The 144,179-nt window shown below is 39.7% G+C and overlaps 3 protein-coding genes across 5 annotated transcripts; all 3 read left to right on the top strand.

Annotated features, from left to right (window-relative positions):
• The first annotated feature begins 21,024 nt into the window (after window positions 1-21,024).
• On the top strand, window positions 21,025-21,786 carry LOC135198383 (uncharacterized). Its single transcript, XM_064225930.1, has one exon. It carries the CDS (start codon window positions 21,025-21,027, stop codon window positions 21,784-21,786), a length of 762 nt encoding a protein of 253 aa, XP_064082000.1.
• Window positions 21,787-32,433: 10,647 nt separating this feature from the next.
• LOC135202258 (uncharacterized) lies at window positions 32,434-39,966 on the top strand. Of its 2 annotated transcripts, none has more exons than XM_064231554.1 (6): window positions 32,434-32,588; window positions 36,878-37,036; window positions 37,152-37,272; window positions 37,775-38,137; window positions 38,371-38,520; window positions 39,648-39,966. In XM_064231554.1, exons 2-6 carry the CDS (start codon window positions 36,890-36,892, stop codon window positions 39,818-39,820), a joined length of 954 nt encoding a protein of 317 aa, XP_064087624.1. In that variant the 5' UTR covers window positions 32,434-32,588; window positions 36,878-36,889; the 3' UTR covers window positions 39,821-39,966. The 2 variants fall into 2 exon arrangements, with proteins under 2 accessions (XP_064087624.1, XP_064087633.1); XM_064231563.1 differs by having other exon boundaries at window positions 32,438-32,588; window positions 36,843-37,036.
• Window positions 39,967-42,895: 2,929 nt separating this feature from the next.
• Window positions 42,896-104,975, top strand: LOC135202269 (uncharacterized). Of its 2 annotated transcripts, XM_064231583.1 has the most exons (5): window positions 42,924-43,019; window positions 87,745-88,103; window positions 89,927-90,142; window positions 93,116-93,246; window positions 104,568-104,975. In XM_064231583.1, exons 3-5 carry the CDS (start codon window positions 90,093-90,095, stop codon window positions 104,720-104,722), a joined length of 336 nt encoding a protein of 111 aa, XP_064087653.1. In that variant the 5' UTR covers window positions 42,924-43,019; window positions 87,745-88,103; window positions 89,927-90,092; the 3' UTR covers window positions 104,723-104,975. The 2 variants fall into 2 exon arrangements, with proteins under 2 accessions (XP_064087645.1, XP_064087653.1); XM_064231575.1 differs by lacking the exon at window positions 87,745-88,103 and having other exon boundaries at window positions 42,896-43,019.
• Window positions 104,976-144,179: the final 39,204 nt, after the last annotated feature.

Here is a 144,179-nt window from a genome sequence, read left to right on the forward strand (position 1 = left end):
CAGAAATATGTTAGGAGGATTAAAAAGGACACGAGCGACAAACCAAACTGATGGTATAAAATGTGATGGGAGAAATGACCGACTTTATAATAATTATCAGTGGAATAAAAATGGAGTTAAGGGCACATGACCAGCCAAGGTTTGATGATATATGCAGAGGAACTTAAGTGCCATGGCAAACAGACCAAATTCAACAAGAGACTAAATCGTTCTCAAGAAAATGACACCATTTTTGCCGAGTCTCGTCGTGCTGCACATTGAATTTACCGTATAGCTGAGTGAAACTAAAATAATTTCTTAAAGAGGAAATTTGAAGGACTACTCAACCTCATTTGTAGCCAGGGGCGTCATTTCATTTTCCTTAATGGGGGGCGGGGCAATGGTTTATTTGAGGCGCCCTCCCTCATGAAAAAGGGGGGAGTGGCGAGCGAAGGGAGCCTGACCAACTGGGGGTCCGGGGGCTGCTGTAAGGCCCCCGGGGAAATTTTTTTTAGATATATTAACAAAATAGGAGCAATTTGAAGGCACTTGTAAAGAAAATTTGAAGAATTCTTATTCTTTAAATATGCTGTACGTCCAGTTTTGAGATAATAAATGAAGATGAAAAGGTAGTGACAATTTCTAAATAAATCAAGTTATAAACTAAAGTATTTGTTGCGAAAAATTAGTGCACGAATTTTCCGAGACGTATTTCCCGGCTCCCCCATCCTTTTTCTGCTTTCAATGTAGTTATTGTTGTTGTTGTATTAAGCCAACACTTCTTGTTGGCACGGGCCTTTCCCTTGTTCGGCCCGTAGGTGATCTGAAAAGATTCATTAGGTACACGGTTAGTTTTTTGACATTGGAAATATCTTTAGTTGTAGAGATAGGGGAAGGATGATGGTGTCAGTAAGAGAGGGCCATCATGTCATATTATAGTAGAAGTTTGAAAGAATGTAAGGCTTTGCGGGAGGATTTCAGTTGTAGGTAAAGTTTTAAAAGAATGATAGTGGATGATGTGGATAGAGCCTTACAGTGAGGGGATGTGATGAGGGTGGGTGATGTCACTTATTAGTTTCTTTACCTTGGTGGAGGTAGGTTGTAGAGCACCTGGGCATGCTCTTCTAAGTTTTCAATGATTGTCTTTGTGACTGTGGTAGCTGCATGCTCTGCATCTTGTGCAGGTAATTCATTTTGTGCTGCATCTCTTAGCTGTGCTGTTTCTCTGCATTCCAGCAGGTAGTGAAGGAGTGGTTGCTGTGTTTCTTCTTGACAGTGTTCACATAGTCTGACACTGTTTTCCACAATTTCCCAGCAGGCTTTATATCCTAGCCCGAGTATGTGGATGATCACAGCAAGTTTTCTTGGTGTGTGCCTGTCAATGGGAGGAGGCACAAGATGTCGATGTCTTATACCATCTGGCAGACGGTGAGTTCTTTTCTACCCACTCACGATGGTCTTTTAGCAATTTTTCTTTGCAGAGTGGTTTCATTGCATTTTTTATTTGTTGCAGTGCAGGTTGTATATGTATTTGCACTCTGTCAGTGTGTTTTGTACTTTTGGCTAGCTCATCAGCCCTCTCGTTGCCTGGAATTCCTATGTGACTGGGTACCCAGTTTAAGGTGACAGGTCTTCCTCTTTCGCTGTGCTGGTGTAGCAGTGTTTTAATTCCAGCCAGCAGTGCCTTATTTTCTTTGTTTTTCTGTTGTTGCAGGGCTTGCATTGAGGACTTTGAGTCGGTGTGGATGATTACAGGCCCTTCTTCATTCTCCAGTGAGTACAGCAGTGCCTGTCTTATTGCTGTTAACTCTGTCTGCATAGTGGAGGCGTGGTTGGAGGTCCTCCAGCAGGCTGTGAAGTTTCTTGAGTATACTGCAGCTCCCGTAGTTTGATTCTCAGGATCTACAGTGCCATCGGTGTAGTATGTTTGTGCCCCTATGGTCTCAGTGTTTCTGATTGCTTCATAGGCTGCCGCTCTTAGCTCTTCTCTTGTGCAGTCCTCTTTTGCTCTTGGCAGGCTTGTGTATTTGTATATTGCAGTGTCCTTCTTCCAGGGTGGTAGTTGTTGTGTGCCCTGTGTTGTGTCTGGACCTAGTTGCAGCAGTGTTTCTGCCATGCCTAGAGTCTTGATGTTGTCACTTTGGTCCTTACCATAGGAACTATTCAATGTAAGACGAATTGCCAATATAAGGCAGTCTGGCAGCTGTAGTGAAATGGTTCCTTTTTGTATATACGCATTTATTAGTTATTGCCTCTCCTCCCTCATTGCTTAATGACAAAATTCTTGTTATCTTATAAACTATATGAAAAACGAAAGAAAGCTGGCTACTGGAAGAAAACAAATTCTGATAAAATTGACTACCTGATCCGCTCGGGTTTATATACAAGCACCTTGCATGTAGCTGTCGGCCAGCTTCCAGAAGCCGTAGAAATCTTTATCTATGCCGATAATGTATGCGTAGTAGCAAGAGGAGCTGCTAGAATGCAAAGGGCACTCAATGACATCAACAATAAATCAAATGAGCTAGGTCTTAAAATAAATATAAATAAAACTAAGGCCATGACAATAAAAGCCCACAGACGCTGCAACCACTGACAATAGGAGCTGAGCCCATAGAATGGGTAGACAGCTACATGTACTTGGGAGTAGTCATAGACCAGCAGCTGACTTTCAAGGAGGAAATTAAGTACTTGAGAGAAAGAGCAAATGCAAGACTGGCTGCCATGAGATACATGTCATCCCTGAAGGAGGAACACTGGTAGACTCTGCTGCCCCCACCCCCCCTCTAATGAGGCTGACAGAAGCTCAAAAAGAATCACTGGAGGACATTCAAAACAATGCAATGAGACACATGCTAGGAGCACCCACGTGGACAAGGCTGTGCAACCTCAGGCTTGAAACCAACTTGCCAAAAATAGAGGATAGGATTGCACAGCGAAATGCAAGCACAATGGCCAAGATGTTCCTCTCAGAAAGAGACTCCATCTCGAGGAAAAGAGCCAGAGAGGAGCTTGCTAAACACCCAGAGATTCAAAGTCCAAGCTCCTATAGTAAGGACCAAAGTGACAACATCAAGAGCCTAGGTGTGGCCGAGATACTGTTGCAGCTAAGTCCAGACACAACACAGGGCACACAATATCTACCACCCTGGAAGGACACTGCAACATATAAATACACAAACCTGCCAAGAACAAAAGAAGACTGCACAAGAGAAAAGCTAAGAGCTGCAGCCTATGAGGCAATCAGAAATACTGAAATCATAGGGGCACAAACATACTACACTGATGGCACTGTAGATCCTGAGAATCAAACTACGGGAGCTGCAGTATATTCAAGAAAATTCACAGCCTGCTGGAGGGCCTCCACTATGCAGACAGAATTAATAGCAATAAGAGAGGCACTGCTAGACTCGAGAATGAAGAGGGGCCTGTAATCATCCACACCGTCTCAAAATCCTCAATGCAAGCCTTGCAACAAAAGAAAAGCAAAGAGAACAAGGCACTGCTGGCTGGAATTAAAATACTGCTGCATCAGCACAGCGAAAGTGGAAGACCTGTCACCTTAAACTGGATACCCAGTCACAGGAATTCTAGGTAACGAGATGGCCGATGAACTAGCCAAAAGTACAAAGCACATCGTCAGAGTGCAATTACATATACAACCTGCACTGCAACAAATCAAGAATGCAATGAAACGACTCTGCAAAGAAAACTTGCTAAAAGACCATCATCAGTGGGTAGAAAAGAACTCACCGTCTGCCAGATGGTATAAAAGGTCGACTGACCTAGTGCCTCTTCCCATAGACAGGCACACACCAAGAAAACTTGCTGAGATCATCCACAAACTCAGGCTAGGATACAAAGCCTGCTGGGAAATCGTGGAAAACAGTGTCAGGCCATGTGAACACTGTGAAGAAGAAACACAGCAACCACTCCTTCACTACCTGCTGGAGTGCAGTGAAACAGCAAGGCTAAGAGGTGCAGCACAGGTAGATTTAAATTCACAAGATGCTGAACATGCAGCTGCCACAATCACAAAAATGATCATCGAGAACCTAGAAGAGTATGCCCAGATGCTCTACAACCTACCTCCACCAAGGGAAATAAGCTAAAGTAACATCATTCACCCTCATCACATCCCCTCACTGTAAGGCTCTATCCACATCATCCACTATCATTCTTCTAAACTTTACCTACCACTGAAATTCTTCCGCAGGGACCCAAGGGAGTAAAGGGTTGGACAACCCCACCTGCACAGTTTCTCTAACTTTCAAAGGCCTTACATTTTTAAAATTTCTACTGCAATATGACATGATGGCCCTCTTTTACTGGCACCATCATCCTTCCCCTATTCACTCCTATCTCTACAACTAAAATATTCCCAACTTCACAAACCTAACATCAAACCTAATGAATCTTTTCAGATCACCTACGGGCCGAAGAAGGGAAAGGCCCGTGCCAACAAGAAGTGTTGGCTAAATACAACAACAAGTTGTCGGCCTCTTCATCTAATTAACGTAGTAGAGTTAACAACTCTTGTGGGTCTTGAACGTGGTGTGCAGGTGTGAACTTGGGCATGGGGGGCGGCGATTGACCAGAATTTCACATAGTAAGTAATCGTTCCTTTTTGTAGCCTTCGTTGGGCTAATTGAACTTGATCACTGCTTAACTGGCTTAGTTTCTTCTAGGAAATGTGTTGTTATTTGTTTAATTAAAAGTGCAACTTGATTTTACGAAATTTTCAGTGTTTTTGAATGGTCGCGTGGATCACACAGAATTTGTTTAAGTTTAGGGAGCTGAGTCACCTGATATCACGCTTCATTCCTTTGCCTTGTTTTTAATGAAGAATTTAGTTTTGTAATAAAAATTGTGAAAATCAGACGTGTTTACCTATCGAATTGTCCTTGTGTACGGGCTGGAACCTGTCCATTAAGGAAGGGCTATCAGCCGCATAACATCTGGCAGAACTTTAGTGAAAGTCGCCAAAACATTCGGACAGTATTGGCCCTAAAATATCTGCTGTTTAACATATTGTATTAAAATATAGCTTACTACCTACACAAGGTCATTCAGGAAAACAAGGAAAGTTTATGAGAACAGGAAGATCTTAAGCTTGGGAAAATGTGTAGAGATATAATGGTACATAACTTTAACAAGGTTCATCTAAGGAAATTTCAAAATAAATATGCTTCGTGCATTTCAAATACTACCTACAGCAATAATGGATATCTCCTTGATCTTAATTTTGCAAAATTATTAACCAGTATGTCACAGTTAGGATTTTTAATGAGTTACTTTCCTAAGGCCGTGAGAAGCAAGTCATTCAAGCGCTCTTTTTTCATGGTAGATCGTGGATGCGTTTTCACTAAACTAAGCGCTGAAGAGAGTCGTTCATTGCTGGCAGTAGTTATTGGAAGGGTGATGAGAATTTTAAGAATTTCTAAGTAGGCACATTCAGTTGGTTTGAGTTCATCATAAAATTCAAACAAATTATTAGGCTTTTCATTCTTGGTTAGAAAGTGACTCTTTACTACAGAAATTTGGGTATTTAAAATGATTTCATCCACGTGCATATCCTTATAAAACTGTACTATGGTAGATTGTTTCTTATCATTTAAAAAGTCATTAGAATTACAGTCAAGTGCATTCATCGCTCCTATCATTGGCATATTATGAGTGAATCTATTGTCCATCTCAAAGAGAAATCTGTCTAATATGTCAAAACAGATTCTTTTGAATGATATCTCAGGAGGAAGACTTGTATTATCCTAACTCATTCCTACAGTTGAATCAGTTAAAGTCTTTTAACTTGGATGAGATCTTTTGGTTCCTCTTGGGTCTGCCTACTTGATTGGAGTCTTTCAAGTTTGTATCAGTCTCATATGCAGCAGAACAATCTTAGCCTCGTCAAAGATATTAGAGAAAATCTTCATCTGTTCTCAAGACCTGTCAAGTTATTAATTCATTTGTGAATAAAGTGATTAGATGTCTCAGCTCTTAAAGAAAACTGTCTTGTCTTAATATTTTTAATGGGCAACTATTATATATTACGTATTATTTATATTGTAACGAACAAGTTAAAAATAACTAATTTAAATTAATCCCTCTATACATTTCAACCTTATTTATATCTTTTTCGACGCTTTGCTTCGTGAACAGTGACCTTACAATAATAATATATATGAATATACATATAGATCGCTGCCCCACCCCCAAATGACGCCCCTGTTTGTAGTAGACCAAAATGACGTCGCATCATCTATCTTTGGGTCAGATTCGTTTTCCATTTCTAAAACAGATGATAGTAAATTGGTTACTGGCCCTCAGGAAAAGGCTGAACTGCTTCATCGAGCTTTTGAAACCAAGCAATCGGCTGAAGATGTCCCTCCCTCTCTCCGATACTACTTAATTGTCATCTTGAACCTGTTCTTATAGATTTTACATTTCGCCCCAGGGATGTTAAGAAAATTCTGGATAATCTTGATAGCTAAGCTGAAGATTCTGATGGTTTCTTCCCTTTAAAAAAAAAATCTAGTGTGTTGTCTCCATGGAACTATAAACATGGAATGAACAAGGGAAAAATCTGAGTGTGCAGCATGCCGCCATTGCAAAGGGTGGAGAGAGCTTTGTATCACAATGTCCACCTCGTCATATTGGAGTGTAGGCTAATCTCTTAATTTTCCTATACAATATCTTGTCATCTATGACAGTTGTTGCCTTATGTTAAAGTAAATTTAGTAGTACACATTATTCAATCTAGTCATTTCTGTTTAAATGATAATACATTTAAAATAGACTTAAAATTATTAGTATTATGTAATAAGACTGACACTAATAAGTGATCTGTGAAAATAAATTATTTATATCAACAAGTGTGTTTCTTTTTGTAATAATGAAGACTGACATTGATAAGCGATCTGTAAAAATAAATTATTTATATCAACAAGTGTTTCTTTTTGTAATAGTGAAGATTGACATTGATAAGTGATCTGTAAAAATAAGTTTCTTATATCAACAAGTGTGTTTCTTTTTGTAATAATGACTGATATAAGTAAGCAATAAGCATAAGTCAACATGATTACAATTGAAGTCCATTGTGTCATGGTAATAGGGTTAATCCCTAGTGTCATGTACTTTCTCTTTTATTTGGTTGTATCTATTTTCTTTAATTTGTTTTAGTTTATAGATCCTTTATCGTTTCTTGCTTTATTCATTGTTAATTGTTGTCTCTCAGGAGGGTTTAAGTGGGATGCGGTGCAGGTTTGTTTCTTCATTAACACAATAGTAACGATACAGTAACAAATATAAGTTTAACAATTGAGACTACGAATCGAACTAAAATTTCTCTTGACTGCTACTGCTCTGGGAATCTGACCTCCTTTTGGGACGGCAGTTTGCGCGGTTCTCCTCTCTCTCTCTCTCTCTTGCTTCAACCCCTTCCAGTTGCTTCCAGAGTCTTCGAGGTCCAACTTCAAGGCGGTACTTTGTTTCTGTTCCCACCTGGTACTTGTGGTTCGTTGATGTTAACTTATCTCTTCCCCCCTCCCTTGGGTGTGACTAATTGCTAATCCCACCTCTTGAGGGTAGAGCTTTCAATTCGCCGGAAGTTGAGCCTTTCCAGTGCGAGGCGAAAGATCAGGTCACAGGTGAGAATTTTAATTGGTTCATGATTGATAACAACCCTGCCTTTGTTGTGACTGCAGTTTCGCCTACGTCCTGTGACTCACTAAGTAAAAATCCACCGATGACAAGTTTCCCTCTCTCTCTCTCTCTTTCGTTTCTCTATTATTCGCGTTTTCTCTCTCTTTTATATTTACGCTATTCCTAACTAACATTCTCCTAGCTATCATTACAGTAGGTGACACAGACTGGATAGCAAGGTGATAAGACCTAGGTAGTGCATAAAAAGCAAAGTAGGGTATAAAGACATTGCTACTTAGAAGGATATTAAATATAGGGGATTCAACAGGCTTTAGTGGTAAAATTTATTACACAACCCCATGGCAAAGACATGAAATCACTCAGTCTCAGTACACGGCATGCATGATTATTTCTATTGTATGAGACATATATATGCTTCATGGGGTTAACTGGAAAGTGCTTTTCAAGAGCTTTTAACCGATGATAATTTTATTAAAATTTATATTAAAAAATTTGGAACAGTAGAGTAAGAAAGCAAACCCAGGTAAAATACATATCTGAATATCTTTACTTAAAACACTGCAGCGCCATATTTTCTACATACTTAATTATATGCATTTAAAAGGGATTTTCAAGAGCTTTCCAATGAGCCTACATTTATTGAAATCGGTGGAAAATTAAGGACGATCGAGTGAAAAAAGTGTCTGAAATACTATGCTTTAATAGCTTAATTCAGCCCCTTTCCAGTGGCATCACGCAGTGACAATCAGCGTCAAGACGTTTATACAGCATTTCCATTCCATGTTCATAGTTCTATGGTTGTCTCCCAAGATAAGTAGATCCTATAGATTATCAACAACGTAGTATCTTTGCAGATGAGCACAAGCTTAGTAATACAGTGCCTATTCTGAAGAGTGGCATATCTGTTGTGAGGTCGGAAAGAGACCGAACTAAGTACTAACAAATTTATTACCTGGGCAAGAGGTGTACATAGTAGTGTGCAGACGGAGACAGGGTGCCTGACCCCATGTTTCCGACCCCATCTCTTGCTACCCACACAGGGACAGAGGAGAATTTGTGTTTCTTGACAGTTAATCAAATAACAATAGCGAATGACATAATGGACATACATTGATGAACTATATATCGGCGAAAAGGCCAGGAAATTCTACATACAAATATACACATGTGGTTCTTGCTGTTTTGCATAATCATGATTAATGGGTAAAAGGTCTTTACAAGTACTGCCCCCTCAAAGACAATTGTTAATAATTAATAATTAATAATTGGAAGATTTGTATGATATTAATCGCGATATCTTGCTAGTATCAGAAGCCGTCACTGAGTTCTTGATGTCTGTGGTTGTGGGGGTGTGTTGACTGCTGAGTCTTCCGGTGGGTTTGCCGGTCGGAGGGCATCCTTGTCCGGCCCCTAGGACGACCTTGTTTTGGGATGTCGATTTCTTCATCAGAGGTCTTGCTTTGTGGAGGAATTCTTGGAAGTTTGCTGGTGTCCTCCTGGGTTTCATTATCCATCAGGAAGGCTGGCTTCAATCTGTCAACAGATACCCAATCTTCCTGCCCATGGATGTTGATGAGGTAGGCCTTGGACGTTCTTGTGATAATACGGTATGGTCCTCTTTATGATCTGGTCAGGGGCGGGCAGCGGGAGTCGTCCCTCAAGAAGACGTGTGCAGGTTCTCAGGCCTTCTGGGCTGTAGTTATGTGTCCTGTCAGCGAAAGTCTTCTGGCAGAGCGCAAATTCCTTCAATATTTCCCTTAGTCTTGGAAGGGGTGTATCTCGGTCGTCTGGTTTTGTTCACTTTTGGTGCTGTTCGGAGACCTAGCAGGACCCAGGGCAGCTGGGTTGGCCCTCTCCACCATTTCATTGGCCACAGGGTTATATGCCGTTGTACTGTGGAGTGCTGTCTCCATCAGGCGTGCCAGAGTGACCCAGAGTTCTGAAAGGAATGCCGAGCCCCTTTCTGTAGTTATGTCGTCCAGCACACCGAAACGGCTTATCCAACTTGATAGTAGGGCTCCCGCGCAGCCGCTTGTAGATGCCTTTGTCATTGGGGTAGCTTCTGGCCATCTTGTAGAACGGTCTATGACTGTTAAGAGGTATCTGGTGACCCTTGATTGTGGCAGAGGTCCTATGACGTCCACGTGGATGTGCCCGAACCGTCTTTGTGGATGAGGGGAGTTTCAGATGCCTGATTCTGGGTGATCTTGCTTGTCTGGCACGGTATGCAGCCCTTTGCCCACCTAAGCACAACCTTCTTTATTCCATGCCACATGAGGCTCTCGGTCATCAGGCACATTGTTGTACTTACCGATGGTTGGGAGAGGCTGTGGATGATGTCAAATACCCGCTTCCTTCGTGATGTGGGTATCATGGGGCAGGGGGGGGTCCTTAGCTGGTGTTGCAGAGGAGTGTCGATCCCTGCTCTCCTACTGGCACGTCCTTCCACTTCAGTACGAGTGCTCTGCGGTATTCTAGCATTTTGGGGTCTACGGCTTGTTCCTTCGCCAGGTCCTCATAGTAGATGCCAAGGTGGACCAAATTTATTTCAGTCATTCAGCTACCAGGTTCTTCTTCCCAGGGACATAGCTGATAATTCACCCAAATTCAGAGATGGCAGCCAAGTGCTGCTGCTGTCTTGCTGACCACGTGTCCCCAGTCTTCATGAAAGCATGTACCACAGGCTTGTGGTCCATCAGGATGGTGAAGCGGCTGCCATCTAGGAGGTACTTGAAGTGTCCACGGCCTGGTAGATTGCCAGCAGTTCCCTGTTGAATGCACTGTAGCGGGTCTCAGGTGGCTTCAACTTATGGCTGAAAAAGGCAAGCGGGCGGGGGCTCTGCAGGCGATGATGCTGGCATTGGTGGTACGTCTCAGGGGGGTGGTGGGATCCTGGTAGTATAGGGTGGTGGCTCTGGTGAGGGCTGCCTTTGTCTGCTCGAGTGCCCTCTGCTACGGCATTTCCCACGCCAACGTGTTCGGTTTCCCCTTCAGCACCTTGGTCAGGGGATACATGATGCAGGCAATGTCCGGTATGAATCGTCGGTAGTAGTTGACCATGCTGAGGAACTCCTGCAGGGACTTGAGCATCTTCGGCATAGGGAAGTTATGTACTGCCTCTACCTTGGAGGCCATGGGGCGAACGCTTGTCAAGGAGACCTTGTGTCCCAGGTAGTCCACATTCTCTACGCCGAAGGAACACTTGTCGAATCTGACGATCAACCCGTTCTCCTGAAGGCGTTTCAGCATGGCCCAGACGTGTCCCAGGTGATCTTCCAGGGACTTGAAGAAGATCAGGAAATCATCCACATAGCAGACGCAGAAAGGTAGGTCCTGAGGATGTTGTCCATCAGGCGTTGGAATGTGGCCCTACCGTGTAGGGCTCTTGTTAGGTCCTGCATGTTTGGCAGGGGGTAACGGTCAGGCATTGTCATCAGGTTCAGTCGACGATAGTCCCCTCAGGGCCTCCAGGAACCGTCTGGCTTCTTCACCATGTGGAGGGGGGATACCCTCAGGCTTGATGCCTTCTTGCAAATACCCATTCTCTCTATTTCTGTGAATGCTTGTTCAGCATCCTGGAGCTTCTTGAGCATCAGGTGGCAAAACTTGGCATGTATTGGTGGGCCTGTGGTGGTGATGTGGTGGTAGATGCTGTGGTTGGCGTGTGTTCCTGGCACCTGGCATAGCTGCGGCTTGAAGACTTCCGGGAATTTGTGCAGGGGGCCACTGTATTTGGATGACGTGGCAGCACATATAGTGGGCATTCCCGGGACAGTGGCGAGCAGGCAGGAGCGGCAGGTTCCGGTGTCTAGAAGGTGTTTACAGCCGACATCTGTTGTGCCAGGAAATTGGCGCCCAGTAGAGGGAACCTGACAAAGGGCCATTCGTACTTATGACCCAGAATGGTTATTCTGCAGGTCTGGGTTCCATAGCAGCAGATGGGGCTTCCATTTGCGGCTACTAGTGCGGCCGTGGCATTAGGTGGCCAGTTGCAGTCGTCTCTTGATGGCAGAAAGACTGACAGCATGGCACCCGTGTCTACCAGCTTTTGGCGCCCCAAGATCGTGTCATGGATGAAGAATCCCACTGGTTAGGATTCCCTGTTGTTTGTAGCCACTGCTGTTATGGGTGGCCGCCCTCTGCGTTTTTTGGGGACACACAGGGAGCTCTGCAGTTTCTTGCATTTTTCCCAAATCATCAGTGGAAATAACACCAGGCTGGATTTGTCCACGTCCTCTGCAGCACCTTTTTTCTGTATATTGCATGTGTATCCCCCTCCTCGACCTTATCTTCCATCAGGCTGCAGGCTGCGGGTGCTGTGGCGTGCTTGGAGGCCTTGGTGGCCTTGTGGAGTTTATGTGTGACGTTCACCAATTTCTCCATTGGAAGTGTGTCTGCCTCCATGATTTGCGCCCTCACCTCCTGAGGAAGGTGCTGCAAGTATATTTCTCGTGATAGGCTGATCTCCCTTCTTTTGCCGGATTCATCATGGTCCAGCAGCACCAGGAGGCCTTGTAGTTTGTCCAAGGTGTCCTTGGGTGATGTGTTTCCCAGGGGCTGGTTCATCAGGTCCAGGGTGCATTGGGCTCTTTCTGGGACGGGCATGAAGTAGATCTTGGTGAGCTTCCTGCAGAGGTCTTCATATTTGATCTTTTCTGGCTGAGCATCTAGCCAAGATGTAATTTTATTAAACACTTCCTCGGGCAGCATCTTCATAGTAATATCGGCTTTGATTTTTTCATCCATGACCTTGGCTATGCGAAAATGTACAGGCTCGCAGGAACCATGATGTGGTGTTTTGCAGCAAGAATGGATGTGGCTTTACCCCCTGAGTTATTGCAGTTTTCGAAGGCGAGAGGGGGATACAGAGGATGTTTGAGTCCTTGGTATTGAAGAGTGGTGTTTCGAGAGGAGGCTTGAAGGCGTAGGATTAGTTCATAAGTTTGTCTCATGCATTCAACAAGGGTGGATAGCTCATGCTATTGAGTGTGAAGAAATGTATATGTATACTGTTGTATTTTGCTGTATTTTTCTAATGTATCATTGTGTGACTCATAATCTACTCATGGGAATGAGGTTATCCCTCAAGTGTCTCTGTACGGAGCATCAAGCTATTGCTTGAGACAAACTTATGAACTAATCCTTCGCCTTCAAGCCTCCTCTCGAAACACCACTCTTCAAGAGTTCCCCTCTTCAGTAATCACTGACTTAAACAGTTATCATACACACCACACATGAAAATGATTAACTCATCATGTCAAAACATGAATATTACACATCTCCCAATCATTGAACATGCCATATCATTGTTTTTACTTACTCCGACCATTTCCATCTCTGGTTGCCAGCAGCCCTTCCTTTCATCTCTCATGCTCTCTAGTGCACTGTGCATCTCGAATGTTTTCTTACTCTGTTACACCTCACTCAAGATCATCAGTCTTGAAAAACACTGCTCTCATTTGACACAACTCACTCTGAGCCAAAATAGTAGTGATGTTATGCAATGCATATGTTTTCAGGAGCATTGACAGAAACTTGTACCATTCAGCAAAGAGAATCTCTTACTATTGAACTAGCAAATTAAAGTTTACCCGTTCTAACGAGACAGATTACATTCACAGTAAATCATTTGTGCTAATAGATGCTCGTTGTGATGAGCCATGATTCTTTTGTAATTCCTGAGGGAAATATTACATTGCTGGTAGTACCTATTCTTTTCCATTGTCATAGTGAATGTAATTTACGGAGCTAATTAATTTAACTTGGCAAAAAAATTATTTACATTTTCGTCAATATTCCTGAACCACTGCGGGGAATAATTTTGTTTAATATTTTCTTTTAAAAAACCCATATACACAACCTATATTTCCTTAATGATATAAAAAAAACTCAGTTTACACAAAGAAACATTATTTACCCAAGCCCCGATCACAGACCTGTTGTCTTTCCTAAAGAGGAAGTTACAAGGTATCTTTAGTAAAACTTAGGTGGTAGTGTGCCGGCAGCACCCTGCCTGCGCCCCCACCACCAAATCCTTCTAGTGAACATTTACACAGAACACTTTGAAACGGAAATTTGACAGTCGATCGCACCATTGAATGACATCTGGCTTAGATACCTACATGCGATTTCTAGATTTTGGGACAATACCTAGGGAGATTTCAATGCTTTAATAGAGTCAGTTCGATAGTTCCGACCATTAAATTCAAAACAGATTGAGAAAAGGATGGAAAACTGCCTTTCCTTGAGATAGCTATCAATCATAACAGAACCAATACGCCGTCACAGTATACAGGAAGCCTACTTTCGCAAAGGGCTTAAGGTAAGTTGGAATGGGTATCCAGAGAAAGAATTCAATCCATCTACTTCAAACGAAACCCACCATACATTTTCGATAAGGCTATTAACAAAGTGAACAAAATATAAGACAGAGGTCCAACAAATAAATAAATTTCAACGACAAAATGAAGCTGCAGTTTGCGGACCTAGAAGTCTTTCATGGGGGAGGCACTTATCATACACACACACACAAATATATATATATATATATATATATATATATATATATATATATATAGATATATATCATATAAATATATATATATATCAAAAAGAAGGGCTAGACGACGCTCAGCAAGACACATCAGTGCAAGGGTGGACCAGGGAACCAATCAACTCCAACATATTTCTTTATTTCCGACGTTTCGTAATAATTTCTTTATTAAATCATCAGAGATCTGTTGAATAATGAACAGATTACTAAAAACGTTACCGTAAAAACTTAAAAAAAATCGTAAGATAATTGAAATTCATTATTCAACAAATCCATGATGATGTGACAAAGAAATTATTACGAAACATCGGAAATAAAGAAATGTGTGTGTGTGTGTGTGTGTGTGTGTATATATATATATATATATATATATATATATATATATATATATATATATATATATATATATATATATATATATATATATATATATTTACATGCTATATATATATATATATATATATATATATATATATATATATATATATATATATATATATATATATATATATATATATATATATAGCATGTACACACAATAATAGTCGGAGTTATTGTTGTTGTTGAAATAATCATTAACTAAATAAACGTTTGCTACTAATAATGATTTATAGAGAGAAAACAATACTCAATTACTCATTTCCATGGGTGGGCAGCTGGGCATGTGACAAAGTGGGCCCCACCCCCCTAAATCCGCCACTGTGAAGCTCTTACGTCAAGAACATTAAAAAAAAAAGCAAGTGAATACCTCATATCAAAGGATCCATTTATTTTTCATCGGCCAAAATCCACTGAAAGTTCACTCATTAATGTATACTTAAATAAAGAAAAAAGAAACAGTCGCCGGCGTTTATAAGACACCACACACTTAACTGTAATGAAATATACGTTGGTAGACGTAGATTAGGCTTGCCAACCCTCCCGGATTCGCCGGGATTCTCCCGTTTTCCTGAATATTCTTCCCTCATCCAAAATGGCTTCAAAACCCTCCGGAATTTTAGAAAAAATATTATGTTACGAATAAGTAAAATGGAATTTCCATTTCTGAAAAGAAATTGTTAACTTTATTTAAAAAGTTTTTATTTACTCTCTTCCTGTTTTGCATGTTAGTAAAACGTTGCTTCACCATATGCATACATCCATACACACACACACATATATATTATATATATATATATATATATATATATAATATATATATATACCTATATATATATATCTATATATATATATATACTCCCACAATTTACCATTTAATCAGGCCAAAGCCGAGGAAGCACTTCGAATATGAACGGATTTGCCAAACATTCTCTTTTATCACCCACGGAATTTGAAACCCTCCTCTACCCCGCCGACTGTCCCTGTCTCTTCCTAACATCCCCCCCGCCAAGTGCGCGGCCATCTTGGATGGATCCAGAAGGGTGCCCCAAGGCAAAAGAAAGATTATAAAGCCAGGCGGAGGGGAAAGTTCGCCTTCAGTTCTCTCACTTGTCCCAGAGTGAGAGGAACTTCCTGCTTTGCTCTGCTGAGACCTGCCTACCGACTGCTGCTGGGATCCTGCCTGGCTGCCCTGCTGTGCGGTGCCGCTTCCCAGAGGGCCTGCCTGCCATGACTGCTGCTGCCTGGGGCTGCTCTGCTGCTGTGCCTGCTGCTGCTTACCTGCTACCCCCCCCCCCCTGCGCCGCTTTTTCCGAGGGCACCCCCCCCCCCCTGCTGCCCCCTAGCTGCTGCTGTGCTTTGTGCTACTCTGCGCCGCTTCCCCAGGGCCTGCCTGCCTGCTGCTGCTGCTGCCGCCGCCGCCACTGCTGTCTACTCGGGACTCCTGCCAGTAGGGGCCGGCCTGCTGCCACTCCTGCAGTGTAGGCTGCCAAAGGGCGCCTTCAGCGTCGCCTGCTGCCACTTATGAAGGCTCTGCCTTAAAAACTGCTGATATTCAGCCACCTTGATAAGCTTAATAATCTTTGACTATAGAATAGGTCTGTACCTCTACTAATTACCCTTCCCACACAAACAAACTCTCCCGTGGAAAATCTGGTAGCCGTTGTGGTCTTAAAACTCCAGTTGAAGCAGGACCCAAGAAGCACCTCAGCGGCGTGGTTGGTATGGTATTAACATCCCACCTCGATTCTCGGCCATTCCATTGAGGAGTGAGAGATGTGTATTTCTGGTGATAGAAGCTCACTCTCGACGTGGTTCAGAAGTCAAGTAAAGCCGTTGGTCCCGTTGCTGAATAACCACTGCTTCCATGCAATGTAAAAACACCATACAAACAAAAAGCAGGACCCAAGAGTCAAAATCTCCCACTCTCATCGTCTGTGGCAAGTGGCATAGGGCCGTTAGGCTTGGCGCCTATAAGCCAAGAACTCAGGACAGGGTAATAGGATTGAATTGGAATTGGCGTTATAAGCCAAGTGTAAGCTTTTGTGTGTGTGTGTGTGTGTGTGTGTGTGAGTGTGTGTGTGTGTATGTTTCAAGAAACTGTTCTAAGAGTTTTATTTCTACCCTAAGAATTCCCTGACTGTAGGACTTGACTGCTGGGTCGTCTTAGTGCTCTGAGAGCAGTAAGGGGATTCCCCAGCTGCAACTGCTGCAGTCAGTATACAGCTACCAATAGGCTAGATAGGGCCTCCCAATCCCAATAACAATAATAACATTTGAATTTCAGGTTCTATAATTCATTTTTCTACTTAAACTATAACTTTGTCTGGGGCTCTAGGGCTTAAAGGGTTGGTCAACCCAACCAGGCACACTGTCTGTCTTCACTCCCCCCCTTCGACTTGGAAGTACCCCTAAGGATGTCGGCAACGGAACTGGAACAACTGCAACGAGAACTGGAAGAGACAACCGACATGGAAGCCACTGAAGAACTTAGCAGGAAAAGAACAAAGGAAGACGAAGATGACGAAAAGGACTGGAAAATGGTGAGCTAAAAAAGAACTAAGAAACTGGCCAAAAGAACCAGCTTCAAAGAAGACGCTCCAGCTCACTCAGAGCAACAGACCAATTCCATGGAAAACCAGAACAGAGCAAGGATTGTACACTTCAGAGTTGTAGCCAGCACCTCCGCTGAAGGCTTCAGGGCTATAACAGCCTTTCAGAACAAGAACAAGAGCTTACAATACCAGGCAAAACCCAACCGTCAAAGACAATGGACGATCTCATCCAAAGATCCAAAAACAATCAGCACCTTGAGAACCACCTCAGCCATCAACATCAAAGAATTGAAAGAGGAGGAAAATATCAAGAAGGCAGTAGTGGTAGGCTACCCTCTTGAAATGCCGGAAAGCCACCTGACAAACCTAAAAAACATAACAGCTGCAGTAAGGATGAAGAACAAGGAAGGCATTCTAACCAAAGCTGTCCTAGTCACCTTTGTAGGAAACATTCCTGAGAAAAATGACTTGGGTGTATATGGGAAGTATAAAGTAAAAACGTAGTACCTAGAGCCTCTCAGGTGCTACAGGTGCCAGAGATTTGGACACCGTAAGAATCAGTTCCAAGCCAAACATGAAATTTGCACAATCTGCAGCAAGAGGCACCCAACTGAAGAGTGCATTGCAAAGCACAAAGCTGGAGAACCAACAACAGCAAAGTACCCCAACTGCAGCAAGGCACACATCGCCGTGGCCTGGGGATGCCCTGAAAGACTTGCAATAGTCAAGACTGCCCTACCCAAAGAGACAAGGAAAGAAAGGAGTGCATCAAGAGGAAGGACAGCCCCTGAACCTCAGCCGAGAAGAAGGTTCTACACTAGAGAAGAACTACAGGAATCCAGAAGAGAAGCAAGCCACAGCAGAAGAAGATCCAGCTCCAGGACTGCAACAAGAAGGTCCAACCCCCACGCAAACGAGTCCTCAAGCTCCCAAACCACTGCCAAGAACCATCTACATAAGGACAATGGACCTAAGGGAAAGAATAACTGACTTCTCTAACCGAATCATACAGGGAAGTATCAACACAGAAACCATAAAGGAATGTATTGAAGAACTGTTAAAGAGCTTCCTTAGAGGAGCTTCCAAGTCCCCCTCCCCCTCTACCTCTATGCAGGGGACAGCAACCCATGCTGCAACAAACCCCACTCCTCAAACCCCCTCACCTCTACCTTCCACATCCTCCCACAACCCTACACCTTCCACATCCTCAAACCCAGTGACCCCCACCCCTCTCACTTCATCCACTAACTCATCCTCATCATCATCATCAGTCACTGAGAATATGGCAGGAGAAACAGGAATCGCATTTGCACCAAGAGACCCAAGAAGCTTCTCCTCAACATACCAATCATGCTGAAGATCATCAGTTGGAATGTTGACGGAATAAGGACGAAAACAGCAAAACTAACTGCAGTCTGCAAAACGGAAAATGTGGACATCATTCTACTTCAAGAAACCATGCTAACAACTGGGACAAAATTCAGAATAACTGGATATAATGTCTATACAACCCCATGCGTAGGCACAGACAGAGGATTGGCAATTCTCATCAAGAATACGATCCCAACAGTGAAAATACACAACCCAATCCCCTGTGGCGACAATGTGGAAACCCTGGCAGTGAGAATCACATTGTTAAACCAGAAGATAGACATATACAATATCTATAGAAAAATAAATAGAGAAGAACCAGGAGAACTACAACTCAGCTCTTTGCACATGCAGCAGATACACCAACAGTTATATGTGGTGATTTTAACGGACATCACCCTCTGCTATCATCCCCATCAACCACAAACCAACCTGGAGAACACATAGCATTCTCTCTAGAAGAGTTTGAGGGAGTCTCACTGCTCAACTAAGGACAACCCACACACATAAGGGGAGGCAGATTAGATCTAACATTTGCCACAACGACAATCAGACACCTAACAAGATGGCAAGTACACTCGACACTAGTCAGTGATCACTTTGCCACAATAACAGAATTGGAGATGCAGCAACTACCTCCAATACCACCACCTCCTCCAACATGGAATCAAGATCTAGCAGACTGGGTTGTATTTTGTCAAGCCCTTGAAGAATGGGCAGCGCAATTTACACCTCCAGAAGACATAGATCAGCTAGAAAAAGATCTGGTTGAGGCTATACACAATACAGCAAACAGGGCAATGCCCATGAGAGCAGGAAGAAACTACAGCTACAAAGACTCCTGGTACTACTGCTCAGAAGTAAGAAGACTGAAAACCTTACTAAACAGGGTCACAAAACTCTACAGAAGAAGGACGACAACAGAGAACTGCTACAAGCAGTTAAAAATGATGTTCAACAGAAGCTACATGAGATAAGACTTGAAAAGTGGATGGAATGGTGTACAAAACTGTAAGACTTGAAAAGTGGATAGAATGGTGTACAAAACTGTCACAGTATACATCTCTCTCGGAGCTATGGAAGTGGCTGAACAGAGTAGCTGGCAAGAAGAGAACTCCCGTAGCAACTCACCTTCACCCACTAGAAGAAGCGGAAAGACTGGCAACATCCTTCGCCAACAGGACAAACTCAGACAACCTCTCCCCTGAAACCAGAAGAATTCAAGATCAACTTGCACTGATCAGATGGGAAGAGATCAATGCAGGCTGCCTTAGACCAGATGATACAGACACCCCTTACACTGTAGAGGAACTGAAAGCAGTATATAAAGCTGGCAGAGACACAGCACCAGGAGCAGAGAGGATAACATACATCATGATCAGCAACATGGGTCCTGCAGGAGAAACAGCTTTCCTAAGAATCATGAACAAGACACACGTTGAGCATACAAGACCACATACCTGGAGGCAGCAAGATACACAACCAATCCCCAAACCTAAAGATCCAGAAAACCCAAGACCTATTGCATTGGTGTCATGCATGGAAAAAACTGGAGAAAAATGATACTAAACAGAATGAAGTACAGGATTGGTCCACTGCACAAGTAGCTATACGCATATCAGGAAGGAGTTGGAACTACCGAGTGCATAACAGACGTCCTCAGCTACATAAATCAAAAGAAGGCCACAGTAGTCTTCATAGATTTCGAAAAGGCCTTTGAATTAGCCAGCCCAGCAGCAATACTCCGATCAGTAGTGAGGAAAGGAGTCAAAGGACACCTACGAGCCTAGACAAAAAACTATGTACTAGGAAGACAGGCTAGAGTAAAGTTCCAAGGAGTGATATCCACATTCCACGACCTGGAAAATGGCACCCCTCAGGGAGGAATTCTGAGTCCATCTTTATTCAACATACTAATAGAAGATATAGCCTCCCTTCAGCCTCCAGAAGGCGTAGAAATCTTTATCTATGCCGATGATGTGTGTGTAGTAGCAAGAGGAGCTGTTAGAATGGCTAGAATGCAAAGGGCGCTCAATGACATCAGCAATAAGTCAAATGAGCTGGGCCTTAAAATAAATGTAAATAAAACCAAGGCCATAGACCGCTACAGCCACTAACAATAGGAGCAGAGCCCCTAGAGTGGGTAGACAACTACATGTACTTGGGAGTTGTCATAGACCAGCACTTAACTTTCAAGGAAGAAATCATGTACTTGAAAGAAAGAGCAAATGCAAGACTGGCAGCCCTGAGATATATGTCATCCCTGAAGGAGGGAGCAAATGAACGCATACAAAGGAAGTACTTCCTAGCCTGCACCAGAACATTGGTAGACTATGCCGCCCCCCCCCCCCCCCCCCCCCTCTCAAGAAGCTGACAGAGGCTCAAAAAGAATCACTGGAGGTCATTCAAAACAATGCAATGAGACTCATGCTAGGAGCACCCATGTGGACAAGGAAGTGCAATCTCAGGCTTGAAACTAATTTGCCAAAACTAGAGGATAGGATTGCACAGAGAAACGCAAGCACAATGGCCAAGATGTTCCTCTCAGAAAGAGACTCCATCTCCAGGAATATATTCAGAGAGGAACTAGCTAAACATCAAGAGATTCAAAATCCGAGTTCCTATGGTAAGGACCAAAGTGACAACATCAAGAGCCTAGGCATGGCAGAGATACTGTTGCAACTAAGCCCAGACACAACACAGGGTACACAACATCTCCCACCCTGGAAGAAGGACACTGCAACATATAAATATACAAGCCTACCAAGAGCAAAAGAAGACTGTGCAAGAGAAGAGCCAAGAGCCACAGCCTATGAGTCAATCAGGAACACTGAGATCATGAGGGCACAAACATACTACACTGATAGCAACGCAGATCCCGAAAATCAAACTACGGGAGCTGCAGTATATTCAAGCAAATTCACAGCCTGCTGGAGGACCTCCAACCATGCCTCCACTATGCAGAAAGAACTAATAGCAATAAGACAGGCACTGCTATACTCGCTAGAGAATGAAGAAGGGCCTTTAATTATCCACACTGATTCAAAATCCTCTATGCAGGCCTTGCAACAATCAAAAAATAAAGAAAACAAGGCAATGCTGGCTGGAATTAAAATACTGCTGCATCAGCACAGCGAAAGAGGAAGACCTGTCACCTTAAACTGGATACCCAGTCACATAGGAATTCCAGGTAACGAGAGGGCCGATGAACTAGCCAAAAGCACAAAGCACATTGACAGAGTGCAAATACAAATACACCTGCACTGCAACAAATCAAGAATGCAATGAAACCACTAAGCAAAGAAAACCTGCTAAAAGACCTTCACAAGTGGATAGAAAAGAACTCCCCGTCCGCCAGATGGTACAAGTGGTCGACTGATCTAGTGCCTCCTCCCATAGACAGGCACACACCAAAAAAACTTGCTGTGTTCATCCACAGACTCAGGCTAAGATACAAAGCCTGCTGGGAAACTGTGGAAAACAGTGTCAGACCATGTGAACACTGTGAGGACAACCCCACCTGCACAGTTTCTCTAATATTCGAAAGCCTTACATTTTTCAAACTTTTACTTCATTAAGACATGATGGCCCTCTTTTACTGCTACCATCATCCTTCCCCTGTTTGCTCCTATCTCTACAACTAAAAATATTTCCAACCTCACAAACCTAATTAAAAAACTTACAGAATCTTTTCAGATCACCTACGGGCCAAACAAGGGAAAGGCCCGTGCCAACAAGAAGTGTTGGCTCAATACAACAACAACAACAAAGTTCGCCTTAGAATTTCACTGGCCAGAGACACATTCCGACCGTCAGCAAATGGCATTACCCATCCCACCCCTTGCTCCTCTGTTTCATTGCTGCTTGCTCAGCCACTAACTCACTCCATAGTGCACCATCCAGATTCATTGTACCATTGAAGAAGTGCATTCCACTCTCCTGGGAAAGATATAGTAAAGAGTTCAGTGCTGAGTCAAATCTTTTCCTTTTCTCTCTGTATTTCAATTCTATGCCACGTGCAAGCTTTGTTCATGTTTTCCTTTGTCATCTCCACCACAGCCTCATGTTCCCTTTGTTTCTCACGAACTTAATACTGCCTCAAGGTGCTGTGGTCCCCTTACATGTAATTTTACAATTTGCTTTTATGCCTGTATGACCACCTTTCATTAGCGTCCGCTAAGACCATTCATTAGGGGGATAACATAAGTGGTATCTGTATATCATCGATCCCTGCCTGATTACTGCAACTATCTTGGAAGAATTCCATCTTTTTTTTTTTGCCACTGAGGAAGTCTGTATTATAAGAATTATATTAGCAGATTGGCAAGTCTTGGCGGCTTCCTAGCTTCTAATCCCTTACTCACTTTGTGCGTTACACGTGTATTTATAGAACCATAACTCTTCCCAGATTCCTAACAGAATTTCCCTGTTGTGTGGACATCGAATTCTCCTTCCTAATGCTCTGGGAACTGCGCTCCAGTCCTTACATGTGTTGGGGACCCAACCCATGTTTCTACAGTTAACCTTATTCCAGAACTCGCTCTAGGACCTTGAGAGTCCTTAGCACCCCTAAAGTGCCTTTTGAAGCATTTAAGTATTTGGTGTAAAAATATATTCCCTGTAAATGGAATCTTAGAATTTCTGTAATTTTCTTTTACTCTGTAACAGCCTTCAGCCCGTAGGATTTTTTCTTTCTTTCTTTTGAAGCCTAGACCTCTTCCAGGCCTTTTAATGAGTTCTAGTAGTTTCTTAACCCTTTTCGTGCAAGTACTGAGGTCCAGAACTTCAACAGTGGCGACCATTGCTTGGAATTTGTGAAACTGTAAATGTAAATCGTGTAAAATTGTAGATGTCAATTGTGTAAATCGAGTGTATTAACAATTATCAACAATTAGCAAGCACTAAAGATGATCTCAAAATGAAAAAAAAACGGAGCCAGCCCAAATGACCGAAGGAGAATCCCACACAACAGGTAAGATAGTTGTTTTTAAGTGTTTAGGTATCTATTGTAGGGGTGAAACAAAAATTCTGACTGCTGCTTTTTTCAGCTAGAGGTAGGTCATACCACAAGGTTGTGTGCATGCCAAAATTTAGCTTACAAGAAAGTGAAGTAACTAACCACAACAGCTTTTTTTTATTGCTACCAGAGCCAGATTGCCCTTTGCCAGTGTATCGTGTGTAACAGAATTTTTACGATTGGCTAGGTGTGGGCCGGGAATTATTTTTTTCAAGCCCTGTATCTCTTTCTCTCGCTGCTACCACATGGTAGAACCCATAGGAAGAATAAGTAAAGAATTAGTCAAGCCGTATCCCTCGACGAAAAATGACCACCAAGAGGCAAAAGAAAGAACCCCATTACCCGTTTTGGAAGATTGTTGTGTTAAAGAAGTTCGGTAGTAAGGTAAGAATATTCCCTCTTTTATAATACTATGAAACAAAAGCAAATGGATTTGCAGTAAATCATAACACAAAGTGATAGCATTTACAACAGTGGGTTAGAGAGAGAATGGATAACGCAAACAGTGTGTTTTGAATTTGCAGTCATTGAACCCAGATTCATCATTCATTTAGGATAGATCCTTCTGGCCTGGAAAACAATCTGAACCAGCCGCAAATCTATTTTTAGCCCAGTCTTAAAGGAGTAAATTTGCTTTTTGGCATGAACAATGTTCCCTTCCCACATAGGAAGATTATTAATCCCCATAGTCCAGGTATCGTATATATACGATCACATATATCCCAGAGCAGTGGACAGGTATCGTATATATACGATCAAGATTTGACGCCATACAGTTTGAACAAATTTTGCGGGAAAAATGGTTCCAGTTCCATGAGTCATATACATAGATCAAGCTACAAATGTCCTTTAATATCTAATTCGCTCTACCTCAGAATTAATATATTTTCGCATTTGTTAACCGAAGGGGTATTTTTTTATTGATAAGAAATTTCTCGGCTCATGGGCACGAACCATCGAACCCAACAAAAATAGGATGCACAGTGAAGCCTTAAACCACACCACCACCGCAAGAGGGTATAAGTTTATGCCGCCTCTCAACTACAAATACCCGTCGCTCTCAGGTGTACGTTGTTTTGGAGTCAGCATCAACCCACCTCGACCTTGGTAACGTTGTAGTGCTTTTGTCCGTACGTAGCCATTATATGAGTCATATCACAATACCATGTTTCATATCTTTAGGTCGCCTTGTAAGAGTGTGAGTGAGCAGAGCTGGCTTCAGTCTTGTTCCAGGTAGGAAGGGGAAATGTAGTCAGAATTTCTCATCCGAGGACAGGATGCATCGTATATATTTTACAATAAATATGCTAGGAATTTGTTCCCAGTTTTATTTCTTATCTTTCATGATATTGTTTGAGCTATAATTTGAACTTGACAAAATAAAATTTCAAAAAAATATTATAAATAATGCATATAATTGTAAAATTAGTGTATTTTTTATGACTGTCATAGGGGTGGGAAATATTCACTCACAACTCCCCATGGAAAGCACATACATTTTTTTTGTTTTTTAGAATTTTTTTTATGCCATGTGAATAAACATACCATCCTCTTTCCATTGATGAGTTTTTTCTTTTAAATTGGTCTTCCTTAAGTTTAGCCCGGTCTTGGGTGCATGCATTAGCGTAAATTAGCCCGGACTGTGAGGGTTAAAATAAGACAAGGTAAAAAGGGACAATTCCTTACACACTGGTGAGTGTAGTCCTTTGCACCCCACATAATTGTCATGTGCATTCTTATTATTACTGTGGGATAAAAGTATTTTGGTAGGAAAATCAAACCTCATCCCATTTCTTTCATCATCATCTATCCACACAACACTAGCCCTATTCTGGCCGTTGGACACTAAGTAAACAGTTTTAAAATCTAGCATAGAGATAAAAGTCCAGTACAGAATCACAGAATTTAAATAATTATTTGCATCTTCATGACGACATTTTGTGTTGCATTTAGTGTATGCGCAGTTCCATTATTTAGGGAGCAAAGTGTACCGTTTATTTGATCATACATTTTTTTTTTTACATCGCAGGGACGAATATTCCCGTTCCTGTGGAATCTATATTTTGTAGTCTATGTGACCGTTATTTTATGTCCTCATGATGAATAAATTTGCATTTTGTACATGTGCATCTCGTTGCAGTCGCTTTGGCTACCTCTTTTTATTTACAGTTTGTTTGACTGTCCTTCTGTGGAGATTAATTTGTACAGACCTCATAGCAGTGTCTTACATCTTTAGTGGCACATTCCACCCACTGTGGAATCCAGAGCACAGTTCTCATAACAGTACATTCCTGCATCCTTTGTGACTATCGAGTCCCATTCCAGGAATCCAATCCCAATCGTTGTGCCTATCAGCATGCGTTTTGGCAACAATCCATTCCGCTTTCTTCGTCATGCATAAAACTTATAATCCTTGTGCTAAGGTATGTTAGTCCTAGAGACGGTCTATTCCACCTTTAGTGGAAGCTAAATTGTTCTCATTTCAGTCCTTTAGGGACGACATTCCCAGGCACACTGGCTTCTCATTCCAGAGCTTAGAGCTTGCACATTCCAAGGCTTTTGTGCCTGTCATTTTAGACCTCTTGGTCCCCATTCCTCTAGGGACTGCTTTTCAAGGGCCTAGTGCCTATGCATACCCATAGACGTTCCTGGTTAGTGCCACCCGCACTCCATTCGTACAAGATGGCCAGCAATGCAGCACTGGACGAGGCTAAGTGTTTCACTGCAGCTGGAAAGGAAATGGGGTTGAAGAACAGGAAACTAATCAACTTGGTGAGCGAAAGGATAAAGGAAGCTGCCCAAGAGAGAAAGGAAGCAGCAGAAAGAGCTGAGAGGGAGAAAGAGAGGGAATTTCAAGAGAGAGGAGAGTGTGAGAGGGAACTCCAGAGAAAAAGGGAAGCAGCAGAAAGGGACGAAAAGGCCGCAGAGAGAGCTCACCAACTGGCTATGGCCAGCTCTCTACAGCCTGGTCTTCACACACCATCCTTAGTAGCATAGGCACCCTCATCAGGCAATGGAACGAGGCTGAGCCGGAGGTCTGACTCAATCATGTTGAGAAGGTATAAACTAACTTCCAGCCTTGCTCTGCTGAAATAGCCCTCATCCTAGGCAAATATTTCGAAGGCAAGGATGCCACTACCTTCCAAGTACTCCCCACTGATGAGCAAGGAGACCTCACTTGCATGAGGGAGGCCATCATAAAGCCTTAGAAATCACCCCCGACAGGTGGAGGCAGAAGTGGAGGAGCATGCCAAAGGAATCAGGGCAGACTTGGTCGGAGGGGGGGCTAAGGAGACACCAACCCTCCAGAGGTGGCCAAGAGCCTCTAATGCTACATCTGCAGAAGAGATCCTGGGACTCTTACAGCTGTAGAACTTCCTGTCATATGGCCCCGCTGAACTTGCCACCCATTTGGTGGATAAAGATCCCAAAACGATTGTGTGCAGGGGTTGCAACAAACTAGGGCACTCTTTGGAACAGTGTCAATCTAAAGTAGATTCCCTGCAGCAGGTTCCTGCTACCCTGCAGAATGAGAATCCCCAACATTGGCATCGAAACAACCGGCCGAAGCACAATTTCAGCAAGAGTTTCTGTGATTCGTGCAAACCACATGCACACTCCTCTTTCTGGGGTCATTGCCCCAAGATAGCTGCTGCTCCCACTATGGCAATGGCAGTGACAAATCTGACAGAGAGGTCGAAGGGAGAAAAGTAGAGCACGCCAAGGAGTCTAGCAAACTTGGGGGAATTGACAGGCTCTTTCTGAGGAGTGTCAGATTCTGCTATTTCTTTCTTATCTCTTGCGACTATGTTTGTTTGTACTTTCTACATAGTTTCCTTCCTCTTCATCTTCACTGTTTGGCACCTCTTCCTATTGTATGCTCTGCTTAGGCAGAGCCCCATAGCCAGCAATTCTGGTCATAAAGGTAGTCCTTATTGAAGAACTACTACAGCTTATGAAAGTGAAGGATATGCCTCTTTAAAGTCCATAGGCTTATCAAAATGAGTGCCATACCTCAGGCACCATATCTATTTAAGGAGACTAGAAACATTCGTTGACAGCAAGAATGCTATATACTAGGTAGCTTGGACTACTAAGGCAATATTGTTAAAGCATGGAGACCTTATATATTTTTCATTTTGATTTACTTAAATATTTCCCCCCTTACACCCACCAGTCTCTCTATATTTTGTGTAATTTTGTTCATTTTCTAAGGGGAATTCTCCATTGTCTTAGTTCTATCCTCTCATATTTTCTATATTATAAATTTTTACATGTGTGGTGCCTTGGAGGGGTTCGTTTATGAATTAAATCTTAAGCCTTGCTGAAAGAGTCCAACACAACGCACACACATAAGGATAAGGAGGAAAGAATGGAGCGCTTCTGACTTACCTTAAGTTAGATAACTGTTAAATGCGTTATAGGTCGCCAACGGAAACTCAGCCAATAGATCTAAATTTAGTTTATTTACAAAAAAAGAACAAACATCGAACGGCATGAGAGAACTGAATGGCAGTAGACCACATGGAGAGGGCACAATGTACTGTTTTGAATTACTCTATCATTCACAATAATATGAAAAATGGCCGAATTCACCATTTATGCTAGGCTGGTTTCCAACTTGATTTTCTCAGGTAATTAAGCGCAGGCAAGGAGGCAGGGATGTACGGAGCCAGCAGTGGAAATCTGGAAATGGATTCCAAGTTATACACCACATAAAACAAAGACTTCTCGCACAATATTTATGACTAATGCACTATGGAAGGAATTTATCCTTCATCACATGCAGTGCTAGTCTTAGGGGAGAAATCTAGTGCTTAAATAGAATAGCTCAATTGAGATCTTTGTTAAACTTGGACAAGTCACAGGGTGGCACATGCTTACGAGGGTGACAAAAGGATGTTTGTTAGAGAAGTGAGAAAATTGAAATTTGAAAATGAGAATAGCAAGATTTGTCTTGGAGTGATAAGGGCTGGTTGAAATTTGCACTTTCGAGACGTACCTTAGTTGGCTTGCGCATGTAGCTTGAAGTCTGAGGGCTCCAACCAGCGATGAGGAACAAAGGGGGCTGAAACGAGTTTGCGGCAGACACGTCTCACGCTATAGGACCTAGGAGCAACCCTCGGTTAAGCAGGGTAGTGGCATTGTCTGGAAAGATGCAAAAACAGCCAGCACAAAGTTGTAGGAGAAGAGGTCTTGAGCTAAGGCTACATCTGTGTATACATGATATTTGCATGATATTTGTATGTAAAGAAAAAAAAATTGCCAATCTCTGTGCTTGGACCTTTGTCGACCTGACCCAGATACTACATGTCCGTCCGCACCTGTCTTCATATACCCCATGCTCGGGCAATAAAGCATCAGTACCTAGATACTTGTCTCTCTGTCTTGTCCTCACAACTAGTGACCTCCTGGATTGGACGGTAAACACGTCAGTTTTGGCTCTGCCATTAACGGACTCACTACGGCCGCTTACCTTCAGAGAACCTTTAACAGAACCACACAGTAATACAAAATCTAGGTCTCTGAAAGCTCCTTTCCTTGGTTGCCACCGACACCACAAACGGACTTATTACGGCGCACCTTTCCAGGTGTGTTCTGGTGTCGTCAAACAGTTTGGCTACAATTTTGAGATATAAGTACACCAGGACAAAGTAATATTTGTAATAATTATATCTAACATCTGTTGAACTTATTATTTCTCACTTGTAATTTAAGGGTCTTTCCCAAGAGGAGTTTAAGTATTTGTCTTTTAGTAAGACCATCTTACATTATTCCCAGCGGCAGAATTTGTATAACTATTAGCTGAGAGTCAATGATATATATTTCCATGTTGTCACATAACTGCAGCAAATTTCATTAGTCCTAAGTCTTATGTGACCAGATTCCCCTATGGGAGAGGAACAGAATTACTTCAATGTCAAATGGCTTTGTTTTTGCCATTCCAACCCATCTAGGGTTGGAATGACTCTTAAGTTGGGAAGGTATTATAAAAATCCCCCCATTTTACAATTTAATTAGACCAAAGCTGAGGAAGCACTTCAAATACAAACGCTTCACCAAACTTTCTCTTTCTCACACGTGGAATTTGAAACACTCCTCTGTCCTGCCAATTGCCCCTGTATCTTCTTAGCCCCCAGCTGCCCCACAGGTATGCAATCATTTTGGACAGATCCAGAAGGATGCCCCAGGGCAAAAGCAAGATTATAAAGTTAGGCGGAGGAAAAAGTTCTTTCTTAGAAATTGACCAGCCAGAGATGCATTCAGACCATCAGGAAATGGCATCCTCGGACCCCCCAACTCCCCGCCCGCCATTGAAGAAGTAGATTCCATGTCCCATGGAAAAGATACAGTGAAGAGCTCAGTGTGCAGTCAACCTTTTTTTTCTGTAAAATTCCCGTCTGTGCCAGACACAACCTTTGTTCATGTCCTCTCTTTGTCTCCACAGCCTCGTGTTCCCCTCCCCAGCCTTATTGTTGGATTTCACAAAGTTTACTGCCTTAAGGTGCTGTGGTCTCATTGCATGTAATTTTACAATTTGCTTTTATGCCTGTATGAACCCCTTTCATTAGTGTCCGCTAAGACCATTCATTAGGGGGAGGGTGGAAATGTAAGCGGTATCTGTATATCATCAATCTCAGCTTGATTACGGTAACTTTCTTGGAGGTAATACGGTAACTTTTTGGAGGTAATCAGTCACCTTTTTGCCCGTGAGGAGTCTGCAACATAAGAATTATATTAGCAGATTGGCAAGGCTTGATGGCTTCCCCCACTTCCAATCCCTCACTCACTTTGTGCGTTGCACGTATATTTATAGAACCATAACTCGTTTCAGATTCCTACCAGAATTTTCCTGTTGTGTGGACATCAAATACTACTTCCTAATGCTCGGGGGAGCTGCGATCTTATCCTTACATGTGTTAGGGAAACCAACCATTAACTACTGATTAATTAGTCCCACATATTTTTGATTATTTTAATTATTTTTTTTCTCTCTCTCTTATGCTTGTTCGTTTCTTACTCATAGTCTGAACACGGTTGTAAATTTCATGCTACTAATACAGTGTATTGTTTTTGGAATTAAATTGCCTTTGACCAGTGTGTTTGACCGCACTGCTCTTAAATCCTTAATCTAGTCTTTGGGAGTTGACTAAATTTGTACTGTCTGGTAGTATATGCCTCTTTGTTGTCAAAATGTATTGTTTTCTGACTAAATTACTTGTGACCACGTGTGGGTTGGCTGCTTTTAAATCTTTAATCTATCCCACAGAGCTCTGCTATCAGTTTTCTAATTGGGCCCGGCAATTCCTAGCGCCAGCACTGCAGTCCACAGGGTGGGAGCTAATAAAGATAGGAAAGTTAATTATATGCAATCCTGCCAAAGTAGTTATTCCACCATTGTGTACTGAGTAGGAATACTCAAGTCAACTACCTGATCCTGTGGTAGGGTTGTAAGGATACTACCACCGTAGGTCCTGCATGTTGTAAAAGGCGACTAAAAGGACAGCTGCTGCCTTGCAGTCTTACTTTTTAGTAAAAGGCTGGGCCCACTGCCAATAACTGTGGAAACTGCTGCCTTGTAGTCTTACTTTTTAGTAAATGGCTAGGTCCACTGCCAATAACTGTGGAAACTGCTGCCTTACAGTCTTACTTTTTAGTAAAAGGCTAGGTCCATTGCCAATAACTGTGGAAACTGCTGCCTTGCGGTGCAGTCTTACTTTTTAGTATATGGCTAGGCCAACTGCCTATAACTGTGGTTGATGATAGCTGGCATGCGATCATAAAAAACCCCTTTGCCGAGCAATAAACCATGGCTGATGATGCCCTCGACAGAAGGCAGTGGAGAAGGCGCATCAGGCAACCGACCCCTTAATGTAGGGATAACGGTGGGAAAGAAGAAGACTCAAGTCATCTATCTCCTTTCCACATTTGCCAACGGTCATGGTGTAATTAAGTCGAGTCATCCGGAGTAAAACTTAGATTTTATGGGCCTTTCAGTTTCATAAATGATTATGAAGCAGCATTGTACCAAATATGCAAACGGGCTTTTCATTGAACATTTGAAGCTCCACGTTATAGTGTATATTTTATACATGATCATAAATACACTCAATACATCTTGAGTTATAAGATAATTATCATAATTATCAGATTTGTTTTAGATACCATTAAAGGATACATACTCTTTGGGTAAAAGACGTCCAGAGAATCGCTTTCTAAGTTAATCTTTTTATTTTGTGCAAATGTACAGTCATAAAAATAAGCATCATTTATTTGCTCAGGAAGTCGGTTTACTGTACTCGAGTGATTTAATCCGCTGAATGACTGGAACGGACGTAGCGTATCAGTCCTTAACTGGAACAAATTTCAGAAAATAACTGACACCCACGTCCACCTCTAAAACCCCATATCATGTGCAGGTATCTATGTACAGTTATGACTACTGCATATAATTGTATAGTAAGAGCTACCGAATGCCCATCATACCTGAGTTATTGGCATCATTACGATGCTACCTCTCCTGATCTGTCCACTAAGTTTTCGATATTAAAGGATTTTTCCTGATAAAGTAAATCTAAAGATCTAAAATAAAAATCGTCCGTCGTCTTGTAGTTAAAATAGCCGTTGCTAGTGTAATTATTCCCACTAAATTAAGCAGCTCATTAAGCTCAGATCACAAGGATAAATTGTGGCAATAAAGCATAACTCGGAATGGATCAATCTCGTTAGTGTCCACATCAACTACCCTCACACAAAAGAGATGACACGCGAGCTCTTTCCTCGTGTAATGGCCAAACGTTGGCAGCCATGAGAGAGGAAGAAGAGCAGTAGAAGCATTAGATAAAACAAGAGGAAGCGCTACAATTCTGTGAACGAAAATAACACGGCTCGTGGAGGGCTTCTGGATCTACTTAAGGGACGAAACCTTGCAGAAATGGTTCAGTGTTTGAGTCGAGACTGAGAAGGAAAAGTATCTCTTCAGCTGAAGGCGAAGGTCACTTCTCTTCCCCCAAGCGACGGTATTAACATTATCAAGTGCATCTATCAGCTTGAGCTGTTGCTCTGCGTTGAGGTAAGTGATTAAGAGGGTTGTGCTGTAGGCCTAGCAGATTTTGCAAGTGATTACAAAGATTGTAGTTGTAACCCGAAAGGGATTTTTTTACGGTGCTCGTATGACTTGTTTATTCAAGCCTAATATTATATATATAGATATATATATATATATATATATATATAATATAATATATATATATATAAACGTGAAAGATAGTTAAAAGAGATTTTTAAATCTCGCATAGTTGTATAGTGCACATCAATCCCATAACGAACTACGTAATATTCTAACTGGAATTTTTGTAATGATCTTAATAGCCTATCCTGACTGGTATTGCGAGATTATCATTCAATTTAAATAATAACTAAACAGATTTTAACTAACAAATGTGAAAAAAACTCCACAATGCCAGTTGCTTCATTCAGACAGAAGGAAGTCTTACCAGCAATACGAAGGACCCTCAGTCACAGCCATTCAACTCCTGCATTTCCTGGATGGTAAGACACTTGCCAATACACACACACACACACACACACATAGATAGTGTGTGTGTGTGTGTGTGTGTGTGCATAAAACTATATCTTGTCTATGCTATAACCGCCAAGCGCAAGAGTCCTCCGGAGAGAGACCACTTTATTTTGCCAGCTCTGTAGATTTAAAAGTTAGACCAAATGAGCTCGAGTTACCTAACTGTTGCTCTGTTGCATCTCCTCTTCCACGTAACAACTTTAAGGCTTCACTTTTCAATCTCGTTACAGTACTTTTACCGTTTTAGTAAATTACGGAATAATTTCGTCCTTTTATGTATTTCAGAGTATAATATTTGTTTATTTTTATTGTGGAGCATTGTCGATTTTTCACATCTTTAATATTAATTGAAGACTTTTCATGGGCTCGAGTTCATACTAGTAAATATTTGGATTCTAAGACGATGAGGGTCGGCAGTGTCAGGTAATACAAGAAATAAATGTGTTTAAACCGGTATAAAGCAACATATATTTTGAGATAATGCTATAATGACAAATTGTAAGGATATGAAAAACAGTAGGAATTGGAACTGGAATGTAAAATTGAAAGATTGAGAGCAAAGACGGTTTTAAAGGTGTTACAGGAAGACAAGAAAGCAAGATGGAAGAAAGAGAACGTGGACGTAGCACAGTTGCAGTTGGGTGTCGAAGGGTCGCTGCAAAGAACTTTAGTAATGCCTACAATGTACCGCGTGAGGTGCACTGGTAGCAGTATCCCCTCTACAGGTACAAACAACTTGCAAAAATATGACAGAGTGACATTTTGTAAGAAAATGGCAAGAAGAAAATGACAGATATAGTGAGAACAAGAATATAAAAAAGGACTAAATGACAACTATTTCTCAAGAAATTATCAGTGTTTTTAAGAAAATGGCAAATACTTTAAAGAAAATGACAGATGTCGTGAAAACAAGAATATAAAAAAAGGACTAAATGACAACTATTTCTCAAGAAGTTATCAAAGTATTTTGTAACAAAATGACAAAAATTTGGTAAGAAAATTATAATAATTTAACAAATTTATCACACGATATATTTTTTTTAGATAAAATTCAAAAATGTTGTCAGGAAATTACATCTTTTTTTACGTAAGAAAAAAAAACAAGGAAACTGTTATGTAAATGACAAAATAAGCATTTTGCAAGAAAATGACAACTGCGTTAATGTCACGGTATACCATCCTCTAAGATGATTCAGACTTTAAAATACGATGCTGCAGTGTCTCCATAGCGATTTTGACGCCATCTTCCCTTCCACTGAATAGTCCGAGGAGATATGTTCGAGCGACAAACTTTTGATTCAATACGGTGTTTATTACCAACAACAGAGAGAGGGTCCTCGTCCATCACAGACCACTCGCAGGACATTTTAATAACGAACTATACCCAGATTCAGTATACCTGAAATCATTACTAGTAGCAAGTAGCATTTACAGTGCTCAATTATAGTTTTACTATTGATCTTAGATCGGCGTTCTGCCAAGACTCGGCCGCACAGAATAGCAGACAGTTAAGCATCCACGAACCACTAAAAGCATCAAAGACTCTCATCTTAACGACAAATCGAAGGTCATTATTCCTACTTAGAAATGAAACAAATTGGTTGACATGTAGCTACCGCCTGGATCCATGACCGAGGATGATATGGAACTATCACAGTACCTAAAAACAATTGTTTCCTGGTCCATCTTGTGGCTTTCAAAAAAACTTAGTTTTTGCTGCACTCAATATAATACTGTCATTATTACAATATTGTTTCATCAAAGATACTTTATTTACAATGATAATTCTGTATGTGGCAAGGAAAACCATATCATCCATTAAAACTAGCCAATACAGCCATGACGAAAAAGCCACCAGGATTACAATGATTACAATTTTCCTAAAGTAAGGTCATTCGCGTAAAAAACAAGAAGCAAGCAAGATGTGAAACTACCCGGATGAACTCCGCCTGCAATTGTCAGAATAGCTGTTCCAATAACGCTGTTCGTTACCCTATATACAGCAACAAGTGCCACCAATATCACACCCCACAACCCAAGTGCTTCAAGACCCTGGGTAACATTTTTCCAGGCAGTAGGTTATAGGATTGACTAAAATCACCAAATACTACCAAAAGCTTTTCTTTATAGCCGTTCCTGATAACAATCTTAATGCTACAAAAGTTCCGTGTGCACCTGCCTCTTCCCTATATGGCTTCAACCATCTCTCAAGTCGCGAGCAAAAAATCATATAGCGCCTCAACGGTGTGGTTGGTATGGTATTAGCGTCACACCTCGATGGTCGCGGGTTCGATTCTCGGTTATTCTATTGAGGAGTGAGAGATGCGTATTTCTGTTGATAGAAGTTCACTCTCGACGTGGTTCGGAAGTCACGTAAAGCCGTTGGTCCCGTTGCTGAATAACCACAGGTTCTATGCAACGTAAAAGCACCATACAAACAAACAAAACATCAAATCATATATGATTTAGCCAAACAATTGATCACTGTCATACCTATAAATTTTTGGGTTTTGCCTATTAGCTTTTTGAAGAACTGTAGACAAACTAAGATACGAAGCAAACATAACTACAGCATTCAACAATGCAGCATGAATGATCAGCCACTGCGCACGCCTACAGGGAGCTAATTCATGAAACCAGGTTGCACACTATTTGGACCGCAAACCTTGTCTGGCTTAGTATTCTTAATTTGGGACTGAACTTCGGGGATTATTCTTCACCCAGCATAGGGATATCCACACCTGAACAAATATCAACATCAGTTAAAATGATATAGTTCTGCCTCGGCTGGGTGAGATAACTTGAGAAATTGACCGTCTTCTGTTTGTATGTACGATCATCCCGGCGTCCCTACAGTTACCTACCTCTCTGGGTCACACGATGCAAGCTCGAAGCCTACCAAGCTTCGAAAGAGGCTTCCATAGCAACACCAGGGCGACCAACCGAAACTTCCGACTAGAAGTCTGCTGATTCGGCAACTTCGGATTAAATGGTGAAGATTACACACGTGACTCTATCCAATTAATGGGACGACGCCTCGCTTTCGATATTCACGTCAAAACCAACGATTTAATCTGCTGACTCGCCTGGATTAGGAAGTCAGTCGCTTCCGGATATCACATTTTGGTTTCATTAATTGTGACTGTGCAGGTAAATTCTGATGCACTCACCTGAACATATTTATGGGACTATGTTAACGTTTCATATAACACTTCAGGTCCTAGCTGTTACTACCACTGTAACTAGATAGTTACACACACAGACACAGATATATATATTATATATATATCTATATATATATATATATATATATATATATGTGTATGTATGTGTGTATGTATGTATGTATGTATGTATGTATGTATGTATGTATGTATGTATGTATGTATATATTTAACCAATTAGAAAATAATTTTTTTGTGAAGACAGACAAATGTTGACATATTAAAATGTGCCGAAATAATCTTTCTTACAAATAAGCTCAACGTCTCTCGAGCTCTTTGTACTTGGTATATATATTGGGGAGGGGGAGGGCCGGATTGATTCGGTAATATGCTTGTCTACTTCACTTGCTTTCTGACAAAAATCTTGACAGGTGATAAGCGTTGATCAGCACCTTGTGAAGCGAAGAAAATTAGTGCTTAATAATATCTTCACGGCAACTGTGTCTCAAACTTGCCATAAACCTCCTGTGAATTGAATTAAGTGTTCTTCCTTTACGAATTTCTCCACCTTGTGTTACAGAAACGCCACCAACGAATTTCTTTCTGCTTTGACAGAAATTCCTCACGATGGACGGAACAAGGAGACATCCGCTTTTGTGGATTCTGATGACAGGAGTCGTCGTCATGAAAGCTGCCTCCACCCAAGCATGGGGAAGCTACGCGTGTGACTTCAAGGAAGATGATTTTCGAAAAATCAAAGATATTTGGGCAGAGGTGAGTCTGAGGCTATTCCGTTCGATATAGCATCTGTTAATAACCATAGTTCTTCCTTTACTACCGAATCGACTAAGCACTTAACTAACTTACCTTTTCCTTTTCCTTATCTTAGGTAAGTTCAGAAGCGAGAGCTCCTTTTGGTGCGATTGAAGAGAAGCTGGACAGAGTTTTAGAATTTGTGGAAGAAATAAAGACAGCTGAGGATTCTTGGCTGCACCTTTCCAAGAAGGCAGGTCAGTGTCCAGCCTTAACTGTTTTCATTTTGAAATTGTATTTTTTTTTCATTTACATACATTTTTACAACTCATTAAATGAGAAATGAAAGAGAGAGAGAGAGAGAGAGAGAGAGAGTTAGGATTGACCTTAACCAGAGACATCACTAAAATCCGTCGTTTTATTTTAGCTAATGGGTAACTTTTTTTATCTTTTATTAGAGAAAATATACATTATGATACAATTTTAATAGTATTACATGCAGAAAATTTAACAAAAATTTTACCTTGTACATTTTATGTATTTCAATGTCTATATTTTTCTGTAGTTACGCATTTAAGATTTTATTAGTATATATCTTTTTTTTTACTATCCTTGATTTTATAAGCAGCCTTATACCATCGCTTTCATCTTTTACTTCTGCTTTGTGGGCTAATCAGATCCCAGCGACATAGCCACTACTGTAATTAAAATGACAGCATTGTTCCAGTGCTTTATTCTAATGTGGTGCCAAATTTCCAGGCACAGTCGAGAGGGATTTATCGGAGCACGAAGAGACGAAACCAGAAGACGCCAAGGAAATGGGAGATGAAGAGGAAAGAAGGGATCGGTCTTCTGATGTCGAAAGCGACCGCTCAGGTGACCGAACAGATGGTTACCGTTGGCAGGACAGGAGAGATCGCGCTAACCGCCATGACCGGAGGAACCGAAGAGAAAGAACGAGCGATGATCATATTTCTGAGATAGTAGCCGATAAAGATTCCGTCAGCGACGGTCAGGATAACTCTACGACAACGGCGCTTGTAGAAAAGACAGATGGTGACGATTCGAGCATGGATACCCGCAGGAGACCACAGAAGACGGATGAGAAAGGTCCTACAAAAGGTAAAACAGGAATTAGACCCATACATTTGGAATGTATACAGATGTTCCCATCAGGATCATTCGTCATAAGTAATAACTTCATTCAAGGTTTTATCATCTAATCAAATTTGCCTGATATAGTGACGCTGCGGACCACTAAAAGGATCCTTTGTTGATTTTCCATTAAATACATCACAAATACAAAGGAACATATGGGGAAAGGAACGACTTAACTCAACGGGTCATCTTTACAGGAGAGTGCACTGCTATCGTCGTGGACGACCACGAAACCATCGGCATGTTTTATATGATGTCATATCAGCACGGCCATTGCACAAACAGAAATCCTATCAGCGAGCCTATCAGATTCTGCTTGGGGTACTGCGCGACCAAGACTTTCATCGGTAAGGCACACTTTTAAAAAGCACTCGTAAAATATATATGATCAAACACCACAGGATAGAGATTAAGCAGTTTTACATCCTGACCAGTGTCAGCTTTATCGCTAAACTGTCTAAAGACGACTGGTGCAAAGTGGCAGTAAATCACAATATATCAGTCTGTATCGATCCTTCTGAGACGGTTTAGGAATAAAGCCGACACAGATCAGGATCTACAATAGTGTTTCATCTCTTCCGTGTTATCTATGATATATAAGATTGTGTGTAAGAGTGATTGTAAGTGATACACACACGCACACACAAACATATGTAACTGGTAAAAGAAGTGAGCTGTAGGTTCTATACTATATGTATATATATATATATATATATATATATATATATATATATATATATATATATATATATATTATATATATATAGGTCACTTCTTTTACCTATTACATGTTTGTGTGATGTATCACTTACAAACATGTAACAGTAAAAAAGAAGTGAGCGAGTTTCATATATTATATTATATATATATATCTTATATATATATTATGATATATATATATATTATATATATATATATTATTTTTTATATATATATACTAGTATAGAACCACAGTTCAACCAATCTTTTACCAGTAACATATGTTTGTAATAGCCACAATGCCTTCTCCGCTTCTCGATTTCTTTGCACTTTGGATATGCAAGTTCTGAACCTCTTCTTGACATAATTATCGTAGGAGGCCTGCCACTGGCGCCAGTACCTTCATTTGGGTATTTGACCTTTTCGTGACGGATGCCTAGAGAAAGAGTGAAGCAGCAAACAAAAATACACATTAAAAGTCATTGTTTATAGATTTATTGTTTGAACTTTAGCCTCAGTTCACTTATCATGAAGCTAATGATAGAAGTGAGTTCCTTATATATTTCCTCACTTTCTGTTGGCCAAAGGCTGCTTTGTAATAGCTGTCTTGTCATTGTTCCTTTTTTTTACTGACCCTCCACCTGAAATAAGTCTAGTTTTCTTATTGATTTTAGTAACCACTACTTCTGACATGTAATAACATTGGTTTCTCAATATATCAAAGCCTCAACGCAACGAGGAATTTATATGATGACCGAGATTCCTATTACTTCAGAACGAGAGTCTGGGTTGTGGAGTCAAGGGAATGACTGCAAGAGTTGCCAGCCGTTGAACTACGAGACAATCCGGATTCCCCTGACTTGTGACGACGGCTTCATCTTCGAGAAAAAATTCAGCAATGTTGTCGACTGCAAATGTCGAGGTTGCACACCTGTTAAGGAGAACTAGACACAGGAGAACGTCCGATAGTGTCAAGTGAAGGTATAAGGAAATATTCGGCTCTTCGGTGTGACTTCAGGACATTGTACAAGTGTCGAAAAGTTAAATGAGGATTTGTGGAGGCTAAAGAACTAAATACATGTTATGTTCCTTAACGGAATATATGATTTCAATCATAATTTTCCTTTTCTTTCGAGATAAGAGTTTACAGTATTACGACTTGAAAATGTTATTTCTCACACCATCGTTTAACGAAATATATGTTAAAGCTTATTCAATACGATATGTGTAAATGTTCAATTCATGTCTTCTCCGTCATCTTTTGACGATGCAAAAGAATTAAATTTCCCCAGCAACGATGAGGCTCAACTCATGAAAAATAAGATATAAAAAATGATACAAATTGCAGTCAAGGGCAGGAATATTCATACTTCCTTTTTTGCTTTCTACGGTTCGTGATTCATAATCACATCATCAGGAAATTCTATGGAAAACTGAATAAATCAATAAAAGCATACTGAACGGCTAAAACTGAATTACGTTAAGATATTAATCATTAGAAACCTGCTAAGACAGTTCAAAATTATACACACTAGAGCACGCTTAGATATGCACATACAAGGCATGAAATTACGACACATAATATTGTTACACAAGCGCAAATTAGATTGAGCAAAATCACAAAACACTCGTAACAAATTACATTAAAAATATATTTTTTGATTAAGACCATTTTTCACAGAATGGAGAAACAAACTAGGACAGTAATATACTTCTAAAAAAAGCAGAAGACACTAACCTTACTTAGCAAATAACAGAACCACATTCACAGTAAAAGAGAAATAAAAAAAGTCTTAGGTACAAATAGTAATGAGCTATAACAGAAACAATGGAATAGAGGCAGTTTGAATGTTTAATGAGGAAACCAGTAGTTTAATATTTAAAGACTCAAGTATCTGAAGTGTTTGTTGGTTCTTTGCTTGGCCAACAACTTTAAAATCATCGTAATCTATTATGTGCTTTGCGTTTGGTCGCACACGCCTCAGTGGCGTAGTTGGTATGGTGTTTGCTTCCCACCTCGGTGGTCGCGGGTTCGATTCTCGGCCATTCCATTGAGGAGTGAGAGATGTGAATTTCTGGTGATAGAACTTCACTCTCGGCGTGGTTCGGAAGTCACGTAAAGCCGTTGGTCCCGTTGTTGAATAACCACTGGTTCCATGCAACGTAAAAACACCATACAAACAAAACAAACAAACATTTGGTCGCATGATTTCTTATACAGGATAGCTTTGGATTTGACAGTCACTTAAAACCACTGGTGGGAAATAGAAATAAAGTCGAAACCGGTCGGGACCTACACCCGGTGAGTTGAAAGTTAAGATAAAGAATTTTTGTGATTATGTAGATCTGGTACAAAAATGAGGCAGAATGGGAAGGTATTGGGCTTTGCATGGGAAGCTCTGGAAAGAAGAAGAATACTTGTAGTCACTAATGACAAGACGTATTGTTTTAATAATCTTCTTTCCCACCATTACCCCTGCATTAAGGGGTCGGTTGCCTCATGCGCCTTCTCCTCCACTGCCTTCTATCAAAGGCGTCATCCTCCACCAAACTTCTTCTCTCCATATCTTCCTTCACTTTATCTCACCATCTAACTCTCTGTCTCCCTCCTGATCTTCTTCCTCTAACAGATTCTTCCCAAGCCCTCTTCACTCCCTCCTCATCATCCATCCTGAACCATACCATCTCATTCGTGACTCTCTTATCCCCTCTGTCATCTTTACCAAGCCTGCCCTTCTTATTTCATCATTTCCCAATCTCTCAAGCAGCGATATTCCCATAATCCACCTCCGCATCCTCATTTCTGTTTTCTCAAGCTTTACTTCCTCTTTTCATCTTAGAGCCCATGTTTCTACTCCGTACATTAACACTGGTCTTATCACAGTGCTATATATCTTGACTTTTAGTTTGATTGGCATTTTCTTATCACAAACCACTCCAGCTACCTCTTTCCACTGCCCCCATGCCACTTTTATCCTACTGTCAACTTCAGCCTCACATCCTCCCTCTTGGCTTAAAGTAGATCCTAAGTATTTAAACTTTTCTGCCTGTTTCATGATCGAGGCTCTTATTTCTTGTATTGCTATTCTGTCTCTATCTTCCCTACCGCTCAGCAAAACCTCTCTAAAGATCGCTGCCACTCTCCAACCCTTCTCTGTTGGTCCTCCTCATCTTCAGCAGTAATCACCAGATCATCGGCGTACAACAAATTCCCACAGCTCTTCATTCCTGATCGCTTCGTTCAACACATCCATGACCAGCACAAACAAAAATGGACTTAATTAATGCCGACCCCTGGTGTAATCCAACACGTATCGTTCTAATGCTGTTGTTAAAATGTTTGGATACATCAACTCCTGAATACATGTAGACGCACTTCAATATATATATATAATATATATATATATATATATATATATATAGATATATATATATATATATATATATATCAATGTGTGTGTGTGTGTGTGTGTGTGTGTGTGTGTGTGTCATATTTTTATTACTTACTTTCTACCCTCTTGCAATTGGGAGGTTTTCCTCCAGTTACACCTTTAAAACCTTGTTGTTCTGTTTGTCTTTTAGCTCTAAATGACCTCATACGTCCCAGAACTTGTTCTAAATTTTCTATTCCATAGAAAGTAAGATTAAAAATTTTTTATAATATATATATATATATGTGTGTGTATGTGTGTGCGTGTGCGTGTATGTGTGTGTGATTGTATTTGATTTTAAATCAGTAAAAGGTCAAGACGTGATGATTATACGAACAAATTTACAGCCACGAAGGTGAAAAGATGAGATGCAACGTACTTTCGTCTTTTTACCAAAACTTTATCACAGCAACTGTGACAAGAAGATGATGTATCCAAAATCTTTAATGAGAGTGAAGTACAAGTATTCCTCTTTCTACAGCGTCCCATGCAAAACTCACATATCTTTCCATTCTGCGCCATTACTTATCTGATCCACATAATCACAAAGATTCTTTATCTTAACTTTTACGTGTTATCTTATCATCGCTTATCACTGTTCCCTGTTCGAACACCTTATGACACTTGTAAGCCCAGTTTCGAGTGCGGATCCTTTCCACTACGTGTGGCTTCACCGACTCTGTATTCCCTCGTTGAGTGGCAGACTGACCGCTTTGGTGAGTGGCTGACGTCGTTTTTGGGATTTGAAGGTTTCTGAAACAATTTGCAGTCGAAAATTAATTTATGCTTCCTCCCGCTATCACGTATATAGCTAAATGGCAGTCACCATCTTCCGGACAAATTTCCATCCATCTATCTAACAAATATAATCCAATTTACTTTATCAGGGCAAGGAAAATGAGCTTTGAAGTGTTAAGAATGATGTAACTTCATTTATGGAAAATTGCAAAACATTGGGCATTTCTTAGCTAAACGTTTAATAACCTCCTTTATGTGTGCCGAGAAAGTCGATAATAATGGTTCGACAAAAAAAATTATAGCAATAATGCCTAATGCCCTATTTGTAATATATATATCTTGAAGTAATCAAAGTCCACAATTATGTAAAATGTGTATTTTAATACACATTTTACATAATTGTGGACTTTGATTACTTCAAGATGTTCAGTCACGTTATGGTGATTTATATATATATATATATATATATATATAATATAATAATATATATATATACTATAGTATATATCTATATATATATATATATATATCTATACTACTCGTATATATAATAAATATACTTAATATATACTATACTATATATATATATATATATATATATATAGGATATATAGGTGGAAGAGAGGCAAAACAGCTCAATACATGTCGTCGCTTTATTGCTGCCATCGTTTCAAGACTATCTCATTTTCAAGGCTAAAAAAGGAGAAAAACCAAAAATATATAAGTTACAAACTTGTCCAGCAAGATTAACATTATCACATACAAATAAGAACGAAAAAATAAATAAATAAATAAAATTAGTAACTGGCAATGTATTAAAGACAAAGTAAAAAAGATTTTATAATTTTTTAAACCAAACTTTACAACAGGAGGTCCCGTTGCTGAAAGGTTTACCAGAGCGAGAAGGAATCGAGATAACCAAGGAAAGATAAGAGTGGCCAGTCTAAGACATGTATAATGGAACTGCTCTAGTGTTGTTATTTAATGTTGGAACAAGGTGCTTAACAGTCTAGGATTCGAGTATAGGTTTTCATTAGGGCTGGATAAAATCATCTTAAATCATCGTTGTTGATTTTGCATTTGCATATTTGTGTATGGTCTCTAATATTTGAAAGCTCGGGGCTAGACAGCTTCATCCCTGTGCGATAACTAATGCATATGTATGTGAGTCACTTCGAGCCAAATTTGAGAAGTCGGCGAGTGCTTCGCATGTAAGTCTGTTCGTTGCACGAACAGTAAATATACAAGTAAATTAGCCCATGCCACATTAAGTAGGCAATATTTCTTTGTGTCGAAAGAATCAACCTATGGTTTTTGGATTCCTTAAGATGAATTTGACATCGATCAACTGCTGGGAAATGTTTACTTATTATATAACTGTTCTCTAGTTATGTCAGAAAGGCCCTACAGAAAATCTTCGAGCTACCAGCTCTAGTACATCTAGCTTCAAAACTGAAATATTATATTAGTTTCCATACATTTATGATACCTCATTACCACAATTAAGGAAAATAATGAGCAGCATTTCCCAGCAGTTGATGTCAAATTCATCTAAAGGAATCCAAAAACCATAGGTGAATTCTTTCGTCACAAAGAAAAATTGCTTACTTATTGCGTCTGGCCTAGTTTACTTGTATACTTACTGTTCGTGCAACGGACAGACTCACATGAGAAACACTCGCCGACTGCTTAAAGTACGATGTGACTCACATATAGGCATTAGTTAGCGCCCAGGGATAAAGCTTTCTAGCCATGAGCTTTCAGATATTAGAGACCATACACAAATATGCAATTGCAAAATCAACTACAATGATTTTAAGATCATTTTATCAAGCCCTAATGAGAACCACCTCCCTATACTCGAATCCTTGGCCATTAAGCGCGTTGTTCCAACATTAAATAACAACACTACAGTAGTTCCATTATACATGTCTTAGACCGGCCACTCTTATCTTTCCTTGGTTATCTCGATTCCTTCCCGCTCTGGCAAACCTTTCAGCAACCGAACCTCGGGTTGTGAGGTTTGGTTTGAAAATTTACAAAATCTTTTTTTACTTTGTCTTTAATACATTATATGTTGTTATTTATTTTACTTCTTTTGTGTGTTTGTGGGCTTATTTGTACGTACGTGATAATTTATGTTAATCTTGCTAGAGAAGTTGGTAACATATTTCTGGTTTTCCTCCTTGTACTATATATATACTATATTATATATATATATATATATATATATATATATATATATATATATATATATATATAGATATTACTATATATATATATATATATAATATATTAGTAAATAATAAATTATATATATTATATATATATATAATATATTATATATATTATATATATATATATATATGTTACGTCCATTTTTTAAAATTTGAAAAAACTGCGCTCTGAAGGTTGGCAAGACTGCACAGTCTAAGAAATGTTGGTAACACTGCTCACACTTAATGGCTGAAATGGTTGGGGAAGCGCTAGGCCCGGGAGGCCATAAAAGTGCCAGAAGGGTGGGCACCAAGGTAGGGGAGCACCAATAAAGGTGTTTCACCAGGGACAGGGTTGTTTTGGAAGGTGGGTGGCCTAGGAGAGAGTTTCCCTCACTGGGAGAAGGGTGGGGATGCAATGTCAAATAGGTGGAGGAGAGTAGGCAGGAGTTTGCTCTCCTTAGAGTTCTTTTGTTTTTTTTAGGATTTTTTTCCACTTGTATATGGAATAAAGAAAATGAGAGGGAGAGAACTGATACCGGTTATAACACACACACTTCTTCCCCTACTTTTATATTTTCTGCTATTCTCATTTTTATTTATACTGTACTTTCTTTTTTTTCTTTTTTTTTTGGGTGTGTGCTTTGTGCAATTTAAAACATAAAAGACGAAGAAACAAAACAATATACAACCAACCGTATTTGGTATTCCAAAACATATATAAGGCATGTAGTGCTACAGTGGTCTAACCCACCCGACGATAGTTTTGTTTTGTTTGTTTAGTGCTTTTACGTTGAATGGAACCAGTGGTTATTCAGCAACGGGACCAACGGCTTGACGTGACTTCCGAACCACGTCGAGAGTGAACATCTATCACCAGAAATACACATCTCTCACTCCTCAATGGAATGGCCGAGAATCGAACCAGCGACCACCGAGGTGTGACGCTAATACCATACCAACCACGCCGCTGAGGCGCTGTCGACGAGTTTTGAGTAATTAGCGGTCGAAGTTAATTATTGATTACTACCGAATAAAGTGGTTCGATGTATTACTATTATACATTAAATTAAATTTTTATTCTAGATGTTTCGTACCATTGAGTTTTAAATAATGAAATTTTTTTTTCGGTTACGGTCGAATTATTTATTTATGCCGGCCCCCCTTTTATAATTTCCACAGAAAGTCATGGTTTTAGGGTCATTGTTAATGATAGTGTGGGATAAGAAGAGTCCGGTTAAAAAAAATTAGTATGCCGTTATGCCTAATTCGTAATTTGTGCGAATTTTTAAAATCGAAAAATATTATAATCTTATCAATGTTGAACCTTCAAAAAATATTGCTTTACATTATTAAACATCTACACTTACCTTGAACATCGGCGACACCCATTCTCCCCGTCCAAAAAGATAAAGAGAGAAAAATCGAGAAAAATGAAAAATTGAAAGAGGAATCAGGAAGAGAAAAATCGAGGGAAGAATGAAAAATTGAGAGAGAAAATCAGAGAAAAATAGAAAATATTATAAGAGGAAATATAGAGAGAAACAAATAAAAATAGAGAAGATGAGAGAAAGAGAAAAAGCGAACGAAAAACGATCGTCTACTATGGTTTAAAGTCCGTGAGAAAACAGTCTGAGAGGCGTGGTAGTATAATAGTTAACAGGGTTGCCAAATGTGGCTAATTTTAACCAATGTGGCTAATTTGCAAGCAATGAGGCTAGAGGACATAATTTGAAACTGACAGCTTCAACGAAGAAGCTCTTCGCGACTGAAATGGTATTATTGTGCCGCAAAGCAGCATTTCGAAGATGAAAGATTGAGGGTAAAAATTATTGGAAACGAAGATGTAGCCTTACCACCTCTTCGCGAGCCTCTTCGTATATTCTTTTGTAAAATTAAAAGAGAACCACATAACGAATGCAAGTATGGGGATGTATAACACATGCCAAATATTTTAGTAGTCCATTTTTTCAGCACTTCAATGCAAACGGTCTTCTTTGCATTCTCGTAAAAGACTGTCTTTGTACTTAAAAGACCTCACGTTCTGAAGTTCCTGGCTGCCGGGTGTGTATCGTCACAGCTGTAACACAATCATCTTTCAGCTCCTCTTGGATTATATTATAATCAGTACATCGTATTTTAGTTCGGCAAAACAACAGTTGCAAACTAAATGAAGATGAAAAGAACCAGAAATTAACGAACTTTTGGAAGCTATTTCCAACCAATCAGCTTCAAGGAATGGTCGTGAGTAATCAGTAGGCGGGCTTATCTGTAAAGAATCTGCTGTAGTGATATATATATATATATATATATATATATATATATATATATATATATATATATATATAGACAAAGTGTTATAGGAGCAGAATAGCTGTCTTTCAATCCGAATGAAATGTTTGTTTACCACCTCTGTCACAGAGTCAAGATAACAGGGTCTGCTCAACTCGGCCGTTGGGGCGGAGCTAATACTGTGCGCGCTTCTCCATTGAATTACTTAAAGAAGCTTTAGTTTTTATACATTAAATCCATATCACATGGTTTTTTTTTTATAAAATCTGATAAAACCTGTAAAGAGGTAATATGCTTGATGTTTTTTAATAACCATTCAAAGTATATAGGGTCTGCTTAACTCGGTAGTGAGGGCGGAGCTAATACTGTGACGTCACAAGAGTAACACTTCAGTGTTTCTCCACTGAATTTCTTAAAGAACCCTTTGTTTTTATACATATAATCCATGTCGCGTGGTGTTTTTCATAAAATCTTGATGATAAAATCTGTAGAGGTCACATGTTTGATTTTTTTAATACCCTTTCTCTCATTTAGTTTATTGCACAAAATATACCAGTTTGAACACACATAGCTATTCCAGCTTTCTTCATATGTTTATTCTTTACTTATTTATTTACTTACCTATATACTGGTTTGCTGTATTCTCTTCAAGTCCATTTCTTTTAACATGACAACTACTCTCTCTCTCTCTCTCTATCTCTCTCTCTCTCTCTCAGGTAGGTAAGTATATCAAGATTTTAAATAATTCTTAAGAAATGTATTTAGTTCTGTCACTGTGTTCATACCTCACTTTGAAAAGCAACTTTTTTTTATGATAAAGGTTAGAATGATAGATTAATTATATTTTCCAAATCTTATTGTGAATAGTTATTGTTATGCAATAAATACAAAGAAAATGTCGATACATGCAGTGTAAAAAATGGCAGTTGCATTTGCACGACTTGGCCACAAAAAAGAAAACAATATCAAAAGTATAAGAATTACATCATATACGATATAAGGTATCAAAGGAATAAATGATGAAGAAAATGATACATGGAACACATTTCCCGCAAATTTCTCATTAGCACTTCATATCACATAAATATACTTCCGAACACATAAGTTTACATATAACACAAACTGTATACATAAAGGTATTAATTATGCATGCCTCATACGATTATAATATTTTCGAAAAAAAAGTACAAAAAGGTATTCGTCAGTCTGGCTGGATGTATCTGATGACGTTTCACAAGGGGCGGGGCTAGATTTCAGATCTCCCATGAACGCTTAATTTTTTATAATTTTTGCGTGCGTAGATAATATTTTCTGTGCGCGATTATGGGTTTGAAAATAATTGCAATTGTAATGTGTCATATACCAACTGAAAGGGCATTCTTTGTACTTTTACATGGTATGTGGCAAAACGTAATAAGATGAAAAATTATGTAAGAAAAATGTGGTAAATATTTACATAAAATTTAAAAATTTTGGTCCGTCTTTGACCTAGAATTCCTCGAAAATTTCTGAGAACACCTATCAATTTTATTTATGCATTATATAGTAAATTTTATCAGCTTTCTAATCCATTTTTCAGTTTCTTTCTATCATCATTCCTTAGTCAGCTAGGCTACGAAACGTGAATGTATGTAGGTTGACGGATGAAGTAATTGCACATTTTTGTGTGCGTAGATAATTTTTTCTGTGCGCGCTTATGGATTTGAAAGTAATCGTAATTGTAATGTGCTATATATCATTTGAAAGAGCATTCTTTGTACTTTAACGTAGTATATGGCAACATGCAATAAAAGGAAAATTTATATAAAAAAAACGCCATTGCAAAAATAGTTATATGAAAATGTTATCGTAAGTATAGTTTCATAAAGATATGGTCCTTTTGTAACTGATGACGTTTCACAAGGGGCGGGGATAGGTTTTAGTACCGCCTTGTGAGCAGACCCTGTTATTTTGACTCTGCTCTGGCATACCAACTGTCCCGTACAGTTCCTCTTCGTGAAAGCGCTTCCAGAACAGAAGCAGATTTGTGTCAGGCTTGATTGGAAATATGAGACAATGATACAAGACTGTTTTAATGTTGCTAGCAGATTGTGGTTAGCATAACTTTCTCAAGTTACTTGTATAGTGTAGTTTTGAAAGTTGTGAAATAAAACAATTGACTGAAGCATTTTTCTTATTCTTATAAAAACAGATTACCTTTAAGCTAGCATAAGTATGACTGACATCCCAGATTAGGTATTAGGGATTGATTGTGTTCTTAGGCAGGCCAATTCCTGATAGGGAATGTTTGTTTAGTGAAGTGTTGAGTAGATCTATATTACTTTTCCACGGCAGCCTAGACTGTGGCAGTTGCGGTTTTCTTTGCAGTTTTACCTCCTGAACAAGAACTTTAAGTAATATTTACTGTACGACTGTAATTAACCCTCAGGGGCTTGTACTAAACACAGCGAAATACATTTGACGCCCCAATTCCTGGTGGCTTTCGTATTCGCTGGGACGAACGATGCGGAATGCATGTATAGAAATACCAAGTGTTGTCTTCAGGAATTCGGAGTTAACCAGTGCTGTGGACTCCCTTGCTCATGCTAGGCCTAGCAGACAGCGTGCATGGCACCTTGGCTAGTTAAGCTAGCCAGGCTAGTACTAGTACACCTTGATCCTTGGCAACCCTGTACTGATTTCATCTGTAATCCAATGGTCCTATTCAAGTCAGAGCAGACGGGAAGTGAATTGACCATGCGACAAGGGCATACTAACCCCTCTCTGTGTGACCCTTATGAACGTGATTAGAGGAGCCACAGTGTTCCCTTATAACCCTGGCCACATGGCCTTGGATACACAGAGAGAACACTAAAATCTGTTGCCAACCATAAACCCCACTTGCTGGCTAAGTCTAAGGAGTTTGTACCCAGTGCCAACCGTATCCGGAAATTCATAGCCACTGGCAACTGAGCAGTCCCACCCTATCCCATGAGGGAAGAGCACAAAGAAAGAAGCCCAGTAAGATTCAAACATGGTATATACACCCCACTCAAAACTCACAGTTGTAGTTTCAAGAGTGGGGTTAACATGAAGGAAGACGACAGACAGAGAAGGTGAAGAAGGGAAGTAGTTGCCTTTTCATCTTACAACCACTGGCAGTATTCACCCCATATGCAGGGCTGGTCGAGTCTAGACTCAAAGACTAAGCCATAATGATCAGTGGAATAAGGCTATATAGTCCATTCCTCCAACAGGTGAATTAAAAGAGGGCCATGATAAGATTACCTTAGCAAACCATATTCTCACAGTCCTTCCAAGTGGCCAAGTCTTCCAGTCTGAAAGGTAAATATATTATTGAGTAAATCAGAGAAAAACACAGCTGCTGTGAAAGTGAACTTTACCAAAAGATGTTACATTTTTTATGAAAACAGGTATTCATCCCAGTGTAAGGAGCTTTCTTATTTATTTGAATTATTTTATTTATTTATTGTTCCAGTTATCAATGTAAAGAAGTTGATTATTGCTATCTTTGTAATGTTTATTGCTCCTTATTTGAAATAGTTTTATACTTTCTTGTAGTTGCTGATCGTTTCTTTTTTCATTTTGTTGTTAGTTGTTAGAACCTCAGGAGGCTTAGGATGACACAGTGCAGTTTTCTCACTTCATTAACACACTAATGAAATATATGTAAAAAATATACAAGTTGAGTACATGACCACGAATTGAAGCATGAGCCTTTCTTGAATTTTCTAACCTGCAACTGTGAGGCTCTGAACCCCACCGCTTCTGTTCTCGGCTCGGTTCCTTTAGCTTCTCTGCCTCTAATGCTTTCTGCTTTCCACTGCTTGCTTGCTTCAAAGCAAAAAGTCCAACCCTAAACAGGCGGATCATTTGCCTTTGTTCCGCCCTTGAATTGTCCTTAATGGCTGAAGATTATCTAACGACGTCCTTTGGGTGTGATTGATTGACTTAATTCCTCCCCTTGTGGGTGGAACTAATGACGTCACCGGAACTGTCCAGTTTCCCGCGAAAGTTCAAAATTCAGGTCATAGGTGAGAATTTTATTGGGAGCGCTTAGATTAGTACTGGCTCGTGTTATGGCTATTGTTCAGACACTTCTCTCTCTCTCTCTCTCTCTCTCTCTCTATTATTTGTCTATTAGTGGTTCCCTCTAATTTCTTTTTCTCTCTTTTATATTTATGCTAGTCCTAACTAATATTCTCTTAGGTATCATTACACCAGCAAGGGAAATTGATCTGAATTCCTTGCAGGCATGCTATTTGAATGATGAGTTTGAATCATAATAGTACAAAAACACAGTCGAAAAACCAAAATGGAAACGGAATAACAATGTTTATTTATCAAAAACTTTGAATGGCAAAGTTGGACAGAGAGTCCTAAGAAATGTCTGAACTTAACGGCAGCCAGAAGCAAAGTGAAGTGCAGACCAAAAGGTGAATAAAGGTTTCCGCCTTCCTGTCGGTAGTGAGCACCTTATCAGTAAGTTTGAATGTCCATTTCTAGCTATGCCGTTATGCCTAAGTCCCATGTGAAGAACAAGGGTTGGTATCTGTGTAGAACAAATTTGTTTCAGAAGTATAGGTAATGTTTAGAATAAATTTGTTTCAGATGTATAGGCAATGTGTACAACAAATTTACGGTTCACATGTGAAGGTAATTGGTCTTATGTACATTTTTTCTTATCATGTAGTATATCAAGGGTCCTTATGCCTTAAAGGGACCTGAATCCGGCCATATAAGCGGTGTATGCCATGTACTGTACTTCCACATTTGAAAACATTGCCTACAGGTATCAGTAAGGAAAAAGACCCCATTTAGGCTCAACCTCAATACCCGACCCCCAATTCGGCTCACCAGCAATAAACCCCATAAGCTTACCTTTATCTTAACCCTTAAACGCCGACTGGACGTATTTTACGTCGACATTTTTTGTCTCTCGGGTGCCGACTGGACGTATTTTACGTCGACATACAAAAGTTTTTTTAAAAATTCGTGGAAAAATACTTTTAGGCCTACCAGCCGAAAACTCTTGAATCACGCGCCTTGGGGGATGCTGGGAGTTCACGGATCAAGGTGTTGTTTAGTTTACAATCGTTACGCAGGCGCGCAAGCGCGAATTTCTTTCTTGCCGCACTAAAAAGTATCTGTGACACATCTCGGAAATTATTTCGTCACTTTGACATAATTTTTGTACCATTTTAAATTAGCCGTTACATGAAGTATTATATATGAAAATGTGCGCATTTTTATGAAAAATACAACAAAAAAATACTCATGATTGTAGCTTTTATCAGTTTTGAGATATTTTCATATAAATAACGATAAGTGCCAAAATTTCAACCTTCGGTCAACTTTGACTCTATCGAAATGGTCGAAAAACGCAATTGTAAGCTAAAACTCTAATATTTTAGTAATATTCAATCATTTAACTTAATTTTGCAACTAATTGGAAGTCTCTAGCACAATATTTCGATTTATGGTGAATTTATGAAAAAACTTTTTCCTTACGTCCGCGCGGTAACTCTTCCGAAAAAATCATACATGCGATTGTGGTAATGTTTGCACCATTTTAAATTAGCCGTTACATAAAGTTTTATATATGAAAATGTGCGCAATTTCATTCACAATACAACTAAAAATAACCCATGGTTGTAGCTTTTAAAAAATTTTGAAATATTTTCATATTAAAAATGATAAGTGACAAATTTTCAACCTTTGGTCAACTTTGACTCTACCGAAATGGTCGAAAAACGCAATAGTAAGCTAAACCGCTTATATTCTAGTAATATTCAAGCATTTACCTTCAGTTTGCAACAAATTGGAAGTCTCTAGCACACTATTTCGATTTATGGTGAATTTATGAAAAAAATAACATTTTCTTTACGTCCGCGCGGTAACTCTTCCGAAAAATCATACGTGCGATTGTGGTAATGTTTGCACCATTTTAAATTAGCCGTTACATAAAGTTTTATATATGAAAATGTGCGCAATTTAATGTAGAATTCAATAAAAAATAATTGAAGGTTGTAGCTTTTCTCATTTTTGAAATATTTGCATATAAATCACGATAAATAGAAAAAAAAAACCACGTTCAGTCAACTTTGACTCTACCGAAATGGTCGAAAAACGCAATTGTAAGCTAAAACTCTTACAGTCTAGTAATATTCAGTCATTTATCTTAATCTTGAAACAAATTCGAAGTCTCTAGCACAATATTTAGATTTATGGTGAATTTTAAAAAAATCTTTCCTTCTCTCAGCACGCGGATTCTCAGCCACAAATCTCCGAAATGCGTACGTTCCATTCTCGGAATATTTGCTCCGTTTCATATTAGGCATTTCATAGAGTTTTATATATGAAAATGTGCGCAATTTCATGTAGAATAAAACGAAAAATATTTGAAGGTTGTAGCTTTTCTTATTTCCGAAATAATTGCATATAAAAAAATATATATATAAAAAATTCGACATTCGGTCAACTTTACCTAGTCAGATATGGTCGAAAACTGCATTTGTAAGCTAATATTCTTACAGTATAGTAATATTCAATCATTTGTCTTCATTTTGAAAGAAATTGGAAGTCTCTAGGACAATATTTAGATTTATGGTGAATTTTTGAAAAAAATATCTGTTTACGTCCGTCCGTTACGAATTCATGCATTATTTTGTGATAATATTTTCTCTTTGTTGCTTTTATCGTTTTACAATGTGTTATATACCAAAATGATCGCAATTTAGTGTACATTACAACGAAAAAAGAAGTAACTCGTTATCTTTAACTGTTTTGCGCACAACGCGATTTGAATACAATTATATATGAAATTTCGTTTTTGCGCTATCATATATCGCATTATTTATATATGATAATGATAATTTTTTTCATTTCTGATGGTTGCATACTAAACTTCAGCCAATGACAAAAAAAGGAGCCAAAAATGAACTCTTAATCTTGAAAACTAAGGGCGCTGTGAATTTTTGAAAAAAATATTTTTTCCGATTCCGCGCTCACTCTGAAACACCTCCGGCACACGGGAGACCTTTTTTTTTTTACCGCTTCGGCGTTTAAGGGTTAACCTCATGTATGTTGACCATTAACGACTCCACGGGAAAACCACCAAATATTTCACTAGTTCAGAAAAGAACCCCAAAATGGCTCATGAATAACTCTTTGGATGGGGGAACCATGGTTTTGCTCGACCCCTTGAAAATATCCAACCCCATTTTGGCTCAAGATATTCTGTACGGATGAAAAAACCACCATTTCACGACCCCTAGAAAATACCAAACCCCATTTTGGCTCAAGATATTCTGTACGGATGAAAAAACCACCATTTCACGACCCTTGAAAATACCCAACCCCATTTTGGCTCAAGATATACTATACGGATGAAAAAACCTCCATTTCACTTAGATATGAATATGAGTGAAAAAATTCTGAGTCCCTTAAATATGAATATGAGGGAAAAAATTCCAAGTCCCTTAACCAACCTAACCTAACCCACATTAGTATATGAAAAATATGAATATGAGGAACAAATTCTAAGCCCCTTGACTCATGTGAGTGAGTATATAATAAGATATGAATATGAGTAAAATAAATTATAACTCCCTTAACCTGATTTTCTTCATGACTCACTGCCAGAAGCGCAACATGTCATATCACATGATAGTATGAATGCGAAAAGATTTCTAAACTCCATTCAAATTCAGATAAGCAGCTAATAAGCACCCACAACAGTCACTGTTTCTCTATGACTCACTGCCAGGTGCACAACATGTCATATAGCAATGGTGGGCATTCACACGACGCTCACAAGTTCCTTGCTGGACGAGTGGTTTTCGCGCTCGGCTGCCAATCTTGTGGTCTGAAGTTCGAATCCCAGCTTGGCCAACGCGGAATCAGAGGAATTTATTTCTGGTGAAAAATTCATTTCTTGATATAGTGTGGTTCGCATCCCACAACAAGCTGTAGGTCCTGTTGCTAGGTGACCAATTGGTTCCTAGCCACGTAAAAATATCTAATCCTTCGGGCCAGCCCTAGGAGAGCTGTTAATCAGCTCAGTGGTCTGGTTAAACTAAGATATACTTAACTTAACACGACACACACAACACAACGCGACTATCACAGCTCGATAACCCGTCTCCATATCCAGTGTCATACACATAACACACACACACACGAGACGATATACCGCTTTAGCGAAACCTCATATGAGGGGGATAAAAAGACGATTGTAACCACCTGCACACACATACACTGATAATTCTGCAGGTTTCACTGATGCGAGTTAATCCCCGAGACCCGATGTGAAAAGACATTTACAATTGCTACCACTGGTATATAAGCTCACATGACAGTATGAATGTGAAAAGATTTATAAACTCCATTCAAATTCAGATAAGCAGCTGATAAGCACCCACAACAGTCACCATTTCTCTGTGACTCACTGCCAGGTGCACCACATGTCATATCGCGATGATGCGCATTCACACAAGGCACACAACACGACACGATTATCACAGCTCGATAATCCGTCTCAATGTCCAGTGTTGTATACACACACACACACACACACACACACACACGACACAATATATGAGGGTGGTAAAAGATGATTATAATCACTTGCACACATGCACTGATAATTCCGCAGGTTTCGCTGATGTGAGTTAATCCCGACACCCGATGTGAAAAGACATTTAAGATTGCTACACCAGTATATAAACTAGAACAGCAGCAGCAACACCCACATCAGTTTGGCTCCACAAGGAGACATGGTTAATTCCACCAACAACAGCGGCGATGAAATTACGAGTGACAGCTCCATTGAAATTCCTTTGCCGTGGCATATATATAGGGTGACCATACATTCCCCTTTGAGGGGGACAGTCCTTCTTTTTTACTCTTTATCCCCCAAAAAACTGCGGTCTTAGGGGGACGCCCTAATGTTCCCCTTTCAGCCTTTCTTTTTTTATGTAATTACTAAGATTATCCTTAAAAATTAAAGACTAATTTTTGTTTAAAATGTCAGCAATAAATAACAACTGAATAAAAACAATGTCATTGATAAACCTAATTTATCATTTCCTGTTATTGACTATACTTAGTAAAGATCAAATCAAGCTAAAAATACGCCAAAGAATGATGTAAGATTTTTTTTTCTTTTTAAATAATGTCTGTAATTTTCCTTAAAATTTAAAGAATAATTTTCTGTTTAAAATGTCAGCAATAATGTCTGAATAAAAACACTAATTGACAGACCTTTAAATGTCAGCGATAATGTCTGAATAAAAACGCTGATTGATAGACTTTCTCATTTATCGTCACCTGTAACTGAATATACTTATGTAATAAACTTCTGAATTTATAACGACTCAACATAAGTGCAAGTGAGCATGGGCTTACCATATACCTTTGTCCCCCTTTCGCAAGTCATATAAATGGTCACCCTACATATATACGGCACTGAAGGCTCGGACTAGTCAGAGGACTGCAGAGTCTGCTGTCAACATAGAAAGAAGAGGATCGAACAGGGGTAGGAACATACCCGACCCAGGACGATCCTTAACAGGAGGTGCAGCAGGGAGCACCACTCCCCAGGATGGTGAGAATAATTCTTTTTATTTAGAAGTTTGTAGAGATGTGACATGCTGTTAAAAAAAAAATGCACATTGTCACCACTGCATTTGCATAAAAAACAAGCAGTTTGATTTTATTAAATTCTCTGCTTGTTATTCCTAGTTTTTGCAGGTTCCACCATGAACGCTGTAACAGCTTTACCGAATGGGGAAAAGGCAAGGGAAACATTGTCGAGAGGAGGTCACTGTCAAGTAGGAGGTGCCAAACAACAGCAGACGCTGCTTAACAGGGAAGGAGAGGAGGCCAACCGAATTGTGAGTACTATCACTTATTCAACTGCAGTAGGAATGCACATTGACATGATAATGGTGCTCAGAATTAACAGAACGCAGCTCGCCGAGGACGTCTTGCAAACACTCCAGGAGAGTGGTATAAATTCTGTCATGTTATACCTGGGTACTACCCGTGAAACGGGTTCTTTTATCATTAATACGCCACCTGTGCTAACATTGGTGGACACAGTGCACGAATTGCTAGGTGAAGCTATTGAATATGTGGCAAGCAACCTTGAAGACAGGCTCAACTTAAGCCAGGGTTTGGGTTGGCGCATCACATCACTACACAGTGTACAAATCAATATCTCACGGCGAGAAATGGTGAACATAGCAAACTTTAAAGAGTATCCTGCAGGAGTCGGGGGGGGGGCAGCTAAATCATCAACATCAAATCCGGATACAACTGCATCATTACAGTGCTAGAAACATATGTGCTACTCAGGAAAAATCACAACACACCAGGTAAAAACCTCACCAGGGATGTGAAAAACTGGATAAGGACGAATCAAATCAGCATTAAACACACACCCGACATGCCACTGAACAGCAACTCCTTCATGACATTGGAAAAAGACAACATCCTTAACATCTGTGTACAAATTGTGTGAACTGGTCATGGGAAAACATTGGAAAAAACGATGGACTGTGCAACTTGCTAGAAAGGTGGGTAACACGTCATGTCCCCGACAGGTCACTCTACTGCTAATCACGGATGACCACCTCGCACTCATCAAAGACATGTTCGCCTACGTGAAGGCATTCCGCCACGGGGTAAAGTGTGGCATCACGCGCGCTACATACCGACAGACAACTGTGTGTGTGCATTATGCAGGAAGTGCAATTTTAATTTGAAATATGCAGACAGAGCCCTACCAGTGTTAGTACACAATTTGTCTTATGATGCAGCACTCCTCTTGAAAGAAGCAGCCACCAAGCATAACTTCGAAATCTTGAAATGTGATGGAGGTACATTTCATTCACTTAAAACTGGCAACATCAGATTGACGGACAGTGCCCACATGATCAGAGGATCGCTTTCCAGTCTTGCGTCGAGTCACATCAAGCAGAAAGGAGCTTTGGAAATCACACGCCAGATGTTATCTAAATATCCTGACGAGTGCACCAAACTAGTTTTGAGCACAGGTAAACAGTGCTACCCTTACGACTACATCACAGGTTTTGAAGTGTTGCAAAAACCTGGCATCCCTCCCAAAGAGTGTTTCAATTCCTCACTGACAGAGGAAAGCATACCCTGTGAAGGATATGAACATGTCTACAAAGCGTGGAACGCTGTAAACTGTTTTCACTTACTGCATTACACCATTTTATATCTTTTCATGGATGTGGGATTGTTGGGGGATGTTTACTTAACTTGGAGGAAGGCTGCTTATGCACAGTTTGGACTGGACCCAGTTTACTATTTAATGTCTACCTCCCTCTCACTAGATGCTTTTCTCCACACTTCGGGAATGCGCCTCCCACTGATTTCTGATGGGGAAACTTACCAACTGATCGCTAACATCATAGGCGGTTTCTGCAGTCTAGTCCAAAAGCACACCATAGCGAACAACCCTGAGTTAAACCCACAATTTAAAGCTGGTGACAGACAGTCATATATACTGTACCTCAATCTTACCAGTCTTTATCCTACAGTGGTTGATACTAAGAAGGTTAGGGATGATTGCTCTCAGGACGGATGAGTTCCCTCTAGCTATACATCACATGAACGTATTCCTCCAGGATCTATCCCCTTACACTAAAAGCTTATTATAAAAGTTTAATGTGAAGCTCCCTAAAAAAAATGTCTAACTGGTAGGCACACACCTGCCAGTGCAAAACCACTTAATTGGCCTTTCCCTATTGCAAACATTAATAAGACTCGGTCTAGGAGTCGATGATATAAGAAAAGTTTACAAGTTCAAACAAGGATTTTATTAAGGGAATACATCACAGAGAATGCGGAGAGGAGAGCGAAAGAATCAGAACCTGACAAGAGGAACACCATCAAAATCTTGATAAACGGTCTTTTTGGCGTGACCATTAAAAACCCTTTGAACTATTCCACCAGGACAGTTGTCACCACCAATGAACCCTCACTACTTAGAAATGTGTCTAAGCATACATACAAGTCCTTTGAAAGGTTGAACGATCATCGATACATTGCGAATCACTGCAGAGACAGTTACAGTAGAATCCAGGATCTATGTCAGGTTCAGCATACTGGAACTGGCTAAGGACATGATGTATAAGTTCCGTTATGATGTCCTTCAAAAACTGTATGGTGATAGAGTTAAGCTCCTGTACACTGACACCGACAGTTTGATCTTCTCCCTGGAGACTGACAACCTCGCACGCGAATTGAAGGATGTACTTAAATCGTATTTGGATTTGAGCAACTTTCCCAAATCTCAAAGTGTATGAAGATACACGCAACGGGGAACTCAGACTCGTCAAAGTTGAAACAGGCATCGAACTTATCAGAGAGTTCATTGGTGTACAACCCAAAGTTTATTCATATGAAACACAAAACAGTTGGCGTAACACTTTATAGAGGATTCAAAGATGTCGCCAAAAGACTATTAGTCATAGCCAATACCAAGATGTAATTGAGAATAATGAGATCACTTACACCACGGTTCACAATTTGCAGATGGTGGGAGGAACCATGTGTCACACCCGACAGAGGAAGGTGGCTTTATGTCATAAATCCCTAACTTACGGTCACCCTCAGACCCCTGTGAATGAACGAGTGGAGAGAGAGGAAGGGGTTGAAGAAGATGAGGAGATCCTAGCCCCCCGCCCCCACCACCACCACCACCGACACCAGCCGTGGCAACCACATCCAAAGCCTCCATCTCACCTTAGACTTTCAACCCCTCATTCCTTCACACTGCTTCCCCAAGATAAAAGGTTGTTCCAAAAGACGGAGAGTGAACAGCAAATTGAGGTTAAGCAGCAACAGCAGCAGCAGCGTCCGATAACTGCCCTCACAAATTCTTGGAGGAAGGTGATGTTTCCTCCACCTACTAAGAAAAGTCAGCTCAGCCTGAGTAGACATGTCACACACTAAAATGTGTGCCTGTATATACAAATTTATCTATGAATTTATAGTTTAGATTATTGTGAATGTATGTAAAATATTATAACGCATAAAATCAACACACAATCAAATTAATTTCCCTACAACCCTCATATCTATATAAAAAAGTTATGATGAATAAAAACATTGCACAATCAAATTCATTTCTCTACAACCTCGCCTGTATATAACGCTCAGGTAAATGTTGCATCTGATCAGTAGCGTATTAACTGTAACCATGGAAACAGGTCCCTTCCAGAGAGAATCTTAAACCTTTTCGCTGTTCCTGCACAAATTATCATAGCAGGTTTCAGCAACAGTGGAAAATTGATCCTGTGTCAGAACATAATTGAAATGTATGAGGCCAACTTTCACTGTATTTTATATTGTGGGGCGAGTGAACACCCTCTGGAAAGAAATCACACCTTAAGTGCTAAATTCAAAGTATCCAAAGAGATACTAAACCCATTCGATTACACAGAAAGAGGAATGGAGGATGGAAAAGGTCTATTATTTGTACTGGACGACTGTTTTCTTGAAGCCCAGTGACAATAAATTCATCACCCAGGCATTCACTGCAGGATGGCATTCAGGCATATCAGTGATTTTCATAACCCAGAACATGTTCCACTCGCGTAAATTCAGTAAGAACATCAGTCTCAATTGCTCCGATTACATCCTCATGAAGAACAGTGACATTGGACAGATTGAAACTTTGGGTAGACAGTTGTTCGGCCGGCGAAGGGGTGCGTAGTTTTCGGACATATACAAAAGAGCTTTAACACAACCAGCATGGTTATCTATTAGTGGACGTCACCCCCGTCATCACCCGAACTGTTACAGCTCAGAACGAATATTCTCGGAGAGACCGAATACCAAATTGCATACAAATATGACTGAAGAACAGTTCCAACTGCTCAGGAATTTATATGAGAATGTAATGCAACCTAGCTGTTTTAGCAGTGTGAATGCACTACTCAAAGCAGCAAAGAATGAGGACAGAAACGTAACTAAAGCGGGTGTCACAGGTTTTTTACGGGGCCAGCCTCGTACACCCTACATAAAACCAAGCAAGCATTTCCTTAGGAGGAAAATCATATCTTCCAAACCTCGAGCTGTGGCCAGCACAGATCTAGCCAACATGCATGCAATGATGACTAAAACGGACATTAAAAGTCTGTTCTTGAGAATGTATAAAAACACCTTTCCAACAACGGCCGCATCAGTTTAACTTTGAACGTTGGAGACACGGTGTGCAAAGCTGACAAAAACTAGAACGCTGCTTTCAGGAGAGGATATACAGTTCAAAACATACTAGAAATTTTTAAAATCAAGAAGCTCGTCACTCTAAAATCCTAAAAGATTTACCTACCAAATTGCCTGAAACCTACAACATTGCCATCTTAGGGAGTAGGAGGAGAGGCAACAGAACGCAATATTATGTTAATTGGAAGGGTTATCCTGCTCAATTTAATTTGTGGGTCGACAAATCCCAAATTGTGTGGACATGAGTTGTAAAAAGGAAGTTTTAACATGTAAAAACAAAGATTTTATTTTATTTATCTCCCGTTTGTCCCCCCACCGAGAGGAGTAGAGTAATTCCCACATTAAGCAGAGCGTTTATCGCTACCATATCTGAAATATTGAGAAATTTTCTTCACAGTAATCTGACCAGAGATACAACCCTCATTAAAAAGCTCAGAAGGTGTAAGAGGGAAGTCCGTCAAGTATCCTTGAAAAGGACAATGTTAGCGGGGAAGAAAAACATATTGAAGAGTCGCAAAGGGGGTGCTAGTCTGTCCGTATTACTTCCTTTAGCAGCCAGTTTAATAGGAAGTCTTTTTGAATAGGAAAATAAAAAAATGAAGGAGTTCTATGTTATACGTACCAGCCATCATGTATGAGAGGTTAACAAAAGGTCGAGAAACTTGTGATAACAGCGTCGGCAATAACAACAACAATGTTAATAACCATAGCATCAACAGTGACTACAATAATAATAATAATGTTAACAGCATCAATGCAGGTGGTGAAGACAGCAGTGGGGGAGGTAGGGTATAGGGTAAATTCAGGTGCGGGTGATGCATACATTCCTCTTAATGTGCTTTCGAAGGGAACAGTTGTATCAGTGTATTGCAAAATTATCAGAGATGAACCTGTGCAATCGTGCGGGCGCAATAAAGTTTCGAAGGGGGCAGAGCTTAGCATGGATCACGGCGATGGGGAGGAGAGGATGTGGAAACCCTGGCAAGTTTCAGAGTGCATTAGTGTATTTCGGCTCAACGAGTGTTGATGTGTATACTCCCATTCACTGTTCGAGATAGCTTTTTCACCCTGCAAGCTGGTATGGGGAGTTTATCTGAGACCTAGTTAAAGAAAGAGTGTTGCTTGGTTGTAGCCACTACTGTGTAACCTTTCGAAATTATGGATCAGTTGAAGACATTGTGAGGGTTTACCCCTACGCTGACATCGCAGGTCACCGTTACAACAGAGCCGGAACTAGTTACGCTTCATTCCATCACCGAGGGAGAGAAGGTGCCACCATTCTGACAGCACCCGAGGGAGAGAATATGTTTGATGCTGAAGAACCCGACCTTCCCATCATCTTCACATTGTTAACCCAGTATGGAATTGGTGCACTCAAGGAAGACAATGAATTTGCCAAATCGAGTGTAATGTATTTTCATACATTCAACTTCCCTGTCAGATATATACTTAGCTATAGACTCCGTCGTCCCCGATAGAAATTCGAATTTCGCGGCACATGCTACAGGTAGGTAGGTCAGGTGATCTACCGCCCCGCCGCTGGGTGGCAGGAATAGGAACCATACCTTCTAGAACCAGATTTTTTCTATCGTTTGGAATGTAAACATACGTTTACGGTTCCTCCTGATTTGATTTTCGTGTTTCATCGCCATCGATCTTCTGGGCTGTCTTTTGCAGGGAAGTACTGGGTCTTTGGTTCGGCATACGCTTTTATTAACTTTTTAATGAATTTCGCTTCGAAATTTCGAAGAAAATACTAAGTGAAACTACCGAAATTATCGGTAGACACTCACATAGTTTGCTATAAAGGGAATTATTAATATTTATTCATTATTACATGTAATAAAGGTTACAACTTTATTGAGGAAATATTAAACTCTAATTTCCTACTTTAGGAAGTCAGAAAAGCATATAACTAGATACGCTTACTTTATAAGCTTTAATAGCATTTGTGCTAACGAGCAGTTATAGTATTAGCAGTACTAGTAGTTGTTGCATCCTCATCACCTTCTTACTCCACAGAAACTACAAATTTATATATGCAAATTTGAAGATAATGGATGTAGCTCAAAAGCGAGCTCTTAAAAGGTAAGGAGTGAATATAGTGTTCCCCATTGAAGTGGAGGGTGCGTCTGATCGGCTCTGTCTCGCTCCCAGGTCTAGACCTCTTCCAAACTCACAAGCCCAGAGGAGAAGGAATGTCGAAAGCCGCACGGAGGTTTCAGAGAATCCCCACCGATCAGGCGTTCCCTCGGCAGACTCTGTAGAACGTCCCAGACTGCCTTTCCGGAAGGCTATCCACCTGAGAAGAAGAAAGACATTTATTCATTAAATCCTCCTTCCCCTAGATCGGATACGGAGAAAGAAGACGACTCTACGAAGATCCTAGGAGAAAGGCAACAGTAGATATCTCCGTTAATAGAAGTTTTGAAGAAGGATCCTCCCAGGAGAAAGGATCTCTTCCTTCCCGTTAAGAAATCCCGTCCGATAGAAGTCTTTGACAGCTCGGACGAGGCGGCCAGGTGCAAATCGCCGACAAGGCGAGAGGATTCTAAAGAGGCGCCTGAAGCGGCTGAAATGAGGCACAAAGCGCCTGAAACGAGGCGCCTGAAACGAGACGCAAAGAGCCTGAGGCGTCTGAAACGAGGCACAAAGCTCCTGAAGCGCCTGAAATGAGGCGCAAAGCGCCTGAAGCGCTTGAACTGAGGCGCAAAGCGCCTGAAGCGCCTGAAACGAGGCGAAAAGCGCCTTAAGCGCCTGAAGCACCTGAAACGAGGCACAAAGCGCCTGAAGCGCCTGAAACCTCTGAAGCGCCTGAAGCGCCTGAGATGAGGCGCAAAGCACCTGAAACTATAAACCAGGATCTTCATCGGAGATGGAGTTAGAGCCTGATTCTGCGAAAGGTGAAAGACATTCGAGGCCTTCTTCTGATAAGGACGGGAGTTGTCGCACAGGCGGCCGTCGCCCTTCTCAGGGTAGTCTTAATGCAAGTCAAGGCAAGAGCAAGATCGGCTTTTTTCCTGGCGGGGACTCAAGATGTCGCACAGGCGGCCGTAGCCCTTGTCAGGTTCGAATCGGTACTGCTAAAAGCTCTTCACCTTACGAAAGCAGGCGCTCTCCTCCGGTTGCTCATTCTTCTCCCAACTTGATGGACAGGAAATGGAAGATAGATCGGAATTGGAAACCTTTTTTATTGGAAAAAATTAGTTCATTACTAATAAGACGATATTAAAATCTTCCCCCTTCTAAAATAATGCAACCAACCATTTACAGAAAGAGTGGCATCGTGCAAATTAAACAAGATTCGTACGAGCTCTCATTCATTGATTAGAGGCTCTTCCAAATAATAGAGGTGTAGAATACGGCCTTATATCCAAGAGAATAAAAATTTGAGGGATTCTCTTTGATCCTAGAGTTTTCATTGCGATCTCTTTCGACTAATACTAATTCGTGTTTATTGATGAAAAGAACGAAGAGGGCAAGATTTCCATTCTCTCTCTGAATCGGAGAGGAAAGAATGTAGTAGCAAGACTTGCTGTATACGACTACTGAATGACAAGTCATATACGCATACCATAGTTGCCTTTGTGGTTCGCTACGGAATTATCTATATCCTTACAGGATTTTCCTGGTAAGGACTTCGCTTAAAAGGTTTGTTACGACAATACCTACTCAGCTTCGGTATTTAACAAAGGTTGGTTGGCTTAAATTTGCATTATTAAGAGCTTCCTTAGGCTCGAGAATAATTTTATTATATTCCTTCATTGAATGAAGTAACTGGCAACTCATGATGAATGCAGTCAGGTAGCGAGCCTGTCAGTCAGGCCAATACAGTACCATCTGGTTCTCGGTCATGAGCATTTGGTTACATCTCTCTCTCCAACGGGATCGAGGTTAACCGTATATTCTCCCTACAATCATGGACTTAGTCTCGAATGGAGGGGATAGTTAAGCTAACATAAATAAAATATTGTCTGCCTTTTGCTAAGAAGCTTTCAATAAGAAAGATATTATTACCTTTCAATGCTGTTTACCGTAGGTAACATTATTAAAGGATTCTAACGCAGCAGAACATTATTTTATATAATGCTCTCATGCTTACGAAAGCATGGCTTATTAGAACACATGCTTAGTGAGAAGATGGATGTAGTAGAGAATTCACTTTAAGACTACGGTATGGTCAAGTCTTTCGAGAAACGCACACAACCTTTTTAGAATCGGATATTGCTCAAGAGAAGATGGATGAGTGGGGTGGGAAACATTCTCTTTGTGGCAGAAAGGGTTTCCCTGAATGGACTATATTACGTATATAAGAGTTTTTTTCCTACTAAGAACGGAATTAACATGTGAAAGGATGTCGGGTACCATAAAGGCACAGATGTTCTGGCACATAACATAAAGAGAATTAGAAGAAAGCGCCAGCCTGGCGCAAAGCGCTAGAAGCGCCAACCTGGCGCAATGCGCCAAAAAGCGCCAGCCTGGCGAAAAATTGCGCCAGAAGCGCCAGCCTGGCGCAATGAGCCAAGAGCACCATCCAAGATATTTTCTCGTTTTGTACATGCAACTTCCCCGGCAGATATATACTTAGCTTATGTCTCTGACGTCCGACAGAAATTCGAATTTCGCGGCACACGCTGCAGGTAGGTCAGGTGATCTACCCCCCTGCCGCTGGGTGGCAGGAATAGGAACCGTTCCCGTTCTAGAATCAGATTTTCTCTGTCGCGGTAGTGTCAACATATGTTGTTGCTACCTCCTGACTTGATTTTCGTTTTTATACATTCAACTTACCTGTCAGATATATACATAGCTATTACTCTGTCGTCCGACAGAAATTCGAATTTCGCGGCACACGCGGCAGGTAGGTCAGGTGATCTACCCCCCCGCCGCTGGGTGGCGGGAATAGGAACCATACCCGTTTTCTAATTCATAATTTTTCTGTCGCTGTAATGTAAACAACGTTTGCAGTTCCTCCTGACTTGATTTTTGGATTTCATCGCCATCGATCTACTGGGCTATCTTTTGCAGGGAAGTACTGGATCTTTGGTTCGGCATACGCATATTAATTTGTTTTTATAACTTTGGCTTCGAAAATTTCGAAGAATTGTTTACGTGTAACTACCGAACTTTTCGGTAGACACTCACATAGTTTGCAAGAAGGAAAATTTTAATATTTATTCATAATAACGTGTAGTAAATGTTAGAATTGATTGAGCTAACTTCCTTCTTGAGGATGTAAGGAAAGAATAGTTACGCTTCCTTTAGAAGTTTATATAGCTCTCGTACTAACGAGCAGTTAGAGCATTAACAATACTAGTAGTGTGGTATCCTCATCTCCTTCTTACTTCACAGAATCTTCAAATTCATATTGCAAATTGAAGACAAAGGAATGTAGCTCAAATACGAGCTATTGAAAGGTAAGAAGTGATTTTAGTGTTAGATGCCAGTGGAGGGTGCGTTCTGATCGGCTCTGTTTCGCTCCCAGGCCTAGACCTCTTCCAAGCTCACATACCCAGAGGAGAAGGAAAGTCGAAAGCCTTACGGAGGTTATGGAGAATCCCCTTCGATCAGGCGTCCCCTCGGCAGGATCTGTAGAACGTCCCAGACTGCCAAGTTCGCCATTGGAAAGGCGTCCTAATTAGTAGAGGGTGCGTTCGATCGGCTCTGTCTCGCTCTCAGGCCTAGACCTCTTCCAAACTCACAAGCCCAGAGGAGAAGGAAAAGTCGAAAGCCTTACGGAGGTTATGGAGAATCCCCACCGATCGGGCGTTCCCTCGGCAGGATCTGTAAAACGTCCCAGACTGCCCAGGGATAGCCATTGGAAAGGCATCCCTTTAAAAGTGCGTCTGTTCTTCAGTTTTCTTCATCTTACATCCGAAAAGACGAAGAATGTACATGTTTGGAGTTCGGACGATCTGGCTCGTTCTCTGAATAAGAGAACACTGACTCACTGAGCGAGAGGCTGAGAGCCAGCCAGCAAGCTAGCGCGAGCCACGTTCCAACAGACTAGCGCGAGCCGCGTTCCAACAGACTAGCGCGAGCCGCGTTCCAACAGACTAGCGCGAGCCTCGTTCATACAGTTAAACGCGAGCCGCGTTCCAGCAACTGAGTGCGAGCCGCGTTCCAGAACTTTTTTCTTGGCGCAAGGCGCCTTCAAAGAGAAAACAGATGGCTTAACTAAGGAGCCTTATAATAGAGTGGCAATCAGAAAGGATGCTTCCATTGAAGTTTACTGGCAAGAGGCTCGTATAAACAAAGACTAGAGGCGCTCGGATCTATTTAGGGCGCACGGGACCTTCCACGCAAGCGGAACGTTCCAGGAGCGAGTCTCCTTTCTAGCGTGCGGAACATTCCAGGCGCGCGGAACTATCCAGACGCCAGGCGCTAGGCGCAAGGATCCAGACGCCAGGCGTCAGAAGATTCCAAAATCTTCATTTGAGAGAGAGGTCAGTCGCGAGACTCCTCTTTGAGTTTTTAACTTGAGCAACTTTCCCCTGGCAAATGTGCAAGATGTCGCACAGGCGGCCGTTGCTTTTGTCAGAAGGATTCTGATACTAAGAGAAGCCCCTTTTCATTATTCAGAAGACTCCTGTGTTAGGCAGTTCCTCTCAATGCGGACTCTTTCCTTCATCCATGTTCTTCCCTCGTTTTGAGGAGGCAAGAACTTTGGGAGTTTTTCTTAATAAGAATCTCATCGACGTTTGGTATGATGGCGGATAGGAAATATCTACTTCCTTCCGTAAACCCTAGTGATTGAACAGGAATTCTGTCTCTTCCGCGATTTATGAGGAAATCACGAAGATTTAAAGAGTTCCTGGATTAACTTCGTTCCTTAAGGATATATATATACTCTTCTTTCGTTCTATTAACGAAAAGAACGAAGATAGTAGAAGGTAGTAGAGTTTCTACTGTATGAGAATACGATACGGTCAAATCATAAACACATACCGTAGTTTACTTCTTTTCTGTGCAACTCAAGTTACCAGTATCCTTCTACGACTTTCCTAGGAAGGACTACGCTTAAAGGGATTGTTAAGACAACACCTACTTAGCTTCTAGATTTATCGAAGTCTTGTTTCGCTTAAATATGCTTTAATAAGAACTTCCTGAAGTTCGATAATAATTTGAATAAAATTCCTTTCCTATTAAATTGGAAGTAGCTGGGCAACTTCTGGAAGGAGTAAGGGTGGGGACTGCTTTCGCTGAGAGCCTGAGACCAACGCAGTACGCCTACGCCTGTGACTGTCAGTACCACTACCATGTAGGTGTCAGTCATGAGCGGTCGGGTGTATCTCTCTCTCCTGCGGGATGGAATAACTTCCGTATCTCTCCCCTACAATCGCGGTCTTAACCTCGGATTGAGGGGATAGTTAAGCTAACATAAATAAATATTGTATGCCTTTTGCTAAGAAGCTTTCAATAAGAGAGATAGTACAACCTTTCAATGCTGTTTACCGTAGGTAACATTATTAAAGGATTCTATCGCAGCAGAACATTATATTATGTAATGCTCTCAGGCTTACGAAAGCATAGCTTATTAGAGTACCTGCTCAGAAAGATGGATGAGTCGGATGGGAAACATTCTCTTTGGGGCAGAACTTGTTTCCCTGAATGGACTATACTACGTATATAAAGCTTTTTCCTACTAAGAACGGAATTAACATGTGAAAGGATGTCGGGTACCATAAAGGCACAAGTGTTCTGGCACATAACATAAAAAGAATTAGAAGAAAGCGCCAGTCTGGCGCAATGCTCCAGAAGCGCCAGCCTGGCGCAGTGGAGCGCAGTGGAGCCAAGAGCACCATCCAAGATTTTCTCGTTTTAGCGAGTTATTAACCTAAGATTCCAGTAGCCTCTCGGACACCAAGCTCGGTAACGGCAAAATTCGTTCCTGATTTCGTTACCCATTTAATCACTTAGGTCAATTCCACGACTCTCTCATATCGCAAAGAGCATCGAGAATCTCTTTTTTTTCGCTCCTATTCGCGTTAACAAAGAGATCCTTCTCGATCGACGATAATAACTGTTAACATGTTTAACATTATTGGAAAGAGTTGTGAGAACCTGCGGAAAGTCTTCTTCATAGATCTCTCAGTAAGGTAGAAGACGAACAGGCTTCCTATAGACTGCTTCCTTTTCCTACTTCTCCCCGATTGAAGATGACGGGGGAAAAGCTTCAAGGAAGATTATCTTGGCAGTACAAGAGCAACTGGCCTCTTTGGTGGGAGTGTTAGCGCCTCGTAGGAAGGACGTTGCGCTTCCAATCAAGAAGTCTCGTCCTCTCTCCCCTGCGAAGCGAGAGGCGTCATGCAGACGTGAAGCTTCCAAACATATCGCAGAGGCTTCGGTTTCGAGAGCGAGATCGGGAGAATCTTACGGAAGACACGTAACGCGAGAGACGATGAGACGTCGTCAAGACATGAAGCGTCATTTAAAGCTGCTTTTAGACGCGAGGCTCCAACCAAAAAATTTGGCGCCAGTTAGGACGCCTTTTGAGAGCGAAGCGTCTTCCAGGCGCGAGGCGTCATCCAGACGTCAGCAGCCACACAAGCGGGAGGCGTCAGCCAGGACGCTTGGCGGACTAGAAGCGTCATCCAAGCGGGAAGCGTCATCCATTTATGGAGAGAAGCCTGGGCTGTTGGCGCCTTCCAGGACTATTAAAGCGGGGAAGAGGAAAGAATATCATTCCCTTAGCCCCTCCTATATTGGAGTTTGTCTCCTCCAGAGGAAAGACGTACTGAATTAGCAGCGGAGACTCATCTAGACCGAGAATTATAGAAGTAAACTCGGAGGAGCAGTATCAAGGAAGAGAAGGACTGTCGAACTATAAAGTTTTGACAGCCTGGCTTCTAGAGGAGTATGGAGACGACTTGACTCCTGCCTCTCCTTCTCCGCGCTCTCTTTTCTCGAGTGCAAAGACGAAGAAATCTTCGTCTTTTCTTAGAATGAAGCCAGCCATTTCGATGAAGAGGGCTCTTCAGTCTTTAGACTCTTGGATGAAGTCGAAGAAGGAGTTAGTTAGAACGGTCTTCTGCATTGCCTCCAGCGAGACTAGCTGGTAAAAGAGGCATTTGGTGTCAGACGGGAGAGAATATGGGTATTTCTCTTCCGTCTACGTCAGAAGCGGACTTTTCGACCTTAGTTGACGCTTCACGTATACAAGGTTTGAACTCTGCCCGTATAACTTGGGGCATTTTCAGAACTGGACCATCTCCTCAAGGGACTCTTTCATGCATTGAAGTTTTTCAACTTCTTAGATTGGTCCCTTGGGGTGATGTCCAAGAAAGCCCATGATTCTGAAGGACTCGAACCAGAAGTCCTTCTGTGTATTTCGTCTTGTATAGACAAAGCGGTTCAGGATGGCTCGGTTGAGATTCTCCTCTTTATTTGGAGCAGGTCTTCTTAAAAAGAGGACAGTTATATAGTGCCTTTTTAACCAAAGCGGTCTCCCACGCCTCAGAGTAGCAGGCTTCTGTACTCGCCTTTGTCTGACTTTTTTCGGTTCCCCTTCCTCAGTTAGTGAAGGACATTTCTCGTTCATTAACTGAGAAGGCGACTCAAGACCTTCTGGACGCAGTCAGCAAGGAAGAAGAAACCTGCAGACAGCCTAAAGAACACTGTCATTGTCTGATGAGGAGAAAGACCGGGCCTACAACCTGACACAGATGCGCTAGATGCGAACATATAGGACAGATAAGAGTGTCCGATGTGGACATTGCCAGACATTCCTCGAGACTCTACCAAGCTCGAAGCTCCGGCAAGTGGGGAGGAGCCAACCATGGCGCGGGAGGCGCCAGGCCAGGAGCGAGGCGCCAAGCAGGCGCGAGGTACCAGCCAGCCGCGAAGCTCCAGGCAGGCGCAAGGCGTCACTCCAACCGGGCGCTAGACGCCAGCCAGGCGCAAGGCGCCAGCCAGGCGCGAAGCTCCAGGCAGGCGCGAGGCGCCAGGCAGGCACAAAGCGCCAACCTGGCGCGAGACGCCAGCCAGGCACGAGGCGCCAGCCAGGCGCGAGCAGCCAGCCAGGCGCAAGCCAAGCTCTAGGCGCGAATCTCCAGCTAAGACGCCAGGCGCGAGTGAGGCGCCAGCCAGGCGCGAGACGCCAGGCAGGCGCGAAGCACCAGGCAGGTGCGAGAGGCGCCAGCCAGGGGCGAGGCGCCAGGCCGGCGCGAGCGCCAGCCAGGCGCCAGCCAGGGGCCAGGCGCAGCAGGCGCAGCAGCTCTGGACTTCATCCAGAAGAGATCTGTTGCAAAGAAAGCCCTGGTCTTCTTTGGAAGAGTGGAATCTCTAAAGCACTTCTTGAGTAACTTGATGTTTCCTTTCAAACAGCTAAGAATTAAAAGCGCTTGAAGTGCGAGCTTTTAACAATTCTTGTTCTTTCCATAACAATATGTCGTGAGAGTCATATTAGCTGTAATAACGGGAGATGCAACTCTGTGTTGACTTCTCTTTGCACGAAGGAGATCAAGTGGGGCCTATGAGAGATCCTTCTCTCTTTGTTATACGTGTCCACGGATGCGTTGCTGGGATAGGGAGCCGACACTGATCCTTAACTAGTAAATTAAAATTTTTTTAATTTTAACATAAGTGTATTATTTTCTGAGGTTATTTGAAATGAGTTTGGGGATAGCTCTTTTCAAATTAAGCACAAACCCTCGTGTTAGGATCAGGTGATCGGGATCGGTGTTGTGCTCCTTAAATTATGCCAATAGGCATTGGTGTATTGTCATGTAAGTGGATAAGACCCCATTGACAAATGACCACTAGATTCTGTCAAGTAAGTGGATAAGACCCCATTGCAGATCTACAAGAACTCTTAGCCATAGGTCGCATCCTCGCTGAGGCTCTTGAGACGAAGCAGACTACTAGCAATAGCTAGGAAGTCGACCCTTCGTCTAAACACATAGGAACCAAGGTTTTATTTATTTATTAACCTACAACGTATGTGTTTACCTGATTCTATCAGTAATAGCTGTCTTTTACCCTCCACCAATGGTGTGAATCAGCTATGTATATATCTGACAGGTAAGTTGAATGTATAAAAATGATATTATGATACAATAAAGTTTTATACATACTTACCTGGCAGATATATACAATTAAATGGCCCTCCCAGCCTCCCCTCAGGAGACAGCTGGAAGAAAATTATGAATTAGAAAACGGGTATGTTCCTATTCCCGCCACCCAGCCGGCGGGGGGGTAGATCACCTGACCTACCTGCCGCGTGTGCCGCGAAATTCGAATTTCTGTCGGACGACGGAGTAATAGCTATGTATATATCTGCCAGGTAAGTATGTATAAAACTTTATTGTATCATAACAATATCATTTTTCATCGCCATCGATCTTCTGGGCTGTCTTTTGCAGGGAAGTACTGGGTCTTTGGTTCGGCATTCGCTTTTATTAACTTTTTAATGAATTTGGCTTCGAAAATTTCGAAGAACATATGACGTGTAAACTACCGAAATTTTTCGGTAGACACTCACATAGTTTGCAAGAAAGGGAAATATTAATATTTATTGCATTAATATGTGTAATAAGTGTTAGAATTGATTGAGGAATATACTGACTTCCTACTTTAGGGAGTCAGTAAAGCATGTAACTAGATACGTTTCTTTTAAAAGTTTTTTTTAGAAACTCGTACTAACGAGCAATTAGAGTATTAACAGTACTAGTAGTGTTGCATCCTCATCACCTTCTTACTTCGCAGAAACTTCAAATTCATAATTGCAATTTGAAGACAAGGATTGTGGCTCAAAATGCGAGCTATTGAAAGGTAAGAAGTGATTACTAGTGTTCCCCATTGCAGTGGAGGGTGCGTCTGATCGGCTCTGTCTCGCTCCCAGGCTAGACCTCTTTCAAGCTCCCAAGCCCAGGGGAGAAGGAATGTCGAAAGCCGTAAGGGGGTTTCAGAGAATCCCCACCGGTCAGGCGTCCCCTCGGCAGGTTCTGTAGAGCGTCCCAGACTGCCAAGGATAGCCATTGAAAAGGCATCCTTAAAAAAGTGCGTCTCTTCATCTTACATCCGAAAAGACGAAGAATGTATATGTTTTGATGATCTAGCGCGTTCTCTGAAAACTAAGAGAACACTGAGCAAGAGGCCAGCCAGGAACTTAGGAAGCCGCGTTCCAGCAAGCTAGCGTGAGCACGTTCCAATAGCCAGCAGCGAGCCGCGTTCCAGAAAACAGACTAGCGCGAGCCGCGTTCCTACAACCAAACGCGAGCCGCGTTCTAGCAACTGAGCGCGCGCCGCGTTCTAGAAAATTTCTTCTTGGCGCAAGGCGCCTTCAAAGAGATGAAGCGCCAGCCTGGCGCAAATTGCAACAGAAAACAGACGGCTAGAGCAAGGAGCCTTATAGTACAGTGGCAATCAGAACGATCCTTCCATTGAACGTTTCCGGGCAAGAGGCTCTTTCTAAAAGGGGTCTAGTAGGCGCTCGGAAACACTATCAGGGCGCACGGGGACCTTCCACACAAGAAAGCGAACGTTCCAGGAGCGAGTCTCCTTTGTTCTAGCGTGCGGAACATTCCAGGCGCGCTGGAAACTATCCAGGCGCTAGGCGCAAGGAGCCAGGCGCCAGAATATTCCAAATCTTCTTAAGAGAGAGAGGTCATCGCGAGGCTCCTCTTTGAGTAATGCGGACACACTCTTCATTCATGCTCTTCCCTCGTTATGAAGAGGCAAGCGCTTTGGGAGTTTTTTCTTATAAGAATCTCATCGACGTTTGGGTATGATGGCGGATAGGAAATATCTACTTCCTTCCGTAAACCCTACAGACGAACAGGAATTCTGTCTCTTCCGCGATTTATGAGGAAATCACGAAGATTTAAAGAGTTCTGGATTAACTTCCTTCCTTAAGGAGATATATATTACTTTCTTTCTATCATTATATTAACGAAAAGAACGAAGACAGTAAAAAATTTTTCCTTTATCTGCCTCGGCAGGGAAAGAAGGTAGTTGAGTATCTGCTGTATGAGAATACGATACGGCAAATCACACATACCGTAGATTACTTCTTTTGTAGAGCAACTCAATTATCAGTATCCTTCCAGGAATTTCCTAGGAAGGACTACGCTTAAAGGGATTGTTAAGACAACACCTACTTAGCTTCTAGATTTATCGAAGTCTTGTTTCGCTTAAATATGCATTAATAAGAACTTCCTGAAGTTCGATAATTTTTATAAGATTCCTTTATTTAATGGAGTAGCTGGCAACTCTGGAAGAGTAGTCAGACGGCTAACGGAGACTGCTATCGCGCCTTAGAGAATAGAGACCAACGCAGTAACATGTAGGTGTCGGTCATGAGTGGTTGGTTACATGTCTCTCTCTGCGGGATGGAATGACTAACCTTTGGTCTCTCCCCTACAATCGCGGTTTTAGCCTCGGATTGAGGGGATAGTTAAGCAAACATAAATAAAATATTGTCTGCCTTTTGCTAAGAAGCTTTTAATAAGAAAGATATTACAACCTTTCAATGCTGTTTACCGTAGGTAAACATTATTAAAGGATTCTAACGCAGCGGAACTCTATATTATATGATGCTCTCATGCTTACGAAAGCATGGCTTATTAGAGTACATGCTTAGTGAGAAGTGAATGTAGTAGAAGAGATTCACTTTAAGACTATGGTATGGTCAAGTCTTATGCGCATACCGAGGTTAACTACAGAATTCCTAGTATCCTTACAAAGGTTTCCTAGATTAATTGCGTTTACCACAATGTGACAGTATTATAAAGGAGTCTAATACGGCAGAGCACGAAATAATATAATTCTCTCATCCTTTCGAGAAACGCACACAACCTTTTTAGAATCGGATATTGCTCAAGAGAAGATGGTGAGTCGGATGGGAAACATTTCTCTTAGTGGCAGAAGTTGTTTCCCTGAATGGACTATACTACGTATATAAAAGTTTTTCCTACTAAGCTGGTATCACACTAGTCATTTCTTGCTCGTGGTTTTGGCCAGCATCCAGCCGATGCTCGCGAGCAAAAGTGTTGTATCGTCACACTAGGAACTCGTGGTTTCGAGGAGCCGTAGGAAAAAGTAAACAAACTGATCATCTGATATCATCATGGCGCCCAGAATTGTCGGACTGCTGCAAGATGCGCTGCAGTGGTTTATTTCTCGGAAACTTACGTGAATGCAAGAGTAACAAAAAACGTTTGTGGTTCAAGAGTGGCTCAGGAGAGTACGTCCTATCAGCAGCAGCCATCTTGTTTGTTTACAATATGCTGTGGCTCGCGGCTCGTGCTGGCTGCTTTCCGTCCTGTCGGAAGCAACGCAATCTCGAGCTAAAAGCTCCCCCGGTTTTTCATTCTCGGCAGCAACGGCTCGCTGCTCGAGAAAAAAAATGCCTATTGTGAGGCCAGCTTAAGAACGGAATTAACACGTGAGGAGGGTGGTCGGGTACCATAAGGGCACAGATGTTCTGGCACATAACCTTAAAAGAACTAGAAGGAAGCGCCAGCCTGGCGCAAAGCGTCAGAAGCGCCAGCTGGCGCAAATTGCGCCAGAAGCGCCAGCCTGGCGCAAATTGCGCCAGAAGCGCCAGCCTGGCGCAATGTGCCAGAAGTACCATCCAAGATATTTTCTCGTTTAGCGAGTTATTAACCTAAGAGTCCAGTAGTGGTTGGTTGGTGTTTGCTTCTCACCTCGGTGGTCGCGGGTTCGATTCTCGGCCATTCCATTGAGGAGTGAGAGATGTGGATTTCTGGTGATAGAAGTTCACTCTCGACGTGGTTCGGAAGTCACGTAAAACACCATACAAACAAACAAACAAACCAGTAGCCTCTCGGGAGGCTCGGTACGGCAAGATTCGTTCCTGATTTCGTTACCCATTTAATCGGAAAGGGGTCGCGTTACAAGGAATGATGAAATGATTTTTTTAATCACTTAGGCCAATTCCACGACTCTCTCCATATCGCAAAAGAGCATCGAGAATCTCTTTTTTCGCCCCTCCCCTGTTCGCGTTAAAAAAAGAGAACCTATTTGGGAACAGACACGGAACGTAACGATCCTTAAAGGTTCGATGCAAGATTTTGCATGTCCGTGAGAACCTTCTCGATCGAAGATAATAACTGTTAACGTATGTCTAACATTTATTGAAAAGAGTTTGAGAACCTGCGGAAAGTCTTCATAGATCCTCTTCGCAAGGTAGAAGACGAACAGGCTTCCTATAGACTGCTTCCTTTCCTCGAACCAAGAGAGGTAGCAATATACGACATCTTTAATTTAAAGAAGGGGAATAAACTTTAGTCTTTTTTCCCCTAGTTAGAAATTCTTAACAGATATTAAGATAAAGGGGCGTCAAAGGAAGAGAGGATGAATGCCTCATTTTGGCCTTAGAGAGGTTGGATTCACAGAAGTCACGTTCTCACAGCATGTTTGTCGTAAGGCTTTTCCAGAGTATCTGGATATTCTATCAGAATCTATTATAAATAGACCTGAAAACCTCTCCACTCTGAGTCTTTCCACGTGCAGACTGACCAGAAGTGGACATGAATGAGAGGATTTTTCAAGGTAAATGACAATAGTCATGGCTAAGACATAGAATTGCTGCAGATCGTGCTAGATGGAATGAGGAAACTGTCCTCTTCCGATACCTCTGTGAACCACATAGCGAGGTTTTGTTTTTTCTTCACTTTCAGAGGGAAGAATCACCTATGTATATATCTGCTATCAAAGAACGCAGTAAAAGGCTATACTCTGTCTCTACAAGGGGAATTAGAGATAACAGAGGATTAAGATCTTCGGGATCTATACGATACCGCAATACGACAAGAGTAGGATATCATGTACTTCGAATGGAATTTTTTTTTTTTGTGGCCAGATTCCGTGTTCCGACAAAATGGAACTGCTCCTCATCAAACTTCTTTGAGGAAGTTTTTGAAGGAATTCTTTGTTTCTCTTAGCCCTAAACGACCAAGAAGACAAGTGAATTTTTTGTGCATTGGAATCTCGCATCAGATTCAATGGAGACTCGGCAATGGGTTCTTGCCAGCATAGTATGTCTGGCAAAAGAACTAAATCCCTCTATTCCTGACGCAACGCTTTCAGATAGAACGTTTAGTTGCCCAGGCGGGTACTTACATTTCATCTACAGAAGAAGAGATGGTTTAAACGTTTGCCTACAGAGTCTTCGGGGTGCGATGAGGGCTCAAAATGCTTCCCAGAAGGTATTCAGAAGAATACAATAAGAGCTAGAAACATCAGGGTTCGCCCTCAATTCGGCTCAAGTCATCTCTTCGACTTCCAGACTCTTCTCTCTCGTAGTTGTTAGATATCCTGTCGTCTACTGGGTGTAGCTGACTAAAATCACCTCCCTTGCCAGGGGCCAAAAGCTCAAAGGGGAAGAATTTCTTCCACCCTTCTCCAGTCTCCTGATACTATGTGGTTGTTCAGGACTCTCGGACAATGTAGCGCCAGCCAAGCGCCAAATGCCAATACAGGCGAAAAAATGCCAGAGGCGGACAGTTCCAAGGAACTCTGTCATGGCCGGATACTGAGAAGGAGCGGGCCTCCAACCTGGCGCAAATGCGCCAGAGGCGAACAAATCGGACAGATATAAGAGTGTCCGATGTGGACATCGCCAGACAGCCTAGAGACTCTTCCAAGCTCGAAGCTCCAGCAAGTGTGGAGGAGCCAAGCCAGGCGCGAGGCGCCAGCCAGCTCTAGGAGCCAGCCAGGAGGCTCTAGGAGCCAGCCAGGCTCTAGGAGCCAGCCAGGCTCTAGAAGCCAGCCAGGCTCTAGAAGCCAGCCAGGCGCCATCCAGGTGCCAGGCTCCTTCAAGGCTAGGCTCCAGTCAGGATTGAGGATCCATCCAGGCGCAAGGCTCCTTCCAGTAAAGATAAACCTAAAGCTCTGTCATGTAAAGAGGGCTAGTCCCATTGATATGATACAGGTAAGGCTCTGCCATGTAAGTGGGTCACCCGCCCCCATTGGCACGATCCGAGAAGGCTCTGTCGTGTAAGCGGGCTAGCCCCCCACCATTGACATGATCCAGAAGGTTTTGTCAGTCATAGGTCCCTACCTTCGCTGAAAACTCTTGAGCATGCAGACTCATAGACAGTAATCATGAAGTCTTCTGCCAAGCTCCAGGCGCAAGGCGCCAGCCAGACGCAAGGCTCCAGCCAGGCGCGAGGCGCTAGCCAGGAGGGAGGAGCCAATCAGGCGCCAGCCAGGCGCGAGGCGCCAGCCAGGCGCAAGGCTCCAGCCAGGCTCTAGGCGCCATTCAGGCGCAAGGCTCCAGCCAGGCGCGAGGCGCTAGCCAGGCTCCAGGCTTCACCAGAAGAGATCTATATCAAAGAATGCCCTGGCCTTCTTTGAGACAATGTGATCTCCTAAGCACTTGACAAGTGCATTGATGATTCCTTCAAACAGCTGAGAATTAAAAGAGCATGAAGTGCGAGCTTTTCTGTATTCTTGTTCTTTCCTTAACAATTATGTATAAGGACATATTAGCTGTCACATACGGGAGATGCAACTCCTGTGTTGACTTCTTCCCATATCCGAAGGATGTCAAGATAACATACGAAGAGATCCTTCTCTCTTGGTTGATACGTGTCTGCGGATACATGCTGGGATAGGGAACCGATACTGATCCTTAACTAGTGAGTTAAATTTTAGTTAACGTCGTGTTTTTTCTTTGGGTTGTTTTGAAAGGAGTTTGGGGGATAACTCTTTTCAACTTAAGCACTAACCCTCGTGTTTAGGATCAGGTGATCGGGATCGGTGTTGTGCTCCTTAATTATGCCACTAGGCATAGGCATATGTCATGTAAGAGGCTCTGTCGAGTAAATGGATAAGACCCCATCGACAGACCCACAAGAACTCTTAGCATAGGTCACATCCTCGCTGAGGCTCTTGAGGCGAAGCAGATTCCTAGGCATTAGCCATGGAATCTTCCGCCTGAACAAGTAGGAACCAAGGTTTTATTTATTTATTACCTACAACGTATGTTGTTTACCTGTCTATTCAGTAAATAGTTGTCTCTTACCCACCACCAAGGGTGTCAATCAGCTAAGTATATATCTGCCGGGGAAGTTGCATGTACAAAAATGATATTGTTAGAATACAATAAAGTTTTGTACATACTTACCCGGCAGATATATACGATGAATGGCCCACCCAGCCTCCCCTCAGGAGACAGGTGGAAGAGAAAATCTGGTTCTAGAACGGGAACGGTTCCTATTCCTGCCACCCAGCGGCAGGGGGGTAGATCACCTGACCTACCTGCAGCATGTGCCGCGAAATTCGAATTTCTGTCGGACGTCAGAGACATAAGCTAAGTATATATCTGCCGGGTAAGTATGTACAAAACTTTATTGTATTCTAACAATATCATTTTTAGCGAGTTATTAACCTAAGAGTCCAGTAGCCTCTCAGACAGCATGCTCGGTAACAGCAAGATTGGTTCCTGATTTCGTTACCCATTTAATCACTTAGGCCAATTCCACGACTCTCTCGTATCGCAAAGAGCATCGAGAATCTCTTTTTTCGCTCCTGTTCGCGTTAACAAAGAGAACCTATTTGGAAAACAGACAGGGAATGTAACGATCCTTAAGAGGTTCGATGCAAGATTTTGCATGTCCGTGAGAACCTTCTCGATCGACGATAATAATTGTGAAAGTATGTCTAACATTTTTTGCAAAGAGTTGTGAGAACCTGCGAAAAGTCTTCTTCATAGATCTCCTAGCAAGGTAGAGACGAACAGTCTTCCTGTAGACTGCTTCCTTTTCCTCGAACCAAGAGAGGTAGCAATATACGCCATCTTTATTTTATAGAAAGGGGAATAAACTTTAGTCTTTTTTCCCCTAAAATATAAATTCTTTACAGAATTTAAGATAAAGGCCGTCAAAGAAAGAGAGGATAATACTTTTTATGCCTCATTTTGGCCTTAGAGAGGTTGGATTCACAGAGGTCACGTTCTTCTCACAGCATGTTTTGGAAGTCTTTTCCAAGACAGTCTGAATATTCTATCAGCATCTATTATAAATGGACCTTAACAACCTCTCCACTCTGAGTCTGTCTGCGTGCAGACTGACCAGAAGTGGACATGAATGAGAGGATTTTTCAAGGTAAATGACAATAGTCATGGACAAGATATAGAATTGCTGCAGATCGTGCTAGAGGGAATGAGGAAAACTGTCCTCTTCCGATACCTCTGTGAACCACATAGCGGTTTTTTTTTCTTCCCTTTCAGAGGGAAGAATCACCTTTGTATATATCTGCTATCAAAGAACGCAGTAAAAGGCTATACTCTGACTCTATAAAGGGATTGGAGATAGCAGAGGATTAAGATCTTCGGGATCTTATACGATACCTCAATATGACAAGAGAAGGATATCATGTACTTCTAATGGGATCTTTTTTGTGGCCACAGATTCTATGTTCCGACAAGATGGAACTGCTCCTCATCAAACTTCTTTGAGAAATTTTTATGAGGGAATTCTTTGTTTCTCTTGGTCCTAAACGATCAAGAAGACAAGTGAATTTTTTTTTTTTAGCATTGGAATCTCGCATCAGATTCTATGGAGATTAGGCAATGGGTTCTTGCCAGCATAGTATGTCTGGCAAAAGAACTAAAACCCCCTATTCCTGATTCAATGTTTTCAGATAGAGGTTTCGTTGTCCAGGCAGGGTACTTACATTTTCATCTACAATAGAATGGTTCAAACGTTTGCCTACAGAGTCTTTGGAATGCGATGACGGCTCGAAATGCTTCCCAGAAGGTGTTCAGAGGGATACAATAAAGAGCTAGAAATCAGGAGTACTTCCAATTTCAGCTCGGAGTCTCCTTCGACTTCCAGGTTTCTTCCCTTCCTTCGGGCAAGGATAGGGAAGATTCTGCAACGAGACACCCCTTCAACATGTAAGAAGAGATCTCGTGAGCACGGAAGTATTCAGGAAGGACCCTCCTCGGAGGAAGACTCTTATCTCTCGTACGGTTAGATATCCTATCGTCTACTGGATGTAGCTGATTACAATCACCTCCCCTTGCCGGAGAGGCCAAAGCTCAAAGTGGAAGAACTTCTTCCAACTCTCTCCAGTCTCCTGATAAACTATTGTGGATGTTCAGGACTTTTGGACAATGTAGCGCCAACCAGGTGCCATATGCCAAAACAGGCATAAAAAACGCCAGAGGCAGACAGTTTCAAGGAACACTGTCATTGTCTGATGAAGAGAAAGAGGGGGCCTCCAACCTAGCGCAGATGCGCTAGAGGCGAACAAATCGCAGATAAGAGTGTCCGATGTGGGCATCACCAGACATCCTCGAGACTCTACCAAGCTCGAAGCTCCAGCAAGTGGAGAGGAGTCAGCCAGGCGCCAGACGCCAAATAGTGCCAGTCTGGAACCAGGCGTGAAGCTACTTCCAGGCGCGAGGCGCCAGCCATGAGTCAGGCGAAAAGCGCCTTCCAGGAGTTAGGCGCCAACCAAGTGTCAGGCAGGTGCGAGGCGCCAGCCAGGCTCGAGGCGCCAGCCAGGCGCGAGGCGCCAGCCAGCCAGGCGCGAGGCGCCAGCCAGCCAGGCGCGAGGCGCCAGCCAGGCGCGAGGCGCCAGACAGGCGCAAGGCGCCACCCAGGCGCAAGCCAGGCTCTAGGCTTCATCCAGAAAAGATCCATTTCAAAGGAAGCCCTGGTCTTCTCTGAAATAAGTGTGATCGCTAAAGCACTTCATGAATAACTTGATGATTCCTTCAAACAGCTGAGAATTAAAAGTGCTTGAAGTGCGACCTTTTATGAATTCTTGTTCGTTACATAACAATATGTCGTGAAGGACATATTAGCTGTAACTTACGGGAGATGCAACTGTGTTGACTTCCCTTTGCACGAAGGAGGTCAAGTTGACCTACGAGAGATCCTTCTCTCATGGTTTTACGTGTCTACGGATACGTTGCTGGGATAGGGAGCCGACACTGATCCTTTTTTTTTTTTTTGCTTAGGTTTGTTTGAAAGGAGTTTGGGGATAGCTCTTTTCAAACTAAGCACAAACCCTCGTGTTAGGATCAGGTGATCGGGATTGGTGTTGTGCTCCTTAATTATGCCCCTAGGCATAGGTGTATTGTCATGTAAGTGGATAAGACCCCATTGACAAATGACCATTAGATTCTGTCGAGTAAGTGGATAAGACCCCATTGACAGATCTACAAGAACTCATAGCCATAGGTCACATCCTTGCTGAGGCTCTTGAGACGAAGCAGACTACTAGCAATAGCTAGGAAGTCGACCCTTCGTCTAAACTCATAGGAACCAAGGTTTTATTTATTTATTACCTACAACGTATGTTGTTTACCTGTCTAATCAGTAATTAGCTGTCTCTTACCCTCCGCCAAAGGTGCCAATCAGCTAAGTATATATCTGACAGGGAAGTTGAATGTATGAAAATGATATTGTTATTGTACAATAAAGTTTCATACATACTTACCTGGCAGATATATACTTAGCTATAGACTCCGTCGTCCCCGATAGAAATTCGAATTTCGCGGCACACGCCACAGGTAGGTAGGTCAGGTGATCTACCGCCCCGCCGCTGGGTAGCAGGAATAGGAACCATACCTTCTAGAACCAGATTTTCTCTTCCACCTGTCTCCTGAGGGGAGGCTGGGTGGGCCATTCAATCGTATATATCTGCCAGGTAAGTATGTATGAAACTTTATTGTACAATAACAATATCATTTTAAGGATGAAGACCACATGGAAAGGTTGCGGAACTATACGAGAGAAATGAGATACAATCACTTCTATTCAGGATTGAAGAGTTTAAAAATTCAATTAAAAAAAGTATCATGTGAAGATGTCCAGTTCCCCGCAGGGATAGGACAAAGCAGTCGCATGAACTGTGTCTGGTTGAACCAATACCTACCTGTGATTATCTCTTTTGGTGAGGAGAAGAAACGCCACAGAAAGGTCATATGTATAGTTGTCAAGGAGTCAGTTTTATCCTTCATGGAAGAAAAGTGTGCAGATGTGTGGTTGAAGGATTCCTTTTCCAAATTGATACATTTGGAAGTGATGGACACGGAGAAATTAAGCCTCGGAGTTGAACTAAGCGTAATAGTGTGACCCTCTTATGTAAAAAAAATAAAAATACTAATAATGATATTTACCAACCTGTATATGTACATTTGTATGTATGTATGTTCTATTATTTTGTTTAATAAATACAATTAATTTTTATATACTTTTTATTCATCCCTTCTAAGCTGTGTGGTATATATGACCTCAATAACGTGTATTACCAGCATTTTGCATTCAGCATGTGTAGCAATCTCATCCTATATGTGAATAGCAGGGTGTGCCTAGATTTATTTCCTGAAAACCGACTGTGTAAATTTATAAACAGGTTGGCCACTCCCATAACTCTATCAAAAGAGGTAGAATATGAATTCGGTGTCATAGGAGTTACACTCCCAAATGAATACTACGCCGTCACACCAGAAGATGAAGATTTCACAATTCATTTTAAAGTCACCTTTAATCAGAGTTCGACAACTCGCTCATACGCTTTCACGTATGTTCCCGCTGTTGGCTTATTAGCGGGGGCTATGAATAGATTGACTAGAGCACTCAATACAGACATTACAGAACAACTGGAAACGTTTTATGGTGCATACATTCGGGGTGTTATGTGTAGGGAAGGGTTATTTTCATGGAATGATGTTTTGAAGAGGACGAGCCTCACATACATGAATGTCGAGGTTGCGAAAGTAGGAGTTGTTTCAGCTGTTGTAAAGTTTAGTGTTAGGGCTGCGCATTTATTGGGGTTTAACATAGGAGTGCAATACATGATCGATCATGTTTACTTATATTCCAACATTATTCAACCCTTGTCGCTGGGTGATAAAATGGTGAATATCCCGGACTGTTTCACGTTGGAATGTGGACAGGGTAGAGGTTTGCATAACCCAGTTTATAAACCTTTAAATACAAATGTGGTAGATTACATTTCCATTTGTGTGATGAATCAGAAAGGGGACGACATCAAGTTTATTGAAGGTAAAAGCGTGTCATGCACCCTTCATATTAGACCTAGATGAGCGAAATTATGTGCAGTACTTCACCAGTATGACGGGTGAACACATTATATATGTGAGCAGTCTAGGCTGCTTGGACAATACGTGAATAACTCAGCATCCGGGTTTGTGAATAGGTTACCTGCTTCTATATTCCTACCGAATGGAAGCGAATATGAAGTGGGTCTAGCTTTGATCATGTTTCCGGGAGTTTATTATGCGGTATTATCAAGAGATGAAGAATTCTCCCTCCAGTTTGTTACTAAACGTGGTAAAAATAATAAGCATGCCTACGTATATCTATAGACCGACGACGGCTGTGTTAGTGGGGGACATGAAAAGACTGGTGAAGGCGCTTAACAAGGATATTTTTGAACATTTAAAAGTATATTTTGACAGCGAATACAAAAATGTTTTCAACAGTAACGGTGTATTTGGTTGGGACGAAGACAACATGAGAATTATTATCCCTCACATTAAGAGGGGGAAGATTGGGGTGGGGGACATTAAAAGTGTGTCTGTCAAATTCAGTAATAAAACGACCAGATTGCTGGGTTTTATAAATAATACTGCATATGAAGTTTATGACCTTGATGCGGTGAATGCAGGTCTCTTGGTTGATTCCTTACCCGATAATTGCGGTGTAGATTATATGTATGTGTACACCGATATTGTTCAACCGACTGTTTTTGGAGGGAAATTAGTAAATATATTGGATTGTTTTACATTAGAGAGCGGCAAGGGGAAGGGGATACACAATATGACATACAAAGTGCTGAACACGAGCATTCTAGAACAGATTTCAATCATCATCACCGACCAGAATGGAAGGCGCATTAATTTCAATAATGACTCGAGCGTCACATGTGTGCTTCATATAAGGCCCAGATAGGGAGGTATGTATAAAACCTGCGTTATTTTCCACCTTTACATTATTCACTTTCGCAAGTTCATGTAATTAAGAACACTAAAACGAGCGCTCTGCATAATATTCAAGGGAGGGATTAAAGGTTTTTTAACAGGTATGAGGGTCATCTCCACCCCACCCTTGGAGGTCAAATTTAAAACGTTCTTGTCTGAACCCTTAAGAAAGGGAGCGGGCCTAGAAGACATTTCGGTTTTCTATCTGAGTCATAGAAGAGGTGGAGGCGTATTTTCAGCCATGGCCGGCATTGCACGTAGAGTACTCCCTTTCCTGTCCAATGCTGCTAAACCTTCAGTTAAAGAGTTTGGTAGATCGGTGCTTTCAGATGTAGTGAACAATCAGCTGCCCCTGAGGGAATCTTTAAAAAGGCACAGAGTGAAGGCCCTCAAAAGTACAGGTAGACGCATTCTAAGCTGTAGTGGGAGGGTCGACTGGAAAAGGTTAGGGTGAAGTGAAACGTACACTCGCTCGGTCGGCTACGAAGACGAGGAAGGAGAGGAGAAAGAAGACTGGATGGGTTAAATCAAGAAGTAAATATAACAAGGATGAGCATGATCTTTAATTCTTTCACCCTTTGTCAGCGGGTACGCACACACGCATTCCCTCCCTCTCGCAATTTTGTGAAATGGCGGGTGTGGTTCCCAATGTGCCAGGGTCGGGAAACAAGGTTCCCGTCTCTTCATATATCTCAGGCATCTCAGAATTGTTCCCAAATCTGAACAAGCATAGGATTATAAAAAGTTTGATTACTTTGAAGGAAAGGTTGGATTTTACATAACAATTCCATAAATCAAATCCTTAGTGATAACTATATCATATTCACATCTTTTCATATTATGGAGGAGTTATGGAGTTCCATTTGACAACGTCTGAGAGAGAGAGAGAGAGAGAGAGAGAGAGAAGAGAGAGAGAGAGAGAGGTTAATTGGATGGTTAACGACTGAATTGGGTGTTTGTGAGTTCTGGGTTGCTTGCTGGTGGTGTTGGAGTTTAGAGTTCTGTGTTTTGAGTTGTTTTTAAGTCAGTCTTTAGTCTTTGGTGAGAGCTGGTGATAGTAGTGTAGGCAGCAGTCTTGAGGGAATTGAAAGTCAGTTGAGTTGTGTTATTGATTTGTTGTTTGTTTGGTTTAGTTTGATATTGTTGCTTAAGGGTTATTGTGCTTGTATTGTTAGATTTGTTGCATTATGAGTTTTTGTTGAGTTTTATGTGAGGCTGTGGTTGTGTTCCTTGGTTGTTTGCTGTGTTGAGTGTGGTTGTGTTCCTTGGTTGTTGTTGTGTTGCGTTGGTCCTTGGTTGTTGTGTTGTTGTGGTCCTTGGTTGTTGTGTTGTGGGTTGTGGTCTTGGTTGTTGTTGTTGGCGTCTCAGCGACCTTGACCGGTGGACAGCACAGCATAGCCTGGAGTATCTGGAGTGGGTGAGTACATATGTTTGTGTTTTTTTGTGGAAATGAAAGAAGAGGTGAAAGGAGCGGAAGAGAGAATGGTTGAGAAAATGGACGAAAAATTCGGGGTAATGATGTATGCAGTGCAAGAGATGATGCAGGAAATGATAAAGGGATTCATGGGAGAAGAAGCTGTAGGAGGTAGGCCTACTGGGTCTTGCAACTGACCAGGAGTGGTAAAGAAAGTGGAAAAGCGAGTGGATGAGAGTACGAGTAATGAAGGTGATTTGGTTGTGATAGGTAACGGGAAGACACAGGATAAGAATAGACCTGAGGATAAGAATAAGAAGGGGGCTGAGGAAAAGACGACGACTAAGGGAAAGAAGGTTAGTAAGGGTGACAGACAGGATGAGACTAGGACTGAATGTATTGGGGAAAGGACTGAGAGTGATTTAGATAGCGGTGAGTGGAAACAGGTTGGTAGAAAGAAGGAACAACTATCCATCATGCCCGAGGTTGCAGATCTTTCTAGATCAAGGTAAGTTCAAAATTGCTGCACACAGAGTCATGAAAACTAACAGAAATACTGACGCCAAAGGTATACATACTGTACTTTTCAACAGGCATGCACAGACGGAAAGGAAGCTTCATCAGTTGTCCTACAGTACCATAGAGAAGGAGCTCTTAAGTTTGGTTCTTGCTCTCCAAAAGTTTGAATGTTATCTACAAGGAGCTCCCGTCATCCATGTCTATACAGACCACAACCCCCTCACCTTTCTTGAGCGCACCAAGGCCCATAATCAGCGCTTACTAAGATGGGCTTTATATCTTCAAAACTTCAACCTTCAAATAAAGCACCTCAAGGGCAGCGACAACGTATTTGCTGATGCCTTGTCACGGGCCCATTCTCAACCTTCTCAGGAGAAGGAAGGTGTTTAACTTTGATCAAGCCACTCCGCTGGGCTTGATCCTCTATGGGGAGGTATTACACCTTCCACATAATTATAATTATTGTATATATTTTGCCTGACTGTTTTCCCCTGTATACCACTTTCCTTTGTCCTTTCCAAGAAACTTGTTGGTCTTGTTTCACACTCCTTGTTCTTACTTGCTCCGCCCATCCTAATTTCTTCGACCCCTAAATGTAATTTTGAATCAGTCTCCACTCAGCAACTAAACCAAGGACTCTGGTGTCCGGCAGGGAAGCAGTCCACTTTATTGTGATGTATCTATAAGCTAAGTATAAGTGATATTGTTGTAAGGGTTTAATAACGAATTGTGCTTTGTTTCAAGTGTTCTTAATTTCAAGTATGATTACTTTTCGAGACGTGGTTGTCACTTGTCATTTGTTATTTATTTTGTCCTATTGTTTTGTAAATACTTTTGCATTATTATATTTAAATCTTGTTTGATCGTATTCTCATTCAAATACCTTTATTTTGTATTATTATGGTCCATTGAACCCACCTGCTAATTTGGTAAATTACCCTTCTCTCTCACGACTGTAATAAGGGACTTGGAATTTTTCACTCATTCACATTTATGTGAAATGGTGTTTTTTTTTATCCGTATAGTATATCTTGAACCAAAATTTTCAAGGGGTCAAGCAAAACCATGGTTCTCCTATCCAAAGAGTTATTCATGAGCCATTTTGGGGTTCTTTTCTGAACTAGAGTGAAATATTTGGTGGTTTTCCCGTGGAGTCGTTAATGGTTAACGTATATGAGGTTAAGATAAAGGCAAGCTTATGGGGTTTATTGCCTGTGAGCCGAATTGAGGGTCGGGTGTTGAGGTTGAGCCTAAATGGGGTCTTTTTCCCTACTGTTATCCCCAGTTACTCACAAACTTGTGTTAAATGTAGACACAGCCAATGTCCTTCTTTCTTAATCAAAATCCTTTCATACATTTTCCCTAGTATACACGGTAATGTTATGACCTAGAAATTCTTAGCCTCCTCCTATCGCTTTCACTTCAGCAATGCAGCAACTTCTTTGTAATATCACTAACCCTGTGTTTTCCATTTTCCCACAGCTGAGCATTCCACAAACATTCTCAAAGTTGAAGTAACCTTTGTTTTTGTATCATCCAGTTGCAAATGATACTCCACATTCAGTAAATATCTCCATTTTATATTTCATTAGAATAATTCCAATCGCATTCAATCAACCCCCAGTTTTTAATAGTAGCTTTAATTATGTCTCATTTTGCTCTTGACTGCCTCCTCCTACTTCCTGTACACCTAACACAATCTTCTCTTCTTACTGTGATGCAACTGTATTTCATTCAATCTTTTTTTCCCTCATTGAACTCTACTGTTCCTCATCCCACCACTTACATTTTTCAGCAAAACCTGAGACAATTTTGTCCTTCCCATTTCTGGACACCTTACGCCCTCACCTTTGTCCCATAAAATACCATTATATTCAACAAATCAACTATCAAACAATTCAACTATCAAACATATCTACGCTTATGCCTTACATTCACGACCCTAAGATGTTTTACTATTTTGCAACCTATTTTGGTTTCCTGGTATCCTACAGCAATGAAAATTTGTTTTCCATAAGCTTATAAAAAGGGCTCATGTACCACTGAGGAATCATAAGGTAACTACATAAATACATTAAAATTATCATAACAATGATTCTAATCTATTTTCGTAGGTGAACGAATATCGGACGTTTAGAAGCAAGTCCTTCAATTTAATACTTTGAGGATCCCACTAGTAAAAACTATATTAGTTTTATCACCAGCAAAGTACTTATCAAAGAGAAGATACACTCATAGAACAGCATTTCTTCCCAGGGCCAAAAGGATAATAATCCGCGTTAAGAGAGGGGAGAGACATCCTTTCTTAGTATATGGGACTTCTGATCCTCTTTGACTGTTACATCCTACATCAAGTGTTAAGTCATCCCAGGTAACGAGGAGAGAGCGAAAGAAAGAAACAGAAAGGCGACTCATTGTCACAATGGAACAACTATCCATCATGCCCGAGGTTGCAGATCTTTCTAGATCAAGGTAAGTTCAAAATTGCTGCACACAGAGTCATGAAAACTAACAGAAATACTGACGCCAAAGGTATACATACTGTACTTTTCAACAGGCATGCACAGACGGAAAAGAAGTGGGCAGATACTCAAAGAGAAAGATAGTACAGTACTATAGTTTCATCATTTTATGGGAAAAATTTTTCAAGGCAGAAACCAACATGCTGGTGATGAATTAATGCTAGTCTCACTTTTTTTATGTCACTTCAGTAACCATTAGACATGAACCTTGTCCTGGTACTTAAAAGTTATATTCTTTTACTGCAAATCTCTAAATACACAACTATTCATACATGTTTATTTTTGTTTTTTGACACTTAAAAATTTGTTGTTTTCTCTTTTTTCTTACACACATAAGCCTTTTAACTCCGAAATCTTTGCAAGTTATATCATTTTTATGTGTGCTCCATTTTCATACTTGTATATATTTAACAATGATAATAATAATAATAATAATAATAATAATAATAATAATAATACAGATATGCCTCAATGTCCCCTGACTCCATGAACCACCTAGGTGAGAAGTATAGTCTCGCCCACAGCACAATAGTTGCTCTAAACAAAACTAAGTAGGCTTTCTCAACTTTCTTTCTCCCAGTCTCTTTTCCCTCAGTCTTCTATCAAAATAGACCTTTCATTGACAACATACTTTTAAAACATGGTTTGTGTTATCTTAGAATGTGAAAGGGGGTGGGAACACTTAGCAAGTACATAGAACATGAGTCAGGGACATGGCTGAACCAGGTAGAGAAATTGGTGAAGCCAAGATATGCCAATTTTACCTGTTTATATCCATATAAAGGCTCAGAGGTCAGGATAAACCAATCCTTTATAATATAATAATAATAGTAATAATAATGTATCCATATATAATCTGACCTCAAGGCTGCAGGACCATACAGGTATGACCGTAAATTAAAAGTAAGGTTTCAATGACCCATCCAAAAAGTTGACAAAATATGACCCAACCTGAACTCTTAAAGTAAAACTGTAGGAAATATTGGTAAAGCAGAAGCAGTGCACTCAATGATGAAGCTAAAAGAAAATTATATGAAAGAAAAATTCAAAGACATTAAAATATAAAAGCTATTCATGAAGTTCACAAATCCTATGATGACAGGATTCGAACAACTATGAAATTATCAAGGGTTGGACACAAAAGAGAGAGAATACTACAAAAGCAAATACAGGTAGTATATCAGTAAAAAAAAATGAAAAACTGATGAGATTAGATAATTCCAGTCACAACAATAACAATGAAATAAATGGGACAAGAACTAAACAATATATTAAAGAACTAAACAATATATTAAAAAGAGCTTGGAGAGAAACAGTTCTTATGATAAACTGTGATAACCCAAGACTGAAGAACAAGCTCCTACAAATTGAAATAGACATAACAGAAATCATTTAATGTAGACGAAGTCTTTAAAATCCACAACAGCACTCAAACAATATGGATGCCAAAAATGTCAAACAAAAGACTAAAAAAACTCTTGCCAAAATCAATAATCAATCTACACACAATGTAATCGACACTTTCCAAGTGCAAGTGAATGGCACTTACCGTGACACCTACAAGAAAGATTTATAAGTAATACATTATTCATACTTGCAAGTAACAACACCATCCATTTATAAAAAATTAAAAATAAATGACTTAATACATTACTTGAAAAATAGTGCTTATTCTGTTAAATATTGCCATCGTATTGTATAAAAGCTTTGGGAAAAGAATGATGTTGAACTAAGAACAAGAGGATCTGATACCTTTTGGCCAAAACTTGAAAGTTTTATGCTTTATCTTTCATACACACTTGAACCTGAAACCACACGCTATACACAAAAAGGCCCAAAAGGAAAAATGCATTTAACCTGATACAAAAGGGCTGAGTCTACGCTACAGCTTCGAAGTCCTCTCCAAACAAGTGTGTACATGTTGAAAGTGGTGAATTACCTCTTATCCATATAAAATGCAATAAAAAGACTCGACACATGACTCACTAAAAAATCCAATCAAAGGGACATTCTCAGTAACAATCATTAACCACTATTGCTAACAGAAGTCAACATAATATTTTAGTTAAAAAAAGAAATAGAAGTACCTTCTGTATTTAAACTCCCATTTCCCAGAACAGCGCATAAAGTTCATATCTATACTGTAGTATACGCACACACACACACACACACACACACACGTAAGCAACATAGCAGAGACCACGCAAGGGGCAAAAGTTACGTAACTTATCCGGATGGCTCCAAATTTTAATGTGGTACAGAATGGCCTGCGATATTGTCTAAAGAAACATGGCAGTTCTCTGTACCCAATAAAGCCCATGGGTTTCACATTGGAGTTCGTTGCAATATGATCAATAGTAAAGATGATTAAAAATATGTAACTTACTCATATAATTGTCAGTACTAACTCTAAAATGCTTTAAAAGCACTTCAGAATATTTTCCTAGAATCTCTTGTCCAATAGATCAGGATTTCATACAACAAGTTTCTTGAATCCCTGCAAAAGTACGCACTGCTATCTTTCTCCGAGGGGCATAGTCCCATGGGTATTTACTTTATCTCCTGCATTTATATCTAATTTTTAAACGATACAATTTAACAGGTCTCCTGCCAAGATATCACTGTCAATATAATGGGCTTTGATCAGAATTAAGAATTATAATTATTCCAAACATGAGTTATCAAAATGAAGGTACGTCATATGATTTCTTAAAAAAAAAATAATCGTATTACATCCGAGAATCAACGTAAGAAATTTCGTGAATAATATCAATGCTATCAAACTGTATTTATAATCTCGTCAACAATACTGAATCTCATTTAGCCATATATTCACAGATTTTCCCTTTTTATTTTCTACGTCTTCCTCCTGCATTTTCAAACTTATTTATCTGTATTTTTTTTCATTTCTTTCTCCAAACAGCCTTTCTGAGAGAATTATCAATTCCTGGAACAGGACAAGTGGATCCGAGAAAATTTTAATCATGGTGTGCGCCGTCCTCTCCCTCATGTTCCTGGGCTTCACCGTAGGCGTGATTGCATTGACGGCGACAGGTAGGTCGACCTTTCTCGGTACAACCATTACAATTTCTACTTGTCTTGAGTTCCAGCACCAGGTCTACTTGATGAAAGACACCCAGGAAATCCATCCTTGTTTTTAAGACATTAAGTCGCTGTTAATTTCGTAAATAGTAATTGAAAGAATTCGATTTCCCTCAGTTTAATGCAATAACATTTTTTACGTAATTCTATTAAAGAGAAAACAATCTGACATTGTCAGCTAAGTTTTTTTTCTTCAAGTTATTTGCGCCACAGCTACCGGGGTTGTTAGTTTCTCGCTGGACGAGTGGTTTTCGCGCTCGGCTACCAATCCGGTGGTCCGAGGAATTTATTTCTGGTAATAGAAATTCATTTTTTGATATAGTGTGGTTCGGATCCCACAATAAGCTGTAGGTCCCGTTGCTAGGTGACCAATTGGTTCCTAGCGACGAAAAATATCTAATCCTCCGGGCCAGCCCTAGGAGAGCTGTTAATCAGCTCAGTGGTCTGGTAAAACTAAGATATACTTGCTTTAACCAGGGTTGTTGACAGAAGTAACTGATGAAAACTAAACTAACTACGTATTAATAGACTCCTTTTCATGTGGAAAATTTCGACAAAACTTCCTCCAACCAGAGGAAATTGAATTTCTTGTATTGATACCCAACCCTCCTCTAATTCTGCTGTTGAAGAGTCCAGACATCAAATGCCGATTTTCCTGCCATGATTTTAAAATCTACCTTTCATTATTTTAGCTGTGTTCCTCTTTCAATATTCTGAGTGTTATTTTTGTTTATTATTGTATTTCTCTTACGGAGTTCATTCTATTTCCTTTTATATTTTTTGAGTTTTCATTGTGGATTTTTCAAGTTTTTCTTTTTCAATTATTTTGTGGCCTCACCTCTCAGTGTTTTGAGTATTTTTTCTTCTCATTCTGAGATTTTCCTCTTTTACTTAGATTTTTTATTATTGCTACTTTTTGGCTTTTCCCCCTTCCATTATTTTGAGTTTACATTGTAAGTTTGAGTTTTATCTTCTTTTAGCATTTTGAGTTTTTCTTAGTTAATTTCTTTTTCTATTTGTTTTTCTGGATACGTACTGATGAATAGACTGAGCAAATTTCAGATGTTGAAGACTAAGCTGACTGTCAATGTGCTGTTCCCTTTTAAATTAAAACTGGCTTTATGCCACCAAGGTCTCTTGCTTCTAATTAATGCACATTGAAGGTTATAAATTTTGAAAATAATTTGAATATCTTCTTAATATATAAACATGAAGTTCTCTACATTAGGATTTTGCTTCAAGAGCAAACTGGAAATTCCCATTCAAACTTATAGACAGCGTAGTTAACTACCGACAGTTGGGAAAGCCCCTTCCCATCTGTCAGTCTACGCTCCACTTTGCCTTCCAGCCTTGGCTCTGAGAAGGGTGGCTGAGGTGGGTTATGTATGGAAAGAGCTTCAAGTTTGTATGTTAGGAAGAATTAGAATTAATTTCCAAATGAGAAATTTGTTCTTCCTCAAATACAAACCTTACATCACACACGAGGCTTACCCATTAGTGGAAGGTAGCCTGGTTACTCTCAGAACCGATGGCTAGGAATGCCTGATCTGGGAATGTTATCTTCTTCTTGGTCCATTCAGATGCAGAAACTCAACTCACCTTGATTCCCATTCCCTGAAACTGAAAGGTATATTGATAAGTTCCTAACACCCTAGGAGACAATTTTTCTTTAAGGCGCCACTTGAAACTCCAGTTCCAGTTTAAAAGATGCAGGAAGTACACCATATCATGAAAAGGTAAACAAGTTGTTGACAAGGAGTGAGGGTTAGGTCACTCTCCTAGCGCTTTGACGAAAGAATCAGCAGAGAAACCACTTCAGCTGTAGGCTAACAATGAACTGCCAGTACCACAAGTAGTAAAAGGAATGAGAAACACTGTTAATCATTCCTACTGAAGAACAGAGAAGACTGAAGTATCTGTAATCCTTGTTCCTACCCCTTGAGTCTTAACAATGCTCAAAACTTCTTCACTTTTTAAGACAGCAGGTAACCAAACACCCCTGCATTCAGCTGGGTTGAACTGCAATAACATTCGGCTGCTAAAGAAAGTAAAGTATGAGACATCTCTTTCTTTTACTTGAACTATATCAAGAAGATGTGTGTACCATTCAGTCACACTGCAAATAGACTTAGAAACCATCCTCAGACTTACAGCATTAAGACCACTGTAGGAAATAAGATATGAGACAATGCTCTACTTTACTTGAACTATGTAATGGAATGGTGTACCATTCAATCACATTGCAAATAACCTCAGTAACATTCTTCAAACTTACAACAATAGGGCCAAAGTAGGAAGGAAAGTATAAAAGACAGCTCTACTTCACTTGAACTGTGCCATGAAGTGGTATACCATTCAATAACACTGCAAACAGACTTAGAACCATTACTCAAACTTACACTTTTAAGACCACTGTAGGAAGTAAAGTATAAGACACCACTCTACTACTTTCCTTGAACTATTTCATGAAGTGGCGTACCATTCAATCACACTGTAAATAGACTTAGAACCATTCTTCAAACTTACAGCATTAAGACCATTGTCGGAAGTAAAGTATAGACACCACTCTACTTTACTTGAACTATGTCATGAAGTGGTGTACTATCAATCACACTGCAAACAGACACAAGCTTACAGCATTAAAACCACTGTGGGAAGTAAAGTATAAGACATCACTCTACTTTACTTGAACTATGTCATGAAGTGGTGTACAATTAAATCACATTGCAAATAGACTTAGAACCATTCCTCTAACTAACAGCATTAAGACTGCTGTAGGATGTAACATATGAGACACGGCTCATCTTGAACCAAAGATACTATAGAGTACACAAAAGTAGTAAACTCAGCGATATGTTATGTACCACGGCACTAATAGAGACAACTGGCAGTTGCAACCGTATTAAAAAGCATGACGTCATAAATCCCAACCAATGGGAGCGTGATTTCCGAAATGATTGACGAATTTCGTCATTCGTTTACATACTGTGATCAGAAGGCATAGTATGGCTGCTGCTTACGTAGCCAGACTTTTATTTTTGTGGATCACATTTTTAATTGACCAAAACATAGCTGTTAAAGATGAATATTATAGTTGCAATTTATAAGACATATGCCTGTACTGTGTCTGTAAAGCTGCCCAGCATTCACAGTGTAAAGAGAAAATCTTGGATGCATAGCATTAACAGAAAATCCTGCATGCAAGGTATCAAGGTCAAACCTAGAATACATGGTGTGAAAATGAAAATTTTGATTACAGATTATAAAGAGAAAATCTTGAATGCATGGTTTTTACATTCATGACATAGGTCCTGAAGTTTCAAGTGACATCACTGGCTTGTCCTTGATGGCGGCATTAGATTACAACCGCTAGGTGGCTTTTGTGGTACTTGAGTACTTTATAGTATCTTTGACTTGAACCGTGTCATGGAATGGTGTACCATTCAACCACGCTGCAAATAGACTAGAACCATTCCTCAAACTTGCAGCACTAAGACCACTGTTAATTCAGCTGGACTTGAACAGTGCACTTATTCCTGATGTGCGGTAAGGAACAATCTGAAATAACACTTTGTGGATTTCAAAATGAGATATGAATGCAATGAATGAGACATCGTGCAATGACTGACTTAAAGAATTAGGACCACCTAAAAAAGCCAAGAAGATTGTTCCTGCTGCAACAGGAACCACATCATAACCCTTCTTAACCCTGGATAGGTTTTGCTTTATTGGTACACCGTTAAAGGTGAGTGCGGGTCAACCCGAGCATCTAGAAAAATTTGCCAAAAATCACCAACTTCATTCCTGCTGTACATTTTAGTTTCTAAAATCAATTTCAACATTCACAAACACTACTGAAAAGATAAATAATACCCATCTACAATTTAAATATTTATTACAAATATTGAAAAAAATAAGTAAACACAAAAAAATAATTTATGAAAATATTTATATAAAATTACAAAATAAGCTATATACACAAAAATTGAGGGAATCCTTCCTAAAACTACTATTTACAATATGTGACTAACAGAAGAGGTGTCGGACCCATAGAAGTCAAAATCTGAAAAGAGAAAAAAAGGATACATTTTTTTGGCAAAAAAAAAGTCAAAATTTCACGATTATTTTGGTACCTAAATGAAATAGGAAGTGCTAATGTTTTTACAGAATAAAGTCATATTATCCTAAAACTGAATTATGTAAAAAATATTTCGACAAAGATGTTATTTGCTGTTATATCAGGGGCTAAATCTAAAGGTCATTTTTTGACCTATATTCACCATGAAATTTTTTTAATAAAAATCGTTGTAACTATTATAAGATATGATCTTTATGCATGAAAATCTACCAGAATATCATAAATTCTATAAAGAACAAGAATATATAGCGGTATGGCAACTTACCTTTCGGATCTGCCAACAAAATGGCCGCAGCCGACACCTACTCCGACGGCCACATCTACCAGCTGAAATGGAGGAATGGAATTTAAATTTCAACGTGTTATTTACTTATCTAATTATGCGTGGATTTGCATAAAACTATTATGGTGGCTTGCGGATGGTTGAATATTATTTTGCAACCATAACAAAAATCTGAGCCAAAAAACCTACTCCAATGTAAAGGTCATTTGTTGACCTCGTTTCACCAGGAAAATTTCTTATAAATATCGTTGTAATTAGTATAAAATATGATATTTGTGCATAGATATCTAACAAAATATCACAAATTCTATCGAGAACAAAAAAGTATAGCGATATGGCAACTTACCTTTCAGATATATACACTAAATGGCCCCCGACCACAACAAGTGCGACGATCACATCCGCCACCTGAAATGGAGGAATGGAATGTAGATTTCAATGTGTTATTTACTTATCTAATTATGCGTGGATTTCCATAAAACTATTATAGTGGCTTGCTGGATGTTTGAATATTATTTTGCAGCCATAAAAAAAATCTGACCCAAAAAACTTACTCCAAAGTAAAGGTCATTTGTTGACCTCCTCTTTTCACCAGGAAAATTTCTTTTAAACATCGTTGTAATTGGTATAAAATATGATATTTATGCATGGAAATCTAACAGAATACCACAAATTCTATAGGGAACAAGAATGAATAGCGATATGGTAACTTACCTTTCGGATATATACACAAAATGGCCTCCGACCACGCCAAGTGCGAAGGCCAAATTTGCTACCTGAGATGGAAGAAGGGTACGTCAATTTCGAGGTGTTATTTAGTTATCTAATTATTCGTGGATTTGCATGAAACTTTTATGGTGACTTGCTGGATGTTTGAACATAATTTTGCAGCTATAGAAAATATCTTATCAAAAATAAATTTACGGAAAGGGAATAATTTCGAAAATTTGGAAATAATGTCGACAAAAATATGAAAAATAATTGCAATATTTTAGGTAAAAAATGGATGATATATATTTTGTAAAAATCAAAATTATAGTATTTATGCGAACAGGTAGTAAAAAAAAGTTTCATGATGTAACTTACTTACATAGAAGACATGCACTTCGGACACAAGACAGTTTGATGCTGTAGGCAGATGGGCCCGTTGCATTGCAAATATGCTGTGTTTATCTTGTGGTCTTGTCTAGATGGGCAGCTTTGGTAGTGAACACACTTGGGCAGCTTGACATGGCCAATGGCAGGAAGAGGTCTGTGCTCCAGCTCAGCCAGCCGAAATGTATCCGCTTTCAGGACACGCAAGGGCCTTGACAAGTTGGTCATTGTGTATTACAGACGACTTACAAGGGGAGCACAACATTCAATGGCGAGCTCCTTGAAACCTTCACCTTGTCATACTTTTTGCCTATGGCAGGGACGAATAGAGAATATAAGAATTCACCATAATTATATTCAATATCCCGTACAAAAGACAAAGTGGCCAGCGTCGTGTCTTACGAACACAATTTGATGTAGAGCACATCTGATTGAATGTGTCTACACCCCCTTTCGTTGCATTATAGGACATCTTAATGTCTGTCTTACGTCTTTCTATTTCAGACGGATCATGATGCAGGGAACTCAAAAGCATCACCTGCTGACGTGCTGTCACTGGAGAGTCAAGTTGTGTTCGTAATTGAATACGGCCACTGAGTCCTTGATGGGAAGCACACACTCAGAAAGTTCCTTAGGAATATAAGGTTTCTGCCGAATGGTGCCACACAAATCATCCAAGCCATCATCAGCAAGTGATCAGGTGAGAGATAAGGTCGCGAAGAAGTCATCCATCGTCACTGTGCGACCCCTTTGGCGAAAAAGTCGCACAAGCTCCGTCATGAAAACTTCTCCCAATGTCTGTCCTCTCGGCACCCTAACTGTGTCCTTCCCCAAGTAAGCAATTGCATTACACATGTAATGCGAATTGGCATCACACGCCAACAAAAGCTTGATAGGAGGTCACCCCTCCCCGTCTTCCTGCTCCTAAGCTCTGCCGGGAAGAGCGCGTCCTCATCCTGAGAAGTTGAGGGACAAGGTGTAGGTGTGGTGGTTTTAGTTGTTGTTGTAACAACAATGGGAACAGTTCCATTAACCCCCGATGCCTTCACCCCCATCGGCGTCGTCTTCATCCCCCGGGTAAAGGTCAAGAAGATTAGCCTCCTCTTCTTCCAATGCAGCAGCCTGTCCCTGATTCTGGTCATCTACGTCTTCCTCCTCCACAAAGATGGCGGCTGACTCCTCTTCCTCGCCTTCAGACTCAACCTCCAGGTTGTCCTCAATGTCACTCTCAAATTGAAAGAGAAGTGCGTTGATAGCATCTTCACCCAGAAGTCTCTGTCTCTTCGAGGCCATTGCTGATAACTGAAAAAAGAGCAAAGCATTAGAAAAGAACACTCAAAGGAAACTCTGACATATGACGATGTATGGGCAATTCAGCCAATGCCTGGGCAAACAAGTGATGAACACACTATCCTCCCACATATTCCAATAATAAAACAAAACTATACTAATTAGTTATATAATAAACACTGTCCTACATCAGTTTAGTTATTTTAACTGTGTTTTGCAAAAAAACAAAATTTTTGCAAAAAAACACAAAACTTAGCACTTGAACGGAATCGGACCATATGGCAACAAGGGCATCTCAGCCAATGCCCTGGTATTCACGCAATGAAACACACCATCCTCCCACATATTCCACAATTAACTATTTATGAGTTGATAAGTTCTCTTTTGGCAAATTGAGAGAGGTAAGAGTTAATTTATAAGAGATATTAAATGGTTTCCCTAGCAATAAAATCTTTAATTACTGCAAGTAAACATGAAACGATATTGTTGTAGGGAAGATTCTCGAAGGACCTGATGCTGTATTTGGGAGGCCTCTACGCATTCGTTTGCGTAAAAGGATGAATAGCTTCCTTGTATTCATCATGGGACCACTTGGGACGATAAAAAATTAGCTGCCTAAGGCATTCTCAAGTTGTGAATAACAACCTTCTCTAGAGAATTAGAAGCTTTTACTCTTTCTCTCTGTTTTACGTATGTTTCAAAATGAAATGTTACACTACGTAAACATGTTATCTTTAAATATGGGAATCTGAAGACAAAAATATAAATTTCATAGCATTATATACAGTTTCTGAGGGGAATTAATTGTATTACCAAAACTATAATTGCATTACGAAACTTACGTTATAACAATATATATATATATATATATATATATATATATATATATATATATATATATATATATAGATATATATATCAGAGCACTAGGCATCACTACTCAAATTTTGGTTCGGCACCCCATATCTCCGCAACTTTGAGAGGTGGTTACCATTACCGCTACGTCTACTACCCGCACCTCTGCACCTCGGGTTGTTACTGAATGGCTTCTGAAGTCGCTTCTTGAGTCACTAAAAGTCACAAATTTATTGAATGTTACTTCCATGATCAATTTTAGGGCTGATGCAGTTGCACACAACTCTGCTGTGAAGGTGAGGCGCAGTCAGGTAGAGAAAAGTGATATGTTTTGTTTTGAGATATCGCTGCATATCCTACTCCATCTGTGTGCGCTGCGTAATGTGGAGTTTTTCGTCTTATATGATGTATTGTATGTTGTCTATGGTGTTCTAGGGTAAATGAGTAACTTTTTGATACATTTTTTATTTGGATGCAAGTTTTTATGTTATTCACAGCCCAATGGGATAGTAATTTCACTGTTGAAGGTTCTTGTATATTTAAATTCAGGGCCTCAAACAATCTATTAGCTCTAATTAGGAAAGGTGGTGTATGATTGATTAAAAATATATCTCTTAGATCAAACAGTGCTTTGGTAAGTTAATCACTTGCTTTAATTCTTAATGCACTTTTCATTGTTGTTAACTCACTATGGAGAAACAGTGGTCATTCGCCACATTCAAACTGTATAGAAGAAACTGGTGAGGGTCTAAATGCTCCTGTGCATAGTCTTAGGCAGCCATTGTGAATTGGATCTAATGCTGTCAATGCTGAGTCTGATGCAGAACCATACACTTCACTTCCATAATCAATGACTGACAACACTGTTGTATTGTACAGCATAATAAGGGTATGGCTATCAGATCCCCTGTTAGCATGAGTGTTTAAGTTAGATTTAAAGCTCTTCTGCATTTTTATTTTACGTATGCTATATTACTTTTCCAATTCAAGTGTGCATCAAATAATTAATCCTAAAAAGTGCTGTTTGGCAGATTGGTATATCGTGGTTTCTGATTTTTAAATATTTTTTTCCATCTATTTTCCAATTTTTTATATTTATAAAACATAACTGCTTCCTTTCTTTCTATGTTTTATGCGTGACTCTATATTATATATGGCAAAATCATCTACTATATAATGGTTACGTTAATCCCAGCAAGAAGATTGTTACTAATATCATTCATAGCCAACGTAAATAGTGGAAATGTGATAAATCATTCTCAATTCTCACATGCAAAGCACAATAGGTCATGAAGTTTTTGGTACATTTTGGTAAAAAGCCACGTATGTTATTTCTATGTAATATTCTAATTTTACATACCTCATGTAGTGCCGTATGCCTTTTGGATGTCAAAAAAGACAGCTACTGTAATTAGTTTTTTTTTTCAAACATGACAGAGAATCTAAAGGAGACCTATTATGTTGCGAACAAAATTGGGTGGTACTCAATTTTATTTTCTCGAATGAGCCATATTACCAGTGCATTTACCATTTTTTCCAACAACGTGCATTGAAAACTTAAGAGAACTTGTCTACAAATATTTATTGCATTAGGATCTTTTCCATGCTTAGGGATAGGAATTACTACTGCAGTTCACCCTGTCACTTGGAAACAAGTTTCGAAGCTATAAACTGTTAAATTGTAAAAGGCTTCATTCTGCGAAAAGCATATCATTTCAAAACAAATATTGTCACCTCCAGGAGTAGATTTATTGCTGTTCAAGAGAGACTGCACCAATTCTTCCATAATGAATTTCTTGTTATAATGAATATCTTCCATAGTTCCAAAATTTATTTGAATTAATTCCATTCTACCTTTATTTGTGCAAAAATGTTCATCAAAGCTTTTATTACTGCTTACATTTGCCAAGTTCTCACTTATTACATTACTCATATCTTTTGGATCTAGTATTCTTTTTCCTTCTCTTTACATGGCATGTCGAGGTGGTTTAACATGGAGACCATTTCTTTTTCTGAATTTTCCCATATTCATTATATGGGTGTATTATTCGAGAGATCTGATACATATTTCCTCCATGAAATGATTCTCCCATCTTTTTTTAATTTTGCAGCTATTCTGTTGTATATAGGCTTTATTGTATCAATATCTATTATTAAGACTGTCATTTATTGCAAATTTGCTTCTAATATCAATAATGTTTTATTAATTCTATCAAATGTTCTATTCAAACAAGCTAGTCTTCTTCTTATTAAGTGTTTTAGTTTTATCAGTTCTGTTCAAAAGGAAATTCATATTGGGAACTGATCACTAGCGTATAAATCATCAGCTGATCTCCAATCTGGTCTCTAGTCTGTACTATAACTTATGAACATATAGTTAAGTTTACCAAAGAAAATATTTCTTGTGCTTTTGAATAATATGTGCTTTCATTATTATTTATAGAGCACATATCATTTGAATTTATGAATTCTATAACTGTATTTTCTGTTTTGTTTGGTTTTGTACAATTATAGACACACAGTATTGGGTTGTGAGCATTAAAATCATCTACTATTAATGTAGGCTCTTTGAAATAATTATCAAACCATTCCTGAAATATTTCTAAGTTTTAAGTTCTATTAGGATGGGCGTACATGTTAAAAATCTAATAGTTATTACTTTTTATTCGTATTTGATTAGCTGATAGTTGCAAGCCATTAGTACTTATAAGTACTTTCTCATGAAATACTCTGTTATTTTAATATATATATATATATATATATATATATATATATATATTATGTATATGTATATACATATATATATATATATATATATATATATATATATATATATATATATATATATATATATATATATATATATATATATATATATAGCAGTACCTAAGCTTCCTTCTCCCTCTCTGGATGCCTGTTTTGTTGCCATGTTCTGAATATGATATCACTGGTTCGTATTCTTTAAGTAATCGTTGTATTTCACCCAGATGTAATCTGGTCTATAGATCAATTGCTTTCTATTGTATTATATAAAAATCTAAAATATTACATTACAGTGTTCGTTTTATTTACTTTTTGTGGTCCACAAGTGTTTTCATGTAGTATTCTGTTTTGTTTACTCTTGTTGCACAAGTCATAGGTGATGGAATCATCTCTTCTCCCTTCACACAATCATTTTTATCTACAGTGTGTTCCTCTATTTCTTCGATGTTCTGGGGGAACATCTATAATTTTATCATTATTTTAGGGGATAAAGGTATATTCTTATAATTTTCTGGTTTATGTTCTTTAGTTTAACTGATGTTTCTCTAATAGCAGTATTATCTTCATGTGCTTCTATCTGCCTTAATATCTCAAATGAATTTGAACAAATATTATCCCTATTAGCATTTGCATGCGTCTCTTGGTTCTTTGCTATTTCAGTTTTTTCATTATTTGTTTCTTCGTGTTATAGATGAAAAGGTACAGACGTTTCTTAGTGGGATCATAATAAAAAAAATCACTCATCTGAACATTATTAATGTTAATGCTTCATTTAATAATTACCCTAAAAGTTGAGATTATCCACAGGCTGGTAGTAACAAATTTTACTATACATATTTATTATTTCAGAACAAGAATGTGAAGATTACATCTCTCTCCTGAAACAAAAGCTGGATGACTGCAGGGGGATACTGGACATTACGACAACTAAGCCACTTACGCTGTTTACTGGAACAGCAAAAAGACTTTCAAATAAGATTTATTTCCTGAATGACAATTTTTGATGCCAACATTCCTCGAATTTCTAACTAAATATCACGGACGAATGTTTCAGGTTTAATGACAAATATGCAAACAGATATTCAGTGTTCAAGCAGGTTCTCTACCCCAACCCTTATAACTGGAACAACGAAAAGACTTTCAAATAAGATTTATTTCCTGAATGACAATTTTTTATGCCAACATTACTCGAGTTTCTATTTAAATATCACGGACGAGTGTTTCAGGTTTGATGACAAATATACAAACAGACATTCACTGTACCAGCGGATTCTCTACCCTAACCCTTATTAGCCACTTAGTATAATTCTGAATGTCTTCTATTTTTAGGTATCTACATAGTAGTAATAAAGATCTGTATTGTGGAAATGGTTTGTAAATCATGGCTTTGCTTTACTGAAAGTGGAAAATGAAAACTCTCATTTCCCTCTTAGATATCTTGAACTCTGTCGCGAATTATTTCAGCGACTTAGTTCCGGATTCACCAGATATTGGTGGTGTATAGACCTACCTTATGGGACAGCTCCCAGCCCTTACACAAGGACAAATGAATAAGGTATTAAAAGATTTTTACAATTTTATTAAAAAAATGAAATCCTACACAATTAATAACAACTCCCTCACTCTTCAGCTATTTCCCGCCGGCTCCTCAATCCCCAGGAGACACATCTTCATGATCACAATTAAAGTTAATTCGGTTCCTAAATCACGTTCAAATACACCCCACATTCACATGGGTTGAGGTCACTTTAAGATTTAAGCTGAACATAAGCCCTATATACAGTTACAGCAATAATTACAATAGCACCCACTGTTACCACATGGTGGAGAAGGAGAAGGAAATCTAGCACAGATCTCGTAGAAATTACAGGACGCACCTTACCTCTATCAAATCTCTTGCAGGAGGGAAGACTGCTCCTCCTTGAGCCGCGATCGTACCGACCTGTTAGTCAATTTATCCGCTTCTAAATACCTTACTCTGACTATAATTCATTAATTTCAATGACAATGTCATACTGACAAAATATAATGAAGTGATCTCTGATGCTCCTTAATCGCTCTGCCATCAACAATCAACTGATAAGCTGCTGTATCGGGATTGGTTCTCAACTTCTCATTCTCTAGGCAGCTATGATATGGGCGATGTGATTGGCTGGACTATCCGAGAGCGCCTTTGTCAAAACGGCAGCCTTTTCGTGTAGGCACGTCAAGGGCGCCTTCAGTGAGACATTGTTTGAATCTAAATGTCTCAATTTTTCTCTTACTTGATCATCTTCCAATCTCTTACTTTCTTTCGCTCTGTTACTCCCCCTAGCTGTCCTCCTTCTCTTCACTAAAACCCTCGTGTAGGTTGGGAAGGAGCTGGGTCTCTGAACTTAGGCTTTACCTTGATCCAAATGGCAGGGACTATAGCGGTTTGGTCCGCCGCTCGATTATGTTTAGACCTTGAGGATATTGATGTGATTCCACATCAATATTTATTGGGGCGGGACTACATGTGGGGACTTGCCTACGGAATCCGGGGAGGTATAGTCTCCACGGTAGGACTCTCGGCAATTTATCCGGATTGCCCTCTAAAATAACATGAGTGGGGATGATTGCATACTAGCTATGCCCTCGGTCCTATCAAGCGGGTTCTGCTTACACTTGAGCCAATCATGTTATGTTAGAGCCATCCCTTCGGGGTAGGGTAGGGAGTGGACATATGGGAATTGGTCTCTGCCGTGTGTCTTTGGTGAGGGGGAAGTCTTTGAGAGGAGGCCCAGTTTTTACCATGGCTTGCAGTTGGTTTCTCTGTAATTTCAAAAAAAAAAAAAACGAAAAATGGAATATGACTCTGGAACTCAGTCCCCCGGAAAATGTGACCCCATGACACTAGAGACGACTTCGGCTTGTTTAAATAAGGAAAGCTCTGTTGACAACCTCGGCAATAAAAAGGATTCCTCCAACAATACTTCTCTGACCAATGTTGTTAAAGACAATTTATCGGCACTGGTGGAAAATAATTCTAGTAGTAACAGTAATACTTTTACTCTCTGGTTCTGGCTCATTACCAGATACAACAAAAAATCTGAAAATTCTCCACTTAAAAAACATACCAATTAGTTGTAGCTATGACATAATTCATGAAGCCTTCTGTAGATTTGGGGCAATCAAAGAAATTTTAATGGAGCTTAATGGTAGTAAAGGATTTTGGGAAGCTTGGGTATCATTTTCAAGTTTTGAGATTGCTTTAGAAGCAAATAAAAATTTAGAGAGCATAAGAATTGACAATTGTTTGATTTCTGGGGCTCTATGTGATAAAGCACCAAGACACCTAGAGGTATATAAACCAGAAGAATGGTTGGAAAAAGAAATAGAGCAAGCCCCCAACATGGATAATTGCAACTGGGAAGATAGAAAATTATAACTATTATAAGATGAGTAAATTTATACAAAAAAAAGTTGGTTTAATTAAAAGTAAGGATATTAGTAGATACGGTAAGCAATCTGTTTTGATTAATGCAAAATCAGATACTCAAGCTCACATGCTTTGTGGCATGAAGATTGCAGAAATTGATCCTATTAAGGATATTAAACCACATATGAGCTTCAGCTATGGTAGAGGAGTAGTTTTTGATAAAGATCTATATGAATTTTCAGAACCAGAAATTCTGGACATGTGCCCTGATAATGTTTGGAAAGTAAGTAAGATCCCTCAAACAAGCATGGTAGTTTTAACATTTGAAACCCCTGTCATACCAGATCATATAATTATTGAGAATGAAAAAGTACGTGTTCGAGAATATAAACCTAGGCCTTTACAATGCTTTAATTGTTTCAAGTACGGTCACCCTTCCCGGTACTGCAATAATACGAAGATCTGTATTAACTGTTCTTCGTTAGAACATGGCCAATGCAACAGAGATACAACCTGTGCAAACTGTAAAGATCATCATAAATCAAATGATAAAATTTGTAGAGAATACAAGAAAGAAGAAGCTGCCATCTTGAAAGCAAATGCTGAACATATTAGTGTAGGTTATGCAAAGCATTTACTCGATCGACAACTTAATTTTGCTCAAGCGGTTAAGATGCCACCAAAAGATTATAATCCACTACCCCTTACTACCACAGGGGGACCAGTGGTAGCACCTGGCCCGTCAGGTGCATCTCCCTTAGTGGTAGTAGCCCAGCCATCTGGGTCAAGTGCTCAGCTTATAAAAGCCAGAGCACAAACCTCCAGAGAGGTCAAGATGGTTTCCACCACACCAAAAGTAGTGTCACTGATAGGAGCATCTCTCCTAGAGGTAGTAGCCCAGCCTTCTGGGCCAAGTGCTCGAACTGTTGAAGTTCTAGCACAATCCTCCAAGGAAGCCAATGTGGCTTCCACCACCTCAAATGTATTGTCTCAGGCAGAATCTCTACCTGATTTGATGGAGATTAGAAAACAAGATCTTCCAAAGAGGAAAAGGTCCCCATCCTCCTCACCTTCATCCAAATCAGGTAAGTGCCCTACTGCTCATGATCCCAAGGTTGACTTGTATAAAGATCACAGAAAGAAAGAAAAGAAGAGCGGTGGCCTAGTAAAGCCTTCCATCTCCAGGCCTTACACGGCTTCATCTGAAAAGTCCCAAAAGACAAATGAGACAAAGAAAAATAATAACAAAAGATAATGTCTATTATCCAGTGGAATTGCAGAGGTCTAAGTACTAGCATTGAGCAAATAAAAACTTTAACCAGGGACTTGGACACGAAGGTAATTTGTCTACAGGAAACCAAGATCAGTGACAAACCATTTAATCCTGGACTCAATTATCATTTTTGTAGATCCCCTCCTTTGCAAGGTGCAAGAGCTCAAGGTGGTACAGGTTTTATTATTCACAAATCTGTAAAATTTGAAACAATCCCACTCAATACACCACTACAGGCATGTGCAGTTAGAACTCATATCGGAAAAAAAATTACTTTATGCTCGCTATATATTGAACCATCTTTAGAACTTTTCCTCTTAGATCATGCTGGGAATCCAGAAGGCTTAGCCTTTCTGACCTCCAAGACCTGATCAATCAGCTTCCTGCCCCTTTTATTTTGATGGGTGATTTTAATGCAAAGCATACTTTATGGGGTGGAAATGTATGCGATAGATGGGGTAATCTTGTTGAAGAATTAATCGACAACAATGATGTAATACTAATGAATGATGGTTCTCCAACTAGGTATGATGTATTCCACAACTCTACATCAGCCATTGATTTGTCAATCTGTTCCTCATCCATTCGATTGGACTACCTTTGGTCAGTAAATGAACACCTACATGGCAGTGACCATTGGCCAATAATGTTAAAATATGTCCATAATCTTCCTTCTCAGTGTCCACCAAAATGGAAGATAGACGAGGCAGACTGGGCAGCTTATGAAAAGTGTTCACACACTGATAAAGAGTATGATGAATTTACATCTCCCAGTGCATGCCTATCAACATCTTGAAAAATATTATTGATGATAATGCTAGCAAGTTTATACCTAAAACATGCGGTTTACCTCATCGCCCTGTAGTTCCTTGGTGGAGTAAAGAATGTGCCAACGCAAGAAAAGTGACCCGAACTTGCTTCAGAAAATACTTGAGAACAAACTATGTAGCAGATAGAATAGCGTACCTCAGAGCCTGTGCCAAACAAAAAAGAACTTTTAAAAAAAGCAAAGAGAGCATCTTGGAAGAAATATATATCTAATATTAATACCAAAACTCCTTCAAAGGAAATATGGGACAAGATTAGAAAACTTCAAGGCAAATTCGTCCCTAAGCCTCTACCAATATTAAGGGAAAATAATAGATATATATCTGACCCCAAAGATGTAGCAGAGGTTCTTGCAAAGCACTTTGCCCATGTATCAAGTGCTGACAACTATTCCCCAGCATTTCAACAAATTAGAGCATCAACATCTGTTGTTCCTCCTGCTTCTTCAAATACTGAAGCTTTTAACCTGCCTTTTAGTATGGAGGAGATGCAAAATGCTATCTCTAGCTCTTCTTTAACTGCCCCAGGTGAGGATGGCATCCGGTATGAAATGATATCACATCTTCCAGTGGATACCAAGGAATTTTTATTAGAAACCTTTAATGGACTATGGGCTTCCCATACATCTCCTGATTCCTGGCATACATCAATTGTAATTCCAGGCCACAAGTCTGGTAAAGACCCAGAACTGCCATCTAGTTATAGGCCCATATCCTTGACCAGTTGCATATGCAAATTATTTGAGAGAATGATCAACAACAGACTTGTGTGGTATCTAGAATCAAAAAAAAATCTTTTATCTAACAGGCAGTTTGGTTTTAGGAAGAACCGAAGTACTCTAGACCCTTTGCTGATGTTATCAAGGGAAATTTCAAATGCCTTTTCTAACCAAAACCAGGTGGTGGGTGTCTTTTTTGACCTCGAAAAGGCATATGACACGACCTGGAGGGGTGGTATTTTAAAGCAATTGGCCTCGTGGGGTATAGGAGGACATATGTTCTCTTTTATTGAAGAATTTTTATCAAACCGCTCAATTAAAGTGAGAGTAGGGTCAGAACTATCTTCATCCTACATGCAAGAAGAAGGTGTCCCCCAAGGCAGCGTATTGAGTGTGACCTTATTTGCTGTTGCTATTAATAGTCTCATGAGTCACATACCTCCTGGCATACAAGGATCACTATTTGTCGATGACTTTGCAATTTACTGTAGTGGATCATCTGCACTACAAGCATGCCCAAAATCTTCAAATTGCAATAAATGCTGCATCCGCATGGGCAAATTCTCGTGGATTCATGTTTTCACCTCAGAAGACGAAAGCCATTCGCTTTACTCGTACTCGTAAAAGGGAAGAGATCCCCACCCTTTTCTTAAATGATTGTATTTTGCTTATGAGGATAATATCAAGTTTCTTGGAGTCATTTCGACAAGAAAATGACATTTGGTCCCCATATAAATGACCTATCTATCAGGGTTAAGAAGTCACTGAACATTCTGAAAGTTGTATCGCATTTGATTGGGGTGCTGATAGAACAACTTTGCTTAGAATTTATACATCTTTGTGTCTGAGCAAGTTAGACTATGCATGCCAAATATATGGTCAGCTGCAAAGACTTTACTTGGAAAACTTGATATTGTTCACAATGCTGGGCTTCGCATCTGCACAGGTGCTTACAGAACATCTCCCATTGACAGTCTCTATGTGGATTCTGGCATACCTCCCCTTTCCATTCGCAGAGAGGAGTTGAGTTTGAGGTATTTAGCTAGGTCCCTTGCGGTGAGAAACAATCCTAACTATAAATATGTTAGGGCGCCTTTAGATCGGGCTCCTAACAGATCCAGAGTGCCCAAGCCTTTGGAAGTACAGCTGAAAAATGATGCTAGAGAAGTAGGCTTGTTAACAGCACAGATAGCAGAGGTGGGATATCCCAAGTCTCCCCCTTGGTGTAATCCACCTGTTAAAGTATGTTTTACGGCAGGAGGGAAAAATACCTTACCTAGTAGGGTAATGAAAAGTGAGTTTTTAAATCATGCTGCTCAACATCATGGGAAACATGTTTTTACAGATGGCTCCAAATCGGCTGCAGGAGTTGGAAGTGCAGCTGTGGTGGGGGATATTGTTATTGGAAGGAAACTCCCATCCTCTTGTTCAATATTTACTGCTGAGCTGTACGCAATAATTCTCGCAGTCCAACATATTTTTAAAAATGGCAACCAAAATAGTTTTTATACAATTTTTACGGATTCCAATAGTGTTTTACTCTCATTAAAACAAATTATGCCAGGCCATCATCTAGTACAAGAGGTTCAGGACTGGTTAGTACTTCTGCAATCTAGGAAGAGTATCAGTGTTCACTTCTGTTGGGTCCCTGCCCATGTTGGGGTGGATGGAAATGAACAAGTAGATAAGGCAGCAAAGGAAGCTTCAGGGCTAAGTAATCCATCCCCCTTTAGTATTCCTTACAAAGATCTTAAAAGTGAGATTCATCTTTACTGTAAAAATAAGTGGCAGGCTCGATGGTCTGAACTGACCACCAATACAAAATTGAAACACATCCACCCATTGGTGGATAAATGGTCATCTTGTAATGCTACAAGTAGGAGGGATACCATTATTTTAACTAGGCTGCGTATTGGCCATACACATGCAACGCACAATTATTTAATGAAGAGTGGGGAAGGGAGACAGGCCCCTCACTGTAATACCTGTCAAGTGACAATGGATGTTAAGCATATTTTAGTTGATTGTCCTGTTTTTAATCTTCAGAGGAGGACACATTTACTCCAGGACAAACCTTTGAGAGATATACTGGGGGAAAACTGTAATACCCTGAACTTGAGAAAATTTATACAAAGTATTGGGTTATATTACGAGCTATAATTGATTTTATTAATTTATTTATTTATTTTACCCTTTTAATCCTTATTTATTTCACATCTAGATTTTATTGTATGAAAGTGTTGCGATTGATATTAAAGGTTAAAATGGTACTAAATGGTGTGAGTATACAGATATTATGATTGAATGAATTTTGTTATATAGCGCTGAATGGCCTTTGATGCCCCAGTGCTTGGCTTAATGCCTAAATCCTATATTCAATTCAATTCAGTGAGCCATTGGGAAAGGCGCCATTTGTCAACAGGCACCTTAGCGTAAGGGCCCTTTCACACTATGTCGTACCTACATGCGGCTAGCAGTCGACTATTATCTCTATATAATGCACACTCGACAAGAAAAGTGAAGATACAGTTTTCATTAGCTTTCGTTCATCGAATTTCCCATATGTTTTTACTGAAAAGACATAATATCGCTAAATTTACTCTATAATATGAAAATACCCTGCAAATTATTTCATATAAGTTAAAACTGCAAATCAAAACCGTTCAGATACTTAAAAACACGATATATGTCCGAAGTAATTGGAATTTCTCAGATGGAATCGTTCACAGAGATCTGGTAGATAGAATGTGAATTTCTGGTTGTAGTACTATACATCACGACGACAATATTTCCTTCATGAACGGGGATATTAATTTATTACATCATCGTAAGTGGTGAATACAATTAATTTAGTTTCTACAAACTCGTTTTTCTATTCCAAAGCGATTAAAGTAAGCTGACGTCAATGGCAGTCAATGTTGCGACGGCTAAGGTAGGCTGAGCAAATCTAGTTGCATCCACAAGAGCGTTTTCTGTGATGTGAGGAGGAGCCCTAGAACTTCGAGGGGGGAAGCGCTAGTCACTGGATACGGGCTTAGATAACGGATTTCACACTTTGATTAATTTGACGTTGACATGGATCGAATGCTAGTTGCTGTTTACAAAGCTACTGTCTTTAAACATGTCGGCTCAAAGATTTTCTGGCTATATGCTCCCATTACAAAGCAGTTCATAGTAGCCTACAGCCCTACACAACTGCATTTCTTATCCGAGAGGCTGAAAGATCTCCCAACACATCAGCATTTTTTGCACTATATAAAACCTTAATTGCTTGTGCAATACATATAGTTATTTGTGGTAATAAATATTTTTACTTAACACAGCTTTTTTTTTCGTGAATGATTTGTGGATGAAACCCGATTTTCAAAAGTACAGACTATCAAGAGAGTAAGAATGACCGCAGCCTGCGTCTAAAATTTTCCACGTCATTTTACAATCTTTGAATGTTACAGCAACTGTCGAATGAAATAAAGGAAAGGGTATGCATTTATTAGAGAATTAACTTTAATATTATGATCCTTCAAATTTTATCTAGCATAGTGCGGCACGATCTTGGCAGTCACATCACCCTGTTTCCCTGGTATCTGTGCACCGGGTCACCGCTCTTTCTTCTGCCTTTCCCCCATCACAAGTCCGTCACCAATACTATAAGTCTCTTCTCTCTCTCTCTCTCTCTCTCTCTCTCTCTCTCCACTTCTAAAACATACTTTAAAAATATATATTACCACTCAATCTCCCAAAGGAAATATAATGAAATTAAGTAGTTATAAATAGGCCTAAGCTTTCACGTAAGCAGATTTTGCTCTCTCTCTCTCTCTCCACTTTTAAAACACATTTGAAAAAATATTATCACTCAATCTCTCAAAGTAAATATAATGAATTAAATATCTCTATAGATAGGCCTATGCTTGCGCTCTCTCTCTCTCTCTCCACTTTTGAAACATTTGAAAAATTATTATCTCTTAATCTCTCCAAGTAAATAAAATTGAGTATCTCTATTAATAGGCCTATGCTTGCGCGCTCTCTCTATCGACATAATATTTCATTCTTTACTGTATTGTTCGTCACGATTTCCACAAGTACTGCCCCAATTTTAAAACATTTTCTCATTGTTTAAGATCCGTCCTCAATTACGTATGAATTTTACATAAGTTTTGTGTCAAAGATTACTGATAAATAAGGTTCACAGTAGGTTTTAAAAAAGGATGATCGATATTCTACCCTGAACTGACGTTACCAAACCAACATTACCGAATACATAATATAGAACCTGTTTCTATATTCAAGTATAAATGATTATAGGACTTTTACAGAATCTTTATGGTGTAAAGTTAATGGAAATCTAGAAAGCAACAAACGATATGATTTTGAAGCTCCGCCCCCTTTCTAGAGTTGCCAGGTGTGGCATTATTGAACAATATATGTCCGAAGAAATATAAAAACTATCTTAACTTTCCTTGCTGAGTGTACCTTTTCACACTATGTCGGCCCGGCATCGCATTACAGCCGACAGGCCCCACTGGCCAAGTCCGGTACTGCACCCAGACGCGATTGCAGTCTGCCATTGCGTTCAATACGTGTCCTCACACTGTGATGTTTTCCTGCATATACGTGCGGCAGCAGTAGACCTCCACTGCCTCTAGTGATCTGGTGCATTGGGTATTGAAAATATTTGAGGGATATAAATAGTGTTATTCCCGTTGCTGAATAACCACTGGTTCCGTGCAACGAATAAACACCATACAATAATAATAACAACAACAGTGTTACTGGTAACTATGAAAGAACTACAGCCATGGGTAGCTCAAGTATAAACTACTGAGAAATGATTTACCAAATGATATGCTGTTTTTTTTTTTTTTTTTTTTCATTTAGGTTACATCCACGTTTTGATACTAAAATTATTAGAAGGTTATTGGCAAATTATTGATATAAAAGAGGCTTAAAGCTTTTGATTTCGATAAATATGATTTTTTAAGAAGTTTTTATAGTTAACACTTAAGTTTTATTTACATTAATTAATGAAACAGAGAGATGCATTTTTTATATTAAAGTAAAAGATTTTAGTTTTTGATATCCATATATCAGTTTATACTTTTGATAAATAGAGATGTTACAGCTAAAACTTGTGCTGGCGAAATATCATCTCTGAATATCGTATTGCTTTTAGCAACTGGTCATGTAGACGTGACAAGAGCTCCTCAAAGGTTGTTTTAGACATTCTGAGGTAAACGAAAAATTTATCATTATCTCTCTTCAGCTCCCCGAAAAGTGTGGCAAATGCACCATACAAGTACCTTTGTGTATTCAAAGGATGTACCCAGTGAATTCTAGATTTTCTCTTTTTTTCTCAAATGTAATAAATAAAGACAATAATTTTCTTCTCCTGTCCATCTAGTCACCACTACAGGCTGGGAGCAGACTGGAAGTACTTGTCAAAAATTGGGTCACTTTGTATGATTTGCGCAGTTTTGTGTCTTATTTAGATCCGACTCTGCAATCGTATCTTGGTGTGACAAGAATCGCATAGTGTGAAAGGGCCCAAGGCTTGTTTTGATGAGGAAGGGCAGCAACATTCTTGCATGTTATAGGAGTTAGGGGTTGTGAAATATAATACTACACTGTTTTGGGATGAAGATGGAGACAAATATAAGATAGATAGTTTTGAATAAATTGGATGAAGAATGCAGTCCCAGATCAAATATAATTATGAAATTATACATATTTCTCAAGCAAAAACAAGAAATTAATGAAAGTTGTGACCAATTCATAACTCAGTTAAGAATCTTATGCAAAACTTGCAATTATGATAAGGAAGAAGAAATGATCAGGGATCAATTTATACTTAATTTACATGATGATAAGGCTAGGGAGAAATTACTGGATCTGTGCAGATGGAAAGGGCTGTGAATTCTGTAAAAAATTATGATATGCAAATTCAAGAAAAGCAGCAAATGACTACTATGAAATTCAGGGCCTCTGTAACACGGTTTTTTGGATTTTGCTCCTTATTAAAGCATCGGATGTAGCTGAAAGTTGACATATATATATTTTACAACTACACACAAATTTTGTCGGCATTATCAATAACCTAAACCCGATAGTTTTAATTTTTATAGAGTAAAAATGAACTAACCGACGCCATGGCCAATGATTGCAAGCCAAGAGTCGAACAACATTCATTACGTAAGCAAGGTAAACATCGTTTTAAGAAATGTTGCCCCACCCATCCACCAGACAGAAACCCATTCACCTTATTCCATCGACTCTGAAACCCATAGTAGTCAAGAATGGCTAACAGGATTTGGAAATGTCCCTGTGGTTGCAAAACTGCATTTGTCTTAGGACTTGCAACTTTATACAGTCAAGAGAAAGCCATACTTACTATAGCCTGAATAGGTAATTATTCAGTTTCTAGTTTAAATCCAATGTTAATGGTCTGATTTGTATTTAGCGTAACGTGATTATAATACTTGTAATGTCATTCAGGATCTTGAACATTTCCATTAACTATTCATTATGCCACCAAGAGAGAGAGAGAGAAAGAGAGAGATTTCATGTAAACCGTCTTTATATAACTATTTTTGTTAATAAAAGATTTTTATCCAAAGTAAATACAAGCTTATATGTGCTAAAATCTCCAGCAGACCAACGGATCATCCGATATAATTTTTTTTCTTCTTTAGTCTGTATGACCATGTTGGATATAAATGTAAGTGATTACATAATAAAAATATGGAATGTTATTCCATATATATAAAAGACTAAAACTAAAGAGGTCAACCAGATTGCTTGCAGGAATGTGATCAGACCAGAGATGATAAAGTATGTAGGCTAAGTTGACATGCCGTCATCTGTGGTCATTCATTTGTTTTGAAACATTAGTCCAAGCTCCCTGCTTGAGACAACTACCGCGACCTATAATTCAAATGGCCTACGTGATTAGTAATGTGTCTCATTTTGTATGTATGTTCATATGTTCGAGCTACTGTCTGCTTCCTTTATGACTTGTAACCGAGATGGTAGACAGAATAGAGTTAGCCATCATCATTGGCAGACCTGTATCTCTTTACCTAAGCTTTATCATGTAGAGAGAATAGAATTAGCCATCATCATTGGCAGAAGCGATCAAGCTATCGTCATTGGAAGACCTGTACAATCCTACTTGATCTTCACTATGTAATATCAGAGAATATAAGTATTTTTATACTTCGGGTTTTCTACTAAGAACCTCACATCAGAAAGAAATCATCATGAGTTTAACACATCGTCGTCATAACCAAAAAAGATAATACCGACTTCGTAAGTGATCTACAAACCCCAAGACACTCCAATGAATATGGAAGTGCAATACCAACCGACTTAGCGTAAGATTATCGCAAGTCTAACATTACCTCATAGGGCGCCTTATTATACAAGGCAACAGCCCTAATATAAAGACTTTATGAATGGCGGAACGATACATAGATGTGGGTGGGGTATCGGTGCTAGCGTAGTAATACTACTGTAGCAGTAGTGCCGCAAAATTAGTAATAGCAGCAATATACATGAATTAAACGTTTAGGCCAACTGCTGGGATCCCTGAGGATCATTTAGCACTTCTTACAACTACTCGAGAAATGAGTTTTTATAGCCAGAGTTAGATTTTCTAATACAACAATGTCCAAGATAGCCTTCATTGTTATCCTGAATTATAACGAGGCCAAAGTGGGTGGAGCCTCATGAAGTCATCATTCTGATGAATAATTATTGGTGAAGGCTTAAGGCCAAAATACGGTACCGTCTATTTTTTTTTTTTTTTTTTTAGTAAATAGGTAGATAAATAAAAATTGCTTGTCATTGGATACAGCAGTTATCAAATCAAGCTTGTCTACTATGTCTTTGAAAATTACCAACTATTCCCTACATCTTGTCAATCTGATTGTGACCTATAAAGTAGATTATAATTTCTTAGTACACTTATTTTGGGAGTTAGACTAATAATCGAAGAGTTTTTGTATTAACATATTTTGTTGGTGTATTAACATATTTTGTTGGTTTGTTCATTACGACAATTATCATTGGAGAGGATTCAGAGTTCATAAAGGTGTACTGCTTTGCTTGTGTTTAAAATTTTGTCATTGTTGCCAGAGGTATAGCCTTCGTTACGTAATCATCCATCGAGAAAGAGGGAAGAAATGCTGTCATAAGTTACGTAACGAGTGCGTTCGAAACCTTATCTGTGAGTAAGTTGGCCCGTCTTAAAAAAAAAAAAGTCACTTTTACATTATAAGTACCAAATTTATTCAACCTACGTAATGCAGAATACAGTCAAAATTTATGTGTAGATATAATGTGTATTCTGAATAAGCGCTATATCTATGAAATGCATAGATAAAAAGTTATTGCGAAAAAACCGTGTTACAGAAGCCCTGAATCTCATAGTAGTAGCAATACTGAAGAAGAGTAGGAGGTTAATGTCGTTGTGAAGAAGTGAAATAAGTACACAAATCCTCGAAATAAGTGTAAGTCCAATAATGCCAAAGATATCAAAGATTGCATATATTGTGGTAGAACTCATAAAATTAGGATGTGTCCACTATATGGTAAAGTGTGTGCCAAGTGTAAGAGAAAGAATCATTATGCTAAACAGGGTAATACTAATTGGAAGTTTGAAAAAGTGAAAGATTGTGAAGAGAATGAAGACAGTGATACTGACCTTCAGCCAATAAGTACAATAAAGAAATCGATAGGAAACATTTCTATGTCTCATGAGAGAAAACAGTACGTAACGAAGATTGTAAATCAGCTAGAAATAAATTTTTAGATTGATCCGGGTGCTACTTGCCCTGTTTTGAGTGATAAAGAATTGAAGCGTTTGATTGGCAGTGATAAGGTAGATACTTGTGATAGCATCACACTGAAAGTGTTTAATAATAAAACGGTCAAGACTATTGGAATTAAAACTCTAATGTGTGAAAGGAAAGGAAACCAGTATAAACTTAATTTTTATGCAGTGAAGGAAAAAGTTTCATCTGTAATAGGTTATGAGGATGGACAGGGACTGAAATTGATAAAAATTCTTGTGAATAATAACCCGAGTGCTAAGCAGGAAATAAATGAGGTTTCTTCAAAAGTGTTAGATAAAAAGAAGATTATTTCTGATTTTCCTTATTTATCTGAAGGTTAGGGAGAACTAGGGCCTCCATGTAAGATAAATATTGGTAATATAGTGTCACCAGTGATCCATGCTCCCCCCAAAAAAAATCCTGGAAAAAATTGAAGCAATTAAGTAGTATGGAAGTTACCATTATTGAAAAGGTCTCGGAACCTACGAAATGGGTTTCTAGCATGGTTTTATAACAAAACAATTCAGATTTAAGGATTTTTGATCCTATAGATCTGAACAAAGCTATCAGGAGACCCCATTATCCACTTCCAACAACTGAGGAAATTTTACCGAGATTGGTAAAATATTTTCAGTTCTTGGTGCAAAGAATGGGTTTGGCAAATGCAGCTTGACAGAGAGTCGAGTTTTTTGACTACATTTAATACGAATTTCGGTAGATATAGATGGAAGAGAATGCCTTTTGGCATATCATCGGCACCAGAAGAGTACCAGAGATGAATGCATGATGCCTTACATAAATAGCAGATGATATCCTAGTTTATGGCAATGGAGATACTTGATCAGGAAGCTTTGGAAAACCATTAAAAGAACCTATTAGCTCTATTGCAAAGATGCCGACAAGAAAACGTCAAGTTGAATCAAGAGAAGATGAAATTGCACGTGACAGAAGTTGAGTACATTGGAAATTTGCTAACAAAATATGGTCTTCGTCCAGATTCTGAGAAAATTGAAGCTATTAATTGTCTAAAAGTTCCAAATGATGTTAAACTAATGAAAAGAGTTTTAGGGATGATTAACTATGTTTTAAAGTTTTTACTAAGTTTGTCGGAAATAACTCGGCCATTAAGATCTGGAAACGAAAAATGTTGAATCATTCTCCATGATTAAGAAACTAATTGTTTTAAGCTCCTTATTTGAAATATTTTGACAGTAATTGTAATGTGTCTTTACTGTGTGATGCTTCAGTGTCAGGATTAGGTTTTGTCCTAATGCAAAAACGGTCACCCAATGGCCTATGTTACTAAATCGTTAACTGAAACAACAGCGATATGCACAAATAGAAAAAGAGATGTTAGCCACTGTTTTGCAGCGTTATATTTTGATCAATATCTTTATGGCAAAGACGTTATACGTTATAGTAGAAATTGACCACAAACTTTTAGAGAGTTTTTAAGAAACCATTACAGAAATGTTCTAAGAGATTACAAAGCATGTTATTGCAGCTGCAGAAATTTAATTTGAATGTTAAGTATAAACAAGGTAGTAAAATGCACATAGCAGATACACTGAGTAGAGATTTTTTGTCGAATACATATTCAGGTACCGATAAATAATTTATGATATAATTGCATTATTTGAATAGGTTGGTAATGTAAATATGACAGAACATGTTGCTCTGACAAATGAAAGGCGACTATATTAGACAAAAGACGATAAGTGATGCTACATTGCAAACGGTAAAAGAAACAATTCTAAAGGTTGGCCCACTCATTGCAAATAGGTTCCTAAATGCATAAAATCCTTTGTTAAATTTAGAGATGAACTTACCGCTGGTAATGATGTAATTTTTAGAGGTAATTGCATTGTTGTCACATCATGTTTATGGTCTTACATGCTGCAACATATTCATCATGCTCACAATGTTAGGTATGGTAGAGATATATTGTTCTGGCCTGGCATGGGTGCATACGTAAAGAATTATGTTTCGTCTTGAGTGGTGTGTAATAAGTATGTTAGTAGACAAACCAAGGAATCCTTAAATTTACATGATTTTCCTTCTAGGCCTTGGTCTAAATTTGGAATGGATATGTTTAGTGTTGGTAACTGTAACTATTTAACTTTGCCGGATTATTATTCATCAATATTTTGAGGTAAATTCATTGGAAAACATGTTAGCGTCAAATGTTGTAAGCAAAGGTCAGCAGTCATTTTTCACGGTATGGTATACTGGACATTGTAGTAAATGACTGTGGCTCACAGTTTACATCGAGTAAATTTCAAAATTTTGTAAACACCACCAGTCAAATAGCAAAGCTGAAAATGCAGTAAAAATCATGAAACAGTTGTTCAAAAAATCAAAGGACGATGGCCGTGATCCCCTATTAACACTTTTTGAATGGAGAAAACTCCAACTGAACGGTTTAACTCTTCACCTGCTCAAAGAGTTTTTGTTAGAAAAATTCCAAGTCAATTGCCTACAACAGAAAATTTACTTAAACCCAAGATTGTTGATGGATTACCAGACATTCAAACTAAGAAATTGATTAGGCAAGCTAAATTTTATAATAGATCATGTAAGAATTTAGTCTCACTAAAACCAGGTGATGTCATTCCGTGTACAGCCAGTTCCAGGAAAAGGGGAGTAGAAGAAAGAGAAGGTAATAAAAGTTGTTTCAAAAAGGAAATACAAAATAGAAGTAGAAGACAAATTGTATTTTAAAAATAGCAAATTTCTGAGGAAGACATCAGAGACAGTAACTGATAATGATTCTGATATTGAAATTGAAACTGATGTAAATACAAATGAAGTTGCATATATATCTTGTATGCATCCTCAGGCTGATAACTTAGAATCACAAAGAACCAGAAGTGGTCGTGTTGTAAGGAAACCTCAATAACTTCAGGATTATTTGTAATAAATTTAAAGAGCCAATTAGGAATGTAGGATTAGAAGTATTTTGCAGACGCCATTTACATGTAGAAGAAAAGTTATTCCAAACTTTGTTGAGAAAATGTAAAAGAAGGGAGATGTAACATTATTATGTGAATGTTGTGATCTAGCTTTTTAAGCTAATCATAGTGTGAATATTGTTTGGTACACTAAGTTTGTGAATCCTATCTGTTGTTTATGGTTTAGTAAGTCACATGACCAGAGTGCCTTTTGCATCTCCCCCCCCCCCCCCCCCCACCCCCCCCCCCCCCCCCCCCCCCCCCCCCCCCCCCCCCCACCCCCCCCCCCCCCCCCCCCCCCACCCCCCCCCCCCCCCCCCCCCCACCCACCCCCCCCCCCCCCCCCCCCCCCCCCCCCCCCCCTTCCCCCACCCCCCCCCCCCCCCCCCCCCCCCCTCTCCAGTGTTGACTCGTCATCACTTTACAGCTAATTGGTAACTGGGTTCATAAGCAGATATCGCACTCCATGGTTCTTTCGTCTGGCACAGTAACGTCTTATTTGAGTGTTGAAGCCTTTCACCCTCGTGCAATAATCGTTGGGGCTAATACCAAAAAGATTCACTTCGTGGTACTTCCTGATTTCAATGTTACAAAGAGCTACGGTGTTCGTGATGGCCCTTACTCATTCAATGAAGGCCTTCAGTCTGTCCCAAACTTCCTTGGTGGACTCCTGTGCCAAATCGTTACCGCCGAGATATATTATGGCTAGATTGTATTGGCTACTCCAAAAAGGTAGAGCACTGGAGGCTAGGCTCAAAATTAGCCAGCCCGGCCTACGGTACATTTCTATCTCTAACCCTCTTTTTTTCTGTGGAAGGTGTGTGAGTAACTGCAAGTGCCAAAACAAGACCAATCCACTTGTCGTTGCTTGGGGTCCGTTCACTCAGGCCTTTCCGATTCATAGGACCAAAAAGATGTTGCAAATTATTTCAACAACTGTTAGTTCCAGATTCACCAGATCTTGGTGGCATACATACCTACATTAACCTGTTAGGCGTCACCCACGTAATAATATGTTTACTGCAATCTACTCGGTAGCTCCTTCAACGGGATATTACATTCAAGAATTTAACTGTGCTTGTCATGCCGTCAGTCCCGTAATAATAAGTTTATTCTTATAGAAAGTGTAGGAAATTCATTTGGTAACACTCTCAGCACACGTAAGCTGTAAATGGAAACTTATTTCCAGCCTGGCAACTCTTTTCTGGTGGTCGCTTATGCTAGAAAGCTCCCTGGCCCTGGTGTTCTATCAGTACGCTCCGGGAGTTTGAGACAAATTGACTTTTGCGTCTTTTACAATGAATGTTCCAAAGAGGAGGCGTATTTCTTTAGGTGAGATCAATCAAATACTAGGTGAGGAGTGATATTGATGACCTATTTGATGATGAGAGCTCTAGTTCTGAATCTCCCAATGATGAGGATATTGAGGGTACAAACTTTTCTTCCGATAGTGGGAGTGAAGATGACTTCATTGCCGAGTGACTGGACTCTGAGAGGGGGAGAGAGAGAGAGATCCCTTTACTTTTGTTGCTGATCCCGGCGTGAAATTTACAATTGAGGATAGAGAAACCATTAGAATATTTTGAAAAATACTTTGATGATGAAATCATTGATTCCCTCGTGAAAGAAAGATTTGCAAATCAGTTTCTAGAAGAGAATGTATAAGATTTGTTGTCGTACAGCTCTAAGGTAGCAATTGGCCTGAGGGGGCCAACTGGAATTTTTACCTTAAAGTTATATTTTTGGGGAAAAATTAAATTGATGTGCCCCTATATGTATTTATTCTTGATAGGGAATCTTATAATATTTCCACCTCTCTGTTTCTGAGCGCTTGGACTGAGACAAACTATTCTATAGGCACTTTGTTTTGTTTGCAAGTCTATTAGGCACGAGGGAATTTTACTGAATACGATATTATCACTTAGCACAGTCTGTACTATTCGCAAACCACACTTCGCACTTCTTCCCTCACCTCTAGTTCTCTGCTTCCCTCTCTGTCTCTTCTTCTCCACCCTCTGTCTCCCTCTTTTGTGTCTGCTTTCCACTCTTTCTCCACTGTCTTCTCTCTCTCTGTCCAGCCTTTTTATTCGGATGACATCTTCTTAACACCGCCTTTGGATTTTGGATTTTGACTGGATGTGGCATCTTCTGAAAGAATTCTTGTGTCTGAGTGGCTACAGACTTTCTACAAACCCACCTCCCTGTCATCCCTTCTGCAGTAATTCGTAGATTTCTCATTTGGAAATGCCTCTTGTTCATACCCTGGCTTCTTGAGGGTGTGTCCTTTGGGTATCCTAGTATATTCGTTGGGACCTATTTAGGGACATCCTTACAATCTGGCACTGCTGAATTGATTGGTTAAAACCATAGGCCTAGCCTTGGAAAGGGTGGAGCCAAGATTTTCACACGATCCTCCTTTTGAACAAAGAAGCATTGAGTTTCCCTTGGTAATATTAAGCAGAAGGCCTTTGGGAAGGTCCAACCTCACCGTAGGCCACTTAATCTTCGGTAGTGTAGGTGACAGAGGTTTTGGGAGATGTAGTCCAGATTCTTGACGGCTAGGATTTCCTGGCCATCTGGGGTCCAGCCTGAGTAAGACGATACTTTCTTAAAATCATTATTTCGTTTTTCATGCCTTTTCCTCAAATTTTTATAAGTTAACGCCTTTTGAAATAATTTCCCTTAATTCTGTAATCTGCACTGTAACACATTTGTCTCCACAATCATGAGTACATAGATGGTTTGACACTGTGAAGTAGGATTGTGTGTAGATCCTTGCTTTAAAGATTGACATACGAAAGAATAATAGTGCATTTATGTATAATATTTTTCATTCAGTATCATGTAGTTTTTTTAAATAGAAAAATAGTAGTATTAATAGTTTTTTATTCCAACATTTAATAAATTCCTACACTTAACTACATAAGCATAAATGAATTATAAGCATAAAAATCAATATTAACTTTGAAAACGTCTAAACGATCACAAAGTTAATTCAGTTCCTAAATCACCGTCAAACACACCCCACATTCACATGGGTCGAGGTCACACCCTACCTCTATCAAATCTCTTGCAGGAGGGCAGACCGCTCCTCCTCGAGACGCAATCGTCCCGTCCAGTTACTCAATTTATCTGCTTCTAAATACCTTACTCTGACTATAGTTCATTAATTTCAATGACAATTTCATACTGACATAATACAATGAAGTTATCTCTGCGACCTCATGTGCAACTCCCTACAGAAGACATAAAATATCTCAAATGAAAGAGAGAACCATTGCGATTTTGCCGCCAACAATGTTTTTGCACAATTCTGTTGTGGATCCGCGGCAGATTCAAGCTGAGGAAAAAGGTGGACGCATTGTTCACGGCAAACACTAAAGAACTTTCTTTAATATTCACATTGGAAAATGGCAAAGACAACATCCTTCCCTTCGTAGATGCATCAGCAAAAAAAAAAAAAAAAAAAAAAAACTGAAGGCTTCCAAGCATCCTGCATAACCAAAAATACCCACTCACATTTCCCTGCATTTACTAGTACTTCATACCATAATACCCATATCGAAAACGGTCTTTCTTAAGTGCTCACAGACTGACACTGCTTTTTCAGATAAAGAAATAAATTTCATGGAAAAACGTTGCTGTGATTTTTGCTATCTTAACTGCTTCTGAATAATGCTCTCGGAACATCAAGTCACAATGACCACTCACAGTGGAAAAGGAAAGTGACTGAGAGAAAAGAAAATAATAGTTATGTTACCACAGTAAATTGTAAGTCACCAAAAACCTTGGGATAAACACCACATAGTTGTACGTCAACTCACTCTTAATTAAATCCATAAATCCCCTTATACGTAGGACAGTAAAAGTCCAATTTTCCGTTACTTTTTGCTTCGGAAAACTTGCTGGCACGACATTTGGATTAAAATGTCCCATTCTGGATTAAATCTACTGGTTCTGCAACTTTCCTCCTATTGGAACATTTGAAAATAAGTACCTTCAACACCGGAGTTTAGTATTTTCAAAGCTGTAATTATGTACAAACCATCCTACAATATCATACCAACAGCTTCTCACTCATTTTCATTTACCTATGAAAAATCTAAATTTTAAATGATGCATTACAGTCCACTCTCCTAATCTCAGAGATCCCTGTGCTCCAAGTTCAAAATACTTCCCAAAGTGCTCACTGAACAATTTTTTCATCTAATTATACCTTTTCTGCGGAATCTCTCTCTTTTTCTTTCAATCAAATAAATTTTCAAAATTACTGAACAATTTTAAAACATTTTTTCACACCTTTGCTATGAAAACTTTTCTTTCTCTTTAAGTTTAATATTCTTATTCTAAAATGAATCCTACATCTAATAAAGAAAAAAGCTCATTACCTGCTCCGGAACATCATCACTGGTCTCCTTGAATCTATTATTATATCAATAAGATTTGAAACCGCTTCGACTCCTGGTTTTAGCTCATCACCATGGACAATTTTGAATAAATCTTCCATTTCTTGTACATTTTTCCTAAAATGATCAGAAGGCCTATATAATATCTTTCTCTTTACATATGATATACAGTCCTCGCCTGTTTCATCTCGTACATCAGCAGAGCCTAAAGATGTATACTTATTTCTAAATTTATAAGACACAAACCCTCCCCAATAACTTAAGGACTCATTTTCTATCAGTGCTTCAGGTTCTACCTCTACTGATTTTCCTATTTGGTCTTCCTCAGTCTCATTGTTAAAAGGCAGAAGGAGCTTCATGAGACACGCAGATATGCACAACTCACTATCTGAATCATTGGGACCAACATTTCAGCTTTGAAATAGACCACTTCCATTTATAAATATAGTGACTCAAGATGTACCTTCATCATTATGACAAACATTAACCCTTTGGCTACGGCTGTGACGCATACGATACATTTACTAATGTAGCCCAGAATACGGCTGTATCACATACGATTACTGGTAGTTTCCTTTTATGTGAAAGACTGATGATTGAAATACTAGCCTGTTTTTTTCTTGATATGGTGACAATCTGCAGTTGTCATACTGTGAATTCATATAAATGTACATATTTCCATAAAATTCATTATTTTTCTATCAATATGTCATAGGAGGAGGATAAATAAACCAGTGGTCGACAATGTGCGCGACAAAATCAGGGGAAAATTTCAACCTTTCCAAGATTATGCATAGATAAAAGTTTGATGTTGTGGAAGGAAATGCTTAGTTTCAAGCAGTACATTCCACATAAAAGAAATCGAATTGGAGTGAAATTATTTGAACTTTGTGATGCCAAAACGGATTACATTCTCGATTTAATAATAATTCTACAGACATATTGGTAGATGAAAATCTCAGTGTATCTGGTTCTGCAGTAAAAGCATTTATGTCTTCGTATCTCGGAAAACATCACAAAATCCGCCATTTCAATAAAAGAAGGAACTGGAGACAGTCAGGACTTGGGATAATCCCGTGGCCCTGTTTTCAAGCTAATATCCCGACGTCCATGCCCACCAAATTCGATGAAGGTGGAAGGTACAGCGAGCTGGAGACAACGCAGGTCATTTCTGTCAAAGGACGCGAGCGTCTCAGATACCAACCACGTCGTTTGTCACACCTGCATGTGACATGTAAACACGATTGTCACCTACCCACATTCACCACATCAATATTATAAACCACTGTTGATCAAAATAATTGTGTAGTGTATACAGCGTTTTCGTGACCTCTAGAGATATAAGTACATACGTTCATACATACATACATACGTACAAATATAAGGGAAAAAAAGGAGACTGATTCGTCCGGAATTAGTGAAGTGCTCATGCCTCTGGCAACATTAAACCCCGATATAAAGTACCTGTCCTATGTTAATGTATTTGTGATGTTACATTAATTACATATTATATATATTTAGTGGGGCAGATAACAGAAAATTATTATTAATAGGGCTTAGTTTTTCCAGACCTCTGAGTCTTAAGTAGACTCTTCTCGGGCTGGTTCTCAGGGAAAATCCTGAGAAGGAAAAAAATAAAATAAATAAAATAATAAAAAATGTAGACTTTATTTAAGAAAACTGTCTTATTTAAAAAAAATTATGATGTTTATTGAAAAATCTTCGCTTCCAGCAAGAATTCTTTTCATTTTTGAATTCCGTGGATAAATTGATTTTTGTTGGGTCCAGTTTGGGCATTCAATAAGTAAATGCTGCACTGTCATGGGTGTTTGACATCTATTACACTCTATTGGGTCAGCATGTGGTGTAGACATAAAGTGACCAAGCGAGAACCTTGTGTGTCCTATACGGAGCCTTGGTAGGATTACCTATTTTGATCTTTCTTTTTGTGAGGATGTCCTCCATGCATTCACTTCAGTTTTTATATTTTTAAGATTATTTGTGGTTGGCACTAAGGCCCATTCTCTTTTCCAATCTTGGAATATCAGTGGTTTGGCAGATGTTATCCAGTCTGACACTGGGGCATGCGTAATTGTTTGTTTGTATGGTGCTTTTACGTTGCATGGAACCAGTGGTTATTCAGCAACGGGACCAACGGCTTTACGTGACTTCCGAACCACGTCGAGAGTGAACTTCTATCACCAGAAATACACATCTCTCGCTCCTCAATGGAATGGCCGAGAATTGAAACCGCGACCACCGAGGTGAAGTGTAATTGTTGGAGGGATAGTGCAGGCTAATTTGGCAGCTGAATCTACATTTTCATTTCCTTTTATTCCCACGTGTGCTGGAATCCAACATATTTCTATTGATAATCCTGATTGGAGGAGTTGATGAATTTTTATTTGTATTTCTTGTACTATTTGGTTTATTGATCTATACTGTCTTATGGCATCTATAGCACTACGTGAGTCACTGAAAATAATAAGACACTTGCTTTTGCCTCAGATATCATATCAAGAGCTATTTGTATGGCCGTGACTTCGGCAGTAAATATTGATGATATTAAAGGCAAGCCTCTTTTGATTAACATATTTTTCGAATATGCAGATGCTCCTACTCCAAGATTATTTCTGGAGCCGTCTGTATATACCATGAATTTGTTTTCTTTTCTAATGTGCTCCAAAGCATGTTGGCGGTACATTTCTGTAACTTGTCATTAGCTTTTTAAGCAGGTGAGACAGGGAGGTATTTGTCTTTACTCGTTTTAACATCCATGGTGGTGACAATTCTATAGGCGGATGAAAAATTGGATTTAAGTTATGTAAGTTCAATAGGTATTTAGCTCTTCTTGGGAAAGAGCTAGTACTATTAACTTCTGTTACTCGATTATAATTTTGAAAGCAGTCGGCTGCAGGAGATGATCCTGCTTGCAGTGAAAGACCTCTTCGTATTGCCACCAAATTACGGTGATGTTTCAAGGGCAAAACACCTGCCTCTACCAGAAGCGAGCTTGTTAGGGACGATCGGAATGCTCCTATGCACAATCGCACGCTGTCATGGTGCACTGCATGCAGACTCTGAGGCAGATGAATAAATTGGACAGCAGTAATCTATTATGGAAAAGACTGTTGCCTTATATATCATTAATAAAGTGTCTCGCTTTGCTCCCCAAGTAGTGCGTGTTAACTTTTTCAATATGGCAAGGGCTTTGATGCCCTTGGCTTTAATGTATTTCATGTGCTCTTTCCAATTTAAATGTTGATCATATATCACTTCTAGATATATGATTTTTGTACAAAATTGTATTTCAGTGCCAAAGGTGAAGTTTGATTGTTTGGTTTTTCAGCCATCTTTTGCCTTTGTAGAAGATGATTTCTTTTTGTTTTATCAGTTGAAAATTTAAATCAAACTGAATTTGTCCAACTACATATATTTGAAGTGGTAGTAATGAGAACTCTCTGAGCATGTCTCAAATTGCTACTCGTATAGTAAATAACAAAGTCATCAACATATAAACCGTTTTTTACACCACTTGGTAAATTTATAGTAATGTCATTAATTGCTAAAGCAAACAATGTACAGCTCAGGACACACTACCTTGAGGGATTCCTTCTAACAGTTTATAGGTTACTGAGTAGGAATTTTCAACTCTTACTTGAAAAGTTCTGTTTGTTAAAAAAGTTCTTCATAAATATTGGTAAGTGGCCTCTTAGTCCCTTGGAGTGGAGTTTTTTCATGATGTTATGTTTCCATGTTGTATCGTATGCTTCTTCTTTATAAAAAAAAAAATATAGCTACTCTAATTTATTTTGTTCAAAGCCTTTAATATGATCTTCTAAATGTGTTAAGGGATCTAGGGTTGATCTGCCAGCTATTGAACCTGCGTTAATCGTGCATTAACCATTTTTTCTAAGATTTTGCATAGGCAGCTTGTTAGGGATATTAGTCTATAATTGGATGGATTACTTGCATCCTTTCTTGGTTTATTTATTGGAATTATTATGGCATGTTTCCATTTATCAGGAAAGACACGTTTTAGCCAGATACTATTATAAAATTTTAATAAATATGATTTCCTTTTTGTTTTCTGATATTTTGAAAATGTATATCTAGGCTAGAGTGAGCACTGATGTTTTCAGCATGCTTTCCAATTATATTTGATATTTCATATGTATCATGGTATATTTTTCCATTTAGATGTATTGCACTTCTTGGAGGTTTTATGTTTTCCATTGATTTTCATTACCCTTTGCCAGATATCCCTTGTGGATGTGGTTGAAGATATGTTTGAGACATATTCTTTCCATGATGCGATTTTTTCAGCTATTACTGTTTTTCTAAATTTGGCTGTATGTTGGATTCCACTATGGGACAGGGGATTTTGTGATAAGTGATTTTGTTTTTGGAATGCTTTTATCTGCAGCATTAATTATGAAGTTTAAGAAAGATTCACGTGTAGTATTGTGATCTCCGTTATGTGGGAATGGTGGTATGTTTCGAGTGTATAGGAAATATTTGTCCCAATTTGCTTTTTGGATATCATATCTTGTAGGTGGCAATATTTTGATACTACTTAAGTAGTTCAGAATTATTGGGAAATGGTCACTTGTGTATGCATCGTCTAGGACATTCCATTCAAATTTCTCGGCAATATCATTTGAACATAATGAAATGTCAATTGAGGAAAAGGTTAGGTGTGTATTTGAAAAATATGTTGGAACTTCACTTTCATTGAGACAACACAGGTTGTTTCATTATAGTTTTTTCTATGTTGGTTCTGGATATGTCAGTGGGGTTATTAGTATCCCATAATGGATTATGTGCATTAAAATCTCCTACTATAAGTAGGGTTTCGTGTATACATTTGGTAATAAGTTCAGAAAAATCACTAAAATTTGGTTGGTTATACAAATTACAAATAGTAATTTTACTTTTGTCAGGCATGCACAGTTTAATAGCTGTTATTTGCTTGCTTCTCGCACCAGCAAGCATCAGCGACGCGTCGTCCGAGAGCGATCTTTTGCCGCAATCGTGTTTTGCCGAACTTTTGCGAGAGTTTGAGTATTTGTGGTGGTACAAGACGTACGTAGAGATGTCTGAACGTTGAATGGAGAGCAAAAGGAGCGTTTTGCCTCTTGGGAGGGATCGTGTGAGACGTATTTTGTTGAGGGACCAAGCACCCAAGATGACCTAGCTCCTCAACGCCATTCCATGCGGCCTCGTGTGGCCGAAAGTGTTCAAGCACCACATTGTGAGACTCATGTGCCTTTTACAACCCCTAGAAAGCATTGGGGTGTCCTGAGGGGCATTCGTAGGCATTTGGGAGGCCTTGAACCAAAGGACATAGACGATTACTTGTTGGAGCTTGATCGGGAGCAGATCGCAAGTCCTCATTTTGATGGCGGTTGGTCATCTAGTGACAAGGACATCACTCCTGATGTTAGTGATGATGAATATTTGCCCCCAATGTCCATACGAGGATCACAGGCTGGAAGTGAGTTTGAATTTAGAGGTTTTAGTGCCTATGAGGAGGAGGAGGAGGAGGAGGAGGAGGAGGAGGATTTGTCGTCGTCTAGTTTTGTTGTTGATGACAATACAGAACGCGAGGGTAAAAGTAAGGGAGATGGGCCAGTGAGGGGAGGTTCGAGTGTGAAACCGTGCCCAAGCATGTGCGCGCGCACGGATACGTAGAAGGTTGGAATATCACGCCAGACAAGGTGCCGTTCGTCCGTGAGCGACGAGGGGTGGTCGGAGGACCCCACCCCACCTAACATGCACCCATTCACGGCAGCACCTGGGCTCACCGTACCTGTTCCTCTCACTGCTTTGGGGTTCATTCAGCTGTTCCTTACACGGGAATTGCTGGAATACCTGGTAGCAGAAACGGCAGACTAAGCTCGGTACTGCCGTGATGAACTACAGACGATGTTGTCGTATCGCTGATAGGGCTGCAACCTCACGGACATGGCACATTTTTTGGGGCTCCACATTTTTTTTGGAATGATGCCTGCTGCTGATGTCAGACAATATTGGAGGCAGAATTTTTTTTTAAGTACGCCCAATGTGCCCGGCATTATATATAGCCCGTGATAGTTTCCTGGCATTGGACAGGTATTTCAATGCCTTCAACCGAAGGGCCATATCCCGGAATAACCCCGATCGCCTCATCTTAGCCTGCCCATTGTTGGATTACATTCGTGAACGGTGCCAGTTTCTTGTGGTTCCTGGCAAGAACCTTTCTTTGGATGAGAGGATGATGCCTTACAAAGGACGTCTCGGTGTATTCCGGGGTCTTCTCCACGCTGCGTGACACTGTCTTCGGTCTTGTGGATTGTTTCCGTAACCAGGGATACCACCTGTTTATGGATAATTATTATAACTCGGTATCCCTGGCCCAGGAACTGTATGAAGCAGGTGTGCACGTCAGTGGTACCCTTCGGTTGGTGCGTGGGGGCCCGAATGTCCTCAAGAGGTTCGCTAGCCAGCCGCAACATCTGGCAAGAGGAGAGACAGAGTGGCGGCGGAAGGGAGCTGTCTTCGTCATCTGTTGGAAGGGGGTTCGACTCGCCCCCATGATTACGACGAGTCATGAGACCATCTAAGAAGAGATCGTCCAGCGGAAGAAGACACGTCGGCTGGGCCGAGTTACGTATGAGGAGTTTCATGTCGAGCGGCCTACCATCATTGGGCACTACAATAGGCACACGGGAGGAGTTGATCTCTTTGATAAACTCATCCATTATTATCCCTTCGCCAGGAGAACCAGGAAGTGGACACAGAATGCCTACATCCTCTACTGTGGGTACTACATTTCGGACCTCCGGAGGTTGTCCCACATCCAGTTTCTCGAGGTGGCCGGGAGTGCCCCCATCAACTTTAATTAATCCCGATGAGTGGCCTTCCATCACCTGCCCCCTGCCCCAAGCTCCAGATCTGCCCCTCGAGGAAAGGGCAGATGTTAGGAGGGCCAACTTCAGTCGTCCTGCTCCTGCCGCCGCCCTTGATGATCCTGCCCGCACTCAGATTCTGACTTCTTGTCAGATAGTGGACCCTGTGTGTTGGCTGCAGCCAGGGGATCACACACTGGACCTCCTAGAAGGGCGCAGGGAGAAACGGTGCCGGGTGTGCCATATGAATGGCAGAAGGAGAGACACCCGGTTCTTCTGTTGCACCTGCAATATAGCTCTTTGCAGGTTCGGGGAGTGTGACCGCAAGTACCACAATGCGTTCATATATTGGAATGTGCCTGCCCTAGGGACAACGAAGGGCGCATTTAGCGGCCCATCAGCAGTAAGGGTGTGAGTCTCCGTCCTCCACCTTTACCCCGTCATATCGAGAGGAAAAAAATGCAAGACTTCAATGGAGGAAGGAGACAACAAGAATAGAACGAAGAGTCAGGATTACGAGTGAGTATTCTGCATTGATTTTATATTTAGTTTTATATTTATTACAAGTTCTTATATATCTGTATTTATTGATGTTTTTTATATTATTTCATATTATGCAAAACGGAAAGTTTTTCGCCTGCATTCCTTTTAGTGAAAAAATGTAATATATATATATATATATATATATATATATATATATATATATATATATATATATATATATATATATATATATATATATATATATATATATATATATATATATATATATATATATATATATATATATATATATAGTGTGATATTATGTATACCATGTCTCCATTCTCTGTAATTATGTCGCTTGTATATATTTATTCTTGTAGTGGTACTCCTTCTTACCACTAGGTTTGTAACACTTTGTTTTCCTGTTTTGACCTTTTGTATCCTTGCCTAACTTTTCGTTACTGTTCGTCATTTAAGTATCCTTGTCGTTCATTTAGTTTACTTTGGCTTGTAATATTTTGAAGAGGGAGAGTCGCTCTCAGGCTACCTTAACGACAACATATTCTGTATACACGGTGTAGGATAATCATCTTCCTATTGTTAAAGTAAGTCAGTGTGTTTCTTTTATTTTGTGTTTCGTTGGTATACTTAATTCAGGTGTTTGTTTAATTGTTTGTCTGTGTGTTCGTTCATTGGTTCATATAATTGTGTTGGTTCAATTTGCGAATTGTTTTCTACTAAAGTAAATGTCAATGTAATTGCTTGTTATTTCTATTATTAAATGGTTATATTTTGTGATCTGAGTTTTACACGTTCCTTCATTGATTGATATTTCTTAAATGTTCTTATTATAAGCTGTAACAGGCTAGGCTAAGGCTTAGTTTATAATAATTTTGGGGGCCTGACCGGGATCTTAAATAAGTGTAAACACACCTGATTAAACTACAAAGTACTGACAGTCAAGTCACCGTGAATGTTCCAACGTACGATAATAAATTTTATACATTGTGATTATCGAATAGATTTATTACAGTATGTTGCGTGGGTTCTTTTCTCCTATTTATCTTATAGCGATTTCTCTCGACATTTAAGTCATTCCAATTCATGTTTTCGGACATTGCTATTATAGCTGCGGTCGTATCTAAGTTAACGTAGAAAGTAACCGAGTTCATTTACATTGGTTCGCCTTGTTTCAAATAGTTTTGGGAGAAATATTATTTGAAACTTCGTCTTTATGACATCATGGCATCATATTACCTTAGCGCCGTGTAATAGAGTAGGTTTGGAGTTTGACTGGCCTGACATTTCCGTATCTACGCTATTCGAAGCATCTAAGTATTATTGCTTTTCATATCGCTTCATTCGTAATTATATTTACTACTTTATCGAAGCATCCAAGTATTAACTTTTCATTTTGCTTCTTTCGTACCAGTAATTATAATTATTTATTCTTACCCGACTTGCGTAAAGTAAGAATAGTTCAGTATTACATCACGTGATATATATTACGTATTCTGTAATTGTTTATGCATTGGGAACACTTCTCGTTGACTTTGCTACGTTCTCTTGTGGATTTTCAGTCGCAATGTTTTCAGTAGACGCATTTTTCAGTGACCCTAAGGGAAAACTCAACACTATAGTATATGCTAAAAAGAGTGAATTGTTGGCTTTGGCAGCTAAGTTTGAAGTAACTGCTAGTTCAAGAGACAGGAAAGATGACATAAAAAATGCCATTTTAGAATATATTATAGAGGAGGAAATTGTAGAAGAACACGAGGCTAGGAAATTCCAGAGTGCTAAGAAAGAAAGCTCAGACGTTGAGCATATTAGGTTAGCCATACAGTTAGAACAAGTAAAATTAGAGGCAGATAAGGAGAGAGAGAGACAAAAGTTAGAAGTAGAGAGACAAAAGTTAGAGATAGATAAAGAAAGGAAAAGGTATGACCTAGAAATGGAGAAAGCTAGATTAGATCATGAAGCTAGTCTAACTCAGAATATGGAAATTGAAAAAAGTAGGATTAGTATAGAACAACATAGTAGAATAATGGCCCTAGAATCTAATCAACCACTCAAGTTTGACTTGACTAAGAGTTTAAAGTTAGTCCCTGAATTTACAGAAACCGATGTAGATGCCTTCTTCCGTAATTTCGAAGATATTGCCTCAAATATGAAATGGCCAGTAGGATCAATGGGTTTGGTTACTTAAATCCAAAGTCCCAGGGTAAGGCTGCTATAGTGGTTATAGTAATTTGGTAGGGGAAAGAAATTATACAGTAGTTAAGCAAGCTATTTTAGATGCATACATGGTAACTGCCGAGGGTCTTAGACAAAGATTTAGACAATACATTAAATCAAATGCTCAAACTTGGTATGAATTTGCAAATGAAAAACTAAGATTATTTCATAAATGGCTTAAGGCTGCCAATAGGCTTAAGGCTGCCAATGTTAATAATTTTGAGGAACTCATTAACCTGATTGTGACTGAAGAATTCATGAGAAAACTGCCACAAAATATTAGAAATGCATATTGCTGACCGCGAGGAAGAGGATTTAAAGAAATCTGCTATGTTAGCTGACCATTTTTTCTTGATACACAAAACACACAAAGGTACTGAGATGTTTGTAAAGCAGGCAAAGCAACAGGGTTTCAGTGGTGAGAAAGAGGGGTTAAATATTGTTCATATTTGTAAACAACAAGGTCATGACATAAATGAATGTAAAAACCCAACCTGTAAGAAATCTAAGTTTTTTGGCTCTCAGCTGTCCTACCCCGATGTTGGTAAATATAAAGACAGTAAATTTAGCGTAAAAGGTAAAGGAACTATGCATTGTAGTACGCCTGAAAGTGATGCCTTGTTTGCTAATTATATTTCAGAGGGTACAGTAACAATTCCAATGGTACTCCTGTTAAAGTAAGAATCTTACGTGATACTGGGTCAACCCAAAGCATGATTTTACATAGTGCAGTGCCTACAATTTCTTTGCTTGATGAAAAGGTACTAGTTAGGGATTTAAGTCACACTAACAGTTTGTCTTTAGCAGAGCTCAATTTAAACTGTGAATAGTATCTGGTAAAGTAAAGATTGCTGTTATCAACACACCATTCCCTGTACATGATGTTCAAGTATTACTTGGGAATGATTTAGCTGGTCAACTAACTTTTACCTAACCTTATTTTGTATAAATCAGCCACTGGATAATAACTCTAATGATTTGGATATCTTTGAACATGTAATTAAAGAAAATAATTTCATTAGTGACTTAGGTGAAAATGACATTGAGGAAGTAGAGACCGAAGTAGAGACCGATCAATGTGACCAGACTGAGAATTTGTTGGTGTCGTAACTAGGGCAAAACGCCAAACAAGCTGTGAATGAAGGTGTCCCAGATTATAGTAAAGACAACCATTCCCTGTACTAATTCTGATTTGATAAACTTACAACGAGCAGATGTGACTTTAACTAATGCACTTAAACAAGCTTCCACTAAGGAAGGTAAGGTACCTGGCTATTACTTTGATAAAGGAGTCCTGTTTAGGCTGTACCGACCTAGAAAGCTGTCCTCTAATGATACCTGGGCTAATAAAGAACAACTTGTAGTACCATTAACTTTACGTAAGAATATTTTGAGTGTTGCTCATCAAGCAGATTCCCATTTAGGAGTGTCAAAGACCTACAACCGTATAGCTAATGATTTCTTTTGCCAGTATGAAACATGATGTAATTGAAAAAGAAAATTTTGTTAAAGAGTGTCATGTTCTGTCAAGTAGTTGGAAAACCTAATGAGGTAATTCCAAAAGCACCCCTCATACCAATTGTAATACCACACGAACCTTTCAGTAAAGTCATAATTGACTGTGTAGGCCCATTGCCAAAAACAAAAAAAGGTAATCAGTATATTTTGACTATACTTTGTCCTACCACTAGATACCCTATTGCAATTCCCCTTGGTAACATTTGTGCTAGAAATATTGTGAAACACCTCCTTAAAGTTTTCACCACTTATGGATTCCCTAAAGAAATACAGAGTGATCGGGGTACTAATTTCACAAGTGACCTTTTCAATGAAACTTTGAAGGAATTTAATGTAAAACATACTCTTGCATCACCATATCACCCACAATCACAAGGTGCTCTTGAAAGACACCATCAGACCTTAAAATCATTACTTCGAAAATTTTGTATGGAGACTGGAACAGACTGGGATGAGAGTTTAGACTTATATTATTTGTAATTAGAGAAGTCCCTAATGATTCCTTAGGTATGTCACCGTTTGAGATGTTATTCGGACATAAAGTTAGGGGGCCACTACAAGTACTTAAAGATAAAATGTTGAACAATGATACCTTAGATAACGTAACTGTAGGGCAGTATGTCGATAAATTGAAATGTAATTTTGAGAAAGTCCATAATTTTGCATTTAATAACTTAAAAAGTAGTCAAGATGCGATGAAGGAATACTTTGATCTAAAAACTAAAGTTCGTAAGTTTAAAGAAGGGGATTTTGTACTTGTATATTTTGCCCTACTCCTAGTTCTCCTCTCCAACATAAATTTTCTGGTCCTTATATAATTCAGAAATGTGTCAATAATAACAATTATATAATCAGTACTCCTGACAGAAGAAAGTCAACCCAATTAGTTCATGTAAATCTCATCAAGAAATATCATGGTAATCCTCCAGTTGCTTTGCATTGTCTATCAGACTCTAATGTATTAGATTCTAAGAAATATAATGCATCAGCACACCAAAGTAAAACCCCATTGCCACATGATGCAGATTTATATCACTCTAATGATTTTATTTCTTGGACAGACTCTACTAACCAGGAAATATTGCAGAATATTCTAGTATATTTACAGCATCTACCCGAAAGCAGAGGTAGCCATCTAGCCAGAATTATTCCACAAAGATACAAGAGTTAAACCATGTTGGGGATGTGCCTCAACGTTGCAGCGATGCTGAACACGACATTGAATTACAGCCGGGTACACGACCAATTCGTCAACACTATTACAGGACCAGCCTGGAAAAACACCAACGTTCCTATGCGACCGTAGAAAAAGAGCTGCTGGCAATCATCCTAACCTTGCAGAAATATGAAATATATTTCTCATCCAACATCCCGATCACCATCTTTACGGACCATAACCCACTAACCTTTCTCGGACGAGCGAGGTTAACAAATCAACGTATTTTCAGATGGTCTTTGTTTCTGCAAAACTTTGACCTTACCATCCACTACATCAAAGGAACTAAGAACTGCATTGCGGATGCCCTGTCTCGGACCCACATGAACTCCTGATAGTCTTCTGGAATACTCTTCATGATCCTTATAATGTCCTGATAGGCCATTTCTTCAACGGGGAGGAGTGTGATATTATGTATACCATGTCTCCATTCTCTGTAATTATGTCGCTTGTATATATTTATTCTTGTAGTGGTACTCCTTCTTACCACTAGGTTTGTAACACTTTGTTTTCCTGTTTTGACCTTTTGTATCCTTGCCTAACTTTTCGTTACTGTTCGTCATTTAAGTATCCTTGTCGTTCATTTAGTTTACTTTGGCTTGTAATATTTTGAAGAGGGAGAGTCGCTCTCAGGCTACCTTAACGACAACATATTCTGTATACACGGTGTAGGATAATCATCTTCCTATTGTTAAAGTAAGTCGGTGTGTTTTCTTTTATTTTGTGTTTCGTTGGTATACTTAATTCAGGTGTTTGTTTAATTGTTTGTCTGTGTGTTCGTTCATTGGTTCATATAATTGTGTTGGTTTAACTTGCGAATTGTTTTCTACTAAAGTAAATGTCAATGTAATTGCTTGTTATTTCTATTATTAAATGGTTATATTTTGTGATCTGAGTTTTACACGTTCCTTCATTGATTGATATTTCTTAAATGTTCTTATTATAAGCTGTAACAGGCTAGGCTAAGGCTTAGTTTATAATAATATATATATATGTATGTTCGAGATACTGTCTGCTCACTTTATGATTTGATTTGTAAACCAGATTGTAAGTCAGAATTCAATCAGCCATCATCATTAGAAGACCTGTCCAATTTTATCTGATCTTCATAATGTAGATTTCATGAATACAGATATTTTTGTACTCTGTGTTTTCAACTAGAAACCTCGCATCAGAAAGAAGATACTGGAATTAACTTAGAAACTATCATCATGAGTTGAAACATCTCCGTCGTCATAACCAAAGAAGATACTGACTTCGTAAATTATCATCGAAATCCAAGACACTCCAATGAGTATGGAGAGTCATAACAAACCGACCTCAGCGTAAAATTATCGCAGGTCTAAATAACCTTACAGGGCGCCTTATTATAAAAAGGCATCAGCCCTACATATTGGTGGCAGCCTACAACAATAACTCTTCATCGTCTTCCGAAGAATAACCAGAATAACGAATAATGTATCATATCAGAAGTCAACGACGGCGAAAGCAAGAGATTCTTCAAGCAACTTAGTATCATTGTTTAGTGAGCGTCTTCAGCAGTGCATACCTTCAAGAAACAAACCGGACGTGTCTGCTTCCTACAGCAACGCAAGCTTCATCCTAACTGTAAGAGATGTCTCTCATTAGAATCATTCAAGAAGGCATCGTCGTTTATTGAGCGTTTCCAGCACTTCAAGAAACAAACTGGATGCGTCTGCAGCATCGGATCTTCAAGGACACGAATCATCCAACAAACAAACACTGAACGAGCAGAACGCGAACTGAGAATTCAGGTCACTGCGGAAAAGCGACATCGAAGCCAAATGCCGTGACGTCACCTAAACAGCAAGATATTCAAGACCAGCAAGAGAAACGAATCATTCAACAAACAAACAACACTAAGAACAAGGGTCATCCGCTAAACAGAGAAGGGGCACCATAGCCGTGTCGTTATCGAAACGCTGTGACTTCCCACAAAATCAAGCTAAGTACAATCCTTTTTTATATTCATTTGGAGTAACTTTGAGTGTTTCCTTTGCAGGTCGAATTTCGTTATTCCTGTGGCTGAAGTTACGAGACATTCTTAATCTTACTTTTTTACAGAAATTATCTACATCATTGGGACTTCGCTACTGCGAGTTTTTATCTTTGAGTTTCTGTTTCCAGAAGTTCTCCTGAAATATCATAATCATATACTGTGTTAATCTTATCATTTTGGGTGATTATTAATTCTGTACGTAACAAATCTTATTAAACGTTGAATACACGTTTACGCAGTGGACGTCTGTATTTATACAGATGCATGGATAGGGTCGTTAGGCACCGTAGTGATACATTAGAGGTAACATTATTTCGGGTTAGGACAATAAAGGCTCCTTTGCAAGGTCCCGATGGCAGTTTTAGCCTTGAGTTTTTTGAGTTATATGCGTAAAAAATCGAATCTCTATGACTCAACTTAACTTAAAAAAAAAAAATACAGCTGGATTGCAAGGAATAATATGTCTGTAAAAACTTTTATTAGGTTAACATACTTAACATTCATATAAGCAAATTAACAAAAATATGTCTAAATGCGCTGACCTGGATCCCTCACTATTTCAAATTTTATCAAAGAATGAAAGTGAACCACAGCAAATACATATAGTTAATAAAAACGCAGTAAAGATAACTTGTTTTAATAGTAATCACTCAATTCATAATAGTTCAAGTCATTCTTACGTTCGTTGCATTATACTAACCAACAGCAACAGAATGCTAAAAACACACAATACGTTGTCGATGATAATAAAGAGAAGAATCCTAATTATTATAAAAAGAAACAGGTAAACAGTAGCCCTAAAAATCAGAAACAAACAAATCGTGCTTCAGCAAACTTGGTTACTGTGTCATCTCGTAAAAAGGTCAGGGTCAGTCAAATCTGCCGAGTGTTGAAAGCAAAGCACATTCCACATAAGTGACTCTAGTGGAGGGGGGAGAGTGATGTCGGATCATTCATGCCAAACACCTTTTTGAATTAAAAAGGAATTTTCCTATGAATCACACGACCGTATCAAGTAATCAGAGCAGGTTCCCGTAGTTTTAATATTAAAAGTTCTTATAAGTAGTGGTGGATTAAGCCCAACTGTACGTGCCGTAAAATTAGAATATCAGCCATTTACATTGACTCACAGCAACAAGTTAATATTGAAGTCTGTAACCATCCTAATACCAATCTAGTGATCCACAAAACCTATATATATATCGTGGATATGGAAGTTATAAATATCGCATTTTTACTGTTGCAAAATTTAATCACGCCCAACCAGTGGTAGATGAATCCCTCTTATACTCTATCTAAAGTAATATCGGTAAAGTCATTCAAGCAGAGGTGATTCAGCAGAAATTTTTTTATCTTTTATCTGAATACCAGGATGTTTCTCCACTAGCGAGTGACCTCTGGGGGAAAACGGATGTCATTGAACACAAAATACGGTCTAAGGACAAACATAAAGCTATATACGTACCTTTGTATAGACTCCCAATGAAATTTCAAAATAGAGATAAATGACGAAGTTGAAAAAATGTAAGTAATAGGAGTCATTAGGAAATCAAATAGCCCTCATAATTTTTCCCTTAAACGTCATGCCTAAAAGATCGGACTTGGTGTATCTGAGTAGATTTCTGTCGCTTAAACAAGGAAACGATTCCCGATCGTTTTCCAGTGCCATGTACCGACGATATCTTATCTTTGTTAGGTCAGAATAAATTTTTCACCAGCTTGGACTTACTTAAAGGCTTTCACCAGATACCATTAGCTATGTGAGGTACCTCATACACCGCCTTCAGCACACTCAGGGGACATTATCAATTTTTACGTATGCCTTTGTCTTACGTTGCGCCCCAATTACATTCACCAGAATGATTAATATAGTGTTTGGAGACTTTAGGGGACACCCTACATGCCTATATGGTTGGTCTTGTTATCTTTAGGAGTATATTCACATAAACTAGAGCTAGTGCTACAGAGACTAAGACAAAATAATCTCAGAGTAAAATATCTAAATGTGAGTTTTAAAAACCGAACATGTACATTTATTTAGGTTTTATGTGTCTAGTCAAGGTCTTAAAGTGGTACATGGTAAGGTGTCGGCTATTTGTAACTTTCAGGTACCTATTAACGTAAAAGGGGGATACAGCACTTTTGCGCTGTATTGGGTATTACAATCGTAAATATGTAACTCTTCAATCATAGCAGCTCCTTTAACAGATCTTACGAAGAAGGGCATAGATTTATTATGGTCTGAAAAGCATCAACAGGAGTTCGATATCTTAAAATTGGAATTATGCAGTTCACCTATCTTAAAAATCCCTGATTTCAATAAGGAATTTTTTTTATTGTAACAGTCGCCTCAGACCGAGGGGTAAGAGGGGTACTACTTCAGCAATATGATAAACAATTCTTTCCTATAGCTTTTTATTCACGTAAACTAAAGCCCTCTGAAAGTAAATATGCAGTAATAGGCAAGGAAGGGCTAGGTATCGTTAACTCACTAGTACATTTTAAGTCCATAATCTACGGCTATCCTGTTAAAGTCCTTACTGACCATAAGTACCTTACCGAGTTTTTTCAAGGCTTTAATCACAGTCCCAAAGGAACTCGGAAGCATATGATCATTCAGGTCTTTGGAGCCAAGTTAAGATATCTACCTAGGAAAGCAAATATCATAGCTGACGCATTATCCCGCAATCCCGCACCATGCTGCAAAGAACCATTAGTTGGACTAAAAGATATAGAAACATCCGTGCCTATTGTTAAAACCGTATCTGAACAAGAAAATTCATTAACCCAAGAGATCGTGAACATTGAATACCTGGGTTGGAGCGCTGAACTGTTACAAACTGAACACAATCAAGGGTCAGCAGCTAAGCAAAACAATAAACACTCTGAACGGAAATCCTAAAGCAAAAGTATATTTAAAGTATGTGTAGCAGAATTATGTAATCAAAAGTAATATCCTATGTAGGTCCGTGACGAGGAAAACCCGAAGAACACAGCAGGTGACTAACGACCAGGTAGTAGTAATAATCTCTTTCATTACATGGTCATCCAGGGTTCTCTATTATGTCACAGAAAGCCAAATCACTATTTTACTGGCCTACAATGCTTTCAGATATATATATATATATATATATATATATATATATATATATATATATATATATATATATATATATATATATATATATATATATATCTAATGTCTTATCGCTTGGCGATAGACTTTTTTGTTCTTTCCTTACGACTGTCATTCGTAAGTAATTTTTTGGTTCCTCTCATCTCCCTTGGATATCTTAGTAGAGAGGTTCTTCCTTGACTAGAGGAGATGATTCAAACAGGCAAGTTGACAAGATCAACAACTTTATTCTGTAACTCCATAACTAGGGTAGGAGATGCAGCTCGGGTCGGACGACCGATATGTTTGATCGTTGGCGTGGAACTGCCATTCTAAAGCATCGCGTCGATAGCGGAACATTAGCTATCTCAGCAATTCATATAAAAACACATACGTAGTCTGCCGGCTCGGAAGTTACAAGTTTCCGGCGTAGTTAAAGGTTAACAGGTCAACCGCTTCCCATGGAAGTTGTTGTGCAAAGTTATCATAACATAAAAATGTTGATAAAAGCTTTGAGCTAGATCAGGCTACTGCAGACAGCGTATAGCGTAATCTGAGGTCTGCTTTGGTCCGTAGA

This window comes from Macrobrachium nipponense, chromosome 23 (genome assembly GCF_015104395.2).
Source record: "Macrobrachium nipponense isolate FS-2020 chromosome 23, ASM1510439v2, whole genome shotgun sequence".
Classification (NCBI taxonomy): Eukaryota; Metazoa; Arthropoda; class Malacostraca; order Decapoda; family Palaemonidae; genus Macrobrachium; species Macrobrachium nipponense.

Bases quoted from the DNA above. Each gene is read 5' to 3' on its own strand.
- LOC135202269 (XM_064231575.1), top strand. From the start codon at position 90,093: ATGGAACAACTATCCATCATGCCCGAGGTTGCAGATCTTTCTAGATCA. The intron at 90,143-93,115 runs GTAAGTTCAAAA...TTCTCCAAACAG, and splicing joins GCAGATCTTTCTAGATCAAG to CCTTTCTGAGAGAATTATCA. The intron at 93,247-104,567 runs GTAGGTCGACCT...TTATTATTTCAG, and splicing joins GATTGCATTGACGGCGACAG to AACAAGAATGTGAAGATTAC.
- LOC135198383 (XM_064225930.1), top strand. From the start codon at position 21,025: ATGGCCAAGATGTTCCTCTCAGAAAGAGACTCCATCTCCAGGAATATA.
- LOC135202258 (XM_064231554.1), top strand. From the start codon at position 36,890: ATGGACGGAACAAGGAGACATCCGCTTTTGTGGATTCTGATGACAGGA. The intron at 37,037-37,151 runs GTGAGTCTGAGG...TCCTTATCTTAG, and splicing joins TCAAAGATATTTGGGCAGAG to GTAAGTTCAGAAGCGAGAGC. The intron at 38,138-38,370 runs GTAAAACAGGAA...TCATCTTTACAG, and splicing joins TGAGAAAGGTCCTACAAAAG to GAGAGTGCACTGCTATCGTC.